Genomic DNA, 144,179 nt, shown 5'->3' with positions numbered 1-144,179 from the left:
TAAACGTTTTGTTTCAATTCCTCAATATGATCAAGATCTCTGCTTACTGTCAGTAAGTGGAACCATTTTTGTGTAAATACAGAGACTTAAACCTGTCCTGACCATGTCCTTATAATGGGGCTAAGCTCAATTCGAGAATTCCTGAAAGGAGTTGTCTAGTCTTTTTTCTTTAATTTGTAACCCCATTGAGGAACCATAAATGTGAAAAATGTGATAAGTATTTCAAAGAACATGAATAACTAAAACAAAATGTGAAATAAATGACAATTAAAGAACACCACTATCAGCCCAGAGCACAGCATCTAGCACTGCCTCTGATGACCATAAATTATATATCCCCTACATGAAAATGACCATAACACAAGGGTGCATATCCTGCAACCCGGTGGCCACATGTGGCCCATAATGTCATTTTGTGGCCCCCGACCATCCCGGCAAAAGAATGCTTGTCTGTAGTTGGCTGTTAAAATGTAGTTTCACCGTCAGAAAGAACAGGGGTCACAGACTGCTCAAGCACAGGATAGTATTGTCACAGGTAATAGGGAGGGGAAAACACCAGGTAAGACACAAAAGGAAACTGACCAAAGTCTAGGCCTCAAAGCTAAAGGAGAGGAATGGTGACCTCCTAGGATTCCCTAGACCTCTCCCTGACTCCTGCCAATATGAGTAGACCCTGAAGGTGGGAATACTCATACACCGGGAACGGAGTGGTGGCAGGGAATGAGACTACTGGTTCTTTCCCAGATGAAGGAACCAGCATCTCCCTGAGGCCTAGAGAACAACAAACACAAGAGAACAACAAAATGCAAAACAAAATGCACTTAGCTTAAAGAAGGATGGAGGAGCAGGAGATCCAAAGGAACAACACACCAGCTCAACCAACTCCAGCAGGAAATATCAACCGCATGGTAAGCAGTGTAAATCAGAACTAAATAGATGTAAAATGTAATGACCACCAGTGATGGCCAGTTCGCCCGCGAACATATGCGAGCTGCCATCTTAAATCACAAGTCCGGTGAGGCACAGGACTTACCTGTGCCTCACCGGACTTGTGATTTAAGATGGCAGCTCGCATGTGTTCGCGGGCGAACACTGCGAACTGGTCATCACTGATGACCACAACCTACACCTGACAAGAGGTGTGGTCATTACCACACATCAACACTGCAAGGAGAAAACAGAGAGACTGTCAGATACCCTCACGTGCCGCTAGTCTCTCAGATCTGCTCACCTCTGTCATGGGAGGGACTGTGACAGTACCCCCACTCTACGGGTGACCTACGGACACCCAGGGCCGATTTTAACAGGATCAGCCCTGTGAAAGGCCTTCACAAGGCGACTGGCATTAACGTCAGTCACAGGCTCCTGCTCCGTACAGTATTGGAACGAAGCTTTATGCGAATTGACTTTGGATGATTCATCCGAAGTCGATTCGCTTATCCCTAATTAAGAACGATCTAGTTCGAAACGTATAGACTGATCCCGTAGTACTGTAGTACTCATGGAATGTGAATTTTTTGTTTTTTTTAACAGACTTTATTATATGATAATGTTTTAACAGAGACACCATGTACTGGACTTCACGTTTTCCATTACATATTTCCTAACTCCAGGTGTCTGTGCACCTGCAGTGTCCTGAGGGGATTCTTTTTGTATGCTTTTTACACATAAAAATAAAGCCCTATGTATTACCAAAAAGGCACAAAATGTATTTGAGTATCCAAACACAAAAAATATTGCTTTAAAACCCCCATGCACAAAAAAAAAAATCGGAAATTTTGTCACTTTTTATGCCCTCTATGTTATACAAATCCAAATTCTGACAGGTAACAGTTATTGTTTTTGCAACCATTTTTTTTTTCTTTTTTTTGGGGGGGGGGGGGTTTAATAGTGATGAGTATAGCTGAGAACTATAAGGATAAGAAATGAATGCAGTTTCAGGGATCTGTTGAGCGGTATACTTATGCAGGCTTTCATTGTGTTTTGTCAGTGAGACCAGATCCACCCATTGCTCTGAACTGGACGGTTCTCAATGTCAGTGCCACCCGTTTACGCATGGACATTGAGTTAACGTGGGATCATCCGGCATCAGCTGATGTTAAAAGCGGATGGATATCATTGGAATATGAAATACAACTAAAAGGGGTCAATGATACGCAGTGGAAGGCGGTAAGAACTGGTTCATGACTCTTGTTTTCAGTAGTATGAATACCTATGAGTAACACCTCATGCACACGACTGTACACTGACTTCAGTGAGTATCCATGCTGCATTCACTACTTTTGTAAAAAGTGTGGGGGAAGGATGTACGTACAAGATTACTTGCACCAGTATTCTAGCGAAAGTAACATCGGAAATCTACACCAGCTGCGAGCTGGAATAGACTTCACAGTCTGGCGCACAGACCTGCCAAAATATGCGCCTCCTAATAATTGTGGCGCATCTCATGCCAAAACTAAGTAGATCAAGACTAGAGATGAGCGAAGTATTGAAAAATTCGATTCGGCTGCTTGACCGAATTTCACCAAAAAATTAGCTTTTTGACCAATTACTTCGTCACAAAGCGCATTTCTTTGTAAGTAGTGGGTGCAATGACAGGTAATTGTACCCTCAGATGCCGCGTTCATACATGATCGCAGCATCTCATATACATAACACGGTGTAAAATTTAAAAAGTGCTTTGTGGTTCTAAATCGATTTAACCTGAAATAGTGTAAAAAAACTAAAAAATCATACTTATCTACCTGGTCCATTTGCTCGCAATGCATCGGCCACTGCCATCTGGCTTGAAGATCTGGCGCAAAATCTTGCGCGGCCTGAGATTACATCATTATGCCGGCCAGGGTGGTGACGTTATACTTCAACGTGCATGGGATTTCAGCCGAGATCTTCAAGCAAGATGGTGACGGCCGGCCCTTCGCAGGCAAATAGATCAGGTAAGTATGATTTTTTTTTTATACACTATTTCAGGTTAAATCGTGGTTAAACCACGAAGCACGAGGAAATTTGGCTTCAAGACTAATTAAATTTATCCTGAAATTCAGATTGGCTCAACACTAATCAAGATTTTCCTATAGGGTAAATTTACTGTATATTCGAAAACAATCTCAAACCTTTCTGCTGCTTCATAGACCTTATAGTACATAAAACCCTTATCTGAGTTGGAGATGGAGCTTTTTCTTCTTCTGGTTATCTCATTTTTTTATCCTTCCGGTTTCTTGGTTGTTGTAATGGCAGCCTGTGCTCACCGCTGTCCCCTTCATCCAGGCAGGCACCATGTGACTCACCACACTTCATTTTCTGTCCCAGCTATCTGGACCCACTTACCCTCCGCTGCCCACCAGCTGTCGGCATTCCACGTGTCTTCTGCAGTCCACAACCTGTGCTTCTCTGTGAAGGCCTCTTCTGGCTCATTAAGGGCCATCACGCACCCTAGTTTTCTTCAGCCAATGAATGGTGACCTTATGGTATTTAAAGCATCTTTCCCTATGAGAGACTGACTGAGCTTTAGATTTCCTAACTTGCTAGTTACCAGTGACGATGTGCTGTTTGTCTGCTCATTTATGGACCTCTGCCTCTTTATCAAATCTGACCCTCCGCTGTGTGTCCTGACTGTAACCTGTTAACCGTATTGTCCCTTTGCTGCCTGCCCAAACCTTGGATTAATTTCACGGATTCACACAAACTCTGCCCGCCCTGACCTTGTCCTGTTTCCTTTTTGCCCTAACCTCTGTATTCAGCACCAGCATTTCTGATCCCTGTGGGTCAGCTCCCAATCACATTGGGACTATTCCAAGATGGACTGGCTTCCTTGCATCAAAGCCCTGTAGGGCCGTCATTGACGGAAGATATGTGTCACCGAGGTTCCTGGCCTCGGTGAGGTAAGAGCCGTTAATTTTACCTGTCAAATTGTTAAATTGATTATTTAGTGTGGCTGTAAAGCTGTCACGGCTGAGGATGGGGGAAATCCTCAGCCGTGTGCAGCCATGTGATGTTATGGCCTACTCGGCCAGGAGAACAGGATAGGGAGCAGGTCACCTCCTAACAGCGTCCCTACCCTGACCCTAACTCCTAACTGCATGGGCCGACCTTAAAGGTAGGAGGACCCATGCGCAGGAACCTCGGATCCCTAACTCACCCTCCTTCCGGTCCCTGCGCTAGGAGTCAGGGTAAGACGACCCACTCCTCCTAGGCATGGAGGAGCAGCAGTCTCAACGGCCAAGCTGTTGGGAAAAAGGGGAAACATAAACAGACTAACGGAAATGGCAGGTGAACTCAGTAGCTCAACCAACCTGCCACAGCCTTGCTGACTGGATCCCTGACACAGAGAATCCAGAACCATTAGCTGCACAAACCAACATAGGAAAATCCCAACAGACCATCACCCAGACATGACACATACAGGTAAGCATAAACTTAATAAGACATAAAACCTGAACTTAAACCTATGACCACAGTGGTGGCTCTCACAGAGGAATGGAAAGCACAGGAGGCTGCCTCAGCTAGCAAGACTGAAGCAACCTACTGAGTCCTGCTAGAGAGAGGGTATATATAGCCAAAGTGGCCACACCCAAAGGTTGGACACACCCAGTGACATCACACACTGGGAAGGAAGTTAACCCTTCCAATGCCACAGAAGGGAAACACACATACATAAAGGGAAAGTGCACACAATAACATACAACACAGTGCACACAACAAACACACCTAGCAAAAAGGTTGCTAGGTGTGACCGCATGCCAAGGCAGCAAGCTGCCTAGCAACGCTCAGGCTGCTCTGCTGCTAAACCCCAACACTGGTTGCCCGCGGCAACCACAAGTGAGGCCACAGACAAGCGGCCCTCACCCGTGGTTGAAGACCCATGCAAAAACCGCCGGCACCTGCATGCGGTAAGAAGTCACGGTCATGGGCCTGGCCGTGACAAAAGCCGATTCGGGCCGGCTCTTACTGGGAGCAGCCAAAGTCCAGGGTGGGTGGCTGTTCCCCACTTTCCAGGCCGGGTTTTGGGTTTGGGATAAAAACCCAGCCAACAGGCTAAGCTGTGTGGTTTATCCTCCATCTGATACTGGAGCTTTGTCAGTCTGGGTGTTGGAGCCTGAGAGTTTGGCCAGGGACTAAGGCCTGCTATATTGTTTGGGAAAAAGCACGTGGACTTCTGCTTCACACAAGGACTTATGTGCTGCAGCCTGGTGTAAACAAACACCAGACTCAAGGTGACTGTTTTTCCTTTAAACTGCCTTTTTGTTGTCACTTTACTTATGTGTGAATAAAACACTGCACTGTTTAAGTTAAAGACGTTGTCATTGCCTCTGTACAGCGTCTGCATACCTGTCTACCAGAGCAAATCCACACAGCCCAGATCCCTGTAGAGGAGTTAAACTTCCACTGATCCGCTACTTGCGGGCTGTGCGGGCATGAGTTCAGTCACTTCGGTGCGCAATCCCGTCCTGCGGCGCATGATGATCCCGCGAGACCAGTGACCTCCCGCGGCGGGTCTCGCGGGATCACGCGCTGCAGGACAGGATTGCGCACCGAAGTGACTGAACTCATGCCCGCCCAGCCAGCAAGTAGCAGATCAGCGGCACAAGTACAAGGGGGGTGGGGGAATGATCTGTGGTGGGTTTCCCAGGTCCAATCAATATTAAAGGGCCCTGGAATAGCCAAATAAAAGAAATGCTACGAGGCCAGCATAACATTCGGGGTACTGGACAAAACATCCACAGGAGAAATGCTAGCAAAGGCTTCCAGTATCCGTAGTTTCAGGTGCTGCACATCTCGTATCATCTGAAGGCAATTGTCTATGCTGTGAAGATACGAGATGTGCAGCACCTGAAACTACGGATACTGGAAGCCTGTGCTAGCATTTCTCCTGCGGTGTTGCCTTCAGTGTGTGAAGAGTGGGAGAAGAGGGTTGCATTGACAATCCAACACAATGGGCAGCACATTGAACACATTTTATAAGTGGTCAGAAACTTGTAAATAACTCATGAAAGAATAAAGTTACGTTAAAACCAAGCACACCATTGTTTTTCTTGTGAAATTCCCAATAAGTTTGATGTGTCAAATGATCCTCTTCCTATTGAAAAAACAAAAGTTGGATTCAAAATGTCCGACTTCAAAATGGCCGCCATGGTCACCACCCATCTTGAAAAGTTTCCCCCCTCACATATACTAATGTGCCACAAACAGGAAGTTAATATCACCAACCATTCCCGTTTTATTAAGGTGTATCCATATAAATAGCCCACCCTGTAGTTTTCTATTGGCTAACACGGTACCAGATTCCCCCCCCCCCCCCCTCCCCAGTAAGGCAAAACTGTGCACATTTCAGAGTGTCCTTTTTATTGTGGGCAGTCTAAGGCACACCTGTGCAATATTCATGCTGTCTAATCAGCACCTTGATATGCCACACCTGTGAGGTTGGAAGGATTATCTCGGCAAAGGACAAGTGCTCACTAACACAGATTTAGACAGATTTGTGAACAATGGGTCTTTTTTGTTTGTAGAAAATGTTTCAGATCTTTGAGTTCAGCGCATGCAAAATAGGAGCAAAACCGGAAGTGTTGCGTTTATATTTTTGTTCAGTGTATAACCCATTGATTTGGTGGCGCTGCAGTGCTACCGCCAGGTTTCTCCAGAGATTAAAGCTGATTGATGGGGTTACTAGCAAGAGGTCACATTTTTTATCTGTTTAGTGTCAAGGGAACCTTTAAACAGCTTTTCCTAGGAGTAGGATCTAGCTATATGTTGCCACAAGTCGATCATGTTTCTTCTTTGTACTCTCCCAACTATCACTTTTGTCAGATGGTGCCCAGGACTAAAATGCTTATTTTAGATGAATCCTTGAATGTTTATAAAGACAAGATTTCCATCTTCTTCGGACACAGATGTTCTGGAATGACTTCCTAACTAGGTGGTTCTACCAGAAGCTTTTTTCAGGATGAGCGAGGGATACAGGGGATAGTTGGTGAAACACATAAATGCTGTTTTCTTGTTGAAAGTTTATTTATCTTTCCATTATTATGATATGTGCAAGTAAGATCAGTTTGATTCTCTGATGTTTATTACTTTCTGTGTTTTAGTATGATGTTGTGACCACCACATATTCACCCATCTACAGCCTGGAAATAGGAAAGGAGTATTTGATCAGGATTCGATGCCGGCAAAAAGGGAATGAAAACTTTGGAGAATTCAGCGATGTTTTATTCATTACGACTATAGCAGCTATAGGTATGGGTGTAGCAATTCTTATCTTGACACTTAAAGAGGTATTCCAGTAATTTTAAGTTATCCCCTATCCAAATGATAGGGCATAACTTTTAGATAGGTGGGGGTCCTACCTCTGGGATTCCCACCAATCATGAGTATGGGTGGATCCTATTAGACTGTCGGAGATAGCCAAGTACAGTGCTCAGCTGTTTACGGCAGGTCCAATAGAGATGAAAGGCGCGGCAGTGCACATGCTTGGTCTAGTGGTCTGTTCATTTCGGGAGGGCCTGTGTGGTATGCTGTCCTCTTTCTCAGGATTGTTAGGGGTCTCAGCATGAGGACCTCCATCAATCTAATAGTAATACCCTATCCTGTGGATAGGGTATAACTTTATATTGCCAGGATATCCCTTTAACAACTTTACTAAGCAGTGGCAAGAAACTTTTAGGCTTCCTATACACGCGGCTGAGCATTGTGCTCAGATATTCTACAGTGCTCTTAGGTCCTGGAAGCAGTAAATATTTTATTAAAAAATATAAAAAGTAATAATAATGCAATTGTGTAATTACATTTTTCAAATGGATTATAAATGTATGCGCTTCTTTTTGCCCTAAGAGCCATCCATAGACCGATTCACTTTTGGTGGTGGTGGTGCGCCAGTGTGCCACCAAAACAGTAACATTTTCAAAAACGTGCATTATTTTACGTTTTACCACTTACTGACATTCTGGTTCATTCATATAGAAGCACTTATATTAGTGTATTATGGTAACAGGGAAGTACACAGAGGTGAGAGGGTCCCTTATTACAACAGTCAGTTTCAAAGCAACTGATATACAGTGTACAACAAATGGACTGGTTGTGTTTCTCTTACAGATCCAGAGTTTCCATGGCCCCTTTTTCTTATCATTGGAATATTTGCCTTCCTGCTGGTTCTGGCTTTTATTTTGTTCTGCAAAAAGAAAAGGTGAGTTTTACATGTAGATTTACTCACTGACACATACAGGGGTGGATTCGGAACTTGAAGTGGCCCTGGAAAAGCCAAAAAATGGTCCCATTGTGGTAAGTGGGTCCAAATTGACAGAAGGCAAGACAAGTAGATGGGGGCCAATACAATTTGGCAGGGTCAGCAAAGCAATACCATAGTCCAGCACAGAATACCATCCCACAGAACCAAATATCACAATGCAGCACAAAAACCTCCCCAGAAGCATGTCTCTCTGTGGTGGCCATTAATAGCTGCCAAGTTCTGTTTTCCTCCTCCAAGATATGGAGCACAGGACTTAGGAGGTGTGATGTGGGCTGCAGCACCAAGCCAGCCCTATCTTTAGCATGCTGTCTGAACTTCCTCTTATATTGATATAGTGCCCCCAGTAGTATGTACCTGTCCGGCAACAGTAATGAGGGCTCAGGTGGCCATGTGGGGCATTGGCCCACCAGGAAAATTGTAGGGTCTATGGCTCGTCCGCCCCTGGACACACAGAATGGTATTAATCAGCAAGAGGAGACCATATAAACCTTATAGACCACATTAAGGAAAACATATATCTTTTATAACAATATTAGTAATGTATTGGACATAATATCAAGTATGCAGTCAAATCTTATTATCACATAGTAGTCACACCCATGGGGACCCAGGGACCCCTCTACAGCATAAGAAGCCACCAGCATTATCTCATGGGTGATGGGGCAGTCAGGCCCAGGAGCTTTACTGTAAATTCAGTGGCAATGAATAGAAAGGAAGCTTTATCATGACCCTACATTAAATTGTGCATTCATTTCATAGATAACAATTACTTTAAAAAGGTAGGTATTTATATCACTAGCCATACCATTAGAATAATAATTTGCAGTTTTAAGGGGACTATTGCCCTGTAGCTTTTTCAGCAGAATACTAAAGGCAGCTGACTGTGGCAGTGGTGAGGTCTCTAGAATACTCTCATAAATATAAAAGCTACCTTATCCTTTAATCCAACATTGTTAATGCCATGATTAATGTAAAAATGAAAATTAAACATCATATAGGACTGATCTGCTAGATTTGCTAGATTAATTTCAAGCTAGCACCTCAAGGGTGTGTCTTTTCTCAGGGGTGGTCCTTTCTCCTTCAGCTCTCTCCCTATCACAGGTCAGGGGTGTGTCCTTTCTACGCCAGCTTTTCCTGTAACTGTCACAGCTTCTAACAGTAGATACGGCTGGTGGTGGGTGAAGGATGGAACTGAGCATGTGCGACCACCTCAGCCTTGTTACAGAGGTGGACTGAGACATAAGGAAAAGAACAAACAGCAGGTGGCGCTATGCAATTAGATTTTATGGAATAACTCAGTGGCTATACTAAATTTTTTATTACATGCAACTACAAGAGTATTCAGGTGCAGGTGCTGATTTGAAAAATCTAGAATATTTTTCAGTGGACAACTCCTTTAATGAGACCTCATGCGTGCTGGATTATCAAATATTTAGGATTATTGGAAAGTCGTAGTAGTATATAAAATCTGTAACATGTTGGTAATACAAAATGTTCTTCATATTTTTTCTGGTCTTGTGAAAGGCAAGATGCTTGTGTAGTTTTGTGCTGGATTGTCAGAATTTCTAGATGATTGGCTGTTAAACTAATGGAATTTCACAGTAGATGTCTATTATACAATATGTTTATGTTGATGTACAAAAGCTCCAGGGTGAATTGACCATACGATATGATTTATAGAGATGATTTCTTGTGTAATAAGTACGTATGTAAACGCTGATTTATTTTTTTTCTTTACGATGAAGGCTGAAAATGCTGATTCTTCCTCCAGTTCCTGTCCCAAAGATTAAAGGGATTGACCCTGTTCTACTACAGGTAAGTCTGACTGGTACTATTCACTTTTTGACAAATATTGGTAAGATTATTAGTTTGTATTTTTTATTACATTTTTAATTATCTATTAGTGAATCTTCATTTCTCAAGAGAAATGAATTGTGAAGTGTCAACTCCTTTATGAGATCATATTTTCACCCTAATATAAATGATGAGAATATTAGACACAATGAAGTTCTGTTACTATATAAAAGCATGAGGTTGCCGGCACGCTAATGTGCTTCTGCACCACTCATCTCTCTATAATCAGAATGTGATATTAATTGCAGACATTTCGAATAAAATTCACATCAGATGCATTTTTCATATAAAAATAAAAAGTATCTGATGGGTGGCAGTCCGACCCCCACTGATCAGCTGTTTGAGAAGGCACCGGCATTCGCAGTAGCACCATGGCCTTTGCTCTGCTTACCAAGCACAGCACCTTACATTGTATAGCGGCTGTGCTTGGTATTGCAGCCCAGCACCATTCACTTCAATGGGGCTGAGCTGCGCCTAGGTCATGTAACCGATGAACGTGACATCACATGGCCTAGGCAAAGCTGGAGAAGGCCGCGGCACTACTGCAAGCGCCAGTGCCTTCTCAAACAGCTGAAAGGCGGGGGTCCCAGGTGTCAGACCGACTTCGATCAGATACTATAGATCATCAGTAAAAAGCTCTTGGAAAACCCCTTTAAGTTCAACTGGATGTTTGTAAAGCTTCATTCACATTTGCATTTGAGCAGTTGCCCTCATATTTAATTATTTAGTGAAGCTTGAGAATAAATGGACTGCATCATTACAACAACCCCTGTCCACGTCATACTAGGGTACATATGGACATCATAAAATAGGAGTTTTTTTGGGGAAAAAAAAACTCCAGCTCTCACTATGTGTATGTGGCCATTTATTTGTGTGGCCTACATACAATTCTACGTCTCCCCCCATTGCGTGGAAAGTGTGTGGCCATCTTTAGCATCCCCTGGTGATACCCAATTTATGGCTTGTAAAATGCTACATGTGCTTTGTAAATTTGGTGTACAAGCTGGACAACACCCCAAACTGAACACTGTAGTCTAATACATGTAGGAAAAAGCAGCCATGTCCTTCAGAAATATGGTACCAGCTATAGCCATAATCAAAGTCACAGCTATTTAAAAAAAAAATCTGATTCTAGAAATGGGCCTCGTATCTTAGTGTCATGGTAATATCCTGATGCCCAAGCTTATATTGTGAAACAAGTTGAAAAAAATATCAGAAGATCTAGGCACCTTTAGAGGGCAGAAAGTGGTTGTGCTTCTTATGCTCTCCACCTAAATATATTTAATACAACAGTAACAGGCAGAGAAAGACATGTACTAAAGAGTTATTTGACATCACACCAAATTATAGCTAGGATGTGCTTAGCTGTAATACATAATGCACTGTAAATTGCACCCTTCAGCCATTATAGTTTTAATTAGCAGTAATTGGAAATAAGTATTAGCTGTAATCTTCAAATTTGTTGACACGTCTCATGAGGATTCATAATTTGCTTCTGCCTTTTGAACAGAAAGGAAAGTTGGATGAAGTCAGCTCAATACTTGCCAGTCATGACAGCTACAAACAACAGCTCTGCTGCGATGATCCTTGGGTTGAATTTATTGAGCTTGACCTTGATGACCAGGAAGAGAAGAACGAGGGCACTGATACTGACCGCCTATTGTCAGAAGAATACCCCAAGACCCATGGTTGCCTGGGTGTTAAGGATGATGACTCTGGCCGGGCCAGCTGTTGTGAGCCAGATATTCCTGAAACAGATCTCTGCAACAGTGATATGAGCGATGAAACCTCGAATGCTGTACAGTCTCAGAATACAAAAGATAACCAAGCAGATCTCCTGTGCCTTAGTGAAAAATCAAATAGTGGAAATGTGCCTACAAATTCCCAAATGCCAAATACAGAAAAGATCAGCACAAAACCAGAAGATGGTAAGGTTTGCCCATTACTTGGTAAGGAGACGAGCAGCACTGCCACAAGCCAACTGAGCAGCGTCAGTTCGAAGCCAAGCATGGATTTTTACGCCCTTGTAAGTGATATCACACCAGCTGGAAGACTTCTTCTTTCACCAGGGCAAAGAATGAAGATGGAAAACGAAGAATGCAATGAACCGACCATTCAACGTCCAACTAATCTCAACATGGACAGTTCTTATGTATGTGATATCGCAGTGACGGCATTCTGTGCTGTGAATTTCCCAATAGAGGCCGCACAAAGTGTTCAGCAAAATCCTAATCTGGATAGCTACTTCACCCCAGAAAGCCTTACAGCTGCCACCATGAGCTCTCGTGCCACAGAAAAAGCTTCAAGTTATGAGACACCTGTGGCTGACTATACCTCTGTTCACATAATAAACTCACCACAAAATCTTGTGCTAAACACTACTGCTCCACCAGGCAAGGAATTCCTACAACCATGTGGCTACATGTCCACAGATCAAGTGAACAATGTGATGCCATAATCCATTTTTATTTTGGAAGTTCAGAGCATGGGCTTGTATGGTTCAACCAAAAAAACATTGGCTACAAGCTTTTAATTGTGTTTATCTTGTAAAGCTTAAGCTAATATATTCAGTGTAAAGATGCCAAAATGTTTATCAAATTATTTCCTTTACGTAATGAATTGTAGCCTAGGGTAGTCTGTTCATAGCTACTGCTCAACGGTCACCTTGGGACAACATCCACATTGTATCCATCAATCCAACCTATACGCTGTTTAGTGTTGAATGTCTGCCTGGTTGTAGTCATAATATCACATGCTACTTTCACATTGAAGGAGTGGTTCAACTTAAGAGCACACCTACTAATCTTTAGAAGGCCCCTTGGTGGATTGATTTCGCCGCCTAGGACCTGGTATAGTCATCCATACTGTGAATATACCTGGAAAAAGGCCAAAAAGTATCCTCTGAAAGGTATTTCTACCAAATATGAAGAAGGCGAGAAGTTGGTGTATAAAACTTCAGTTGTGCATAAAGGAACAAGCCTTAATAGTCACTTCTAACCAAAGTTTAGATGTTTTTAGACAGAGGGTGAATTAATGCTTGTGAATTGTTTCCTCAAGCACAGGAGCCCAGAATGTATTCATCTTTGGTCCTACTCAATAATCATATTGTAGTGTAGATCTGCAACGCAGCTTCCAGCTGAAATATGCTTATTGTGTTATATTGCATACAATGTGAATGGGTTATTAATAAGAATACATGGGGGCAGACCAGGGTTAATTTTGAAACACAGAACATTTGGTTTGAGCTAATACTTTATAATAGCAAGATTTAACGCATGAATTATATAACGCTGCATGCGCTATAAACCTGGCCGTTCTGCCAACATTGCCGCTATTTGTTTGTATAATGTTACTCAGTGAATGCAGATCCCAAATGTTTTTTACATAGTATATTTTTTAATCCAAAAGCCTGAACGTGAAATCACTGCGTGGTGTGTATATATACCAACTCTACAGATTATATACAGTATTTTCCTAGAATATATAAAGATTTAATAAGCAAACACTCAATATGCCTCTAATCTAGCCTATAACGGTTTTATGGCCCATTTTATTTTCTTCTGGGTAGCTTTTTTAGCCTGCTAGATGTTGGTTAACTCTAGCTGTCATGAAGATCATCTAAAAGATGTAGTAGTTCAGGATCAGCCAGAAACCTGAGAACTGTCCATTAATGGCGTTAGATTGAGAACACTGCGGGAGTTGTACATAGACACACAAGGGCAGATTTACTAATCCTACAGATGTCTAGACCTGCACAAGATTTATCACAGGGGCTCAGGCTGGATGATGAATGTGGTGGCAGGGATACACACTTTTGTCTAGCTCCATACCAACTATTGGTTGGCTTACTCTGAGACAGAATTTTACACCAGAATTGTGGGACAATTTTGGCACAAGATTTTGCATCTTAGAACATGCCTCTTTCATATGAAGCCTCGCCCTCTCTGCTAAGCCCCGTCCACTTTACCAGCAAGTTGGAAAAAGTAGTTGTACAAACCCTACTTGCGCCAAATTGTTCCACATTTTAGACTTATTCTAGATGAAGACACATTAGTAAATCTGGACCATAGTGTATAAAAAAAGTCCACCTTTCCAACTATTTAATTATTTCTGCAATTCTTGCAAAGCTCCTCCTGCTGTATAATACGCCACACGCAGTTCAAAGACCATTCAAGGTGGCAGGTTCCCACCTTAGAGAACAAGCAGAGGACAGGCTGGGGCAGACTGGAAGCTTAAAGTGGCCCTTGTTGTAGGCGGTTTCAAATTGACAGAAGACAGGGCAACACAAGTAGGCAAAGACAGCACAAATAGACAGGGAAAATAGAAGTAGGTGGAGCCAGCAATACCCTAGTGCAGCACAAAATGCCACCCCCGCAGAACCAAATATCACAGTATAGCACAAAATACTGCGGCCCCATTGCAGTATTCAAGTGTATCACTGCCCTAAGGACAGCTATACAGTTCAATTCAGGAGGGCACCTGCTGCCTGTAAGTACCTGATGCCTCTAGCATTAATTACTACTGAGAGCATCAGATGGTTAGATATCCAACTGGTGGCCATAAGGAGAACTTGGGCGGCCTGGGAAATTTCCCTGTAGGGTCTATGGCCAGTCTGCCCCTGAGGACAGGTAAAGTAACAATAACAGTTTTCAATAATTACTAGACTAGAATTTATTATTAGGTTCCTTTTCTATAATCTGGGCCAACTATTTTTTTCAGTATCATTGAATTACACTACAGTGAATATGCAGGTTAAAAATACACAGGGATTTTGGGTACATGTTTAATGTTGTTAAGTTGTACACATAGTTTAATGGTAAAGAAGAAGAATCACGAACCTGTTTCTTTTTCCTTTCCTTCCATGTAGAGGAAGGGTTTAGAAATGTGACATATCAGTAGCATAGAATGTTTTTGTACATGTACAATTTTAATCTGGGTTACTAGAAAGCACAAACTAAATCGTATTAAGTACAGGTGTGTTGTAGTGGATAACGTGAAAGGGAAAGCAACAAAAAGACAGCGTATTTAATGTTGTGGATAAGTAAAATTTACCACATGCTATGGTTGGACTACAATTCCCATCAGTATTTAACAGTTCAGTGGCCGGCTCAGTGATTGTCTGGGGAAAAATAAGGCTGTCCATTAGATTTCTAACTGAGGGTCCCAATTATTGTGGCTGCCAGACTTCTGCTGTCCTGGAGAACAAGGATTGGGCAAGTTGGATTTGTATCTCTCCATTCCTATTATTTCCTCTGGACAGGAATGACAACAGAAGCCTCCAATAGTCGCGTATTCCTTTGTGTTGTTTAGCCGAGGCCAAGGTACATGGTTCTGTCTAATCTCTATGTAAATTTTTTGTTGCTCTGTCTTTAAGTCAGCCATGATTTAAAGTGTGCCTTAGATGAATTTGCCATCTCAAAAACATGTCCGACATCCTGGGTTCTGTCTAAGAAGTGCCTCAGAGATATCTCTCAATCCAAAGAAAAAAGAAGGCAAGGTCCAGAGCGCCGTCTTCCAAACTGACATTTATTCAAAAATAAATAAAATTGCCTCCTCCAAAATGTGTTATACATGGCGATTTTATTTCATTTTTAATAAATGTCTGTTTGGAAGACATTGTTTCGGACCTTGCCTTCCTCTTTCTTTGGATTGATCTTCTGGCTTCTGTGTGGAGCAGTGGGTGAGGTGGACGCAGCGGTCTCCTGTGATACACTCATCAAGGCTAATTACTGAGGTATGCCGGTCTTAGCACAACTCTATTTGGTGAGTGTATTTTTATCCAGCATAGCTGCCTATCTGTGGATGGTTTACACTATGGGACGCCTTGTGTTGTTTCTCTGGCTCCTTATAAACTATCATAATCCACCGAACACCGGTAACCGCTTTAAATGGGTTGTTTCACAAACACAGTCCCTTATCATGTCCTTTTTTAGGGCATATTGACATCATAGATGTCCCCAACTCAAGACCACCCCTCTATGAGCAAGAGCAGAAGGAGCTCTGGAGCACATGTCCTGCCAATGTGCTGTAATACATTGATAGCCACTGTGAAGGAAATGCATGGATGGCCACAACCTCTTTAGTCAGTAGCAGTTGATGTCTGAGGGTTTCAGAAGCATAATCCACCGGAATCAGCCGATCACTGAGCCCGGTTAATTAAAAAAAGGGTTGTCTTTATGAGGCAACCACTATATAAGGTATCTGCCATGGTCCCTGCCTATGTTTAATTTGCTTTACATTACATTACGGAGAAACATAGAGGTAAAAAGGTAGTCCAGGACTTAGCATAATAGAAATCAGGCCTAAATCCCATGACAATGGGGTGGTTTGTCTTGGTTCATGGCTTATTACATGTATACTTCCTCTGTATGTGTCCACAAGAGAATGCTATGTACTAGACAGATTACTGTACCCAAAAGTATTAGGGCTATGAAGGACTGCACTGTTCTTTTTACATAGAGCTTAAATGGGTTATTCCATAATTAAAGTGAAAAATGAAAATCAGAAATCATATAGTACATGACAATCTCTTTCTAACAGAAAACTAGAACCAGCCCTGTACCTCACATGGATACAGAGATGTCCCCATTCATTGCTCCAATTGCTCTGTTAGATTTACTTCAAGCTGGAACCTCAGGGGCGTATCCTTTGTTAGGGGGTGTGCTCTTTATGCTGCAGCTCTTTCCCTATCACAGCTTGGCGGGGGGTCCTTTCTGCTGCAACTCTCCTATAACGGTCACAGCTTCTAACAGCAGATCCGGCAGTTGAAGGATGGAACTGAGCATGTGCGTCAGTGTAACTGACGTGGACAGAGAAATAAGGGAAAGAACAAAGAGCTGGTGGTGCTATAAAGATAGATTTGTTTACTATTTTATTTACATGCAATTACAAAAGTATTCAGATCCAGGTGTTGGTTTTTTGTGGGACAACCCCTTTAATGCACTGTATAGTATGAATTCATACCCCATATAATGGGAGCAGAAGCTTTTTATCAGTTACAGTACACTGGGATTAGATGGGAATTGTATGTCGTAAGAATGTCAGGTATTATTTTGCCGACAGAATGATGCTTTGATTGTACTGGATAGACTGGCATTGTGTACCACCTAATCTGGTGCAATACCCTAAACTATGTCTGTAAATGCAGAGGAGGGATAACTCAATACAATTCAGCCAGCATTACAAATTAGTTTTAAAAAAATTATGTAGAGTAAAGTTTTTGCCTTTAAGGTAGTAATGGTAAATAGATACTAACTTGCTGCTAAATTTGTCTTACAAATATATTATTTAGTGTTATGTTGAATATTATTCATGCTGGACTCTAATGGATCTGTTCAATTGAACTGTCTCGGTGGTCGTCTCTTTGACTGTAATGAATTGCACCTTTTTTATGTTAAAAAAAAATGAATTAGCATTATTCTTTAGATTATTAACTACGAAGTCAACATATTCTGCTGCACTGTGCAGGCAGTGGCATAAGAATATAATCATGGACACGTAGTGTGATAAACACTACAGATAGTGATGTGCAGGATCAATCCCAGATAAAGTGTTATCTGATCCATTAAGCACATTGCAGAACACTAATACAGAGGTAGCGGTGGGGGCCCCATGTTCAGGACTGTCATAGAAAGTGTCTAGAAAGAGCATAAAGGACTCAGCAAGTCTATGCATGACATAAACAGCCCGTTGATTTAAATGGGAACCGTGTAATGCTTCATTTCCCCTGTGGCGGCGCTGCAGAGGAATGGAACACTTGGTATCAGGTTTCCCTACAGAATCCAGTTGATCGCTGGGGGTCTAAGTAGCAGGAGACTTTATGATTAGCATATTGTCAGGAACTCTTTCGATTGGATCCCAGCAAATCCTCATGGTACAAATAGGTTGATATTTTAGGCCTCGTTCACATCTCTGTTAGGCTACTTTCACACTGGCGTTTTGGATTCCGTTTGTGAGATCCGTTCAGGGCTCTCACAAGCGGTCCAAAACGGATCAGTTCAGCCCCAATGCATTCTGAATGGATAAGGATCCGCTCAGAATGCATCGGTTTGCCTCCGTTTAGTCTCCATTCCGGTCTGGAGGCGGACACCAAAACGCTGCTTGCAGCGTTTTGGTGTCCGTCTGATGAAACTGAGCCAAACGGATCCATCCTGACACACAATGTAAGTCAATGGGGACGGATCCGTTTTCTCTGACACAATCTGGCACAATAGAAAACGGATCTATCTCCCATTGACTTTCAATGGTGTTCAAGACGGATCCATCTTGGCTATGTTAAAGATAATACAAATGGATCCGTTCTGAACGGATGCAGACGGTTGTATTATCTGAACGGATCCGCACCAAACGCGAGTGTGAAAGTAGCCTTATGAGTTCCGGCAAGCTGTTCTGGCACAGAGCGGCTTGTCGGATCCTCTACTTCGCTGCTGGATCCCCATTGACTGCAATGAGGTCCGGTGGTGATCCAGCCGCTTTCCGGCATAAGTACATGCAATGTTTTTTTGTCCGGCTGACAGGCGGCATTTGCGTTGGCTCACGCAGCTGAATCTTCTTAACGGAGATGTGGATGTAGCCTTTAGGGCTCATGAACACAAACATATTTTTTGTCCGCATTCCACATTTTTTGCGGGTCAGATGCGGACCCATTCACTTTGCGGTATGTCCGTTCGGTGCCGTGTGCAAAACTATAAAACATTTCCTATTCTTGTCCGTATTACGGACAAGGATAGGACTGTTCTATTATGGGCCGGCAGTGCGGAACCCATGTTTTGCCGATCCAACAAGAATAGCACTGCTGACTTAGCAATGAAATCCCAATGGATTGGGAAAAACTCCAGTGTAAACAGGTCCCAGGACTATGCTGCTAGATTACATATCTGACAGCGGGGTGGGGATAAACTGCTGTCTGTTTCCAAGGGCAACCAGAAAGCTGCTCCGTAAAAATGCCTAAAAATTCTTATGTGTTTATTGATTTATTTACAGAACACTGATGGATTATGTGACCTTTCTATAGTTGTGCTCCATGGTATATTTCCAATAAACTGTTAATGTTAAAGGAATTTCCCAAAACTCAAAGATACAGATCTATGTTTGATCGGTGAAGGTCCAACCTTGGCTAAGCTAAAGTATCTGGCACAACCGCATATATGCATGAGCCACTGTGCCTGGATAAATGGTGCCTTCATTCAGTGGTCAAGGAGGTCAGACGCTTACAGATCAAACATTGACGATCTATCCTCAAGATAGGCCATCCTTATGTTACTCCTTGTATACCCCTTTAAAATGTCTTAATACCATTGATAGGATAATTACGTGGTAGAAATAAACGCAGGTAAATCTCAGCAGCTCAGCCAAAAATACATGTATCAGATTATCACTGGAATTTTCCAAGGAAAGTTGTCAACATTAGCATAGAAATGAGCAAAAATCAGCCATCTAAATATTTCTATTGAACAGATCCTCATAGAAAGTATATATTTTATTATGACAAAGTCTATTACGTTATCTAAGTTTTTTTTTTAGCCAAAAATAGTTAAATACCTCAATCAATTTCCGAATGTCAGTTTGGTACTTCTCTGGTTACACAAGCCATTATAAGCCATTGCAATGTGTATTTCAATTTATATTTGATGTTCCTCATTGTTGTATCTGTGTTCTCATTTTTTTTTTTTTCTTTCTGACCTAAATAAATTTATTTTCTTGGAGGTCTTTTATCTCACGTGTTGTTTCTAAGAAAATAATGAATACAAAAATACAGAGGGACATTCGCTAAGCTCTTTATACCACTATTGAGGTTTAAAAAAAGTCTTACAATTATGGTACACGCCATATTGAAGAGTAATTTGCAACTTTTTAGGCTTCTGAAGTGGTGAAAAAAAAAGGGTGGGCTTAGCTGGAGGGGCGAGACTATGCACAGTCCACCGGATTTGTTATAACTAGTGTTGAACTAGTAATGTTCAGGGAAAATTCGATGCGACGCGAAGCCGAATTTCCTCGTGCTTTGTGGTAAGGAATCGATTTTCTCTGAATGGTGGTAAAAAAAATAAAAAAAATCATACTAACCTCATCCGTTTGATCGCAAAGAGCCGGCTGCTGCTATCTTCACTGAAGATCCCCCACAAAATCCCATGCGCGGTGACGTATGACGTCACCACGGGCCACGGGAGATTTCGCCCTGGATCTTCAATAAAGATGGCAACGGCCGGCTCTTTGCGATCAAACGGATGAGGTTAGTATGATTTCATTTATTTTTTATTTTGCACTGTTATTACTGTCAGATGCTGCGATCAGCGATAAACGTGGCATCTGAGGGGTTCCATTGCCGCTCCCTATCATTGCACCCACTACTTACAAAGGAATGCGCTTCGTGACAAAGTAACAAAGCATACTTTTTTTGTAAGATTTGGCGAACCGTATTTTCCAATTCTTCACTCATCTCTAGTTAAAACTTACGCCAGAAACTGACGTCAGTTATAGCTGAAGTTTGCACCAGCCAGTGGTTGGAGTAGACTTCAGTTTCTGGTGCACAGCAGGGCAGAGATCCGCCTAATTTATTAAAAGGCAGCTGCGTAGGACTTTGGTTTTAACTAATGATTGTCTTATTTCCTTATATGATACTTCCATAGGTCATTCCACCTCATTGGAAAATGTAGAAAACGCACACCAGTGGTTCTCGAGCCACAATTATGATGCAAATCAATTTACTATTAACTTGTGCCAAAAAGAACAGATGTTTGCTCCTTGGTAGACACTTTTCAAAAGTGGATGCGACTGTGTTAAGTTGTTAAATACTCCAGATTTGGTATGGGGGGCAAAATACTGGTCTAATTTATACCACCCAAGAGGTTATTCCCATCTCTGCCATGAAAGGGAGAGATTAGAATACAGCCTTTAAATGACTAGCGACAAATGTTTTCAATGCTAGTAGGTGAATGATCCCACATAGCTAATGTACCCACGTAACTGTGATATTGTGGGGACTAACCAGAGTACCCAGGAAATTGCAACAGGAGCACGGCCGACACGTTCATGTCTCAACTGCCAGGAGTGGAAATAACCCTGCAGATCAACCTCTCAGCAGGAGTGCCAATGGAGTAACGGGGGGCTCTCTGTTAGGTTTCATACCTACTGTGGACCACGGCACCTACTTTATTCTGTCACCCCATCAGCTTCCTCCACAAGGCATTTGCATTTGGGCTACAACGGCAACAAAGGCCTCCAGGCTTGCCATCTGCATATGGTTGTTAGGTTTCGTCAAGCTATTTGTCAGTATATCTCTATAATATAAGTATTTAAAAATTAAAAACTCCTAGTGGGACTAATAAAAACTATATATAAAGTTTCATTTAAAAGAAAAGTCTGCCAATGTAAAATAAGAAGAAAAAAAAAGATAATATTTTTTTGCGCATTTCCTCTCCCCCAAAAAAATAAGTTCTCCAAAATTGTGCCATTGAAAAATACACCTTGTCCTGCAAAAAACAAGTTAAAGGGGGTCTCCCATCTTGGAGATTGGGGATATATTGCTAGGATATGCCCCAATGTCGGATAGATGCTGTTGCCACCTCTGGGACTCGCACCTATCCTTAGAATGGATAGCATTCATTTCTATAGGCGTGCCGAAAATAGCCGAGCGGCGTGCTTGGCTATTTCCGGAAGTCCCAATGAAATAAATGGGTAGCGTACCGTGCAAGTGCGGCCACCACTTCATTCACTTCTATGGGGCTTACAAAAATAGCCAAGCCAGCAAGCCATATTCAGTAGTCCCATACTAATGGATGAAGGCGGTCGTGCATGTGCGGTGCACCCTCCTTTACTTTGCGGGCTCCTTTCTAAGCATAGGTGCAGGTCCCACTTCTGGCATTAGGGGGCATACAATGTCCAAGATGGGACAACCCATTTAAGGCTAAGATCTGGATGTTTGACCTAGAGCAGGGGTAGGCAACCTCCGGCTCCCAGCTGTTGTGAAACTACAATTCCCAGCATGCTCCATTCATTTCTATGAGAGTTCTTAGAAGAGCAGAGCAAGTATGCATACTGGGAGTTGTAGTTTCACAACAGCTGGGAGCCGGAGGTTGCCTACCCCTGACCTAGAGGAAGGCAAAACACAAATCCCATGGTCAAGTGTTTCCAAATTTGTCTTACATCAATTTGACAATTTCTTTAGATCAATTAGATATCGCAATCATATTTGAAAGGCCAAACATGGGACTTTAATATAGGGATTTCCATATATGTTATCAGACCTTTTTTTAAATCTCATATTTAACATCCCTGTGCTTTAGGATGGGTTACAGTCTTAACAAATAATATTCCTGTCCTTTTATCTTATACCTTTATAATACAGCCGCATGGAGAGAAAATTCATGGTGTAACTATGTTAAGAGCTCATCAATATGAATTTTGGGTATGCTGTAAAAAAAACTTGAGTGCGTGCTGCGATTTAAAAAAAACAAAAAAAGGCCAAGGGAGCAAAAAATACAAGAAAACTGTCTTTAACCCTTAGAGGACCCGGGAATTAAAAATTTTTGCGTTTTAGTTTTTCACTCCCCGCCTTCCCATAGTCCTAACTTTGTTATTTTTCTGTTCACATAGCCTTATGAGGGCTTATTTTTTGCGAGACAAGTTGTACTTTCTAATGGTACCATTTACGGTTGCATACAATGTAGTGGAAAGAGGAAAAAAAAATCAAAATGGGGTAGAATTGAGAAATAATGCAATTCTGACAAACTGTTATCTTCATTCTCCAGGTCAGTACAGTTACAACGATACCACACATTTTTCTTGCGTTTTAATACTGAAAACCTTTGAGAGAAAAAATAAATAAATTATCACCATATTCTGACCCCTATTACTTTTTTGTAGTTATGTGTACTGAGCTGTGTGAGGGCTTATTTTTGGCGGGGCGATCTGTACTTTTTAGTATAACAATACAGTGTTGCCCCTAGTATTGGTATTGGTATATTCCTCTATCATGAGTACTGTAACAGGTTCCCCGATCTCTTCAGGGGAACGCTTCTACTGGAGTGGCTTCCACTTCCGGACTGCTCTGATGCCGTGGTCACATTTGACCATGGCATCTGAAGGGGAAAATGTATGCGATCAGCCTTATGGCTGATCGCATACATGTGCCGTGGGTCTCTGCTATTTTAGATAGCAGAAACCCGGCGGCACCTAGAGGCTCAGCTCTCTCTGCAACTGTTGCGCCCTCTGCACTTTGACAAGACCAGGCGGTGAAAACTTCATCACGCCAGGCCCTAACTTCTAAAGTCAATCAAAGTGCAAAGGACACGGGAGTTGCAGAGAGAGCTGAGCCTCTAGGTGTAATGGTAACACCCCTGTTGCTCCTAGAGCCTCATTTGAATATATTAAAACATAATTGTTCTCAGCAATGCAGGCACATAAGAACATGGGACCAACACAGATGTCTTCAGCAGCCAAGTGCACATGTAACAGGTCAGCCAGTGTCATAGGTACAAGTCTGCTGACAGATGCCCTTTAAACACCACTACATAAAAAGCAGTGTTTGTACAGTGTTTTATAATTCCCTATTGGTCAGTATGTAACATCTAGGTACAGCATTTTTTGCTTAAAAAAAGTGTCAAAAATGTAAAAAGAAGTAAAGTTTTCTGGGAATAAAATACTAATGATCTATCCTCCTATGCTCAGGATACAGCACCTTAGGCCTGTTTCCCACTTGTGTTGTTAATTCTGGTTTTCCAATCGGAAGAGGATCTCAAAACCGTAATCAAACGGTTCTGTTTTGATTACACATCAGGATGCAGTTGTGTGAAATCAAAACGCAACAAACCGGATTTTTTGGGGATTCTAAAAAAACAGATCCGTCACCATTGACTTACATTGTTTTTAGTGACGGATGTGGTTTGTTCCGTTTCTATGACTGGATACAAAACCACAGCTTGCAGCGGTTTTGTGTCCGGTCACAAAACGGAATGCTGACGGAATGGAAGGCATCCTGATGTATCCTGAACGGATCTCTTTTCATTCAGAATGCATGAGGACCAAACGGAACTGGAAAACAAAACCACAAGTGTGAAACAGGCCTTACATTGTGCTTGGTATTCACTGGAACGGGACTGAGCTGCACAAAGGCCCTGTGACCGATGGACATGACATTACAGGCAATGGGAGAGGCCACGGCACTCAGCCCTTCTGAGCAGATCAGCGGGGTTGTCAGAATTGCACTGATCAGCTATTGACCTATCCCTGGAAAACCCTTTTAAAATACACATCTCTCCAAAGATATAAAGCAGAACATGCATGTTCATAGATGCATGGGGTCCGACTATTCCCCCTATCCAATAAGCCTAGCTACACAAAAACAAACTGCTGATCAGTGTGTTACCTAAGACGATCGGTATTGCTTTGCTCATGGGTAACTCCCTCCACCCTCTGCCATTATCTGCCTGTGTAATTATCAGATCTGAAGACGGGTGCAATATCTCCCTTGTAAATCACAGCACGGTGTTGCTGTAAGTAATGATTTTCTGCTGCTGAACAAAACACATCAAGGTATAGCACAGTGGACTGGCTCTCTGCCATGCCTCAGTTGAAGCAAATTACCAGGATAACTGAAACATACACGGCATTAAATCTAATTTTCCTGTAGCTGGACGCTGTTTATGAGATTTAGGAGGCGGAAAGCATGCCCGGGAGCAGCTTATCTGGATGTTTACCTCAAAGGCCTGGCTATGCCATGAGAAAATGTGTCTGAGCCGTTGACTCGGACATTATCACAAATATCGCTCTCCAGTCAGAATTGTAATGCAACTATACAAGATGGTAATAAGGTTAGACATAATGACTTGTATTACCTATTTAATAAGGATTGCGGGTTTTGTTGTTTTTTTATCTTAATAGGAACATTGGCTCCTCTAGGGTGTAACCTGTTTTGAGGTAAACATGTCCTCTTGGTATGAGGACGGCAAGTGCTTCAATGTCAATAAATGGCCTTTAATGAAGGTTACAAATATCTAGCATAGGATGTCTAGGGGCAAGAAGTGGTTGTTTATTTTCTGAATCAATGGCAAATGGATTTAGGATCATTAATCATTTACTACATGCTACATGATCAGATGGGTGCAGACTAGGGCCAGAGTAAGGTTAGTGGAGGCCCCATATAACAGATTTGGCCGGCACATGAACTTTTACCACAGATTGGAGTGATCAAAGGAACCATAGCTGATTGGAGCGATCGAAGGAACCATAACTGATTGGAGAGATAAAAGGAACCATAACTGAATGGAGTGATCAAAGTAACCATAGCTGATAAGAGTGATTGAAGGAACCGTAACTGATTGGAGCGATCAAAGGAACCATAACTGGAGCGATCAAAGGAATTGTAACTGATTGGAGCGATCAAAGGAACTGTAACTGAACGGGAGTGATCAAAGGAAACATTGCTGATTGGAGAGATCGAGGGAACCATAACTGATTGGAACGATCGAAGGAACCGTAACTGATTGGCGCAATCAAAGGAACCACAGCTGATTGGAGCGATCGAGGGAACCATAAATGATTGGAGCGATCAAAGGAACCATAACTGATTGGATCGACCAGAGATGCCCAAGTGCAGTGCACTAGCTCCACTGCATAAACTATAAGGGCTCTTTCACAGAAGCAAGTTTTACATCCAGATGTGATGCGTGTAGCAAATGCATAGCATCTGGACTGAATCCTGACCCATTGATTTTTTCACGCATCGTCTTTGCATTCAGGAAAAATTGCAGCATGTTCTATATTGTGTGTTTTTCACTCAGCTCAGGCTCCATACAAGTGAACAGGGCTTGCATGAAAAACGGAAGGCATCCAGATGCAATGCGTTTTTCACTGATGGTTGCTAGAAGATGTAGATTGGTTTTCTTCAGTTTTTCTTCACACATGTGAACAATGCATGCAATCTGGATGGAAAAAATGCACACACTGAATGCAATTGCAGACAAAACTGAACATGTGTGCAAAACCATCATTTTTTTTCCTGAAGAGATCCTGACACAATCTGTCACAATCTGTATCATTGGTGTGAAAGAGGCCTAATACTGCACTTCCTCTGAGAAGAGGCAAAACTTCTCTCAGGGCTCCTCCTAGGTTTGGCTCTTGTGTGTAATGGAAACTTCTACCTCATAGCTGTGAAAGCAAATTTGGGCTGTCTTGAGTAAACAATGAGTGGGTATTATGTAATCCCTGCCCATAAGTGGGTGGTCCTGGGTGAGTTTGGGGGGCAGGGCTTAAAAGTCCTGAATTTAGCAACTGCAATGTTGGTAAGAATGCTAACTTGGTGTTTGCAGCCTGGCGTTTATTAGAAACTAGAGCTGCAGAGCAGATGTTAATAGAGTCATAAAAGGCCCCAAGGGTTTTTCTTTGTATCCCCATCACATGGGGGTTTATGAATATGAGTGTTAAAGGCTATATACACCTTAGCAGGCATTTGTTTATTATTGCATTGTACTCATTTTGAGCTAAAATAATTTTTTTAATTGGTCTTTATTAAAAATTACAGCCTTGAGATTCTCTAGTAGCAGGCTCTGAATTTTTACTTTGTTCCATCAGGCAGCTCAGCTGATGGCTCATTATAGCTCACTTCCTATCTTACTGATAAGAATGTGTCTTAACCCCTTGTGGCCCGGGTTCATTTTCACCTTAAGGACCAGGCCATGTTTTGCAAATCTGACCAGTGTCACTTTAAGTGGTGATAACTTTAAAACGCTTTCACTTATCCAGGCCATTCTGAGATTATTTTTTCGGCACATATTGTACTTCATGACACTGGTAAAATGGAGTCAAAAATATTCATTTTTATTTATAAAAAAATACCAAATTTGCCCAAAAATGTGAAAAATTTGCAAATTTCCAAGTTTCAATTTCTCTACTTCTATAATACATAGTAATACCTACAAAAATAGTTATTACTTTACAGTCCCCATATGTCTACTTCATGTTTGGATCATTTTGGGAATTACATTTTATTTTTTGGGGATGTTACAATGCTTAGAAGTTTAGAAGCAAATCTTGAGATTTTTCAGAAATTTTCAAAAACCCACTTAGGATGTGCCACCAACACCACCACCTCCGTCACCAAGCATCTCCACCATGTCACATGGAAGCGTTCAGCTCTCCTTCTCCCAAACCTTGTAGAGAAAGTGTAAATTCCCACTTAGCCACCCTCGATCTCTGGCCCTGAATGCCAGCATTTCTAAACTACTGGCCTTAGAAATGCTGTCATTCAGGCTGGTGGAGACGGACAGCTTCAAACAGCTCATGTCGCTTGCTGTCCCACAGTACGTCGTTCCCAGCCGCCACTACTTCTCCAGGAGAGCCGTGCCTTCACTGCACAACCAAGTATCGTATAAAATCAAGTGTGCACTGCGCAACGCCATCTGTGGCAGGGTCCACCTAACCACAGACACGTGGACCAGTAAGCACGGCCAGGAACGCTATATCTCCCTAACTGCACACTGGGTAAATGTAGTGGCGGCTGGGCCCCAGGCGGAGAGCTGTTTGGTGCACGTCCTTCCGCCGCCAAGGATCGCAGGGCATCATTCTTTGCCTCCTCCTCCTACTCGGCTTCCTCCTCCTCTTCTACCACCTCCTCATCCGGTCAGCGTCAGACCTTCACCACCAACTTCAGCACAGCCAGGGGTAAATGTCAGCAGGCCGTTCTAAAAACTGATGTGTTTGGGGGACAGGCCCCACACCGTGCAGGGGTTGTGGCGGGGTATAGAACAGACCGACGAGTGGTTGCTGCCAGTGAGCCTCAAGACCAGCCTGGTGGTGTGCGATAATGGGGGAAATCTCGTTGCAGCTCTGGGACTAGCCGGTTTGACACAAATCCCTTGCCTGGCGCATGTGCTGAATTTGGTGGTGCAGAAACTCCTTCACAACTACCCCGAGATGTCTGAGCTGCTGCATAAAGAGCGGGTTGTCTGTGCGCGCTTCCGGCATTCTCGTCCTGTCGCCGCTCGCCTGTCTGCGCTACAGCGTAACTTCGGCCTTCCCGCTCACCGCCTCATATGCGATGTGCCCACCAGGTGGAACTCCACCTTGCACATGCTGGAGAGACTGTGCGAGCAGCAGCAGGCCATAGTGGAGTTTCAGCTGCAGCACGCACGGGTGAGTCGCACTGCGGAACAGCACCACTTCACCACCAATGACTGGGCCTCCATGCGAGACCTGTGTGCCCTGTTGCACTGTTTCGAGTACTCCACCAACATGGCCAGTGGCGATGACGCAGTTATCAGCGTTACAATACCACTTCTATGTCTCCTTGAGAAAACACTTAGGGCAATGATGGAAGAGGATGTGGGCCAGGCGGAGGACGAGGAGGAGGAAGAGGGGTCATTTCTAAGACTTTCAGGCCAGTCTTTTAGAAGTGCCTCAGAGGGAGGTTTTTGCAACAGCAGAGGCCAGGTACAAATTTGGCCAGCCAGGGCCCACTACTGGAGGACTAGGAGGATGAGAAGGAGGATGAAGCATGTTCACAGCAGGGTGGCACCCAACGCAGCTCGTGCCTATCACTGGTGCGTGGCTGGGGGATACGGAGGACGCAGACGATACGCCTCCCACAGAGGACAGCTTCTCCTTACCTCTTGGCAGCCTGGCACACATGGCTGCTACATGCAGCAGTGCCTGCGCAACGACTGCAGAGTTGCCCACATTTTAACGTGTGCTGACTACTGGGTGGCCACCCTGCTGGATCCCCGTTACAAAGACAATGTGCCGTCCTTAATTCCCTCACTGGAGCGTGATAGGAAGATGCGCGACTACAGGCGCACGCTGGTAGAGGCGCTCCTGAGAGCATTTCCGACTGACGCCGGGGGACAAGTGGAAGCACAAGGCAAAGGCAGGGGAGGAGGAAAAGGTCGCCAACGCAACTGTGTCAGCGCCAGCACCTCAGAAGGCAGGGTTAGCATGGCCGACATGTGGAAAAGCTTTGTCACCTCTCCGCAACAACCGGCTCCAACCTCTGATATGGAGCGTGTTAGCAGGAGGCAGCATTTGACCAACCTGGTGGAACAGTACCTGTGCACACGACTACACGTACTGACTGATGGTTCTGCCCCATTCAACTTCTGGGTCTCCAAATTGTCCACATGGCCAGAGCTTGCCCTGTATGCCTTGGAGGTGCTGGCCTGCCCTGCAGCCAGTGTACTCTCTGAACGTGTATTTAGCACGGCAGGAGGTGTCATTACAGACAGACGCAGACACCTGTCCACAGCCAACGTGGACAAGCTCACGTTCATTAAAATGAACCAGGCCTGGATCCCACAAGACTTGTCTGTACCTTGTGCAGAATAGACAGTTCTAACAGCCTCAACCATTAATCCTTGTACTCAAGTGCACTTATTCCTTTTTTTTTTTATATGTCTCAATATTTTGGGGGATACCCCTATGTAAAAATGCAAAATAACACACATCTGTGTTGACTACCTATTCCTTCTTCGCCACCGCTTCCACCAAGACCGCCACGTGAGCCTACACCGTCACATCCACCCATTCACCGCCTCCTCAACCTCTTCCTCCAAGATAATTCCTAATTTTTATATTTTTTAAGGTCTTTTATGTTATTTTAATTCATTTCCCTATCCACATTTGTTTGCAGAGCATTTGCAATGCTCTTAACCCCTTAAGGACTCAGCCCAATTTCACCTTAAGGACTTGGCCATTTTTTGCAAATCTGACCAGTGTCACTTTAACCTCCTCCGGACTGCCTAACGCACGGATGCGTCCTGGAGGCGGTCGATTCATTCCTCCTTGACGCATCCGTGCGTCATCTCGCGAGACGCGAGATTTCCTGTGAACGCGCACACACAGGCGTGGAAGGTAAGCGAGTGGACCTGCAGCCTGCCAGCGGCGATCGTTTGCTGGCAGGCTGTAGATGCGATTTTTTTAACCCCTAACAGGTATATTAGACGCTGTTTTGATAACAGCGTCTAATATACCTGCTACCTGGTCCTCTGGTGGTCCCTTTATCTTGGATCGACCACCAGAGGACACAGGCAGCTCTGTAATAAGTAGCACCAAGCACCACACTACACTACCCCCCCCCATCACTTATTAACCCCTTATGAACCCCTGATAACCCCATATAGACTCTCTGATCACCCCCCTGTCATTGATCACCCCCCTGTAAGGCTCCGCAAAACACATACGGACGTCTGAATGGAGCCTTACAGGGGGGTGATCAATGACAGGGGGGTGATGACCCCATAGAGACTCCCTGATAACCCCCCTGTCATTGATCACCCCCCTGTAAGGCTCCATTCAGAGGTCCATATGTTTTTTTACGGATCCACGGATACATGGATCGGATCCACAAAACACATACAGACGTCTGAATGGAGCCTTACAGGGGGTGATCAATGACAGGGGGGTGATCAGGGAGTCTATATGGGGTGATCACCCCCCTGTAAGGCTCCATTCAGACGTCCGTATGTGTTTTACGGATCCACGCATCCATGGATCGGATCCGCAAAACACATACGGACGTCTAAATGGAGCCTTACAGGGGGGTGATCAATGACAGGGAGGTTATCACCCCATATACACTCCATGATCACCCCCCTGTCATTGATCACTCCCCTGTAAGGCTCCATTCAGACGTCCGTATGTGTTTTGCGGTTCCACACATCCATGGATCGGATCTGCAAAACACATACGGACGTCTGAATGGAGCCTTACAGGGGGGTGATCAATGACAGGGGGGTGATCACCCCATATATGATATTTACAGTTGGTCACTAGGACCAATAATTGTATCTGGGTTGACAACGTGTTATTAAATATCTAAAATATAACATTTATTAATCGTCCTTAAAATAAATCACTGTTGCAAACTAACACACGATTAAAACTATCAGCCGTGTCTGCACTATATCTAGTGATCGTTTAGTTGTAACGATCACTAGATATAGTGCAGACACGGCTGATAGTTTTAATCGTGTGTTAGTTTGCAACAGTGATTTATTTTAGGACGATTAATAAATGTTATATTTTAGATATTTAATAACACGTTGTCAACCCAGAGACAATTATTGGTCCTAGTGACCAACTGTAAATATCATAGTGCCCAAAGTCTCAACACGTGTGAGTGGGTCAAATTTAAATATAATAGAGTATCACCCCATATAGACTCCCTGATCACCCCCTGTCATTGATCACCCCCCTGTCATTGATCACCCCCCAGTAAGGCTCCATTCAGACGTCCGTATGTGTTTTGCGGATCCACGCATCCATGGATGGGATCCGCAAAACACATACGGACGTCTGAATGGAGCCTTACAGGGGGGTGATCAATGACAGGGGGGGTGATCACCCCATATAGACTCCCTGATCACCCCCTGTCATTGATCACCCCCCTGTCATTGATCACCCCCCTGTAAGGCTCCATTCAGACGTCCGTATGTGTTTTGCGGACCCACGCATCCATGGATCGGATCCGCAAAACACATACGGACGTCTGAATGGAGCCTTACAGGGGGGTGATCAATGACAGGGGGTGATCAGGGAGTCTATATGGGGTGATCAATGATATATTAGTTTTTTTGAATATTAGTCATTTTTTTCCATCTGAAGTCATGATTCTTCCCTGCTTAAGTTGCTTGTGGGCCAATGACTCATTGGCCCACAAGCAAGAAGCAGGGAGGAATCATGTGTTCAGATGGAACAAATTACGAATATTCGAAAAAATAATATATAGCTCTATATTCAAAATATTCGCGAAGTCTCTAAGTTGCAATATTCACGATAAATATTTGTAATTCGAATATTTGCGCTCAACACTATTGAACGCCTCTTTCTGAAACTACATTCTCTGGAATCCTGTGTAAGCGTACCACATGATCTACAAACAGGGAGGCCAAGGTCTTAGCATTGGGCAGTTTTGATAGAGGAATAAAATGCACCATCTCACTAAATCTATCAACAACCACCCATACCACTGACTTACCCTCAGAAACTGGTAGGTCGGTGATAAAGTCCATGGAGATATGGGACCAAGGTCTACCTGGGATGGGCAACGGTCGCAACTCACCCACCGGACGGGACCTAGGAGTCTTGGACCTGGCACATACCTCACATGATGACACATATGAGTGGACATCTCTTGACAAAGTGGGCCACCAGTAAAACCCGGAGACGAGTTCCTAGGTGACATTAATACCACTAAACACAGAATTCTGGCACTCGCCCAACAGTTGGAGACGTAAATGACCGGGGACAAATAATTTAACAGCAGGGGATTGTACCGGAGCCATGTGTTGTCCCGCAGTTATTTTGGTCATCAGGTCAGAGGAGATCGAAGCCACAATGAATACAAGACAAAGCAACAGTAAAAAACTGTAGTCCGTGTATACCCCAACAGATTATTAATATGATAGCAGCAGTCCAGATGTCAGGAGCCGGTCCTCTCTCCTGTATGTAATAATAGAAGAAAATAGGTTCTGGTCCGCGCTTCTCCCAGAAAAAACATGTGCCACTTGTGCACACAGGTAATTTGTTTCTCACAGGCAGACGCCCTGTTCCTCGCTCCACGCTGCCCAGCAAAATCTCATACACTCCAGCACCTTCAAAAGAACGGCAGCATGGTACTTGTAAATGAAATTCTATTTATTGTACTCACAAACAAGCACTTGAAATAACATTAAAATATTTTGGCAGCAAGAAAATGAAATATAATTTGACAAAAAAAGATAGGGAAGCATTATTGAATCTAGAAAATAATCAAGATATAGTAATAAAACCAGCGGACAAGGGAGAGGGGATAGTTGTTTTAGATAAAGGGGGATATCAGAAGGAGATGAAAAGAATTCTCAGTGATGAGACCACATATAAAAAACTGAAAGGAAATCCGATGAATCAATACAGAAAGGAACTGAATTTGTTGCTAGATAAGGGGAGAAATCAGGGTATTCTAAATAAGAAAGAAGATGAATATCTTAATAATCCACACCTCCGAATTCCTGTGATATATTATCTCCCCAAGATACATAAAGATCAAAAAAAGTCTCTGGTCTGGATTCAATTACTAGCAGAGTCTCTGAATATATACACGTATTTGCAGAGATATGTACCAAAAACCAATTATTGTTTAAAGCACAATTATTTTTGGTTTGAGGAGGATTTTTATGTGCAGATTTCCGGAGTCGCAATGGGTGCGAAATTTGCAGCAAGTTTTGCGAACCTTTTTATGGCCTATTGGGAATATAAATATATTGATAGCTTGCTATTTTCATCTACTGTAGAATAAATGGAAGGCTATGCATATGGAAGAGATTCATAGATGACTGCCTTTGCATATGGCAGGGGGAGGAGTCAGCTTTAAGGGAATTTCTAGTATATATTAATGACAATATGTGGAACATTGTTTTCACAGAAAATATTAGTAAAGAAAAAGTGCAGTTTTTAGATCTGGAAATCTCCCTCCATCAAGGTGAGATACGAACTATCACTTATTTCAAAGCAACTGACAGAAATAGCTATATTGATAGTAGTAGCTGTCACTACAACCCATGGATTAAAAATATCCCAAAAGGCCAATTTCAACGTATGAAACGGAATTGTACAAAATTAGCGGATTATGATGCACAAAGTGAAGTTATCCAGGAAAGGTTTAAGAAAAAGGGATATGCAACAGATTTATTAGAAAAACAGAGAGAGGAAGCCAGGGAAAGTACTGATACTAGAGAAAATAAATTAGCAACTATGAAAACTAACAATCAGAGATCAAAAAAATAATAGGAAAAAATTGGAACATCCTGAAAAATGACCCTGTCATTGGTGACTTAGTCCCCCCCAAAAAAACATTTACTTTTAAAAGGGCACCCGTTTTAAGAAATAAAATCGTCCACAGCTGTATGGAAAAACAAACAAAGACCACTAGAGAGACTGACCGGTTTATGTGGTGTGGCTTCTGTATTGGCTGCAAGAATAGGAATAAGGAAAATAAAAGAATTCTGAATGAAAATAAACTTGTGTCTGTAGTGAATAAAAAAGGAGTTTAAAATTAAGGGCAACATGTCTTGTGAAACCGCAGGTGTGATCTATGTCCTAGAGTGCCCCTGCGGTTTACAATATGTAGGGAGAACCTTGCGAAAATTAAAAATTAAAGTAAGTGAACACATAGGTAAGATCAAGAGAGGATTGGAGACACATAGTGTCTCGGCACATTTTAAAAGCTTTCATCAAAAAAAAACTTTTGGTCTGAAATTCAGGGCTGTGGAACGAGTTGTGAAACATTGGAGGGGGGGTGACCCTGTCAAACAGATAAATAAGAAAGAAGCGCAGTGGATTTATGACATGGGCACCCTCCAACCAAATGGGTTAAATATTGATTGGGACATTAGAGCAGCTATGTAGGATTTTATATAGGTAGTTTATCATTATTACCCCAATAGGTTAAAATATAGCTATAGAACTAGGGAACGGTAATTGCTTGGGAACTGTGAATAATTACGTTTTTTTCTATTTATGAAATTTCTTTTCTATTTGTGAATTTTATAGAGGTTTTTATGAAAAAATTATGTTTTTATAATATTAATTGTTAATGTATGTCAATTGTGTGTGTTTAAACGCTATATGATGGAGTTATAGTAACCAAATTGTCCGAAAAAAAGATTGACCCCGACACAGGAGGTTTTGACACGGAAGTGATTAATGGAGGACATAAATAGATGCCGGTGCTATGCTATGTAGAGCCCCTGACGAAGCCATTGGGCAAAACCCGGGTCGGGCGGACAGCGGACTGACTAAATATTTTAATGCTGATTTCAAGTGCTTGTTTGTGAGTACAATAAATAGAATTTCATTTACAAGTACCGTGGATACTGCACTATGTTGCCGTTCTTTTGAAGGTGCTGGAGTGTATGAGATTTTGCTGGGCAGCGTGGAGCGAGGAACAGGGCGTCTGCCTGTGAGAAACAAATTACCTGTGTGCACAAGTGGCTATGTTTTTTCTGGGAGAAGCGCGGACCAGAACCTATTTTCTTCCTGAAGCCACAATGACACCTGCTGGTAATATAGGTTCTGGTGGAGTATCAGGAGGTTGAAAAGCACAAAAACTCCAGGATAGGGCATCTGCCTTGATATTTTTACTTCCTGGCCTGAAAGTAATACAAAAGTTAAAACGTGTAAAGAATAATGCCCACCTAGCCTGTCTGAGATTCAAACGTTTAGCAGATTCCAAAAACAATAGATTCTTATGATCCGTAAGAACAGTAAAACGATGTTGAGCAAGTAACTCGGTTTCCAATATCATAATTTCTCTCAGTGGAAGAGAACTTACGAGAAAAGAATGCATAGGGTCTTAGATTAGTGAGAGTTGATGACCCCTGAGAGAGTACTGCTCCTACCCCATCCTCGGAGGCATCGACCTCAACTACAAAAGGCCTCTTGGTCTGGTTGCACCTATAGTCAGGTCCATAAATATTGGGACACCGACACAATTCTAACATTTTTGGCTCTATACACCACCACAATGGATTTGAAATGAAACGAACAAGATGTGTTTTAACTGCAGACTGTCAGCTTTAATTTGAGGGTATTTACATCCAAATCAGGTGAACGGTGTAGGAATTACAACAGTTTGCATATGTGCCTCCCACTTGTTAAGGGACCAAAAGTAATGGGACAATAATAATCATAACTCAAACTTTCACTTTTTAATACTTGGTTGCAAATCCTTTGCAGCCAATTACAGCCTGAAGTCTGGAATGCATAGACATCACCAGACGCTGGGTTTCATCCCTGGTGATGCTCTGCCAGGCCTCTACTGCAACTGTCTTCAGTTCCTGCTTGTTCTTGGGGCATTTTCCCTTCAGTTTTGTCTTCAGCAAGTGAAATGCATGCTCAATCGGATTCAGGTCAGGTGATTGACTTGGCCATTGCATAACATTCCACTTCTTTCCCTTAAAAAACTCTTTGGTTGCTTTTGCAGTATGCTTTGGGTCATTGTCCATCTGCACTGCGAAGCGCTGTCCAATGAGTTCTGAAGCATTTGTCTAAATATGAGCAGATAATATTGCCCGAAACACTTCAGAATTCATCCTGCTGCTTTTGTCAGCAGTCACATCATCAATAAATACAAGAGAACTTGTTCAATTGGCAGCCATACATGCCCACGCCATGACACTACCACCACCATGCTTCACTGATGAGGTGGTATGCTTAGGATCATGAGCAGTTCCTTTCCTTCTCCATACTCTTCTCTTCTCATCACTCTGGTAGAAGTTGATCTTGGTCTCATCTGTCCATAGGATGTTGTTCCAGAATTGTGAAGGTTTTTTTAGATATCTTTTGGCAAACTCTAATCTGTCCTTCCTGTTTTTGAGGCTCACCAATGGTTTACATATTGTGGTGAACCCCCTGCATTCACTCTGGTGAAGTCTTCTCTTGATTGTTGACTTTGACACACATACACCTACCTCCTAGAGAGTGTTATTGATCTGGCCTACTGTTGTGAATGGTGTTTTCTTCACCAGGGAAAGAATTCTTCGGTCATCCACCACAGTTGTTTTCAGTGGTATTCCGGGTCTTTTGGTGTTGCTGAGCTCACCGATGCGTCTCTTCTTTTTAAAAAATGTTCCCAATACAGATATGTAGGCTTGAACAGATTGCATTGGGACTCTAGATCCCTGCTTAAATTTGAGTCCATCTGGAACCCCTGGAGATCTTATAGACAATTTACTCTGGATTAAATACGCTAAAATAAAAAAATACACTTAGTATACTTGAATAGCGGCCCTTGCATGATGATGAGCGAATCTGCATGCATATGGAGGAGACTTACAGATAATAAAAACACAGCACCCTATTGTCCTTAACATGCTGATGTTATATGTTTAAAGAGCAAATATCTTATGCACTACTTATCTGCTTCTCCCCTTCCACTCCCCCCCTCCCCTTTTTATGTTTCTTTCCCCTATCTTTCCCTTCCTCCCACATACCTCCCTATGTCTGTTTTTTATGTGGTTATTTACAAGTTTATCTACTTGTGGTGATCAACACCACGTGATTGAACACGTTACCCAAGATTGATTCTGTCCGAAATGTTTGTTTACAGGAATATTGACAATATCATAGAGAAATCCTTGATATACGTCTTTTCATCTTGTATTTGTATCTTATATGATATGAACGGATATATTTATTTATGTATCTACTGTATTAAACAGTCAATATGTTTGTTTTATTTGCTGACAAAATAATAAAAAGAGTTTTAAAACAAAAATGTTCCAAATAGTTGTTTTGGCCACGCCTAATGTTTTTGCTATCTCTGATGGGTTTGTTTTGTTTTTTCAGCCTAATGATGGCTTGCTTCACTGATAGTGACAGCTCTTTGGATCTCATCTTAAGAGTTGACAGAAACAGATTCGAAATGCAAATAACACACTTGAAATGAACTCTGGACCTTTTATCTGCTCATTGTAATTGGGATAAGGAGGGAATAACACACACCTGGCCATGGAACAGCTGAGAAGCCAATTGTCCCATTACTTTTGACCCCTTAACAAGTGGGAGGAACACATGCAAACTGTTGTAATTCCTACACCGTTCACCTGATTTGGATGTAAATACCCTCAAATTTAAGCTGACAGTCTGCAGTTAAAGCACATCTTGTTAGTTTAATTTCAAATCCATTGTGGTGGTGTGTAGAGCCAAAAATGTTAGAATTGTGTCGATGTCCCAATATTTATGGACCTGGCTGTATATTGGGGCATTAACAAAACACCTCTTGAGTTTTTTGAAATCTGTTATGGCCTCCGGTGACCAATTCACTAGATCCGCCCCCTTTCTGGTTAGGTCAGTGAGAGGTTTGGCTATCACAGAAAATGTTTTAATACATTTTCGATAATAATTAGAAAAACCCAAAAAGCGTTGTAATTCTTGAAGGAGGAGGGTCTTACCCATTCCAGAATAGCCCGCACCTTCCCTGGATCCATCTTTAAAGATTGGGGTGTGAGAATATATCCCAAAAACATAATTTCTTGTACCCCAAAGATACACTTTTCACCTTTAGTAAATAGTTGGTTTTCACGAAGAACCTCCAGTACCTGTCTAATATGGTTAATGTGAGAATGCCAGTCAGTTGAATAAATCAAAATATCATCCAAATACACAATCATGAATTTCCCAATTAATTGTCTAAAAATATAATTGACAAAATTTTGGAAAACCGCTGGTGCATTACTTAGACCAAATGGCATCACTAAATATTCATAATGGCCCTCAGGGGTATTAAAGGCCATTTTCCACTTATGCCCCTCCTGAATGAGATTATAGGCCCCCCCTGAGATCGAGTTTGGTAAACCAATGAGCCCCAATAACTTGATTGAACAGGACAGGAATCAACGGCAAAGAATACTGATTTTTAATAGTAATTTTGTTTAACTCTCTGTAATCAATACAAGGTCTCAATCCCCCATCTTTTTTTTCAACAAAGAAAAATCCTCCATAAGAGAAACTGAGGGTCGAATATGATCATTTAGCAAACTTACTTTCAAATAATCCCTCATAGATTGTCGTTCAGGACTGGACAAATTATACCTTCAGGTCATATTTGCAGAAACCAAATACTTACAAGAAGTGCACAAATCATCCCACAACATGGACAGTGACATACCAGAGGGGGATCAATGGCAAAAATTCCCACCAAAAAATATTTATTTTAATCAGGGGCCATTTTTATGCGTCTTAAAGGGAAATTCTCAGAAATGTGCCCTGCTGAAGCCCAGAAAGAATTAATTTTAGGCCACAGGAGTACGGTCCTTAAAAATTAGGCATTCACCTGACATAAAAGAAATTGTGATTATGTGGCTCGAGGTACATTATGCAGTCAATAGATTTAGAATAGAAAATTTTAATGTAGGCCACTGGAGTACAGGCCCCAAACATTAGACATTCACCAGACAGAAAAGAACAAGTAATTATGTTGTGGCTAAAGGTATATAGATAGTCATGGGATATCAATTTTACTGCAGGCCAGTGGACTACAGGACCCAAAAATTATTCATTCACTGTGCAGAAAAGAACAATTGATAATGTGGCTGGAGGTAAATTAGGTGGTCACCGTATAACAATTTTACTGTTGGCCACAGTTAGATTACAGGCCCCAAAAATTATGCATTCACCGTACATAAAAGATCAAGTGATTATGTGGCCGGAGGTATATTAGATGGTCAATGGATATCAATTTTACTGCAGGCCAGTGGACTACAGGCCCCAAAAATTATTCATTTACCGTACAGAAAAACACAATTGATTATGTGGCTGGAGGTAAATTAGGTGGTCACCGTATAACAATTTTACTGTTGGCCAGTTAGATTACAGGCCCCAAAAATTATGCATTCACCGTCCATAAATGATCAAGTGATTATGTGGCTGGAGGTATATTAGATGGCCATTCAATATAAATTTTACTGCAGGCCAGTGTAGTACAGGCCCCAAGGCCCCAAACATTAGGCATTCACCGGACAGAAAAGAACAAGTAATTATGTGGCTGGAGGTATATTAGACGGTCATTGGATATAAATTTTACTGCAGACCAGTACAAATAGATGTCAAGTACATATGTTTAAAAAAACAAAATATAAAGTTGGATTAAAAACATGGCTAAGGAAATCCCCCCTTTTGAAAAAAAACCAAATGATAATAGTTGAAATTCGATAACACGTGGTCGTCACAGGTGTTGAATTCCTCCAAGGTCCCAAACATTAGCCATTCACTGGATAGAAAAGAACAAGTAAGGGCTCTTTCACACTTGCGTTGTTTTGTTCCGGCATAGAGTTCCGTCGTCGGGGCTCTATGCCGGAAGAATCCTGATCAGGATTATCCCCATGCATTCTGAATGGAGAGAAATCCGTTCAGGATGCATCAGGATGCATGAGGATGCCTTCAGTTCCGGACCGGAACGTTTTTTGGCCGGAGAAAATACTGCAGCATGCTGCGCTTTTTGCTCCGGCCAAAAATCCTGAACACTTGCTGCAAGGCCGGATCCGGAAATTAATGCCCATTGAAAGGCATTAATCCGGATCCGGCCTTAAGCTAAACGTCGTTTTGGCGCATTACCGGATTCGACGTTTAGCTTTTTCTGAATGGTTACCATGGCTGCAAGGACGCTAAAGTCCTGTTTGCCATGGTAAAGTGTAGTGGGGAGCCAGGAAAGTCTCTCCCAATTATTAATTCATAATGTAGCCCTGTGGCGACGACCACCTGATGAGTCCACCTGCCGGCCACCGTGGATAGACAGACCAATTCGGTGGGATAGTCCTTTAAGTCCCCATGGATACAGACTACGCCGACCTTTCGGCCAGTATACTCGGCAGGCCGCACCAGGGCAGCTCTTACCAGGGACATCAGGCTCCCTGAATCCAGCAGTGCCACCGCCAGAGTGTCCCCCACTTCCACCTGGCACAGGTGCCTATTGTCCATAGTCTCGGAGGTTCCTGTGGCACACAATTTTCTGGCATATAATGAATGGCGGTAGTCATAGTTGGTGTCCATGGGTTCCCCCCGATGGGGACAGTCGGCCCTTATGTGTCCAGGCTCCTGACAACGCCAGCAGACCACAGGGGTTGGGTCTGCAGGGGGTACACCCCGGGTGGGTCTATCTGGCACCGGCGCGTCTGGGGTGGAGATTTTTGGAGTTTGACTGGTCCCCTCCCAAAAGAACCCCCCTGTAGATTTCTGGTGGCCTCGTAACGCTCGACCAGGTCGACCATCTCCAAGGCATTACTTGGAGACACCTGGCCGATCTAGTGCTGGAGAGGGTACGGCAAAGCCCTCCAGAACACATCCGCCAGCAGAAGGTCCAGCATAGCACTGGGAGTCAAAACGTCAGGCTGCAGCCATTTTTGCAACCGGTGTAACAGTTCATAGTACTGTGGTCTGGCAGGTTCAGCCAGGTTAAATTCCCACTGATGCAACCGCTGGGCCTGGACCAACACATTCACCCCCAGTCTCGCCAGGATCTCACCTTTTACGGCCAGGTAGTTGGCCGCTTGATCATCGGGGAGATAAAAAAACTTGCTGGGTCCAGACGCCAGGAACGGAGGGATGACCTCAGCCCACTGGTCTCGGGGTAACGTTTCCCTCACGGCCACCTTTTCAAATACCGCCAGATAGGTCTTGACGCCATCCGAGGGGGTCATCTAAGGGATCGCCTCGCGGACAGCTTTCCGGGCATTGTGGACGTTGTGGGACGCTCCTGCAGCTTGCAACGCCATCACATGTTGCAACAGTAGCTGGTTAGTTTCCTGCTCCTGTTACAAGCCAAAAGTAACGGTGTTCAGTTTTGGTGCCTGTTCACACCACACAAAGTCCACAGTGCAAAAAACCTTTACCTGGTCAGCCGTTTTCCACCCGCAGTCCACAGCAGGCTTTAGAGGCCTGTTTCCCCAGCATGCGGCTCTCACAACACAGACTCCACAGCTTCTCTGACATGGAGGATAATCCACCACAGCTAAACGTGCTGGCTGGGTTTTTATATCCCAGCCCAAAACCCGGCCTGGAACCGTGGGGAACAGCCACCCACCCTGCTCTTAGGCTGCTCCCAATAAGAACCGGCCTGGATCGGCTTTACAGCCATACTAACAGCTGAAGTGTCAGACTGCAACTGCAAAACTGTCACTTCAGGGAAAAATCCGGTTCTTACCTCACCGAGGCCAGGAACCTCGGCTACACGTATCTTCCGTCAATGACGGCCCCTTGTTCCTTCTTACAATGGCCAGAGATTTTCCTGGCCTGCCGCAAGACGTCCTGGACCCCGGGGTATTTGGCAACGAATCGCTGCACAACTAGGTTCAGGACGTGTGCCATGCACGGCACCTGTGTCATTTTGCCCTGTTTCAGCTCGCTCAGCAGATTGGCACCGTTGTCGCACACCACTTTACCAACTGTCAAATTGAGCGGGGTTAGCCACTGATCATCCTGTGACCGCAGAGCTGAAAGGAGTGCAGGACCGGTGTGGCTCTTGGCTTCCAGGCACAACAGCCGCAGCACAGCATGGCAACGTTTCATCTGGCACATCGAATAGGTTCTGGGGAGCTTGGGGGGTACAGCGAAAGAGGCGGTAGCAGTGGAAATGGAGGAGTCAGCCGAGGAGGAGACGGAGGATGGAGGAGGAGGAGGAGAAGAAGAAGCAGGCCTGCATGCAGTCCGTGGCAGTATCAAATCCACACGGGTGCCACTGGTTACATTCTTGACGGCTGTCAGAAGGTTCACCCAGTGGGCAATAAAAGTTATGTACCTTTCCTGCCCGTGTTTGCTAGACCACGTGTCTGTGGTCAGATGTATCTTGGCACCGACACTGTGTGCCAGAGAAACATTCACTTGCCGCCATATAGCGCTGGGATGCCCATTTGGGAGAAATATTTCCCTCCGGGGACCTTCCATTGCGCTGTGCCAATGGCCACAAATTTTCTAAAAACCTCAGAGTCCACCAATTAATATGGCAGTAGTTGGCAGGCTAGCAGTTCCGACAAGCCAGCAGTCAGCCGTTGGGCAAGAGAATTATCCGGCGTCATCATTTTTTTACGCTCGAACATTTGGGCCACGGAAGCCTGCCTTGTCCCAGATGAAAGCAACGATGACACGGTGGAAGGTGGAGTGGAGGACAAATGGGAGGAGAGAGGAGAAGGAGAAGAGGCAGGACGTGGAGCACCAGGAGTGTGGCTTTGTGGGTTCTGACAGTGTTGCTCCCACTGGGCTCGGTGATGAGAGGCAAGGTGCCTTCTTAAGGCGGTCGTCCCTAGGTGAGTGTTGGGCTTACTGTGACTTATGCGTTGACAGCACAGGATGCAGATGGCAACACTATTATCAGCAGCTGACACACAAAAAAAAAGCCCACACTGCGGAGCCATGTGCTGGCGTCCTGGTAGCGCAAGATGTGACAGTGCATGGTGGATGGCTCGCTCCAGATATATTTGCAGTCTGCTTTTTGCCTTCTGTGCACTGCGAGTTCTGCCTGCTTCTCCTCCTTCTCCTCCCTATCTGCTGCTCCGTCTCTCCCTCTGAACTCCCCTCCTCTTCCTCTCTTGTGGGCACCCACGTGACGTCCATTGACACGTCATCGTCGTCACCTTCACCACCACTGACTTTAGAGATCTCGGAGAAGGCAGCAACAGCGGGGACCACCCTCCTTGGGCTGATCTGGGTACTGTCGTCAGACCGCTTTGTGGCGGCCGTTGCTACCTCCTTTTCCTCATCGGATGCCAAGAATGGCTGCACATTGGTAAGGTCTGGGAATGGATGGGAAAATAATGCCTCTGACTCGAGTGGAGGGGCTATGGTGGTGGTGGTGGTGGTGTCTTTGGGGGTGCACATAGCAGAGAGTGAGGAGGGTGCAGATATAGAGGATGAGGAGGGTGCAGAAGAGGAAGGCTGAGTGAGCCACTCAACCAACTCTGGTGCGTCCTTTGACGTAATCGCACGCACCTTTTCCAATTTCCCACTTAGGCTCCGGCCTGGTGCACCTGCCTGACCCCTACCAACCCTGCGTAACGGCCTGCCTCTTCCTCTGCCTGTCATTTTCAAAATGACCCTATGTCAAAGTCCCTATAGAAGAGCAGTATTTGTGGAAGCAGGTATATAGAACCCCTTAATCAGTTTTTTGGGGGGCAACTGGTATTCCACACCAGTTGCAATTAGTTGTTCCAATGGCGTTTGTCCCTCTATATAGGTGTGGTATCTCAGCAGAACTGCAAATAAATTCTGCACTATACAAATGCACTATATAGAAATTAGATTATAGGTATATCACACCCCTGCCTGAATCATATTTTTTTGGGGGCAACTGGTATATCACACCAGTTGCAATTAGTTGTTTTAATGGCGTTTGTCCATCTGTATAGCTGCAGTATCTCAGCAGAACCGCACACAAATGCACACTATATAGAAATTATATTCTAGGTATATCGAACCCCTGACTCAATCACATTTTTTTTGGGGCAACTGTTATATCACACCAGTTGCCATAAGTTGTTCCAATGGCTTTTATCTTTCTGTATAGCTGCGGTATCTCAGCAGAACCGCACAGAAATGCTGCAATAAAAATGCACTATATAGAAATTATACTCTAGGTATATCACACCCCTGCCTCAATCAGATTTTTTTTGGGGCAACTGGTATATCACACAAGTTGCAATTAGTTGTTCCAATGGCGTTTGTCTGTCTGTATAGCTGCGGTATCTTAGCAGAACCACACACAAATGCACTATATAGAAATTATATTATAGGTATATCATGCCCCTGCCTCAACCAAATTTTTTGGAGGGCAACTAGTATATCACACCAGTTGCAATTAGTTGTTCCAATAGCGTTTGTCCATCTGTATAGCTGCGGTATCTCAGCAGAACCGCACACAAATGCTGCACAATACAAATGCACTATATAGAAATTATATTATAGGTATATCACACCCCTGCGTTAATCAGATTTTTTGGGGGGGGATACTGGTATAGCACACCAGTTGCAATTAGTTGTTCCAATGGCATTTGTCTGTCTGTATAGCTGCGGTATCTCAGCAAAACCGGTCACAAATGCTGCACAATACAAATGCACTATATAGAAATTATATTGAAGGTATATCACACCCCTGCCTCAGATTTTTTGGGGGGGCAACTAGTATATAACACCAGTTGCAATTAGTGGTTCCAATGGAGTTTGTCTGTCTGTATAGCTGCGGTATCTCAATAGAACCGCACACAAATGCTGCACAATACAAATGCGCTATATAGAAATTATATTATAGGTTTATCACACCCCTGACTCAATCAGATTTTTTGGGGGGCAACTGGTATATCACACCAGTTGCAATTAGTTGTTCCAATAGCGTTTGTCCCTCTGTATAGCTGCAGTATTGTAGCAGAACCGCACACAACTGCTGCACAATACAAATGCACTATAATATACTTTCTATGTTAGAAAGTATATTATAAGTATATTACACCCATGTCACGAGGGTGTCAAGACCCACGCCTGACTCCGTTATACCCGGGGTCAGGAAGTCACAGCGGTTGGCTGCGCGCTCTATGTAAGATAGGGCTGTTTCCTTATGGTAGCTTTCTGGGTTTGCTTTGCAACCCTTTTTGGCTCACTCAGGGATCCGTAGCTCCTTCTCCTCAGCTGTTCCTTGTCCAGCAATCCCAACCTCCTTATATTCCCCTCTCACACTTCTCTGGTTGGCAGATATAGAGCTTCCTGCCTGGACTTCTATACTGACCCTCTGGAGCTGTGTTGCTGCGTTCTCTGGTTGTTGGTCCAGAACGTTACCCTCCGGATCCCTGTTGGACCTTTGTGGACTGCTGTGGTCGCCCACCTGGGTGTATGTGTTTGTCTGTATTGTCTGTCCTCTCCCTGGTGTTTCGCTCTTAGTGTCAGTGGTGCGGACTAGCGATCCCACCGGCCCGTTCACTATCTAGGGCTCATTCTAAGGAAAGCCAGGGTTTAGGCACGTGATCGCCACACGGGTGAGGAACCCGTCTAGGGACGTCAGGGCAGTCAGGTGCCAGCCGCAAGGTGAGTCAGGGGTCACCACCTTTCCCTCTCCCTTGGGCAGGGCTTTCCCTTTTCCCTCCCTGTGCGTGACGCCGGTCATTACAACCCTTCAGTATGTCACACTTTTCGATAGCACACCTATACTAGTCCTTAAAAGGACTTTTGTGGCCCTATTAGCTAGCATTTGGTGTCTCTCTACTCTCTAACAGTCTGTCCCTGCTTCACACAGCAACCTCTCCCTAAACTCGCAAAACACTGAATCTAAAATCGCGGCCAGATCGGGTTTATTTATAGGATAGGGGGTGTGTCCATGTGCTGAAACATCTCAATTGGCTCTCCTGTCCTACCTGATGGATGTGTAATGGGTCAAAGTTCTGCACAATGCAAAGAATATGACGCCGGCGGACATCACCATATGTTCGCCTGTTCGGCGAACAACGAACGAGCAAAGTTCGCTGCGAAACGACAGCCGGGCGAACCGCAAGGCCATCTTTACAGTTAATGACTGGGTTATGAATCTGGAGCCAATGAATGCCCAAAACTACCTCCACGGGAAAAATCTTTGGTATAAAAAAAGAACTAATTTCAGTATGAAGGGCCCCCACAGTCAAGGTTACTTCAGGAGTACAAAATTCCACAGTTCCGCCCACCAAAGGAGTAGAGTCAATGGCAATAATATGGACAGGGTTAGGAAGAGACAACATGGGTACCCCAATGGAAAGTGCAAAATTATGGTCAATAAAATTAGAAGCAGACCCCGAGTCAATAAACGCCTTCCCAGAACATTTACGAGAATCCAAAGAAATAATCACCGGTACTAATACTTTCGTATTACCCACTTCTGGGAGTACCTTAACCTTCAAGATGTCCTGCCGTGATGATCTTCGGGAGAGAGGGGTCTTAGGGCATTGTCGTACCCAGTGGTCAGATTCTCTGCAAAATAAGCAGGCACCCCTTAAACGTCTCTGATCCTTTCTGGTCATTCCGAGCTGCATGGGTTCTATAGTATAATTCTCTACCTTGACTCCCATGGGTAAGGAGTCTGGCTTGACCACCACCTGTAGAAAGGTCAGATGTTCTCGTTGTCTTTCCCTAATACGTCGGTCCAGCCTAACAGCCAGAGTCATAGTCTGCTCTAAGGTGTCAGGGCAGGGATAGCTGACCAACATATCCTTAAGATTTTCAGAGAGCCCTAACCTAAACTGGCACTTAAGCGCTGGCTCATTCCAGAGGGAACAAACCACTTCCGGAATTGAGTGTAGTATTCCTCTGCCGGTCCGTCCCCCTGAGTGAGAGCCTTCAACTGAGATTCTGCCACAGTCAACTTGTCAGGTTTATCATAAAGTACCCCCAAGGCCTGAAAAAATTATTCCACGGAAGCTATACAAGGGGAGTCCGTGGGGAGAGAATAGGCCCATTCTTGTAGATCCCCCTGCAATAAAGAGATAATTATTCTTTGCTGTTTGGAACCTGAGGAATGAGGGCGTAAATGAAAATACAACTTTCCTTAAATGTCAGAAAACACCTACGATCCCCGAAAAAATGGTCAGGCAGTTTAACACGGGGTTCGAGATTTTGAGCGGAGGAGGCCGCTACAGGTGGGGCCTGATGCAATTCCTGCTGCTGTAGCCTCTCCGCAAAATCCTGCACCATATGGGCGAGACTGTGTACCTGGTCGCATAGGGTCCATGGTATAGGTAAGGCCTGTGATTCTGTCACGACAGAGGGTAGGGATAAGTGCAGCCCTAAACTCCACCCCACCTCTGTCCCTGCCTACTTGCACGGCCCGTCCTAACAGATGGCGTACAACTTGGTGGCAGTCCCTTGCTTAGACACACGTGCAGGGGCCTAAGAAGATAAAGAAGTACCGTAACAGAGTCAAAAGCCAGGTCAAAGCCAGGAGGTCACGCAGGTACACAGGGAGCAATACAATAACGAGGTCAAAACACAATCCGGAGTCAGAAGCCAAGAGGTCACGTCAATTCCAAGGAGGTCACAAGGTCGAGGTAAAAAACAGAGCCGAGGTCCAAACACACACAGAAAGGAGCAATACAAAATGCTGGTGAGGTTAGCAAGACCAATCACAGGCAACCCGTGGCCAGCAGGCTGCCTGTTGAAATAACCCCTACAGGTGAGTCACATGACGTGGCCATTGCCACGTGACTCTGATTGCTCATAACACAGCTGAGCGCCGATTCATTAACATCGGCGCTCAGATCCCCTGCTGCTCATTGTCTATGGGACGGAGGATGTTAGCCACGTTGAGGAGGTGTGCGCAGCCAGGTCCTCCCCGCCCCCTGGTCCCCATGGAGAATAGGACGCCGACCGCGTCTTCAATCCGCTGTATGCTCGGGATGCCAGCAGCGCTGTTAATGAAGAGCGTGCGGCCGGCTCCCCATGACATTAACTATTTTAATTTCCTTGCCACGGATGCAGTGCAAGTGTACCTCACCAAAAATGGGTATATGTCACCCACCAAACTAACAGATTAACTATATTAATTTCCCTTTCACATATAAAGTGCATGTGTATCTCACTCCAAAAATGGGTATGTGTCAGGGGTGCAAAAAATTGCTATAGGTCACCCACAGAGTTAACAGCCAGATTAAGTATTATATTTTTGTGTCGGGGTGCAAAGCTGGTGTATTGCACCCACAAAAAATCACTATAGGTCACCCACAGAATAAATAGCCAGATGAATTTCCGAACACTCTCCCTCACTTCAGCTGCCTGCTTCCTGTTCCTGCACAATTCAGAGCTGATGGGCGGTGCTACACGTGATCCAGCTTGTATAGCGGCTGGATGACATGATGCACCGGCCAATCCCAGGCATGCCATTACTAGGCATGGCTGTGATGGCTTCTAAGTGCCCACAGCTTAACCCCTTGAGGATCCAGAGATTTTCCATTTTTGCGTTTTTGTTTTTCACTCCCCGCCTTCCCATAGTCCTAACTTATTTTTTGCCGGACAAGTTGTACTTTCTAATGCCACCATTTTCAGTTGCATACCATGTAGTAGGAAGCGGCAAAAAAATTCCAAATGGGGTAGAATTGGGGAAAAACGCAATTCTGCTAAACGTATTTATTTATTTATTTTTACACTGTACACTATGCAGTAAAATTGACCTGTTATATTCATTCTCCAGGTTAGTACCGCTACAACGATACCACACTTGTATAATTTTTCTTGCGTTTTAATACTGAAAAAAACTGTAAAACCTTTGAGAAAAAGGAAAAATGTTTATACCGTATTTTTCGCTCTATAAGACGCACCCCCACCCCCCCAAAAAAGGGGGAGGAAAATGGCAGGTGCGGCCGAGGTGTGTATCAGCGAGGAGGGAGGAGGGGCTGGGGGCCGGCCTTTAGTTTTGTAATGGCAGCAGGGCCCGGTGCAGTGACTGTATTCTATTGCACCGGGCCCCGCTCACTGTACTAATGCTATCTACTTTAACTGCAGGCAGGCAATGGTTAACTATAGATATGTTCGATCCAGCACTGAGCAGCCTGTACTTACGATCATAGCAGGCTGGAGGCAGGGCGGGCACTGTCAGCGTAACCTCCTACGTCACGTGCCTGCTCCGCCCACTTTATGAATGAAGCAGGCGGCGCAGGCACGTGACGTAGGAAGTTACGCTGCCAGTGCCCGCCCACCCGCCCCCGGCCTCCTACCTCCAGCCTCTTATGATCGTAAATACAGGCTGCTCAGTGCTGGATCAAACATATCTATAGTTAACCATTGCCTGCCTGCAGTTGCAGTAGATAGCATTAGTACAGTGAGCGGGGCCCGGTGCAATGGAATACAATGACTGCACTGGGCCCCCGTTGCCATTTAAAAACTACTGTAGATGTCAGCCCCCACCCCCTGTATTGGGGGTCATTCACAGTGGCTGACACTGTTATGGGGGGATCTGTGGATGTCAAATAGCATAAGATGCTATTTATCTGTCATCCACAGATCCCCCCCATAGCAGTGTCATGCCATCCACAGACGCCCCCATAACAGTGTCAGCCACAGACGCCCCCATAAAAGTGTCAGCCACAGACGCCCCCATAACAGTGTCAGCCACAGACGCCCCCATAACAGTGTCAGCCACAGACCCCCAAACAGTGCCATTCACAGGCTACCATTAGTTCAAACCCACCAAAAGCGCACCTTTTGGTTCAAAATATTTTTTTTCTTATTTTCCTCCTCAAAAACCTAGGTGCTTCTTATAGGGCGAAAAATACGGTAACTATTTTCTGACCCCTATAACTTTTTTTGTAGTTATGTGTATGGGGCTATGTGAGGGCTCATTTTTTGCGGAACGATCTGTTCTTTTCAGTGATACCAATTTGAAGTGTGAGCGATTTTTCAAAAAAAAATTATTGGGTAGTTGAAGTGACAAAAATGGCAAATTGGCTGTTTTTATTTTATTTCCCGTTACGCCATTTGCCATTAATATTGTTATATTTTAATTGTATGGGCATTTTCACACGCGGCGATGCCCATGATGTTAATTTTTTTTATTGGTTAAGTATTTTTATTTTAAGAAAAGGTGGTTGATTTGAACTTTTATTTATTTTTTATATTTGTAAAAACTTTTTTTTACCTTTTTTTTCCTTTTTTTAAGTCACCTTGGGTGAGAATAACTGGCAATCATTAGATTGCCCATTGTATTCATTGATGGCTATATAGCCATCATTGAACACTTCATTTGCAATATAACAATACAATGCTGCCACCTAGTGGCCTGTATTGGTATATTCCTGAAATAGTACAAACCGGATTCCAAAAAAGTTGGGGCACTAAACAAATTGTGAATAAAAACTGAATGCAATGATGTAGAGATGGCAAATGTCAATATTTTATTTGTAATAGAACGTAGATGACAGATCAAACGTTTAATCCGAGTAAATGTATCATTTTAAAGGAAAAATACGTTGATTCCAATTTTCACGGTGTCAACAAATCCCAAAAAAGTTGGGACAAGTAGCAATAAAAGGCTGGAAAAAGTAAATTTGAGCATAACGAAGAGCTGGAAGACCAATTAACACTAATTAGGTCAATTGGCAACATGATTGGGTATAAAAAGAGCTTCTCAGAGTGGCAGTGTCTCTCAGAAGCCAAGATGGGTAGAGGATCACCAATTCCCACAATGTTGCGCAGAAAGATAGTGGAGCAATATCAGAAAGGTGTTACCCAGAGAAAAATTGCAAAGACTTTGCATCTATCATCATCAACTGTGCATAACATCATCCGAAGATTCAGAGAATCTGGAACAATCTCTGTGCGTAAGGGTCAAGGCCGTAAAACCATACTGGATGCCCGTGATCTCCGGGCCCTCAAACGACACTGCACCACAAACAGGAATGCTACTGTAAAGGAAATCACAGAATGGGCTCAGGAATACTTCCAGAAACCATTGTCAGTGAACACAATCCACCGTGCCATCCGCCGTTGCCAGCTGAAACTCTACAGTGCAAAGAAGAAGCCATTTCTAAGCAAGATCCACAAGCTCAGGCGTTTTCACTGGGCCAGGGATCATTTAAAATGGAGTGTGGCAAAATGGAAGACTGTTCTGTGGTCAGACGAGTCACGATTCGAAGTTCTTTTTGGAAATCTGGGACACCATGTCATCCGGACCAAAGAGGACAAGGACAACCCAAGTTGTTATCAACGCTCAGTTCAGAAGCCTGCATCTCTGATGGTATGGGGTTGCATGAGTGCGTGTGGCATGGGCAGCTTGCATGTCTGGAAAGGCACCATCAATGCAGAAAAATATATTCAGGTTCTAGAACAACATATGCTCCCATCCAGACGTCATCTCTTTCAGGGAAGACCCTGCATTTTTCAACAAGATAATGCCAGACCACATTCTGCATCAATCACAACATCATGGCTGCGTAGGAGAAGGATCCGGGTACTGAAATGGCCAGTCTGCAGTCCAGATCTTTCACCTATAGAGAACATTTGGCGCATCATAAAGAGGAAGGTGCAACAAAGAAGGCCCAAGACGATTGAACAGTTAGAGGCCTGTATTAGACAAGAATGGGAGAGCATTCCTATTTCTAAACTTGAGAAACTGGTCTCCTCGGTCCCCAGACGTCTGTTGAGTGTTGTAAGAAGAAGGGGAGATGCCACACAGTGGTGAAAATGGCCTTGTCCCAACTTTTTGGGGATTTGTTGACACCATGAAATTCTGATTCAACATATTTTCCCCTTAAAATGGTACATTTTCTCAGTTTAAACTTTTGTTCCGTGATTTATGTTCTATTCTGAATAAAATATTAGAAGTTGGCACCTCCACATCATTGCATTCAGTTTTTATTCACGATTTGTATATAGTGTCCCAACTTTTTTGGAATCCGGTTTGTATTTCAGCGATGTAACAGGTTCCCAGATCTCAGTCGGGGAACACTGTTACCGGAGCGGAAGCGCGCGACTTCCGCTTTCAGACTGATCAGATGCTGTGGTCACATTTGACCACGGCATCTGAAGGGTAAAATGTATGAGATCAGCCTTATTTTAAATAGCAGAGACCCGGCAGCTATGGCACCCGCTGCACATATGAGCTGGCACCATGTTTAGGGCGGAGGTCCTTAAGGGGTTTTAAAAGCTTGTTGATTGGCTGCTCTGCAGCCTTTCAACAAGCTTTATTAAGTTCCCGAACACCGAACTCAAACCCAAACTTTTGCGTCAAAGTTCGGGTCCGAGCAGCAAACTAGATGTAACATAAACAAATATGCGGGGGAAACGGACCTGCGCGGAATTTATGCTGCGGATTTCCTGTGGAAGCATTGCAAGGGTATAAATTCACAGCATAAATTGACAGGCCCAAAATCTGCGCCATGTGGCTGTACCCTTAACCCCTTCCCGACTGCCCACTGACTATATACGTCCTATGTGCACATACTGTGACGGTCACGTACACTACACACAGGGGGGAGGATAGTGACCACTGCGCTCCACCCTCACCCCTGGCCCTGCCTACTTGCCTCGCAAGTCCTAATGACAGGGGACAAGTAGACGTCAGTCCCTAACTTAGCATACGTGCTGGGAAGACAGACAAGACAAATAACGGAATGTGAACGGACCGGGTCAGAACCAAGAGAGCTACGCAGTACAAAGGGTTAAGCAAAGAATGGTCAGGAGAAGCCGGGGTCAAATACCAGAAGAGTAGAGAAGTACCAGAGGAGTCCGCAAAGAGCAGTCAGGTGGGAGCCGAGGTCACAATACCAGGATGGATGCGCAGTACAGGAGGAGCAGGCAAAGGATCGTCAGGGAACAGGATCAGGTGAGTAATCAGTAGTCCAACAAATAGCCAGGAACCTATAATTAACAGGCAACCTGTGGCCAGCAGGCTGCCTGTATTTATAGTGGGGTCTGAGGGTCATGTGACGTGGCCAGCATCACATGACCGACAGAAAGACAAGTCGAGCACCGAGTGATCAGCTCGGCGCTCAAGGAAGACCTAGGAGCAGGGAGCCTCCCAGCTAGCAAAGCCGCCCTGGGAACGAGGCCAAACACAGATCCTCGCTCCCGAAGCTAAGCAGCAGGTCTGTGGCTGATGGGAGACCGAGTGCGCCTTTGGCGCCCCGTGACACATACCCCGTGCAGATGGCATGTATATAAACGGTCAGGCAGCGCTTTAATCCCAGCACTGCAATCTAGCAGGTGAGGTCCTGGCTGCCAGGCACAGCGGGGACCCTGAGGAGAAGACTGGAGCGGGTTTTGTGAGTTTGCGCAGGGTCACTAAACCAGCACGTGCGCAAAATCACAAAAAATTGCCTGGACATTCAGGCCTTTTTAAGGCCCGGTCATGAAAGGGTTAATAATAGAGAACCGACCCCTATGACAGCCTCCAATAAGACATAGCGATAAGGGATATTATAAGATTTTTAGTTTGTAAAAAATGTCATGAAATGAATGCATTGTTTTAGAAGTGTTTTTTTAGTCACACATTATACTTGCATTTTTAAGGCCTGGAAAAAAAAATCACATGCTGTGATTTTTAAAAATGCCAAGGGACAAAATAATGTCAGAAAACGCCACCGCAAAAAAAAAAAAAAAAGTGTTTGTAGGGCATTTTACAATTTCCTATTGGCCAATATATAACATGTCTGTGGTGTTTTTTGCTCCTAAAAAAAGGCTGGGTTTTATTTTAAAATAACCTACATGTGCACCTGGCTTTACATAGGGATCTGTGACCCATTTTCATCCCTCTATAAATGAACCCCACACGCTGGATCCAAGGGGATCTATGGAGCATGGATTGTACCATGAAGTAATGAAGCGTAGGGGTGCACTGCATCTACACATTAACATGTCCTCATGTTTAAATCTACTGGGTTAGCGACCAATCAGATCGCTTGTTTCATGTGTTGACCTGCAGCTGCAGTGTAAAATGAGAGCTGTCCTCTGATTGGTTATCCCTTACTTCATGTGCTAACCTGCAGGGGAAAATGAAAGCTGTTATCTGATTGGTTGCTATGGGCAACACTTCAAATTTTTCCTGTGTGCTGTTTGCATGAGGAAGGCCTAGTGTCTCCTGTCAGCCTGAGGTCTAAGTACAGTTCCCTTCATACCATATTTATACCCCCCCCCCCCCCGCCCCCAGAAGTCAATGGGGAAAGACATAAAAACACTTGAGGGACAGGGCAAAACAGGACATGTTTAACCCCTTCAAGACCATGCCAATTTTGGAGGAAGCCATATGAGGGCTTTTTTTTTTTTTTTTGCAGTATTTATTAGTGGTATCATTTACCGTAATATTCTGTATAATGAGAAACGTTTAAAAAATTATTTGTGGGGTGGAATGAGAAAAATGCAATTCCAACATGGTTTTCTGGATTTTGTTCTTATGGCATTCACTGTGTGGTAAAAATGACGTAACCCAGTTGTGCAGTGTATCAGATAAGGCGGGGGTCCGACTCCTGACACCACCCGATCGGCTGTTAGTGCTCGTGCAAGCGCCGCATCCTCTTCAATGTTTACGTGCGTGCCGTCTAGATTATAGCAGAGTTGCAATCTAATTACAACTGCTCTGCCTGTACAAGTGTAATTACACCGCGACACCGCTACAAGCTACATAGTGAGCACCGTGACCCCTACAAATGTCTGATCAGCGGGGTGCCAGGAGACAGACCCTCACCAATCTGATATTGATGACCTATCCTAAAACAGCACAACCCATTTAAAGGACATCTGTCAGCAGTTTTGTACCTATGAAACTGGCAGAAATGTTGCATGTGCACTTGGCAGCTGAAGGCATCTGTGTTGGTCCCATGTTCTTATGTGCCCGCATTGCTGAGAAAAATGATGTTTTAATATATGCAGATGAGCCTCTAGGAGCAATGGGGACGTTGCCTCCATTGCTGTACATGTACATGGCAATTCATTTACACAATAAAAGATACAGGCAGCATGAAATGGCACACACTGGAGGGAGCACTTTTTTTTCCGTTTGCGGGCCGTTTTTTGCATTCTGTATATGTAACCATTCATTTCAATGGTTCCGCAAAAAAAAACGGAATGTCCTCCGTATGCATTCCGTTTCCCTATTTCCGTTTTTCCGTTCCGTTGAAAGATAGAACATGTCCTATTATTGCCCGCAAATCACCTTCCGTGGCTCCATTCAAGTCAATGGGTCCGCAAAAAATACGGAACACATACAGAATGCACTCCGTTTGTCTTCCGTATCCGTTCCGTTTTTGCGGAACCATCCATTGAAAATGTTATGCCCAGCCCAATTTTTTCTATGTTATTACTGTATACTGTATATGCCATACGGAAAAACAGAACAGAAAAATGAAACGGAAACACAATGGAAACAAAAAACGGAACAACAGATCCGTGAAAAACGGACTGCAAAATACTGAAAAAAGCCATACGGTAGTGTAAAGGGGCCTTACAAACACATCACCTATTTTCAGTAAATAAAGAGATAATTGCAGTGTTGTCTAAGCCCACAGTCCAGGGCTTTTTCTCCTTAGCCCAGGTAAGACGCTTCTGACATAGTCTCTGGGTCATGAGTGGCTTGACTCAAGGAATGTGACAGTTGTAGCCCATGTCCTGCATAAGTCTGTGTGTGGTGGCTCTTGAAGCACTGAAGCACAGTCCACTCCTTGTGAATCTCCCCCAAATACTTGAATGATCTTTTCTTGACAAACCTTTCAAGGCTGTGTTTATCACTGGTACTTGTGTACTCTGTGAACAGCCAGCTTATTTAGAAATGACCTTTTGTGGCGGGTGTCAATGACTGTCTTCTGGACAACTGTCAAGTCAGTAGTCTTCTTCATGATTGTGTAGCCTACTGAACCAAACTGAGGGACCATGTAATCCAATTTTGAAAGTTTTTCTGCTTTTGCGCAATAAAAACATTTTTAAAAGAACAAAATGTTTTTGCATCCCAAGATTTATAACTTTTTTATTTTTCTTTCTAAGGAGCTGTTTGATAAACTTGATTTTTGAGGGACGCCTTGTAGTCTTTATTGGTATCATTTTGGACTACATAACTCTTTTTAAACACTTTTTATTCTGTTCTTTGCTGACGAATAAGCAAAAAGCAGCAATTCTGTCATTTTTTGGTTTTTCTTTTTACGGTGTTGTTCACCACACGGAATAATTTACATGATATTTGTGTAGTGAAAATCATTACAGATGTGGTAATACCAAATATGAGGAGGAGATTTTATTTTTGGAAGCGTATTTTTTTATTAGAATTTTTTTTATTTAATAAATTATTTTTTTTTTTTAACTTTGTTAATCATTTAATAGTCCCACAAGGGGATTATAACAGGTGATCTTATGATCTCTTCTAAAATACATTGCAGTATTCCTATAGTGCAGTGCATTTTAACATCAGAGCCTATCTGACGCAGCCTGCTGGAAAGGCATCAGCACCCCGCGATCTCAATTGTGAGGTGCCGATGAAATATAGAGGGAGTCTGCTCCCTCTGTAACCGCTTACATGCAGCAGGAGCCATTCCCCGCTGCATGTCAGGGTTTAAACTGCCACCATCTATGCTCCAGGCTGTTAGGGCAGGAGCACGGCACTCATGTGACAGTCAAGCCCCCGCTCTGCGTCCAGTGCAGCGCTTAGATTAGGCTGCCATTAAAAGGCTGTGGTCCAGCCTAAGGCCCCTTTTTGACCGCTGTAAAAAGACATATGGGTGGTCACTAAGGGGTTAAAGGCTTAGGAAACCTTTTGCAGGTGTTTTGTGAAGATTTTCTGATTAGACTGTGACACCATGAGTCTATAATATTGAACTTTTTCACAATATTCTAATTTTCGGAGATACTGACTTTTGGGTTTTCATTAGCTGTAAGCCATAATCATCAACATTAAAAGAAATAAACTCTTGAAAGAGATCGCTCTGTGTGTAATAAATCTATAGAAGATATGAGTTTCACTTTTTGAATTGAATTACTGAAATAAATTAACTTTTTGATGATATTCTGATTTATTGAGATGCATCTGTATGTACTGTACAGGGATAAGGGTTACAGAATTAGCAATTACTCCCAGGCGCCAATTCCTAGAAGGGCCCAAAGGTGCCTCTGCCACATTAGAAGTCACCAGTATTATTGTCACGGAACCATGAACCAGACGTACAACAAGAGATAAGTGAAAATAAGAAGGCTTTATTGAAAATAAAGCTGTAAAGCAAAAGTCCAAACGAATGGTGAAACCGAAGCAGAGTCTTAGAGAGGCCAGAGATCAGGAACCAGCAGGGTAGTCAGACGAAGCCAGGATCAGGAACCAGCAGGGTAGTCAGACGAAGCCAGGATCAGGAACCAGCAGGGTAGTCAGACGAAGCCAGGATCAGGAACCAGCAGGGTAGTCAGACGAAGCCAGGATCAGGAACCAGAAGCAGCAGCAGTCTTAGAAGCATGTGAACACAGGAGGACCAAGCAAGGAACTGAAGCCACAGACCTCCTATATATATGAGCTAGGCATCCAGCTCCTCCCAGTGGGAAGGAGGAGCCGCAGGGTGGAAGGCTACAAGAAACCCAGAAACCAAGATGGCCGCCAGCACATGTCAAACGAAGGAGAACAGCAAGAAGGTAAGACCATGACAATTATAAATGGGCAGGCAGAGGGCCCTGTTACTGTACATTGGGGCCCAGGTTCAAATGACCTCCCTGAGAGTGAGCACATGGGGCTACATAAGAAGTAATCTGTGCATGCTCAGATTTATGAGGCTACTTAGTCTAATATGTCTAATTGATTTATTATCCCATATAGAAAGACTTTACTGAATGAAACAATGTATGACAATACAATCCTGAAGAAACCCTGTTGTTTGAATCTTGATAAACTTCTTGAGGATTTTTCACAGATAGAGAAGGTAAATACTGGGTAAACTCAAATGTGTCTAAACTTTTAAGGATGCTGCTTGTTTTTGGTCTCTGGATGCAGTATTCTCTCCATCTAGACAGCCATAACTTCATTTTTTCATAGCTGTATGAAGTCGTATTTTCTGTGGGACAAGTTGTAGTTTTCAAGGGCACCATTTTGGGGTGGTTCAGATAATGTATTAATTAACTTACAGCAGTTATATTATTATTTTGGAGGAATAAATGAAATTACAGCATTTTTATTTTATTATACAGGTCCTTACCAAATGTAAATTTACAAAAAAAGATTTATTTTTTTTCATTTTATTTTGCGCAATAAGGGTTTTTTTCATATAATTTTTTAATTTTTTTATTTCATTTTTGTCCCGTTAGGACAGCATTTGCTTCTATAACACATTGCAGTCTTGACAGGTAACCTTCTAGGCACATATGCATATGGCAAGCCTGAAGACAATAGTTAGTCGCACCATGGCAGCTCATAGACACTTCAGTATCACATAGCAGGCGGACCAATGGGGTGACACTGGAAGTTCCCTCCTCCTGTCAGGTGCCACAGTGGGTATTCAGCGTAATATATCAGGAATGGAGTTATCTCTGGTCCCAAGTGTTAGAAGGGCATGTTGACTGTTAGTTCCACCATTACAAAGATATAAGAGTTTTGGCAGTATGCCATTTTTGAATTTCATATTATTATTATTATTTGCTGCGCACCAGCCTGCAGGGGGAGGCACGGCGATGGAGAAGCTGGAGTGGAGAGTAGTATGATTCTTGGATGAATGTTCTCTTTGAAAAGGAATAAATAGATGTATGAAGGCACACTCACATTTGGTGTTGCGTGGAATAAAAATAGATGTAAACCGATTGTAAAAAAATATATATGTAGGGGCACAGAGATGGACAATGTATTGTAAAAGGATAAACTTTTATTCAACGATAGTACTACTAAAATACCTACTGATCAAAAATATAATAAAATAAAATATACAATTAAAAGTATGCAAATAAGATAAGGAGGGCCCTCCTTTGATTGTATGCAGCATGTGTATATGCACTGGATGCTAAACCTTGGATGCTATGTACAAGCTATATATATAAAGTGCCTGGTGCCAGCTGATTACATGAAAGTGCTGGGTGCAAGCTGAGTACACAAAGGTATATTGCACGCTGAGTACACAGGAGGTAATAATTCAATATTGCTCAAATGCTGGATATGAGCTGAGTACATGAAGTGCCAGGTGCTTGCTGAATACATAAAAGTGCTGAGTGCAAGCTGGATACAAGCTGAATACACAAAAGTTGAGTGCACGCTGAGTACACAAAAATTGATGTTTCAATATTTGATGCACGTTACGGTTTGATGCACGCTGAATACTCCAAAGTAAAATGCACGCAGGATACGCTATAGTTAGTACAAACCGGATTCCAAAAAAGTTGGGACACTATACAAATCGTGAATAAAAACTGAATGCAATGATGTGGAGGTGCCAACTTCTAATATTTTATTCAGAATAGAACATAAATCACGGAACAAAAGTTTAAACTGAGAAAATGTACCATTTTAAGGGAAAAATATGTTGAATCCGAATTTCATGGTGTCAACAAATCCCAAAAAAGTTGGGACAAGGCCATTTTCACCACTGTGTGGCATCTCCCCTTCTTCTTACAACACTCAACAGACGTCTGGGGACAGAGGAGACCAGTTTCTCAAGTTTAGAAATAGGAATGCTCTCCCATTCTTGTCTAATACAGGCCTCTAACTGTTTAATCGTCTTGGGCCTTCTTTGTTGCACCTTCCTCTTTATGATGCGCCAAATGTTCTCTATAGGTGAAAGATCTGGACTGCAGACTGGCCATTTCAGTACCCGGATCCTTCTCCTACACAGCCATGATGTTGTGATTGATGCAGAATGTGGTCTGGCATTATCTTGTTAAAAAATGCAGGGTCTTCCCTGAAAGAGATGACGTCTGGATGGGAGCATATGTTGTTCTAGAACCTGAATATATTTTTCTGCATTTATGGTGCCTTTCCAGACATGCAAGCTGCCCATGCCACACGCACTCATGCAACCCCATACCATCAGAGATGCAGGCTTCTGAACTGAGCGTTGATAACAACTTGGGTTGTCCTTGTCCTCTTTGGTCCGGATGACATGGCGTCCCAGATTTCCAAAAAGAACTTTGAATCGTGACTCGTCTGACCACAGAACAGTCTTCCATTTTGCCACACTCCATTTTAAATGATCCCTGGCCCAGTGAAAATGCCTGAGCTTGTGGATCTTGCCTAGAAATGGCTTCTTCTTTGCACTGTAGAGTTTCAGCTGGCAACGGCGGATGGCACGGTGGATTGTGTTCACTGACAATGGTTTCTGGAAGTATTCCTGAGCCCATTCTGTGATTTCCTTTACAGTAGCATTCCTGTTTGTGGTGCAGTGTCGTTTAAGGGCCCGGAGATCACGGGCATCCAGTATGGTTTTACGGCCTTGACCCTTACGCACAGAGATTGTTCCAGATTCTCTGAATCTTCGGATGATGTTATGCACAGTTGATGATGATAGATGCAAAGTCTTTGCAATTTTTCGCTGGGTAACACCTTTCTGATATTGCTCCACTATCTTTCTGCGCAACATTGTGGGAATTGGTAATCCTCTACCCATCTTGGCTTCTGAGAGACACTGCCACTCTGAGAAGCTCTTTTTATACCCAATCATGTTGCCAATTGACCTAATTAGTGTTAATTGGTCTTCCAGCTCTTCGTTATGCTCAAATTTACTTTTTCCAGCCTCTTATTGCTTCTTGTCCCAACTTTTTGGGGATTTGTTGACACAGTGAAATTTTTAATCAACGTATTTTTCCTTTAAAATGATACATTTACTCGGATTAAACGTTTGATCTGTCATCTACGTTCTATTACAAATAAAATATTGACATTTGTCATCTCCACATCATTGCATTCAGTTTTTATTCACAATTTAGTGTCCCAACTTTTTTGGAATCCGGTTTTGGAATCCGGTTTTAGTGCTTAGTCACTGAGTTAGTAGTTTAGTACTTAGTTACTGTGCATGTCAGGCTATGTTTCTCTCAAATGTTCATGCTGTAGGAGTATGCAGTTGGAGTGTACAGGAATTCTTACGATCATTGATACTTAAAACATTATGTTGTATCACAATTGGGGGTTCAGTACTTTACCACTCCACGCCGCTTTAATCGTCCGGATCGTATTTTGTTTCTTTGCCCTGCAAGGACCTACGCGACGTTCCACATGGTCAGTCGCACCTCTGCGTGGCATCGCACGTGACAGAGGCGGGGCGGTACGTCACTCACTAAAAGAGTTGTGATTCGTTCTCTAATAGTGAGTGACGTACCACCCTGCCTTTGTCACGTGGGACGCCATGCAGAGGTGCGACTGACCATGTGGGACGCCGCGTAGGTCCTTGCAGGGCAAATAACCAACATACGATCCAGGCGATTAAAGCGGCGTGGAGTGGTAAGTACTGAGGCAACCTCCGGCACTCCAGGTGTTGTAAAAACTGCAACTCCCAGCATGCATACTTACTCTGTTCTTCTCCAAACCCCCATAGAAATGAATAGAGCATGCTGGGAATTGTAGTTTCACAGCAGCTGGAGTGCCGAAGGTTGCCGACCCCTGGTTTAGGGCTACAGCAGCACACATTAAACAGGTCTTCTCTTTGGCTTGATAGCTACAAGACTCACTAACCAAGGGGTGGGGCCAGCCCATTATATGGAGGATAACACTAAGAACTGCCAGTTAACTGTTTCTTACCCATATGTACAGCCTTTTGGAATACATAGTGCATAGATAAGCCACTTTAACCATTTGTACCACTGACAGTGTATAGTTGACATTTCAGTAAACAATCTGAAAACTTTAGAAGTGAACCATAGTGTTAACCCTTTAGCAGGGAACCAGCGGGTCACTGCATATGCATAAGCATGTGCACCAATGTCTTCTATAACAGAATGTTTTCTGTTTGGACAGAAATTTGCAGAGATTAATGGAAAGAATAACCTGCTTGAAATCCAGCTGGAGAAATGGAGTCGAATGTGGAAAATTAGTCAGACAAAACAGTTGAGCTTCAGACAAGGTTTGATGATGATCCTTGAGCTGTAGTGTCCTGGAAAATTGGTCTTCCCAGTACTTTAGCAGTATTTATTTGATTAGTCTTCAACATTTAGGAGTACCCATCACATGTGCACACTAGCATGTGATTAGTCTCGGAATAAGGGGCCAGTAAATTACTTCTCAGATTTTCTGACAAATCTGTTGAATGTTTAGTACAATGTGTTGAAGTGCACATGCTCTTTTATAGTGCACTCCCTTCTTAGAATGAGAAAATTGGCCTCTGGTACTCCTTGCCAATCTCTGGGATAAAAAGAACAATGTCTTTTTGTCTTTTATCCTGTAGTGTAGCACTCTGGTCCAACCATTGTGCATGAAACTGCAGCACAGGCCCCGTCAAAACAACTGCCTTTAAGATGAAGCAAAACCGGTCAATCAGGTTCACAAACTTCTAGAGATCAGCTGCTAGAGCTGGTGAAGATGTGGCTAAGTTTACATTTCCACCACTGTAACGCATGCATGGGCTTAAAGGGTTCCTCCGATATGAGTCAAATATCAATGGCAAAGAGAAGCGTGTTAAAAAAAAAATAAATTAAACCCTTACAAACCTTTTTAAAACTCCCTCCATTTCAGTGCCATGGCTCATGTGGTCCACCAGAAAATTGAGATGACAGCTATTGAAGGTATATAGCCACTTTTAGTCTGCCAAAGAGAGAGAGATGCTCTGTAGTGGGGCTTGCAGCTCTGGCTAATAAAGGAGTATTGTAAGCTGGAGGCCTCTTCTTACGACATCCATACTGGATTGGACGTGAGATGGGTGGGAAAGTTTGTCCCTCTGGCAGCCATCATGATATGTTTGAGGGACTAAGGGTTTGGCATACAAGACAGCTTGTCCTGCTCTTGCATCCATGTGTGTTAGTAGGGCATATGGAATACCCTTTAAGACCTTGCTTGCTGAGTCATTTACATTATGTGTGAATAATGTAGGAAAACTGGAAGCTGTGTACTTCAGGTTTAGTGTTTTTTAGGTTTTCTATGTGATTCATACTGAAAAATCTGACTGCATGAAGTTCACGTCATAATTCTGTTTATTAACGTGCAGAGTACACCGCATTACAAGGGGTCATCAAGGGTCTGCAAGAAACTATTGAGTTACAATGTAACATGAGAGGTAATACACTGAACTGTCTAATATTTTTTTTATCATCTAATACAGTGGTTATAGGAAGATTAATGCAATTATTCATATAATAAAATATATTATTTTATTGTGCTTCGCTATAAAACACAACATAAATTCTTTAAAGGCTATGGACACCTTAGGGGGCAATTTTTTTCATTATTGTATTTTACCCATGTTGAGCTAAAAATATTTTTTCAATTGGTTTTTATTAAAAATGTTGAGCCCATTTCTCTGTACAGCCTTGAGATTCTCTAGTAGAAGGCTCTATTGTTTTACTGTGTTTTGTCAGCTCAGCTCTAATCTCTGACCTTATAAACACTCATTAAAGCTTAATTCTAATCTTACTGAAAAGAATGTGACTTAAGTGTTTTTGAGTTATTAGTAATTTAGAGATTAGGGTTATTAGATGACCAACAGAAAGTATGATTCTCACAGCTAGGCAGAAATTAACCCTTTATGACAAAGCTTTTGGATATTTTTAATAAAGACCAATTGAAAAAATGATTTTAAGTCGAAAACAAATAAAATGCAGCCATAGTGAAATTGCCCTTGAAGGTGATTTTATATTGAATTATAGTGGATAATTATTTCTTAACAAATTGCAGTATTAAAGAGGTTGTCCACTCCTTTACTACTGAAGGCCTCTCTTCAGGATAGGTCATCAATATTTGATGGGGGTTCATTCCAACACTCTACACCCCACCAATTAGTTGTTGTGCACTGGGGCTACACAATGCTGTGTAGCATTGTGCTGTGTATAGAGCTGGTTACTGTAGCACTGCTCAGTGCTCCAGCCATCAACTCTACCAAAAACATGCTGCCTTTGGGATAAAAAAAAATGCCAGGGAGGACAGAAAAAGTCAGAAATTGTGGTGTATGAGGAAGGCCAGGGTTTGGAATCAGAAAAAGTATACTTCTCACTTCTATATGCACTCAGAAAACTGCATCAAACATTGCATGTTTTTAGATTCGAAGAAATATATAGCCGGGAGACAAATATCAGGCATATATTTGTTAATACCTGTGGCTTTTGGATTGCTCCCAATAACTACTAAGGAGTCTGAAAGATTCCCTCCCCTAACCCCACCCTTGAATGCAGAAGGCCTATCTCTTCCTCTGGACATTGTAAGATGACGGCATTATTTCAACTGGTACACCATCCTATGCCAAAGGAAGCAGGAGGAGCATGAATGCAGAGTGATTTGGGTCCGCCCTCAGTGCACATAACTGCTCATTTGCGTATGAATTTAAATTACTTTTTCACCAAAACGAATCAATGGATTGCCAAGTGAAAATTATCATTCAGCTGAGCTGGCCCTACGATGCATTGTAACTGGTTTATCAGTGAATTTCTTGATCACAGACTCCCTTTAACATGATGCTTGATGTGTCTACATGGCAAATGTGACTCATTCGTACTTTTATGTTTGCATTTAGATGAAAATGGTAACCTTAAGAAGAAAATAAGTACCTTAGAAGGAAAGCTTCAAGATGTTACAGAGGTAACATAGTAACATAGTACATAAGGCTGAAAAAAGACATCTGTCCATCCAGTTCAGCCTATTATCATGCAAGTTGATCCAGAGGAAGGCAAAAAAAAAACTGTGAGGTACAAGCCAATTTTCCTCACTTAGGGGAAAAATTTCTTACCGACTCCAATCAGGCAATCAGAATAACTCCCTGGATCAACGACTTATCTCTAGTAGCTATAACCTGTAATATTATTACACTCCAGAAATACGTCCAGGCCCCTCTTGAATTCCTTTATTGTACTCACCATCACCACCTCCTCAGGCAGAGAGTTCCATAGTCTCTCTTACCGTAAAGAATCCTCTTCTATGTTTGTGTACAATCCGTCTCGTATCTGCACAAACGGATCCGCACCGTTAATGCAAACGCTTGTATCCGTTGAGAACGGATCCGTTTGCCTTATGCTTTAAAAAAAAAATTCTAAGTCAAAACGGATCTGTCCTGACTTACATTGAAAGTCAATTGGGGACGGATTCGTTTTTAATTGCACCATATTGTGTCAGTGAAAACGGATCCGTCCCCATTGACTTACATTGTAAAAACAGTCAAATTGTGAAAAACCACCATAGCAAACAAACTTAAATACCCCACCAAAACCCTAAAGCCCCGACGTCACATTGTCAAGGTAATCAAGTAAAAACAAGGAAATCACAGCTGAGAGCGTGTGTGGAATGAAGATCAGAAGTCCACAATAGTAGTGTGTTCCAGAAGAAAATTAATCATCTCAGAATAAATTGCGCTGTAGAAACATTATATAAAAAACACATGAATAGAAACATAAATGTAATCTAGAAAATTAATACAATTACAAAAAACTGTCTTAATAACCCCTTGCACTGTCCTCTACATAACTTCAGCGCATCCGCCGCCGGTCTAAATGTAAGCCCGCTTCCTTGCTGGCTTAAATTTAGACTTTAGCCTTTTCTATGGCTAAGGCCTCTTTCACACTACCGTTTTTTTTTTTCGTTTTGCGGTCCGTTTTTTGCGGTCCGTATACGGTCCGTATACGGAACCATTCATTTCAATGGTTCCACAAAAAAAACGGAATGTGTTCCGTATGCATTCCGTTTCCGTATTTCAGTTTTTCCGTTCCGTTGAAAGATAGAACATGTCCTATATTTGGCCGCAAATCACGTTCCGTGGCTCCATTAAAGTCAATGGGTCCGCAAAAAAAACGGAACACATACGGAAATGCATCCGTATGTCTTTCGTTTCCGTTCCGTTTTTTTCTGAACCATCTATTGAAAATGTTATGCCCAGCCCAATTTTCTCTATGTAATTACTGTATACTGTATATGCCATACGGAAAAACAGAACGGAAAAACGGAACCGAAACGGAAACACAACGGAAACAAAAAAACGGAAAAATGGATCCGTGAAAAACGGAACGCAAAACACTGAAATGGACATACTGTAGTGTGAAAGAGGCCTAAAACAGGACTAGAAAATGATGAATGAGACGGGCCTGCTGGCCCATCCCCTTCTCTGTCCATGCCACGCCCACTTTTTAGACCTGGCGTGAGATGGGAAAAGTCACAGATTTCTGCGCTAGAAAACCGGCATATATCTTATAGTAAATGACCCCCTAAATGTTTAAAAATGTGTAAAATGCTGTCATATATCTAGCTATATTTCACACAAGTATTACATGTGGTTAGTAAACTGCTTTTGCAACACAAAACAGCAAAAAAAAAGTTATATAGTCTTGCTCTCTACTTCTATGAACATTTCCAGGAGACCTGCAGAAAAAGTGAAGGCCCGAAAGCATGATACCAGGGGAATTGTTGTTAGAAGGTGTGCGGAAGGTGGATCGTCTTAGTAGTGATGTGGGCTTCATACCGGCTGTACGGTTCTTACATACCTATTGTAGGGCTGCCCAATACATACATATTTAGAAACTTTTTGTAATATTAGTATTTAAAATGGGGTTTAAAGTGGTTCTACCACCTGGGAAATGTATGGCATATCGCTAGGATATGTCAAAAAATGTCAAATAAATCCTGATTCTGAACTGGATTTTTGAAGTGAAAGGAGAGCAGCTGCACATGCATGACCATCTTCTATTCACTGCTATAGGAATTCCAGAAATAGCTGAGCGCATAAAACCCATTCTAAATCAGTGTGTGCTCCCTTGGCTTTTTTCAGATCTCCCACAGCAGTGAATGGAGAGCAAGGCATGCATGCACATTATTCCTTAGACCTCATGCACACGACATGTGTGCCAGCCGTGCCCATGCTACGGACCACAAATTGTGGTCCGCAATGCACAGGCACCGACTATGTGCCCACCATCTTCAGAATCGGACCCATTCACTTGAATGGGGTCTGCGATCCGCATCCAACGGTCTGCACCACATAAAAGTAGCGCATGTGTAACGTGCCGCCCCACAGGGCCCTATCGTGTCCCAGGTTTAGTGGAATGCCGAGTGGTGTGGTGCGGCTCTTAATAGTCTCTTTGTGTCACGGTGTTCCTACCTGGATACAGCGGGACTCCAGGCTTAGGCTCCAAACAAATAAAGGGGAGTAGTTGAGTTAGAGAATGAAGAATGATTTGAGACATTGGTAAACTTTAACAGCAGCTTTACTTGGGTAAACCTGATTCCAGACAATATTCAGGCTTTCTCAGCAGGCTTTGGCATAAACTGGCAGGCAAACTTGGTAACTGTGCTTTCTCTCTTTTTCTGGTGGGCTGACAGGCTTGCTTAATAACTCTTGGGTCTGGTTACTAAACTTTTGGTCGATTCTGGTATCCTTGGATCGGGGTGCCATAGGCTGTTGTCCCCCTCCTGACACTCAGTAAAGTAAATAAGCATGGAGTCCCGGTGCTCTACAAGCTACTTCCCTTTTGTGGCTCCTGCTCCAGCCGAAGAACAATTTCCTCTGGCTGCTACTTCTTTCAGGTCTTCTCAGCTCCAATATGGAGTCTAAACTGGAATAATCTAGAACTGCTTGTGAACCAGGCATATTGCATGTACATAACAGTTACATAACAATAATATCAATACACAATGGAGAACGACCTGGAAATAAATACAAAGATGACATAGGTGTTAGCAATAAAAGACAGTAGCAGAGTGAAAGAATAATAACACCACTCAGAGGTGTTACACATGCACTGTTATTTTGTGGTGCGAAGGCATGGACAAAAAACCCACGGAAGCACTTTGCAGTGTGTCCATGGGCTTCCGATCTGTGCCTGCATTCAACACTGCACCATATCTTCCAGATTGCGGACCCATTCAAGTGAATGGGTCTGCATTCATGATACAGTGCGCACACTGCTGTTTGCGGGCCACAATACGGGCACGGACCTGCTACGGTCGTGTGTATAAAGCCTTACCTTCACTTCAAGGGCTCAGTTCTGGAGATAGAAGCAAGAACTTTTCTCTATTTTCAGACTGCTAGTATTTACTATTAAAAGTAAGCAAACTAAATTTACAAGTGACCACATCTCAGAAAATTAAAATGAGGTTAATATTGTCCTAGCATTTTTTAAAGGGGTCGTAGGGAAAAGAAATAGCACTGTAAATCTGATAATCTGATGGTCAGCGATATATAACTAAGTTAAGCAAGTTTTAGCAAAAAAATATCTATTTACTCATTTCCCTGGTTCTCTTCTGGCCCTTTGTTTATTTGCAATAAAAACAATCTCTGCCCCTCCCCCTACACTGCTAAGGGAGTGAATACAAGTGCTGCCCTGAGTGACATGTCTGCCCGCTGGGAGACTCAGCAGCATGTTGTATGTGTAGAACTACAAGTCCCAGCTGTACAATGACACTGCTAAGGGAGTGAATACAAGTGCTGCCCTGAGTGACATGTCTGCCTGCTGGGAGACTCAGCAGCATGTTGTATGTGTAGAACTACAAGTCCCAGCTGTACAATGACACTGCTAAGGGAGTGAATACAAGTGCTGCCCTGAGTGACATGTCTGCCTGCTGGGAGACTCAGCAGCATGTTGTATGTGTAGAACTACAAGTCCCAGCTGTACAATGACACTTCTAAGGGAGTGAATACAAGTGCTGCCCTGAGTGACATGTCTGCCTGCTGGGAGACTCAGCAGCATGTTGTATGTGTAGAACTACAAGTCCCAGCTGTACAATGACACTTCTAAGGGAGTGAATACAAGTGCTGCCCTGAGTGACATGTCTTCCTGCTGGGAGACTCAGCAGCATGTTGTATGTGTAGAACTACAAGTCCCAGCTGTACAATGACACTGCTAAGGGAGTGAATACAAGTGCTGCCCTGAGTGACATGTCTGCCCGCTGGGAGACTCAGCAGCATGTTGTATGTGTAGAACTACAAGTCCTAGCTGTACAATGACACTGCTAATACACACAGGATCTTCCCCCTACCTGCAATGCTCTGCAGAACTTCTCTGTCAGCTCCTGTGCCCAGCATTTGTCTCCTCACTGCCTGCAGCTACACAGTAAACACTTCAGCCCTGAGTCTGTGCAGGTGAAGGGGTTAAGAATCCTGGGAGAGAGCAATAAGCAGCAGCCTGCAGTGCAGGGGGGCGTGGCCAGCACAGTGGTCTAGTGTACAGATTTTTCAGGCTTATGCATAAACATTATCAGAGCAGGGAGAGAAGCTGACATCACAGATCATGTGACCCTCAGTGAAATCTGAGAAACCAGCCACTGGAGATAAAGTGAGTTAACTGGAAAGCAGTTAAATTTCCCCAATTAGAAACATAGAAAGAACAAAAAAATAACTCGGACAACCCCTTTAATAATAGGCACAAAACAAGCAGCTCCGTGGTTATAAGCAGCTCAGCAGTAAACAGCATTGTTCTATAAAAAGACAATACAGATATTTGTATGCTGAGCGCATTGGTGATGAGTAGATGTGGACAGCTGCATTTAGTTAGAACATTTGGACTGACCAGAATATTACACAATACATTAATCCCCAAGAACAATGTAAATAAGAACAAATTTCATTGCTGAGGGAATGACATTGCCCCTCTGGGAGCAATTAGTGGCAAAAACAAGTCTAATGGATTTGACATTCTAAACTTTTTAAAGGCATATTCGTTTGTGATCTCAAACCACAGAAAATATCTCTCCCGTCCAATTTTTTCTTTTGTGACAATATTGTTTTTTTGTATCCTCCCTTTTTAACTTCCACATGTGCAGAGTTACAACCTGTATTCTACAAGATAGCATGCTCCTGATTACTGCAAATAGAGGGACTGCTACATGGACTATGTGTTGCTCCAGCCAAAACATTAAACTTAAAAATAAAGAAAGTAAGCCAGAGATAAATGTCAAGCCCCACTTACACACGCCAAGGAGAATCCAATTGTTGGGAAGGAAGCATTCCTTCCCGACAGTCGGCTGCTTGTTCAGTGGAGGTGAAGATCTGCATTTACATGCAATCACCTCCACAGTATGAGGACGAGGGATCACTTATTGCGATCGCTCACTCTCATACACCTGCGTTGCTTCTGGGCAGCAAATTGCTGTTTAGACAGCATGATCTGCTGCCCAGGACCAATAATTTAGGTGCCTGTAGAAACAATAGGATCACCTGATGAACGAGCAGATACATGGGCAGAGATTCTTGGTAATGAGCGTTTGCAGGAACATTCGTTCCCTATAATCTGCACAACTAAATCCACCTTTAATCTTTTGCTCATTTGTTAAGTTTACATCTGGGAACTGAGGATCATAGTTGAGGATTTGAGTTTATCCAACAAAGTAAGCAAGTGGCATTTATCATGTAGAGAAAGTTAATACAAGGCACTTACTAATGTATTGTTATTATCCATTTTGCTTCATTTGCTGGCTTGATTAATTTTTCCATGACATTATACACTGCTTGTTTCCATGGTTATGATCACCCTGCAATCCATCAGTGGTGGTCATGCTTGCACACTATAGGAAAAAGTACTGGCCTCTCCGGTGGCCAGGACTGTGGGAGCGCACATAGATTAGTCATTTCTCTATAGTGTGCAAGCACAGCCACTGCTGCTGCTCCTCTCCCCCCTTCTCTGTAGTGCCCACATGTGTGCCAGTATATAAGATAGGACTCCCATACTGCTCCCCCTCCATAGTACCCCCATGTGAGCCAGTATATAAGATAGGGCCCCCATAGTGCTCCTTCCCCCCTTCTCCATAGTGCCCTCATGTGTGCCAGTATATAAGATAGGGACCTCATAGTGCTCCTTCCCCCCCATAGTGCCCGACATGTGTGCCAGTATACAAGATAGGGCCCCCATAGTGCTCATCCCACTCTATAGTGCCCCATGTGTGCCAGTATATAAGATAGGGCCCTCATAAGGCTCCTCCCCCTCCATAGTGCCCCCCATGTGTGCCAGTATATGATAGGGCCCTCATAGTACTTCTCTCCCTCCATAGTGCCCCCATGTGTGCCAGTTTACAAGATAGGGCCCCCATAGTTCTCATCACACTCTATAGTGCCCCCATGTGTGCCAGTATATGGGATAGGGCATTATAGTGCTCCTCCCTTTCCATAGTGCCCCCCATGTGTGCCAGTATATAAAACAGGGCCCCCATAGTGCCCCCCACATGTGCCAGTATATAAGATTGGGCCCCCATAGTGCTCCTCCCCCTCCATAGTGCCCCCCCATGTGTGCCAGTATAAAAAACAGGGCCCCCATAGTGCTTCTCCTCCCCATAGTGCCCCCCATGAGTGCCAGTACATAAGATAGGGCCCTCAGCTTAGCCTAAATGAAAAAAATAAACACACATACTTACCTACATGCCACTTTCAGCAATGTGATGCAAGTCTCTTCCGGCCTGTGTCCCACGCTGTACGGCTCAGGAGGCGAGATGACGGCGATACAGATGAATATAGAGAGATAAGCGCTTCCACAATGGAAGCGCTCATCAACTCCTGCCGCCAGTAAGAATGGGACCCCTCCCACACTGGGCCCCTGTGCAGCCGAACCGGCTGCACAGGCGGTACATTCGCCCCTGGTATGCGTCTGTTCTAAGCTTTCCGCTGCTCATACAGATGCTCAAGCATGTGCAATGTCGAATGCCAGAGCGTGTTGTAGTGGCGAGTCATTCTATAGCTGCAGATCCAGGAGAAAGTTCCTCGCCACATAATGAAGTGCTTGGACAGTCCCCTGGACTTTGCCACACCTTGCGCAAGCCAGTGTACTTATTTAGAAAGAACTGTATCACTAGGTTGATGACATCCGCCATGCAGGGGGCATGTGTTATTTTGCCCAGGTTAAAGGCGGCCACAATGTTGCGCCCATCGTCGCTGACCACCTAAACCAGTTGGAGTTGGCAGGGTAAGAACCAGTGGGATGTTTGCTGCTTGATGTACTTGAGCAACTGCTCGCTGGTGTGGCTACTCTCTCCCAGGCTGATCAGCTCCAAAAAGGCATGGCAATGTGACCTGACACATGTGATAGGTAGTGCAAGTGACCCTGTGCCCAGCTGCTGTTGGGTACCGGAACGTGTCCATGGCGGAGGCGGATAAGTGCCTGGTGTGGGAGCCAGGCCAACACAATCTAAAAGACCTGGCCTCATTACCAGGGGGCTGCCTTGCCACTGCCAGAAAAAAACATTGACCCAGTGGGCTGTGAATAACATATACTTTCCCTGCCCGTAAATCTGTTCCAGGTGTCCACCGTGATGTGATGTGAACCTTGCCACACAGCGAGAAACATCGTCTGCCACTGTGAAAGTACAAAACAGGGATGGCTTTTTGGGATAAATAATGCCAGCTAGGAATATTCTGGTGAGGCTGAACGCATGTCATTAGCTCACTAAAGGTAGCAAACTCAACTTAAATGCTACGACAGTAAATGCACCGCCAGCAACTTGGCCAGGTGGGAGTTAAGCTTGTGCACCGGCAGATTGCTGGGTGCATAGAGTTGTTTACTGGCCACGCATTCCATTATCGATGGCTGACGATGGAGCAGAGGAGGAAGAATCTGAGCGGGACAAGTGGAAACGGATGAGAATGATGTGAAAGACACCATACTGCTCGTGGATGCGGTTTGGCTGCCGCAAGCTGGGCCGGGAGAAGAAGGGAACTTCTGCCTCAGTGGCTGGCTACCACCTCTGTCTGCCCAGGGGATGGCAGACATGGCCCACTTCACGTAGTTTAATAGAGTTGTGGTGCCTATGTTTGTGTTTGCCTGCCCACATTTATGTTGCTCTTGCACAGTTTGCACAAGACAATGTTTTTGTCTTCCGGCAGCGAAGAGAAAAACTGCCAGACGGGAGATACTCACGCAGGGGTAGAGGCAGCTGAGCTGGACTTGGCTCTGGCACATTTTAGGGCTAACCCACCCATAACATCAGCGTCATCACCAGATCCCAAAGCAGACGTGGCCCTGGCTGATCTTTGTGAGGTACAAGGCCTCTGTTCTTTATTGCTGTTGCCATCCTCCTCATCCTCTGATGTTACCTTCTTCTCAGCACCCTGATCCGGCTCCCAGGTTCTGTCCAGCACACATTCGTCATTGAAGTCCTCGCCCTCCCTTTCACTTCTACCAGACTGCGGGATATCATGCTGGGTTCTTTGGCCCCCCTGCTCTTCCCCGACTGCTACTGTTACTGTAAGGGTCATAACTACTACCACTACCAACATGACTATGCCTGGGGTCTGCAGCCTCCTCTTCCACTTTCTCCTCAGGCAGTGGCATAACTAGAAATGACTGGGCCCCACAGCTAATTTATGAATGGGCCCCGCCCCAAAAAACTTCTTCATAACCCCCTCCTCCCATGCAAACCCCATTCCTGTGGTTAGTCTAGATCGCTCTCTCAGACAAGGCCTGGCAGCTGCTTTGTCTGTTTACTACAGTGTCACTGTATAATATGTTATATCATAATACTGTTGAGGGGGCCCTGAGAATAAAATCTTTTAGTCCTCACCCTGCATGGGCCCCTTCTAAGTTCAGGCATTAAAGCAGCCGCTTCCCCTGCTTCCCCCGTCCTCAGAGCAGTACAAACGCTGACTGCTCTCACGCAAGTCGTCAAAAGGGAGACTGTATTGACTATCTGCTGTAGAGCGTAGTGGGGTTTTCTTGCCACTTCTTAAGAAAAATGAAGGTGCCACTATAGGAAGGGACAGTGAAGACTGGGAGGACTTCACTGGAAGCCTTCTGTGGGGCTGCAAGGAGGAGGAGCAGGAAGAACGCTGTGTCCCCTGGCTCCACAGCACTGTGTCAGAGTCTGAAGTCACCTTTATGTCATCCCGCTGCAAATGACAGGAGGAGTGAGCCATCCAATCCACTATCTTCTCCTCCTTCTCCTCAACTATAATGTTATACCTTTATGAAGCCAGCAGGAACAACTGTGGCCTACTACTACCACTACTCCTGGCGGGATAGATGGTGGTGCGACTACCTACATCCTGGCACAGATTTACGGGCTCTGGGTCTTTCATTTGGAACCGTTCTGTGGCCTTGACATTTTTGGGCCTCTCAGATAATGTTGTATTAATCACGTATACAGTATATGCTGCTAGTTTGAATATAATCAACAACCCCCCAATTTTTTTTAATTAAAACATGGGAAATATATTTGGGCCTAAATTCGTTATCACCCCCAGATACTTTTGTGTTCCACTCTGTCTATTGGTGTAGTAATCAAGTATATATGCTGCTAGTTTGAACATAATCAACAACCCCCCCCCCCCCCAAAAAAAAAAAAAATTGATTAAAAACATGTGAAATAGGGAACTAGATTTGGGCCATAATTCTTTATTAGGGATTAGGGAACCCAGACTTTACAGGTTTGGGTTCGGTGTTCGGGTGGTGTAGGAATTCGGTTGTGGATTCTGTTATAATGGAATATAATGAAATTCGTAGACAGAATGCAAAACGGAAGCCTTTAAGAGGTACAGTATTCCATTTTAATCCGTCATAATAGAAGTCTATGGCCAAGCATACCGGATCCGTCTGGTTTTTGTTATGCAGGACTGAAAACAAAGTTTGATTTGAGAAATTTCTATATTTGGATAATTTTTGTGCTATTGAGCACTAAAAAACTATTAAAGTGTATAGATAATCAGGAAAACAAAAAAATTTTAATCAATCAACCAGAAGTGTCCCTCTTTGACCAAAAAGTTGGGAAGTATGCTGAAGTGTGAACTAGGTCTTACAGATAAAAAAAATACACCAGAGCTAAATTCATGTGTGTAAGGGCTCTAAAAGTGTTAGGCCACATCTCTCCCAGTATACCATGCCCACTTATCTAAAAAGCAAGAAGTTTGCACAATTTGCACCTTTTAAAATCCTCCAAACTACTGCAAAGATGTTTATAACTTCCAGTCTGTAGGTTTTATTTGATTTCTATTCCATAAGCTCTTATAAGGTTCTTGTAATTTGCAGTTTTAATTTAATGCACTCTTTTTAGGAGTATAAGAAAAATATAGACTCGCTAATGGATAACATGAGAACTAAGGAAGGAAATTACAAGACTCAGATACAGAAGATCCAGCGTGAAATGGAGGAGAATTGTAGGTTTCACAATACTTTGCTTATACAACATAGTACAATATTAAATGTATAATTTGAACGGCAGAAGAGACTCTATCACCAGACAGGACATCTATTACATATCTTAATGGGGGTTTCCAGGCTCCTGAGGATAGGTCATTAATATCTGATTGGAAAGGGTCTGAAACCCGGCACCCCCACCAATCAGCTGTTCCCTGCGCTAAAGCTAGCACTTTGAATGGAGCAGAAAGCACAGCTCCATTCTAAGGGTAGTGGTCGTACTGGGTTACTGCAAAGCCACTACACTTTCAACAGCGTTGTGCTTCCTGTTCCATTCAAAGTGCGAGTTCCAGTACCATAGCCTGAAGGAAACAGATGAACAGTTAAATCCATTTAACAACAGCTTGCTACAGCATCCACTGAACAGCTCCCAGAAAGTGATGGCTGCCATCTGATTGGCTGATTTGTATAAAGCCACTTCGGTGGGTTCTCCTGGACAATCAACTGGGAGGGATGCACTGCGTAACATCACAGCAAGTACAATACTCTAGATCAAGGGGTGATTGCAAATATTTTTTTTTATTTATGTTATGTAATTTTATGCGTTGTATCTCCAGTATGGTAATGTATGGGAATGACGGAGTTAACGTTTTTTTTTTTTTCTTTCACTACTGGCCAAAGTACAGAGGGGAGAGCATTAAAGGGGGCACTGCCAGAGGACATACAATTACCAGGGGCACTACAATGGGACATACAAATACCAAGGGCACTGCTGGAGGACATACAGTATGTACAAATACAAGGGGCACTACTGGGGGCAATACAGAGAGGAGAGCATTATAAATGAAGGCTGAGATTATAATAAAACAGGATGCACTACTGGGGAACAGTACAGAGAGGGGGCATTATAAATACAGGGGGCACTGCTTGGGGACATTAATCATACTGGGAGCATTACAGGGGGCAATTATAAATACTGGGAGCATTATAGTAATACAGGGGGCACTGATGGGACATTATAATAATACAGGGGGCACTGCTGGGGGACATTAGAGTAATATATGGGACGCTGCTGGGGAACATAATAGAGGGGGCACTGCTGGGGGACATAATACAAGAGGCACTACTGGGGCAGTCCATATGGGAGAGCATTATAAATAAAGGGGGCATTTCTGGGGGACATTATAATACAGGGGGCACTGCCGTGGGACATTATAATAATACAGGGGGCACTAATGGGGCATTATAGTAATACGGGAGGACTACTGGGCATTATAGTAATATAGGGGGCACTGCTGAGAGGTATAATACAGGGGTCATTACTAAGGCAGTAGATAGGGGAGAGCATTATAAATAAAGGGGGCACTTCTACAGGACATTATAATAATACAGAGGGCACTACTGGGGGATGTACAAAGAGGGGGAATTATAGATACAGGGTGCACTGCTTGGGGACATTAAACATACTGGGGGCACTACAGTAGAGCAATTATAAATACGGGGGTATTAAATACTGGTGGTACTACTGGGCTATTACATATACTGGGGGCACTACAGGGAAGCATAATAACTGCGCTATTATTACTGGGGGTACTGTGGTGGCATTGTTATTGAGCACAATATGGAGGCCATTGCACTCTTGGAGAGCATTATCACTATTAGAGCACTATAGGGGGCACTATTAATAATGGGGACACTCTGGGAGAGAATTATTACTATTGGTGGGACTTTTTGGAGCACTTTGGAGACTATGTATATGGCCCTGTTATTTAGCGTACCATATTCTACTTCTGTGCTCCAAACTGCCACGGGCAGATAGCAGCAATTACTTTGTTTCTCTATGTCCCATGAGGAAACTGGGCAACACAGCCCAGACGTTATGCGCAGGGACGACTTTGCTTTACTTTCTGTCAACTCTGTACAGCCGGACCGGTACCACCTGGGTCAGGGTTGAGTGGAGGGTCTCCAGACCAGAGAGGGACTGTCCAGAGGGGTTGCCCCTTTCAGGGCAGGTGCTCCACTTGGCTGGACGTACATTTCAGACTAAGCCAAGTAGGGCAATTTAGGAACAGATACCGCATCCTGCTGCCTACTTAAGGGGACCCGAATTGTGACGACCCGCTGCATCGCTTTGCATACTGGAGTATCCAATACCACTGTGTGTCGACAGGAATGGTAAGACCTCTCCGATTACTATAGAGCATGGTTGAGTCACAGCACTCATTTTATTTGCTGCATTTTGTTATTGCTTCAGCAATACTTTCCCTTTTTTATAATTTTTTAAGGACATTAAAGGGGTTCTGCAGTTTTTTTAAACTGATGATCTATCCTCTGGATAGATCATCAGCACCTGATCGGCGGGGGTCCGACACCCTCTAGGCTCTGTTCATTTGAATGGAGCTTAGCCCCGCCCAGGCCATTAATACTAGTCGTGACGTCACTGGGCTTGCGGTAAACAGCGAGAAGGCCGGGCGCTACTGCCAGCGCCGCTGCCTTCTCACACAGCTGATCGGCGGGGTCCCGGGTGTCGCACCTCCGCCAATCAGGTGCTGATGATCTATCCAGAGGATAGATCATCAGTTTAAAAAAACTGCAGAACCCCTTTAAAAGTTTTAATATGATTACCCTGCTGGCCCCTATTTTTATTTTTCAGCAGAAAAGCGAGAATCTTCCCAGGCCACAGATTTCAACTGTATCTGCGTTCTGATGACGCACATACATTTGTGGACAGACAGGGAGCCACTGTCCGGAATAGCGATTCCTAGCTAGCTGTCCTGATTACGGCCCCCAGAAATGCCAAGTCCACCCCTGATTATGTTTAGTAAGAGAGGTTTAGATAACCCATTTTCATTTATGAATCCCAGCATCCAAAGTCTGGAGCAGAGACTGGCTGCAAAAAGTGACTCTATTGAGGACATGTGTGTATGCAGTGACTTGGAGGAAAGCCGATGATGGGAGGTAGTGGTTATGTATGTGGTAGTAGTACTCACAGTTCACGGTGGCTGTCCTCACTCCAACGTTCTCGAGGGCCGTGCAGTGAAGGAAAGGTGCATCCTTTCTTCCACTGGGGCACACCCTTGTACTGGGGCTCCTGCCTGGTAGTAGCTGGGGTGCCCTTGATGGTGGATAGTTGGCAGGGAGCAAGGCAGGATGTTAGATGCAGGGGACAGCAGACGGATGGTCAATGACCAGGTCCAGTTTATTGATATCAAAGAACATCTTGGATGATGGAATATGAAGTACAAGCATACTGTATATCAAGCACAATTCGGAGGTATAGGCTGATGATGTATAGGCTGTGTATAGGCAGCGACAATGATGTTAGTAGTAGTCTCTGAGTCTCACTCTAAACACACTTTGCAATCTTCCTAAATTGACCACAGGCATGCAAAACTCTCACAATCAGTACTGACGTTCCCACTGTGGGGTGCAGATTTTCAAATGGATGGCCAATCCATTATAGAAGTGTGTTGGCCGGGAGATGAAGAAGTATACCCTCTCCACAAGAAGCAAAGTCCCTAGCCATAAACAAGCTTTGCCTTTACTAATATGCACAGTCCTAGTGATCCTTGACAGTCTATAGATTTGTTGCTTCCGTCTGTCATACATGTCCTCAGTATGTAGGGATGGAGAACCTATTGTAGTAAGTCTCACACTGCACAGGCATACTGTATGCAGCTCCTCACAACAGCTGCTAAGGCCAGACTCACAGGCTGATGCAATCAGACTACACTAGTTCCTCCCTCAGTGAGGGAAGGTCCAGCCTTCCCCATAGTGAGTAGGGCATAATAACGAAGCTGTGCCACCTATATACAGCTCTTGGGATCACACTCAAAGCATGGAAAGAACCCTTTTAATAGTAAATTAACTCTAAGGCTACTTTCACACTATTGTTTTGGCTTTCCGTGTGTGAGATCCGTTCAGGGCTCTCACAAGCGATCCAAATGGATCAGTTTTGCCCTAATGCATTCTGAATGGAAAAGGATCCGCTGAGAATGTATCAGTTTGCCTCTGTTCAGTCACCATTCCGCTCTGCCTGCAGCGTTTTTCTGTCAGCCTGACAAAGCGGAGACAAACGGATCCGTCCTGGCACACAATCTAAGTCAATGGGGACAGATCCATTTTCTATGACACAATCTGGCACAATAGAAAACGGATCCATCCCCCATTGACTTTCAGTGGTGTTCAAGACGGATCCGTCATGTCTATGGAAGACATAATACAACCGGATCCGTTCATGACTGATGCATACGGTTGTATTATTGTAACGGAAGCATTTTGCAGATCCATGACAGATCCACAAAAAACGCTAGTGTGAAAGTAGCCTTAGCAGTGATCTACTGGGTAACTGCATGTATTACCTGGACACCCAATTAATTTTACCACATATAATTTTCCCTGTAATGTAGGTTAAGGCTCCATTCACACGTCCGCAACGTGTTTTGCGGATCCACGGATCCGCAAAACACAGACAGCGGCAATGTCTTTCCGCATTTTGCGGACCGCACATTGCCGGCACTAATAGAATAGGCCTGTTCTTGTCCACTATTTTTTTGTGGAACGGAAGTGCGGACCCAGAAGTGCGGATCCGCAATTCCGTGTCCGGGCAGCACATCGTGCTGCCCCATAGGAATGAATAGGTCCGCAATTCCGTTCCGCAAAATGCGGAACGAAATTGCGGACGTGTGAATGGACCCTAAAGGTGAGTTAAACACTTGCCACTAGGTACAACCACCTGTATATACTTTGATTAAAATAAAATATTTAGCTGCAGGGAAGAAAATGGTGTTTATATACAGTCGTGGCCAAAAGTTTTGAGAATGACACAAATATTATTAAATCACCTGCGGTCTTACATATTAACGGTACACTCCCGCAAATACAAAATAACACAATAAAGAAAAAGAGTGCGTGACACACCGGTATGAGAAAATACAAATCAATTTTATTACAATATCCATAAAAGACATACATGATACATATTATATGACAATAAATGAGCAGGGACAACCACAATCCTGCTTCACACTGCTACCTGCCCCACCAAATAAATGGACGTGATAGAATCTCCATATGTATAATATCTAAATGGCCAATTATCCCCATGGATATAGTGCCAGATACATGGAGACTCTATAGCAAGGGTGTGCTTGCCTCGAAGAACCGGAGTGCATAAATACCAAAGTTACAGACACAAAGTCCAAAAAATACTAGGTAATGCAAGTGAAGAGGGCTACATACCAACAGAGCTGGGACAGGTACCAGGGCAATGGCGCTCCTCAACGCGCGTTTCGCGTATAGTTTGCTTCCTCCTCCTGAGCGCTCATCTTTTCTTCTCCGGACAAGCCTTTTTCCAGATGCCCCAAACAATCGGAAAGAGGCTTCATCGGAGAATATGACTTTGCCCCAGTCCTCAGCAGTCCATTCACCATACTTTCTGCAGAAGATCCATCTGTCCCTGATGTTTTTTTGGAGAGAAGTGGCTTGTTTGCTGCCCTTCTTGACACCAGGCCATCTTCCAAAAGTCTTCGCCTCACTGTGCGTGCAGATGCGCTCACACCTGCCTGCTGCCATTCCTGAGCAAGCTCTGCACTGGTGGCACTCCGATCCCGCAGCTGAATCCTCTTTAGGAGACGATCCTGGCGCTTGCTGGACTTTCTTGGACACCCTGAAGCCTTCTTAACAAGAATTGAACCTCTTTCCTTGAAGTTCTTGATGATCCTATAAATTGTTGATTGAGGTGCAATCTTAGTAGCCACAATATCCTTGCCTGTGAAGCCATTTTTATGCAACGCAATGATGGCTGCACGTGTTTCTTTGCAGGTCACCATGGTTAACAATGGAAGAACAATGATTTCAAGCATCACCCTCCTTTTAACATGTCAAGTCTGCCATTTTAACCCAATCAGCCTGACATAATGATCTCCAGCCTTGTGCTCGTCAATATTCTCACCTGAGTTAACAAGACGATTACTGAAATGATCTCAGCAGGTCCTTTAATGACAGCAATGAAATGCAGTGGAAAGTTTTTTTTGGGATTAAGTTAATTTTCATGGCAAAGAAGGACTATGCAATTCATCTGATCACTCTTCATAACATTCTGGAGTATATGCAAATTGCTATTATAAAAACTTAATCAGCAACTTTTCCAATTTCCAATATTTATGTAATTCTCAAAACTTTTGGCCACGAATGTAGATGTCTTTACAGCAGATTTACCTATAGTGATCCACCATACATACTGTAGAGGAAGTATGGAAATGCCATGTCCATCCATCACCATAGTCTGCAAGATTTGAGGTCTCGGACCCAGTAGTTAATTAAAATGCAAACAACTACTTCAATATAAACCTAATTGATGACACCCAAGCCCCCTATAAATAAGCTGGTCAATTAACACCACCGCACGTCTTGTCCTTCTGCTGCATATATTTATGGTTTCTAGTAACTAATAAAGAAGTGTGTAAGCCAGGTCGTATATATAAGCACTGAGTATTATACTAGAGCGACCTCAATGTTTTCCTGTTATATAACTATATTGCAGTATTTGAGCTTGGAAATAAATAGCCACTTGGAAGATGTCCCACTGTGCTGTGAGCCTAGAGGCAAATCTGATCCATGGCTACCCTAGTGAAAGGCATAATCAGTTATCACACTAATAAGAAGTTATATTTATAGTATTGATAAAAGAAGAAGAGAAACACAGTCTGCTGTCTACAAAGGAGAAGGAAATATCGGATCTCTGGATACAGCTGCGAAATCAGGAGAAAGAGAAGCAAAGTGAGATGATCAGACAGCAAATAGAGGTATTTACGAGTATTTTGTTATGATCTCAAGCATTAATAAGAATATAGGTGTTTTCCATTTTATTTGGGATAGAAATGGTCCAGGTAGTTCAACAGCTGTCACTCCTGACCCCCATCCCACCTTCCCCAAGCGTGAATGTAAACGGGGAGAAAGCCACTTCCAGGCCGTGTCAAGATTGTGTCAAGTTTTCAAGTTATCCCCTATCCACATGATCTAAGTTATCTACTATCCTCACTGATCCCAAGAATGGGGATCCTGTTACCCCGCTGGAGCAGCAGACCGCACATGCGCCTTATTGCTCCCTTCATTCTCTAGGGGACTACCGCACATAGCTGAGCGCCGGTAGGTCATCAATATCTGATCGGTGGGGGTCCGACACCCAGGACCCCCGCCAATCACCTGTTTGTGAAGGCACTGGCACTCTGTAGTGTCGCTGCCTTCTCCCTGCTCACCAAGCACAGTACTGTACATTGTATAGCGGCTGTGCTTGCCTTGGCAGCTCAGCCCCATTTACTTCTATGGGACTGAACTGCACCTAGGCCATGTGACCAATGAACATGACATCACTTGGTCTAGGGAAAGCTAAGAGAAGGCCACAGTGTTACTGAAGCTTCGCTATCTTCTCAAACGGCTGATTGGCAGGGGTGTCGGATCCCCATTGATCAGATACTGATGACCTATTCAGAGGATAGGTCATCAGTATATAATTCTTGGAAAACCCCTTTAAGTAACTTCCTGTCTGTTCACCAACAATTCAGGTATTAATATATACAATCTCTTATATAACTGTAAAATATAACATATACTGTATAACACTGTCTGTCTCAACTATGCAACTTCTGACACATTGCATATTTTGGGGTATGCTTTGCTACTTATACTGTGCCATCCTCAGTATTTATTGAACCCAAAAAGGAGAACAGCCACTCTAACAGGTAAACGGGTCACACAAAAACCAACACCAATGTAGCATTAAATGCAGTTACATATTAGCTGGTCATAGTAAGTGTTCAAGCTCTGATGAGAGCAGGAGATGCCAATCCCAGTTTATCCATTCATAAATCCCACTGTGTTTTCAGTGTCCCTCTTTTCAAATACCCTCCTCTCTCCAGTAGAATCATAGGTCTTTAGACATGGTTTGCCGGACCGACTAAAGCAAATACTTGGCTATCCATTTTTGAGTTAAATAGAGTATTTTAGCTATATCTAACTACATCATCCAATTTTGTGGGTAAGGCCTCATGCACACGGCCAGGTTCCGTGGCTGAGAGCGGTCCGTGGTAACCCGGTAGGGATTCCACGGCGTCATTGGTTGCTATGACGCTGTGCGCTTCATGCCGCCGCTGCTGTACAGTGATACACTCGTATGATCTATAAGAGTGTATCACTGTACAGCAGCGGCGGCATGAAGTGCACGGCGTCATAGCAACCAATGACGCCGTGCGCTCCTGCTGTCAGCAGGAATCCCCACCGGGTTACCATGGACCACTCTCGGCCGCGGAACACGGTCGTGTGCATTCGGCCTAAGGCTACTTTTACACTTGCATTTTGTGCAGATCCGTCATGGACGGATCCGTTCAGATAATACATCCGTCTACATCCGTTCAGAACGGATCAGTTTGTATTATCTTTAACATAGCCAAGACGGATCCGTCTTGAACACCATTGAAAGTCAATGGGGGACGGATCAATTTTCTATTGTGCCAGATTGTGTCAGTGAAAACAGATCCATCCTGGCACACAATGTAAGTCAATGGGGACGGATCCGTTTTCACTGACACAATCTGGCACAATAGAAAATGGCTCAGTTTCATCAGACGGATACCAAAACGCTGCAAGCAGCGTTTTGGTGTCCGTCTCCAAAGCGGAATGGAGACTGAACTAATGCAAACTGATGCATTGTGAGCGGATCCTTTTCCATTCAGAATGCATTCGAATGCAAACTGATCCATTTTGGACCGATTGTGAGAGCCCTGAACGGATATCACAAACGGAAAGCCAAAACGCGAGTGTGAAAGTAGACTTAGTCTTTCACGTACCCCAGAAAATTGATTAGTAGAAACTTAGGGATCCGAATGTTATATATCCCTTTCTAGTTGAAATAACTCAGTCCATAACGTAGTTAAGGCCCCACAGGACTAGGGATGACCGAACCCGTGGAAGTTCGGGTTCTGACCCCGAACCCGGACCCCATTAAAGTCAACTTCACTTTATTATTTTCCGTTATAACATAGTTATAACGGAAAATAATAGCATTCTTAAGACAGAATGCTAAATAAAATGGCCAGTGAGGGGTTAAAAATAATTTTAAAAAAACTCACCTCATCCACTTGATCGCGCAGCCGGTATCCTCTTCTTTCTGCAGGACCTGCAATGACGTCACTGCGCTCACCACTTCGCTCAACCCTACACAGGACAATAACATATCTTTGAAATCTGCCTCTTGTTCTGGGCATCGAGGGCATTTAGCATTAGTTCTAAGTCCCATTTTAAATAGCAGCTGTGGGGTCCCATATATACTGTCCAGTAAAAAAGAGTTGTAAGCGACATTGCACAATGCACAAGGATAAGATAGGTGCATATGCCAATATGTTCTCCCACTTTTCAGTGGAAAGAGGACCTACATCCACATCCACCTCCCACTTTTCATTTAGAAACGCTACTGGGGTCTTTAAATATTTACCTAATAGGGAGCCATATGCAAAGGAGATCAGAGTATGGGAAGAAGACGCATTCACTATGTGGTCAAACAACTCAATACAGAAGATAGGAAAGCCAGCCAGTTTTTTAGCATGTCTAGCACTGGGGCCCTGCCTCGTGGCTGCAGGTCTACTTTCTCCTGTGCTACTCCAGCAGGAAAAGGTTTGTCTGGCTCAGGCATCAGCTCCTGAACCTCAGATTTATGACCCCAGTACCAGCAAGAGTCTCTGGACTTATTAGGACAACATGACTCCTCACAGACTATCTCTATCCTCATATAGCAGGAAAGAAGATGGTGGCATCTCCTATACTGTTTGTGGTGGAAAATTATGTAAATCTCAAAAGAAATGGACACCACAGCACCAAAAAATATACAAAGTTCACAGGCAATCATTACTTAGCTGGTGCCCGAGGTAACGGACTGCAATCTCGAAGTCTATATTACCAATTGTAGAAAAGCTGCAGATTATGGAAGCTATGTCACATCTCGTACACTGCATATTTTGAGGGATAAGAATAAGTACACACTGAACCTGTAGATAAAAAAACAATAGCATATTTAGTCTAGGCTATTTGCAAAGTTGCTTCAATTTTTATTTTAGATGCATTAAGACATTCTTAAAAAAGTGGCTTCAAAAGTGCACATAACCTGACGTATCTGTGAAGCTGTGCACTGGGTCACACTTGTGTAACTGACAATAAGTGTCTTCGACGATGATTGCAGGGAATGGTCTGATTGCTGGTACTGTGCGTATTTTATTCAGAGTAGGCCTATCCTTACCCCTCTGAACCACAATGTGTAAGACACATAGATAAAGCATCAATTTTTATTCAGTTATTATTTGTTATATAATTTACAGTTTAATGTCTTTTATCTTTCCAGTTTAATGCCAAATTAGCAAGCATCCAGAGCAGAAATTGCAAATCATACCCAGATACCAACAGTTTACATCAGAATATCTACAGAACGGTATTACTATGCTCATTTTCTTACAATGCACAGATGAACAGGAGTCAGTGAGGAAGGGTAGCCCCACTTCTAGTCCCTCACGTTCAGTAGGCATGATAATGCCAACAATTCAGACTTGGGCTACATGGTCTACAAAACACGGATGCCGCAAAACGGACAAGAATAGGACAGGTTCTATTTAATTTTTATTTTTTGCAGGGCCACGGAATGGAGCAACAGATGTGGCTCGGATGTGGACCCAAACAATGCTCTTGTGCATGAGGCATGTAAATTTTGACGTAAATTTGTTTTCCCCTACAAGTGGGGATTTGCCCCTGTGAAGCTGGTCAGGACAGGTGGAATTTTATTAAACAAAAAATTTCTGCCAAGTATCTCATTAATTAATTAATTAATTGATGCCCACCCCTATATAACCCGCCCCTTGTCTGGACGGGGTCGCTTTCTTTAACAAGTAATCCACACAACCCCAGAGGGTGGGAAATTTGTGTGCTGCTGTTAGGACTAAGGGAAAACAAATTTACGTCAAAATTGACGCTTCCCTTTCGTCCTAACCAGCAGCACAAGTGGGGAAGTAGCAAGGACCTTACACAAATTGGGAGGGCAAAAGATCTTTGTGTAAGCATAAATATACATATAATCTCCCTCTCATCCTAAGGGAGAGCAGCACTTAGAACAGAGTGTCCAAAGGCAGCTCCCTCTGCTCGCCTTGAGTCTATGCGGTAATGTGTGATGAAAGTGTTCTGGGAACTCCAAGAGGCGGCAGCGCAAATCTGGTCTAAAGGAATTAATTTCCTTTCGGCATAAGACGTTTATACTGCCCTGGTCGAATGGGCAGACACAAATGACGGCGGTGACAGGTTTTGGGACAGAAAGGCCAGACGGATAGCGTCTTTGATCCACCTACTCAAAGTGGGCTTGGAGGCTTTAAGCCCTCTGTTTTTCCCCGAGTAGGATAGAAGGAGATTTTCTGATCTTCTGAAATCTACTGTTCTGTCCAAATACACCTTTAGAACCCTTAGGATGTCCAGGGTGAGTAACTTTTCCTCCTCTGGAGACGTTGGAGCAGGGGAAAACTTTGGTAGTGTTATAGTCTGATTAATATTTGCAAATGAAGGAACCTTTGGCAGAAAGGTTGGCAGGAATCTCAACAGGACCCTGTCCTGGAGGAAAGTTAAGTATGGCTCTGCTGCTCCTAGAGCTTGAAGTACTCCCAATTCTTTTAGCCGAGGTAATAGCTAATAGAAAGATGACTTTGAGAGATAGGGATCTCAAGTCTACCTCCTCCAAAGGCTCAAAGGGAAGGGGGGGGGACACAACCCCTTTAGCACTATTGCTAGATCCCACTCAGGGGTCGGTCTCAGGATGCTAGGTTTAAGTCTCTGAGCTCCTTCAAGGAACCTCCTGATTAGGTGGTCTTGAGAAATTGGCCTACCAATACATGCCGACAAGGCAGAGACGTGAGCTCTGAATGTAGATGGGCTTAGACCCTTGTCTAGACCATCCTGAAGGAACTGTAGAATCGCAGAGAGAGGAGGATCTGAGGGAACTACCTCTCTATCAGTACACCATAGAATGAAAATCTTGTATATCCTAGAGTATTTCCTGTTTGTGGACTCCGCCCGGGAGTGCGAGATTGTTCTCAAGACCTCCGCAGATAACCTTCTAGCATCTTGGAAGGGACCTGCCAATCTCCAGGCTGTCAGACTGAGCCTCCTCAGATCTAGACAGGGACCTGTGTCCTGATACACTAGGTCCTGTGTGGGAAGTCTCCAATATGTGCTGGGTGAACCAAGACCTTTTTGGCCAGAATGGTATGATGGCTATCGCTGAGGTCTGGTCTTGCTTGATCTTCATAAATACCCTTGGTATCATGGAAATTGGAGGGAACACATAAGCCAGCCCTCCAAGTTATGGACAGGGCGTCTATCGCTACAGGATTGTCCTCCTTGTAAAGGGAGCTGAACCTGTTCACCATGGCGTTCAATCAAGTTGCCATCAGATCGATCTCTGGAGTACCCAAACGCTGGACAATCCTGGAAAAGATGTTCTCGTTCAATGACCATTCCCCTGGAATGGGAAGGCCCCGACTTAGGCGATCTGCCACTATATTGAGGTTTCCTCTGATATGAACCGCCAGTAAGTGGGATAGGTTGGTCTCTGCCAGAATTAGTCCTACCTCCCTTAGGAGAGTCTGGGATTTCATTCCTCCCTGTTTGTTTAGGTAAGCCACTACTGTTGTGTTGTCGGTCCGGGAGCAAAATGATTGAGGGCTAGTCTGACCGCTCTCAACTCCCTCAAATTGGAAGAGAGGAGTCTCTCCTGAGGACTCCAGGTACCTTGTACTGGATAGTCCTCCAGATGGGCTCCCCAACCTAGAAGGGAGGCGTCTGTGGTCAACGTAATCCAACGAGGTTGGATGAAGGACCTCCCATCTGTTAGGTTCCTCCACCACCTGAGTGAAGAACGGACTTTTACAGACAGGGAGTGCATCCGATCCAAGTCCTTTGGCTTGCGATTCCAAACCGTTAAAACTTCTTCCTGAAGTGGGCGTAGATGCCATAAGGCCCTCGGAACTGCCTCCGCAGATGCTGACATGTGGCCTAACATCCTCAGGAGAACCCTGATAGACACCCGTCTGGGTGGAAGTAGAAACTCTGCAGCTTTTATTACTCTGTCTTTCCTCTGTGGCGACAGGAACAGGGTCATCCGCTGTGAGTCGATCAAAAACCCTAGGAATGTTCTCGTGGTAGATGGGATCAACTGTGACTTGTCCCAGTTTATAAGCCAACCTAGAGTCTGCAGAGTGTGGAGAGCTTGCTTAAGGTGAGTCTGCAGGACGACTGCGGAGGTGGCTTTTAGCAGCCAGTCGTCTAAATAGGGGACGACTTCTAACCCTAGAAGCCTTAAATGCGCGACAACAGGAGCCGCCACCTTTGTAAAGGTGTGCGGAGCAGAAGAGATGCCAAAGGGCAACACAGCAAATGGGTAGTGCTTCTCTACTCCATCTATGGTCACAGCAACTCTGAGATACTTTCTGTGTGCTGGATAGATGGGAACATGAAGGTAAGCATCCTTCAGATCTATCGTCACCATCATATCTCCTGTTTAGCACTGATCAAATGGTTTCCATCCGGAAACGCTTCTTCCTGATAAAATAGCGTAGGTCGATGATCATACGCCAATCCCCTGATGGCTTTGGGACCAGAAATAAGGAAGAATAAACTTCCCGACCTTGCTCGCGCGGAGGAAGTTCCTCCAGTGCCCCCTTCTGTATGTACTGCCGTACCGAGTCCTCCAGGACTAACTGTCTGATGGGAGTTAAAACCCTCGTCAGGATGAACCTCTCCTGAGGTAGGGAAATAAAATCAATTTTGTACCCTGATGTTATGACCTCTAACACCCATAGGTCTAGAATTTTTTGATTCCAAAAAACTTTGAATAAACTTAAACGACCTCCGACTGGAGGATTGAAATAAGCGTTTTGGGCTGGAACAGTGGGTGGGGACGGGAAACCATCGGGCTGCCGAGAGTCATGGTTCAGCCCTGCGGTTTCCATGACCGCAACCTCTACCTCTTTTTATTGACTTCAGGGCGCCTCTGGGTCCTGTCTCTCCCCTGGAACCTTGCTGCTTTACCTCTTCCTCGACCCCGAAAGGATTGTTGAGGAAGGGACTTCCCCTTTTTATCAGCGAGGTCCTCCATTAGGCGATCAAGTTCAGATCCGAATAGCCTGGCCAGCTCATAGGGAAGGGAGCAGAGGTTGAATTTTGATGTGTTGTCTGCTGCCCATGGCTTCAACAAAAGAGGACGTCTGCTGGCCGAAGAAAGTGCCATAGATTTGGCAGCTAATTTTAGTTGCCGCTGGGATGCATCAGACAAAAAATCTATCCCTAGCAAAAGGGTCTTGAACTGGTCCAGAATATCGTCTCTGGCAACTCCAGAATCCAGATCAGACTGGATTCTGAGTGTGCGGGCGCGGACAAAATTTGAGACCTCACTGCAGGCTATAGCCACAGAGGCAGAGGCGGCTGCAGCAGAGTAATTGTGTCTGAGCGAGCATTCTGCTCGTCTGTCTAGGGGGTCTTTTAACCTCCTCAGGACCGCCGTACGCAGGATTGCGTCTTTGCGGCGGTCCTGTTGTTCTGGGTGGACGCGCCGGTGCGTCCTCTCGCGAGACGCGAGATTTCCTGTGAACGCGCGCACACAGGCGCGCGCGTTCACAGGATCGGAAGGTAAGCGAGTGGATCTCCAGCCTGCCAGCGGCGATCGTTCGCTGGCAGGCTGGAGATGTGATTTTTTTAACCCCTAACAGGTATATTAGACGCTGTTTTGATAACAGCGTCTAATATACCTGCTACCTGGTCCTCTGGTGGTCCCCTTTGTTTGGATCGACCACCAGAGGACACAGGCAGCTCAGTAATATGTTGCACCAAGCACCACTACACTACACCCCCCCCCGTCACTTATTAACCCCTTATTAGCCCTTGATCATCCCTGATATACTCCCTGATCACCCCCCTGTCATTGATTACCCCCCTGTCATTGATCACCCCCCTGTAAAGCTCCATTCAGATGTCCGCATGATTTTTACGGATCCACTGATAGACTGATCGGATCCGTAAAAATCATACGGACGTCTGAATGCAGCCTTACAGGGGAGTGATCAATGACGGAGGTGATCACCCCATATAGACTCCCTGATCACCCCCCTGTCATTGATCACCCCCCTGTAAAGCTCCATTCAGATGTCCGCATGATTTTTACGGATCCACTGATAGACTGATCGGATCCGTAAAAATCATACGGACGTCTGAATGCAGCCTTACAGGGGAGTGATCAATGACTGTGGTGATCACCCCATATAGACTCCCTGATCACCCCCCTGTCATTGATTACCCCTCTGTCATTGATCACCCCCCTGTAAAGCTCCATTCAGATGTCCGCATGATTTTTACGGATCCACTGATAGACTGATCGGATCCGTAAAAATCATACGGACGTCTGAATGGAGCCTTACAGGGGAGTGATCAATGACTGTGGTGATCACCCCATATAGACTCCCTGATCACCCCCCTGTCATTGATTACCCCCCTGTCATTGATCACCCCCCTGTAAAGCTCCATTCAGATGTCCGCATGATTTTTACGGATCCACTGATAGACTGATCGGATCCGTAAAAATCATACGGACGTCTGAATGCAGCCTTACAGGGGCGTGATCAATGACTGTGGTGATCACCCCATATAGACTCCCTGATCACCCCCCTGTCATTGATTACCCCTCTGTCATTGATCACCCCCCTGTAAAGCTCCATTCAGATGTCCGCATGATTTTTACGGATCCACTGATAGACTGATCGGATCCGTAAAAATCATACGGACGTCTGAATGCAGCCTTACAGGGGAGTGATCAATGACTGTGGTGATCACCCCATATAGACTCCCTGATCACCCCCCTGTCATTGATTACCCCTCTGTCATTGATCACCCCCCTGTAAAGCTCCATTCAGATGTCCGCATGATTTTTACGGATCCACTGATAGACTGATCGGATCCGTAAAAATCATACGGACGTCTGAATGCAGCCTTACAGGGGAGTGATCAATGACGGAGGTGATCACCCCATATAGACTCCCTGATCACCCCCCTGTCATTGATTACCCCTCTGTCATTGATCACCCCCCTGTAAAGCTCCATTCAGATGTCCGCATGATTTTTACGGATCCACTGATAGACTGATCGGATCCGTAAAAATCATACGGACGTCTGAATGCAGCCTTACAGGGGGGTGATCAATGACAGTTGGGTGATCACCCCATATAGACTCCCTGATCACCCCCCCTGTCATTGATCACCCCCCTGTCATTGATCCCCCCCCCCCTGTAAGGCTGCATTCAGTCTTTTTTTTGGCCCAAGTTAGCGGAATTTTATTTTTTTCTTACAAAGTCACATATTCCACTAACTTGTGACAAAAAATAAAATCTCACATGAACTCGCCATACCCCTCACGGAATCCAAATGCGTAAAATTTTTTAGACATTTATATTCCAGACTTCTTCTCACGCTTTAGGGCCCCTAGAATGCCAGGGCAGTATAAATACCCCACATGTGACCCCATTTCGGAAAGAAGACACCCCCAGGTATTCCGTGAGGGGCATATTGAGTCCATGAAAGATTGAAATTTTTGTCCCAAGTTAGCGGAACGGGAGACTTTGTGAGAAAAAAATAAAAAATATCATTTCCGCTAACTTGTGCCAAAAAAAAAAAATTTCTATGAACTCGCCATGCCCCTCATTGAATACCTTGGGGTGTCTTCTTTCCAAAATGGGGTCACATGTGGGGTATTTATACTGCCCTGGCATTCTAGGGGCCCCAAAGCGTGAGAAGAAGTCTGGTATCCAAATGTCTAAAAATGCCCTCCTAAAAGGAATTTGGGCCCCTTTGCGCATCTAGGCTGCAAAAAAGTGTCACACATCTGGTATCGCCGTACTCAGGAGAAGTTGGGCAATGTGTTTTGGGGTGTCCATTTTACATATACCCATGCTGGGTGAGATAAATATCTTGGTCAAATGCCAACTTTGTATAAAAAAATGGAAAAAGTTGTCTTTTGCCAAGATATTTCTCTCACCCAGCATGGGTATATGTAAAAAGACACCCCAAAACACATTCCCCAACGTCTCCTGAATACGGCGATACCAGATGTGTGACACTTTTTTGCAGCCTAGGTGGGCAAAGGGGCCCACATTCCAAAGAGCACCTTTCGGATTTCACTGGTCATTTACCTACTTACCACACATTAGGGCCCCTGGAAAATGCCAGGGCAGTATAACTACCCCACAAGTGACCCCATTTTGGAAAGAAGACACCCCAAGGTATCCGTGAGGGGCATGGTGAGTTCCTAGAATTTTTTATTTTTTGTCACAAGTTAGTGGAAAATGATGATTTTTTTTTTATTTTTATTTTTTCATACAAAGTCTCATATTCCACTAACTTGTGACAAAAAATAAAAACTTCCATGAACTCACTATGCCCATCAGCGAATACCTTGGGGTCTCTTCTTTCCAAAATGGGGTCACTTGTGGGGTAGTTATACTGCCCTGGCATTCTAGGGGCCCAAATGTGTGGTAAGGAGTTTGAAATCAAATTCTGTAAAAAATGACGAGTGAAATCCGAAAGGTGCTCTTTGGAATATGGGCCCCTTTGCCCACCTAGGCTGCAAAAAAGTGTCACACATCTGGTATCTCCGTACTCAGGAGAAGGTGGGGAATGTGTTTTGGGGTGTCATTTTACATATACCCATGCTGGGTGAGAGAAATATCTGGCAAAAGACAACTTTTCCCATTTTTTTATACAAAGTTGGCATTTGACCAAGATATTTATCTCACCCAGCATGGGTATATGTAAAAAGACACCCCAAAACACATTCCCCAACTTCTACTGAATACGGAGATACCAGATGTGTGACACTTTTTTGCAGCCTAGGTGGGCAAAGGGGCCCACATTCCAAAGAGCACCTTTCGGATTTCACTCGTCATTTTTTACAGAATTTGATTTCAAACTCCTTACCACACATTTGGGCCCTAGAATGCCAGGGCAGTATAACTACCCCACAAGTGACCCCATTTTGGAAAGAAGAGACCCCAAGGTATTCGCTGATGGGCATAGTGAGTTCATGGAAGTTTTTATTTTTTGTCATAAGTTAGTGGAATATGAGACTTTGTATGAAAAAATAAAAAAAATAAAAAATCAGCATTTTCCACTAACTTGCGACAAAAAATAAAAAATTCTAGGAACTCGCCATGCCCCTCACGGAATACCTTGGGGTGTCTTCTTTCCAAAATGGGGTCACTTGTGGGGTAGTTATACTGCCCTGGCATTCTAGGGGCCCAAATGTGTGGTAAGGAGTTTGAAATCAAATTCTGTAAAAAATGACCTGTGAAATCCGAAAGGTGCTGATTGGAATATGGGCCCCTTTGCCCACCTAGGCTGCAAAAAAGTGTCACACATCTGGTATCTCTGTATTCAGGAGAAGTTGAGGAATGTGTTTTGGGGTGTCTTTTTACATATACCCATGCTGGGTGAGATAAATATCTTGGTCAAATGCCAACTTTGTATAAAAAAATGGGAAAAGTTGTATTTTGCCAAGATATTTCTCTCACCCAGCATGGGTATATGTAAAATGACACCCCAAAACACATTCCCCACCTTCTCCTGAGTACAGAGATACCAGATGTATGACACTTTTTTGCAGCCTAGGTGGGCAAAGGGGCCCATATTCCAAAGAGCACCTTTCGGATTTCACAGGTCATTTTTTACAGAATTTGATTTCAAACTCCTTACCACACATTTGGGCCCCTAGAATGCCAGGGCAGTATAACTACCCCACAAGTGACCCATTTTGGAAAGAAGAGACCCCAAGTATTTCGTGATGGGCATAGTGAGTTCATGGAAGTTTTTATTTTTTGTCACAAGTTAGTGGAATATGAGACTTTGTAAGAAAAAAAAAAAAAAAGAAAAAAATCATCATTTTCCGCTAACTTGTGACAAAAAATAAAAAGTTCTATGAACTCACTATGCCCATCAGCGAATACCTTAGGGTGTTTACTTTCCGAAATGGGGTCATTTGTGGGGTGTTTGTACTGTCTGGCCATTGTAGAACCTCAGGAAACATGACAGGTGCTCAGAAAGTCAGAGCTGCTTCAAAAAGCGGAAATTCACATTTTTGTACATAGTTTGTAAACGCTATAACTTTTACCCAAACCATTTTTTTTTTACCCAAACATTTTTTTTTATCAAAGACATGTAGAACAATAAATTTAGAGCAAAATTTATATATGGATGTCGTTTTTTTTGCAAAATTTTACAACTGAAAGTGAAAAATGTCATTTTTTTGCAAAAAAAAATCGTAAAATTTTCGATTAATAACAAAAAAAGTAAAAATGTCAGCAGCAATGAAATACCACCAAATGAAAGCTCTATTAGTGAGAAGAAAAGGAGGTAAAATTCATTTGGGTGGTAAGTTGCATGACCGAGCAATAAACGGTGAAAGTAGTGTAGGTCAGAAGTGTAAAAAGTGGCCTGGTCTTTCAGGGTGTTTAAGCACTGGGGGCTGAGGTGGTTAAAGGGCTTCTGTCACCCCACTAAACTCTTTTTTTTTATTTTGGGTACTTATAATCCCTATACTGCGATTTATCCATACATAATGTAATTAATCATTTTGGTTCAGTAGATACTGCAAAAAACTTACTTTTATAATATGCAAATTACCTGTCTACCAGCAAGTAGGGCGGCTACTTGCTGGTAGTAGCCGCTTACTCCTCTGATAAAGACGCCCCCTCCTCATGTTGATTGACAGGGCCAGCGGACGCGCTCGTTCTCTGCTGGCCCTGTCTGCATTCAAAATCTGGCGCCGGCAACGTACCTGTCTTGAGTCGGCGCAGGCGCACTGAGGGGAGGACGCTCGCTCGGCCGCTCCATCCTCAATGCGCCTGTGCTGGTGACGTCACATCTACACCCGACGCAGGCGCACTGAGGAAGGAGCGGCCGAGCGAGCGTCCTCCCCTCAGTGCGCCTGCGCCGACTCAAGACAGGTACGGCGCCGGCGCCAGATTTTGAGTGCAGACAGGGCCAGCAGAGAACGAGCGCGTCCGCTGGCCCTGTCAATCAACATGAGGAGGGGGCGTCTTTATGAGAGGAGGATGCGGCTGCTACCAGCAAGTAGGGCGGCTACTTGCTGGTAGACAGGTAATTTGCATATTCTAAAAGTACATTTTTTGCCGTATCTACTGAACCAAAATGATTAATTACATTATGTATGGATAAATCGCAGTATAGGGATTATAAGTACCCCCAAAAAAAAAAAGAGTTTAGTGGGGTGACAGAAGCCCTTTAAGTTACTGCCATCGTCAGAGGGAACTAAGCTTCTCCTAGAGAGTTTGGATATTGCCATATCTATTTTAGGAGGCGGAAACCAACCCTGCGAATCTTCTTCCTGCAGGGGAAACATTAATTTTAATCTTTTTGTCAGAACCGGACCTTTCTCCGGGTGTTTCCATTCTATGGCCATTCGTTTTTTCAGAGACTCGTCCACTTTAAAGGCCCTTGGCCCCCTAGAGGTGGATTGCGGAGCTTCCCCATGCTCAACATCCTGGTCCCTTGACCTGATGGAGCGTAATAACCTTTGAGTCTTTTCGGCCGGAAAGAGAAAGGTCGAGTCCTCCTCTTCAGAGGAAGAATTATCTTCAATGGACACACCGTCCTTGGTCATCGGGACAGGCCCCGGAGAGGCCTGTCTAGGTCTCTTGTTAGAGACTGCGCCTTTTATCTCTGCGATGGAGGTATCCATAAATTCCTTCATCCAGGAGAACATCTCCACCACAGTACGCTCTGGATTCGCCGGTCGAGGTCGACAGCCTGGGCAACAGTGGAATTCATATCCATCAGGTAAGGGGGTGCTACAGTTGGAACAAGCAAGATGTCTTTGCTTGTGAGTAGACTCGCTTAGGAATAAATAAGTAAAACAATTTTTTTTTGTTTGATCTACATAAATTTCAAGGCCCCCCAACGCAACACCCTCTCGCCACCTAGCTGAGGGCAACGAGAAACCAAGAGGACGCTGCCTCCTTAACTTTTATTTCAACTGCGCACGGAACGGAGCTTTATTTTTATTTTTTTCCGGAGACCGGGAAGTGATGCGGGTGACGCACTTCCGGTCTCGCGAGATGGCGGAGGAAGCGCACAGCAGGACCGGACGCTGCCCAGCTATAACCACGTGGAGGGGGAAGGGGGGGGCAACTTGATGCGGACAGTCATCCTATGTCCTGCCCGGGATTCTCCGCCTGCAGCAGCAGGCACTGGCACCTGAAAAAAATAAGACAGAAATTGTCACCTACAAGACATAAATATACGATTAACCCTACAAGGGGAACTCCTAGAAGGAGTTCAGCCTGTCCATTTCCAGTCCACAGGACAGAAAAAAAGCGACCCCGTCCAGACAAGGGGCGGGTTATATAGGGGTGGGCATCAATTAATTAATTAATGAGATACTTGGCAGAAATTTTTTGTTCAATAAAATTCTGCCTGTCCTGACCAGCTTCACAGGGGCAAATCCACACTTGTGCTGCTGGTTAGGACGAAAGGGAACTTAAAGGGGTTGTCTCACTTCAGCAAGTGGCATTAATGTAGAGAAAGTTAATACAAGACACTTACTAATGTACTGCGATTGTCCATATTGCCTCCTTTGCTGGCTGGATTCATTTTTCCGTCACATTATACACTGCTTGTTTCCAGGGGTTACGACCACCCTGTAATCTAGCAGCGGTGGTCGTGCTTCCAAACTATAGGAAAAAGCATCGGACTCTCTGGTGGATGGAACTGTGGGGCTATAACCCTGTGAATTGAGCAGAATATAATGAAATAGACAAATGAATGAAACCAGCAAAGGAAGCTGTATGGACAATTACGATACATTAGTAAGTGCCTTGTATTAACTTATTAACTTTCTGTACATGACAAATGCCATTTGCTGAAGTGAGACAACCCCTTTAAAAAGGTTTGGCACAGATGTCTAGGTTTATTAGAGCCTGTCCTACAATATGTTTGTATACTTTACGCTCTAATTTGACATATTAATACGGCTAGATGCTAGTAATCTTTCCCTTATGTTGTGTGGATCTGGACTTATTCAGAGACGATGAAAAAGTCTGTGGTCTGGTTTGGATCCTTTGTTCTATCCTTGCAGAGCTTGTGCTAGCTACAAAATAAAGCCTAATTATAACCTGCTGCACCAACAACCATCTTTATTTTGCTGCGGCGACAACTCTTTGTTCTTTAAATGCTGCATGATTTATTATAGCAACTCTCCATAATAAATCCATTACAGATCACCAATGTTAACGTTTCATTAAAATATAAACTCGGTATTAACTTCATTAAAATATTCTTTGGAAAATGATATGTTGCAATCCTTTCAAAGGATCTGGGCGAGTCATAAATGACAAGCAATAAATTATTCTGATTAACGGGAAACTGAAGTAGAAGTTATGTTTTTTATAATTTGATATGTGTTGTTTTTGATATTGTGACCACTGGGTGGCAGCGTTTTACTAACATGAGATGTGTCATCAGACGTCAGTCTACATCAGGATTGGTGTGAATAAGGAATGAGGGCATATGAACATGGCAATGTAGTTTATGCTAACTTTCTACACATATTTTCATGAGGTTTTTGCTGGGTTTCCACACCAAGTCCGCCCCAAAATTCAAGTGTTACTTGTGGATTTTATCAAAGATTTTGACACGGAATTGCTCTACATCTTCCCCTTTGCATTGCAAAGTGGCACAAATAATTCAAATGCTGTGGATTTCAAAATCTGCATCACAGGTTCATTTTGCCTAGTGGAAAATGTCATACCTTTTGCATGAGATTTTGTAAATCGCATTTACTTAGCTAGTACTGAGTTAGGGTACATTCACATGGCCATGGTGCGGACCACAAACCTCGGGTCTTCAAAACACGGGCAGTAGCCATGTAAACTCCACATCGCTTTGCGGACCCATTGACGCAAGATACAGCAAAAGATATCACATATCGTATTCTATGTGCTGCAGAGGCTTGGACCCGGAAGCCAACAAAAGGGCTTCTGTGTGCTTCTGTTGACATCGGGGTCCGAGCCTCAGCGCCACAAAAGATAGAACATGTTTCATGAGGATCGCAGACCCATTAAAGTCAACAGTTCTGTACTGCAATGCGGAGCTCACATGGCCGGTGCCCGTGGTCGGGAACATGGGCACAGCATCACCACGGCCATGTGAATGTACCCTTAGGCTACATGTACACGACAGTTGTTTTTTGCGTCCGCCATGCGGCATCCGTTTTTTTTGGAGGATTCGTTTTTTTCCCACAGATCCCTTGTAATAAATGCCTATCCTTGTCCGCAAATGTGAAAAAAGTAGGACATGCACAATTTTTTTGCTGAAGGGAAACACGGACAACGGACGCGGAACACAAACGGATGAACTATCAGCATTTTTTTGCTGATCCATTGAATCGAATGGGTCCCCATCCTATCCGCAAAAAAAAACGGAACGGAGGCCGAGAAAAACAACTGTCGTGTGCATGAGGCCTTATGCTGTGGAATTTCCTGCACAAAAATCTGTTCTCTGTGTAATAGGCACCATGTACGTATAACCTAAAGATGCTTTCACACAGACAGTGTTTGGTCAGAGTTTTTTATCAGTGATTGGCTACATGCAATCCGTTTTTATTTTGCGGATCCATTGTAACAATGCCTTAAACGGACAAGAATAGGACATGTTCTATTTTTTTTTTTGCGGGGCTATGGATCGGACATACTGATGCGGACAGCACACGGAAAGGACACGGAAATAAACAACGTTCGTGTGCATGTAGCCATTGTGAGCCAAACAAACAGGATTGGAGGCTGCACAGAAATAAGGTACAACTTAAAGATTGCACCTGTTCTGCACCTGGTTTTGGCTCACAATCACTGATGGAAATCACTGACCAAACACTGGCTGTGTGATAGCAGCCTAAGATACAGTAGGTGCTTGGATTGGCAGTAAAAACCTTACATTTTGCTTACATTTTAATAATTGCACTAAAACTTTTTTTCTTTATGCTTTATGGTTTTCACTGGGAAGTGACCATCTGTTTAAAATAAGGGAAACCAGGGCCACTAACTGGCAGGAGTGGGACCAGCCCACCACCTAGCAACTATCACTCGTTAACTAATTCCCACCCATATACAGCCTTTTGAAATACAGATTGAATAGTAAAGTCACATTAGCTATTGTTATCAAGGGAAGTGCATACACAATGTACATTAGCCATTTAGCAATAAACCATAGTACATTAGAACATTAACTCTTTAGAAGTGAACCACCGCCAAGTGATGGCTGATTTTTCATTTTTGCCCAGAGTGTTTAGGAACCTTTAGGAAAGGTTTTATCATTGAGATAAATGAGTGCTTTTAGGTATGTGTAACTAATTATTGATAGGCTATTTGATATGCTGTTAGCTGCCTACTTGCATGTAGTGCAGTGTGGCACTTATGCAAGGAGTGGCGGACAGGGGGCCCAACCTTGCTCAGGAGCCCATCAGGGATTCACCAGTCCGAGCCTGACTAGATTTACATATAGAGAATAAAGAGACAACTTTTGTATTACCTCTCCCTGTGAGTCTATTGTACTGTACTCACATCATCATGTATAGTACGGTACAATAGATCCCTGACCACATATGAACTGACTGTATCATGAAACACTATAACGCAGTCAGTTCAGGTCAAGGGAGTCATGTGAATCAGCCCCTACATGTAACACTCCCCAGCACTGCCTGCGTCAGCACCCGGACTCTTCCTGGCTTAGGAGTCCCTGCTCTGACTCCATATATGGATATGTCCATATATGGAATCAGTGCTATGACCAGGAAGAGGGTATCCCCAAGCATTGTCAGTATGCTTGGGGACAACCTGTGTATTAAGTCTTATTACCCTTTCTTCTAAAATGTTCCTGCTGGGATTTGAACTCACAATCTTCTACATTAAAGGCAAAAACCTTAACCACTGAGCTATTGAACTCAATGCTAAGCTTTAACAGAAAAACCTCATAGTAGTTTCTCATGTATTAGGTATTCCTATATAGCAGAAGTATATTTTTTTTTTTGTAATTGTAAAAAAATGTATGGCACAAACTAAATGTGTACTTACTAAAAAAAATATATAAAATCATACCTCTGATATATATGAATGCATAATATGTGGGAAACCTCTACTGAGGTTTTTAGCCATAATATAGTTACAGCAGGTTGCTATTAAGCTCTATAGCCCAGTGGTTAAGGTTCTTGACTTTAATGTAGAAGGCTGTGAGTTCAAATCCCAGCATAATCATTTAAAAAATAGAGGCTAAATAAAACTTAAATAGACACTCCAACCTTTTTAATTTGTGTAACTATTATTTTTTGTTGGGAAAGGTGGCAAACCTAACAGAACCCCTGCTCCCGGTGACCCCCAGAACTTTTTTTATAGTTATGTCTACGGAGATGTGTGGGGGCTCATTTGAGGGAAATCTGTCTTTTTGACAATACCATTTTGGGGTGTGTATGACTTGATCACTTTTGATTCAATTTTCTTGGGAGATAAAGTAATAAAAAAAACGTCAATTCAGCCTTTTTTTTTTTTTCTGTTACATCCTTCACCATATGGGCTTTTTTAAAATATTTTAATAGTATGGGTGTTTTCGCATGTGACGATGCCCATAATTTTATTATTTTTTTGTTTATTTTTATTTTATATTTTCAAAACTTCCTTTTTTTACTTAATTACTTTTCATCAGATTGCAACTTATACAGAATAATGAAAATTGCTCCATTATTCTGTATAGAAATCACTATATCACAGTTTAGTGGCCTGAACTGGGATATACTAATAATGAGCCTGGAAGCTTAGTACAGGCTGCTGCTCATTTTTAGAACAGGGTGCTTTCCCTGATCTCTGCTGGGGGAAGGCACGTCTGAGCAGGAATCCCGCGCTTCTGTTTTTTTAACACTCTCAGATGCCGCGGTGACATTTGACAAATGCCACAAGGGGGCCCACTGAGATTTATCACCCAAGGGCCCACGTGAACCTGGAGCCGGCCCTGCTCCCCAGCTAAAACAGACAGAGCCACACTATCCCTCAACATATCCTCCAAACTACGTTTTACCCCAAGTTATACCGCAATACTCTCCTTCTGCCTCCAACTAGTTACAGCAGTGCTCATTCTCATACCGGAGAGCCAGCCGTCTCCCTCTTCTAGAGGCACAGCAATGTGCTCTGCTTCTTCCCTCAGTAGTCACAGAAGGCTCCCTATCAAAGAGAATGTGCCATCAGAAAATAGCCTATTGTTTAAATCAGTCTGACTTTGTATGCCAAACCCATTTTATTTTTGTGTGTTATTTTTAATTTTCCATCTTGCAGTTTTCACACTAGGGCACAAACACAGTGGACAGGAGGAGACCCCATTTACTTATATGGGACAGCTTTCTAGGCATGTTCTGTGACCTGTGCAGATTTCAGGAGGAAGTAGATAAGCTGTGAGATCACCTATAGTGAATGGTGGTTATCTATATACTTGTCATTGTAATTCTGCCTGTGGTGATGATAATTGCTACAGAAAATGTTACCTGTACTGAACAGGCAATCTTGACCTCTAATTAGCCCTAGAGGCCAGTGTGAAAATTACAGAATAGCAAATTACATTTTTTTAAAATATACTGATATGGAAAAATATATATATATATATTAATATAATAATAGGTCATTTTCTGATCACACATTCCCTTTAAGGTTATACTTATGCACCTGTAGTACATTGCAGAAAAAATCTCTTGCTGTATACACCAGATGTATCCACAGCCTATAATGGGATGCACTAATGCAAAAAAAAAAGTGTCCTTTAGTCCTTGTGTATCAGCATACTTTTTCCAATTGTATCAAAAAGGACAACTACTCATTCCAATACAACGGCATCCCGAAAAAAAAGTGCAGTATGCAGACATCTGTAACACATCCAGTTTGCAGCTGTAAAGTATACAGATCTTCCCACTCTATATGCCAGGTGTACACACCAAAGGACTTTGGACTGCTGTGGAAGAAACAGATGTAACCAAGGAAAATCCACATGTGATAGAAGAGGACTATATATTTACTGATTTTTCAAGAAATGTTCCTTTGAGACCACAATTTCACACTCTAACCTTTTGTAAAATATCTGTCAGATGTCAGGGTGTCCTCAAATCAGTGTTTGGTTTTTCACGATTTTAATGACTTTCAAGATAAAGTCAACATGTTTTCTTATAGCACTGGACTGGTTAATTATTGCTAGAAACTCATGGACACGTCTGCTGTTTTGCTGCCAGCTTTGTGTCAGCATCAGGGCGCCCTCAACGCGTGCGGAATTTTTTTTACAAAGTGTTGCTCTGGTTAGGGTTCATGCTGCGGATTTTCCTTGCAGATTTTTCTGCGGTGGTACAGGTCGGATAGGTTCTTTGTGAATTATGTTGTGGATTTCTGTGCGGATTGCATCTTCATTAAAATAAATGGAGACATTCAACATCATGAAAATCGCAGCGAAACATTATTTGTGTTGTGTTCCGCTAGGGAACTAATATTCTGAAGCGGAACAGAACGCAGGTATTGACACTTTTCATCTCCATAGGCTAAAATAGGGGACGTATTTATGTGGCCGATTTCATTGCAGAAAAGTCCACAGCCTGTGAGGGCACCCAAAATGTTCTTGAGCATTCACCATCTTCACAGTAGACATGGGCATTTGCTGCAAGTTCCATATACTGTATGTTTGGTGTATACCTGCAATGATATTTAATTTGGGCGTAGGACATAAATACAAGCCGGGTTTTACCTATAGCCACTCAAAGCTTGTGCCAATAGGAGTGTCTGGGGGAGGATACCAACTAAAGGGGGAAACTTGCCAATGAATAGGCTACATTCACATCTCCATTAGAGATGATCCGACATAAATGGCGGCTGTCAGCAGAACAACAAAACGCTCCAGAGATGGCTCACAGATTCCATGCCGGACATTCCTGCTGTGATTTCTGAATTGAAAGTACTTTTAGGATATGAAAGGATTGAAGCATCTAGGCACAAAGAAAGTTCAGCTTCCAAATTCTTTAATAAGTGGCGCACTTTTGTTTTGGCACACTACAGTATGGTAGAAGTTAGAGAATTGGTTAAAAACCCTTTCAGTACACTACATGGTATCTTAAAGCATTCTCTAAGTAATACTCTGGGACCCCTGGCAGTATAGGCCTGCCTCCCTCCCCCCCCCCCTATATCTCTCTCCCTTACCCCCTCTTCCCTTTCTTTTCTTTTATTATTTCTGTCTCCTAACACTTTTGAATTAAAAATAAAAAATGCAGTCAGATTCATGTATATTAAACTCATGATCCTTAAAGTTACTATATGTGACTCCCTGACTTCCTTCAGAAGCAAGGGGGAGAAAGCGTGCTTAATGTATGTTATGTGGGATCATGACCTTTGCCTTGTATTTTGTGAATCTGCTTCAAATAAACAGAATTGAAAAAAAAAAAGAACAACAAAACGCTATATGTAGCGGTATTTGTCCGGACAAAACCTGCCATTTATGGCGGAAAGCAACAGTGTAGCGGGATAGGGATCCAGCGGTGATCTGTTGAATCTGGCAATGCCGGATCCAATGACAGCCAGCGGAACTAGCCTTTAAATGTACTAATACCGGTAATCACATGTAAAGTTTGTGCTTTCATCTGGTAATTAAGCAATGTGAGAATGAGCTTAAAGGGGTCGTGTCACTTCAGGAGATAGCATTTATCATGTAGAGAAAGTTTATACAAGGCACTTACTAATGTATTGCGATTGTCCATATTGTCTCCTTTGCTGGCTTGATTAATTTTTCCATCACTATATCCACTGCTCATTTCCACCCTACAATCCAGCAGCAGTGGTCGTGCTTGTACACTGTAGGAAAAAGCACCGGCATCTCTGGTGGCCATGACCACATATCTGTCCTTCAGCTGTGGTCGTAACCCCTGGAAACGAGCAGTATATAATGTGATGGAAAAATGAATCCAGCCGGAAAAGGAGGCAATATGGACAGTCACAATACATTAGTAAGTGCCTTGTATTAACTTCTTCTACATGATAAATGCCATTTACTGAAGTGAGACAACCCCTTAGGTGCTAAAGTATGTGGGACAGAAAGAGGGACACCCAGGGATTGACAAGGGTAAGGCTACAGAGGGTGCTTGGTCTGGAGAGAGGCTCAAGCAAATGTTTAGCTATATGTGTCTTTGGATATTGCCTACCAGATTGAAGGAGTCCAGGGAAAAAGACAGTATTGGGGTCATTTATTAAGACCGGCGTTTTAGACAGCGGTCTTAATAACCCAGCGCTTGATGCGCCTTAGTTATGTAGAGGTGCTGGCCTAAAACAGGAGTTAAAAAAAGATAAATGAGATTGGCGAGCCGGCCCGCTCCAATCCCTGCCTACGTCGCGCCCCCTTTTTTTTAGAACTGGTGTACGTAGTGTGGATGAGGAAGCAGTTGCATACTCTGCTGGAAATCCCATTTTGTGACCAAAACTGCTACAGATATACACTAAAAATTGGTGTATAATTATTAATAAATTTCCCCCTATGTGCCTATAGGCATTAGAGCATTACAATAATGAGCAGAAATAAAATGCAAGGCTGTTAAATGTGCAGGCAGGTATGACAGATGTGCAATTTTAATCAATGATTATCTAAACCTGGACTTACACGTAACCCAGTCCCCAGACAGAATAGACACCATCACACCCTCTCAACACTTGGTGCAGCAGTAATCTCCAATCTGCTCTTCACCCCTACTTGTACAGCTGTACTCTTTTTCTGGCTCCTACTAGCAACAGCAGTGCTCACCTTCATAGTGGAGAGCCAAGGACTGAAAAGGCGAAGGCTGCAGAGTGCTTCTTCTTGAGAAGAGCACAAACGAGTGTTCAGCCATATGAACACTGGGTATTGCCTGCTAGATGGGTGGAGCCCATGGCATTAGACAATTTGTGCCTATCGGTGTTACAACATTAAAATAATGAGAAGAAATAATATACAGGGCTGTGAAATGTTCAGACAGGTATGACTCACGTGTGTGAAATATCATTAATGATTATGTTGCATCTGTTTCTGTCTTAAAGAAATTACAGCATTTGCAAGAAGAAAAGAACAAGGAAATTGAAAGTCTCCGCAACACTATTAAAGACTTAGAAAGAAGGCTCAGCTGCGGATCAGACTCCCGGCTGAAGAGGAAACGTTTCTGAAGAACCTTAAGTAGTTGGATATTGTTGCCTCTTCTAAAGATGCATTTATAAAATGTTCACTTAGTTCCAGTGGTTTGAATAAGATTTCCATACAAAAGTTAACAACAGCTGTTTACAGCATTAGTAAGCCCACGGAAATTGGAATAAATTTTTTTATGATTTAATGCTCAGAACTAACAATCCCTTCATGATCAGGTTATCTAGAAGAACTTTGAGCATAAAGAGCACCTGAGACCTGTCACTTCCTCCAGCAATGTCAGCTGCCATTATGTGGCTGCAGCTGCTGCTCCACAGATTCTTCAGAAGTTTTTCTTTTCTAGGCCCACTCCTGTTCCCGAGCAATCAATGGAGGTAGTTACAGCACTCGATATGCTATTGAGTTCATGCATTCAGTGTGGACAACAGCTCTGGTTCACTCCCTGTTGAGAATCAAGCCCCCTTGACAGTGCATGGTTTCACAAGCATATTGGGAGTCTTAACTGCTGCCATCGTTTGCTCAGAGACGAGACTGGACCTAGTGATAACAAACAGCGCTGGCTAGAGCCAGTAAAAGAAGACCACCATTGTTGGAGGATGGGACATGTCCTCTTAAGGGGGTTCTACAAAACAAAGGGACCATCTAAATAAATCTCTATCTTAGAGGTTGTCCAGTTTCAGGAGGAAACCAGATAACCTTCGGGATCTGCCTGCAATAAAGATCTGGTAAGTACTTGACAGAGTCCATGCTGCCACTTGGGTTTTCCCAGCAGGGCTCTGCCTAACCAGCTGCATTGGTTTTGTCACATCAACAACCCATGGTTGACGCAGCCAATCACTGGCCCTTTTGGGTTCACCTTTGAGGCCAGCGATTGGCTGCAGTGGTCACATGTTGTTTACGTGACAACACAGCTACAGCTGGGTAAATAGTGCACCTGACAGAAGCATGGGATCTGCCAGATAAGTACTCACCGATTTTTATTGCAGGTTTATCTTGAGGCTTTTACGGTTTCCTCCCGAAATCAGACAACCCTTTTAAAGCCTCCAGCCAAAATATTTTACTAGAGTACTAGACAGATTTAAAGCAGTTTTAAATGATGACCAGTCAAAAATCTAAACTACAGTAGGCAAAATATGAGTCTCCTCAACAGGCCTGTACTCTACTATAAGTCTAACATATTTAAAGGCATTGAAGCCATTGCTATATTCTGTAAATAGGCTCCGAGGTGGTGATTATTTTTAGCCTCTGTATGCTGCCGTACAGGTGTATGGAAATATACAGTATTTTCCCCTAATAAACCAATACTTTTAAGAAAGAGTCTGATGGAGCATGCCATCATATAAGTTCTGGGTCATACGGAAGCACAGTTAATGCATCTCTATGGCTCCGTCCAGAGTAGAAGTGTAATGCATTCCTTCACAGAAGTCATTTTGGAATCTGCATTCTCAGTTGAAAGAAATGGGCTTGTTGGAAACAAAGGATCTGAGTCCCAATTTTGTTAGCTTTGGCAGGGTTTCTTGTGGTCAAACCTCTGCACTTCCTGTACATACAAACTAAGAACAAGGACACCGATGTGCATTAATCTTTTATTGCATTTGTTTTAAGACATCAGACATCTTCGTGAAAAACATACAACATTCCTGCTTCATAGTATTGCTATAAAGGTTTGGTCAAGTTCACAAGGTGATCATTTACCTGTAAACCATCATTAATTTACAACATCTGCTATCAAAGCCGGTTACTCAACAAATACTTCTAATATCTCAAAACGTCAGCCTTAATCTATACATTCTACTCTTGCACAAGTTAGAAAATTGAAAATGAGAAGTGTAGCTTAATGGTTGATGTTTGTTTGGTTGGATAGAAAGATCAAAAAGTAAAACTCTCTAGAGTTACGAGTCTCAAGCTTACTACAGACAAAAAAAATATACATATAAAAAATAGGACTCAAAAAGTTTGGTTTCTTCCCTAGCTCTTCGTCCAGTCATGGTTGCGGGCATCAGACAAAAGCCCCTATTTTGTAGTTTATGCTTCAGCCTTCATGGATGCAACCAAAAACTAAGGAGTTGAACAAGAGAGGCTAAATACTTGAGCTGCATTCAAAAGTTCCTACAGCACAGATGTCCTCAAGGTTAACCTGCTTAATGCTTAAGGGTCAAGCAACAAACTGCACTGCAGCCCATTGTCTAACTCTGGAGCAGAAATCAAGTTAACCATTGTGATCTTAGGAAACAGGAATCGTATAATAGCCTATGCATCCCCCTAAATCAGGCCTGGGCAACCTTGGGATCACCAAAGCACTCTGAGATCTAACAAACCTTGCTAAATCTGATGTTCTCAAAGATCTGAAGATTGCCCAACTCTGCTCTAGAATCCTACATTTCTTTTGGCATTAAAATGGTCACTCTTCTGTGGAGGTCACATTACAGTGTCAGTGTTTTATAGATGACAAATGATATCTGGCCTTATGAGTGGAGATGCACGGCAGAGGCATTGAGGTGTCTACTTAGCAGCTTACTCGTGAACCTTGCACTGTTGCTGTCACTGTCAGTTTCCTGTTTCCTTCGATCATTCTCAGGCAACGCGGTATTCCTGTCACTGTCAGTTTTCTGTCTCTTTTGATCATTCTCATGCAATGCGGTGCTTAGTTACTGAGGGGAGCTTGGAATCAGGCTGGCCTGCACTTGCTTTTCGTCATGCAGCTGGAGGCTGACGTCACTGTCAGGATTCTGTCATGTTTTCTGACAACAGCTCATGTCACTGACATGAAGCTGGTAGAACCTCCTTACACTGTCAGGTGACTCCATTTTGTGCTGTCTCAAAGGACAGACGTCTGCAATGTCAGCATCAGCTGTTTGAAACCTTCCCTGACTTCTGTTGCCAATCTCAAAGGTACCGCTTTCGTCAGCTCTTAAGCTTCTTTCAGAGCTTATTTTCTAAAGCTTGGCCCTCTGTATCACTGTTCGGGGCAACTGCCCTATCAGGTGCACCTTCCACCCTACCCTCTGGCTCATTACGTTCTGCTACCCTATCAAGAGGGGTTTGGCAATCCTCTACCTTGTGGTGGCGGTGGTGGTGCTTTTTGTGAACATGGACATTTGGCCTGTTAGAATCTTCTGCTGCAGTCTCTTTCTCCTTGTGATGGTTATGCCCACGATGATGGTGGAGATGCTTGGGTGCCTCTTCTTGGTCTTCATCAGTTTTTGCCTGTGTTGGTATCTCTTCTTCTTTCTTGCACACATCATTGGGAGTCTAGAATAATGCAGGTTATGATTAATTCTAGTAACACAATGTGCAAAGAAATGCAATTATTAGATCTTGCTCTTTTATAAGTCTTACTAAAATGGACATGGGTCAATATGATTCCATCTTAAAAGCTGTCATTAAAACTCCTGTACCAATACCCTGTGCTCTACACCTCCATTGTAAATAACTGACCATGCTATCTATACTGTACATGTGATATATGTGGTGACCAGTAGTTGGCATTTTGGGTATTTCCTACACCAACTCCTGGGCTGCTTAAAACAATGCTGCCAGGTTAAACGCTGCCAGAGTAAAACACTTTAGCTTTTTGCATGGAATTCAAGCTTACCAACTTAGAGTCCTGTTACACATGGTGATGCTGGCTCAATAACAAGCTCCGACCGATGATATACAAGGGCATGTCACAAGGAGGGGGTGGAGAACAATCTTTATTAGAATTATTCGTCTTCCATTAATTTTGCCTACTGTCAGCAGTAGGTGTAGATTTGTTTCAAAATGTGTGTCATAGTCTGGCTTTCATTATTAATAAATCTGTCTAAAAGTTTTCATCCACACCTCTCCTGGTGGAGCAAGGAGCAAAATTTGAAAAAAAAAATTCTTGCACAATTTGCAATTTTTAGGGCAAATTATGTCTTTTTGGGGTCTGGTGTGGATAAAGATTTACATTCATAGGCCCAATTAATGTCCATATCCTAATTAGCATAAGCAGCAGCATTTAGTATGTGTTTTCATATATAACTATCTCATTCATGTACACAATTTCTCTACACATTGTGCATGCAGCAAAAAGAGTAAACTTTATAATGCACTTTCACAAAAATGTCCAAATTACCTCATATTTGCATTCTCCACAAGTGCTGCCACAGTACACCTGCTTTATTGCATTTTCAACATAGTTGAATTCCAAGAATGAAAAAGGAAGCAAAATGTGTTTCACCAGTCGTCCACACCTGAAAGGGAAAGCGATAAACATTTTCTTCTATTAAAGGGGCTCTCTGCTTTGAACTACGTGTTAGAACCATAAAGTTATCACACAGTGTCCCCCCCTTGCAGGGAACTCCAGTGACCAGCTGTGATCTACCATGAAACTTAGCAGTGAGTGTTCAATTTCCCTACAGCGCCACCACAGGGGAATATCAATCACTACACAGTTCCCATTCAAATCAATAGACCATCTAAGTAATGTAGGCCAGGACAGGTCCTCCAGAGAAAGAGGCGCTCCTTGTAAATGCTCTCCATTGTGGCCAAGTGATGAGGAAAACTGGTTATCTCCTTTAATATGAGATAGGAAATATACTTTAGATGATGGTCAAATACACAGTAAATTATTTACCTCAACATCAAAAGGACCTGATATGCCTAATAACAATTACCACGCAATATGAAATAATTCCAGCACTGAATGTGTTCTCACTTCCTATACTTTTTAATCAATGAAGCAATTGGTTATCTCTTCCAAGTCTTCTGTTCTTCTAAGTCACAGAATCGGCAGGCAATAGTGGTCTGCATATCTCTCCATACAATATAATGATCTGTTCAAAGTTAGTAAGGTTACTTAATTCTACAGTATACACTTTTCTGAATCGGGGAAGCTGCCAGCGGTAATAATAGCTCTGGATGGTCCTTTCTGAGATTTCAATTACATATTTTATTAAAATAAATATTCCATAGTTTAAGATGACGGAGCAGCGTTCAGCTAATATATTCTCCCGGTCAGATCCGTGGACTTTCATCTCATGTTACATTGTTCACATAATTGGTAGTAAAAGAGGATAGCAAGTCTATGAAAGGCACAGTGTTCTTCAGAATTACCCACAATCCCTCCATAACCATCTGCCGGGCAGAATTGCTTTGTATTATATGAATGTATTACGGACTTCGCTATCTGTTACCTGCTGTGATCAAGGCAGAATTCTTGAATTGTGATAAATGGTAAACGTGAAAAGCATGAAAGCGACAGGCGTCAAATAAAAAAATAACAGCACAACTGATCCGGATGAAAATTGTTCTCTGGTAATGATTATATATTATATACAAGTAAAGGCCCTTTTAAGTAGGCTGATAATTGAGCATTGATAAGAACGCTCGTTTCCAATCATTAGCCCATGTAAACACAGCAGCAATTAGCCAACAGCTAATTTATTGTGTGATCGCATTTTTTATGGAGGCTTAAAAATCATTGTTGTTGGCAGAGCTGTCGTTGTGCAGCTATGGGAGCGGGGAGCCCACTGTCAGTAACAGCAGGGCTCCCCATAGAGAAGGCTATTTTCTCTATGCACAGTACTCAACAAGCACTGTGTATAGAGATCAGGAAGCAGTGATGCTGCTTCCTACTCCTGTCACAGCAATCATGTTACTGCCAGGGGGATGGGACTCTGCATGAGCTGCTGGGTCTTAGCAGACCCAGGTCAGCTCTGCAGTGAAGTTGAACAGTCCTGTACAACCTCCTTAGGGCTCGTTCACACGAACGTGTGCTGCCCATTGCTGTACTGCGGAAAGCATTTGTGGATCCGCAATACACGGGCACCGTTCCGTGGGCATTCCGCATCACGGATGTGGACCCATTTACTTCAATGGGTCAGCAAATCTGGAGTTTCGGAACGGAACACTACGGAAGCACTACGGAGTGCTTCCTGGGGTTCCGTTCCTCCGGACCGCAAAAAGATAAAACATGCTCTATCTTTTTGCGGAACGGAGGAATTGCGGACCCATTCGGTCGGTGCCCGTGCATTGCGGACCGCAATTTGCGGTCCACAGCACGGGCTTCACACGTGTGAACGAGCCCTTAGGGGCTGTATTCCCCCTGTAACTGGGGCTACCGTGTCAGTCCCAGTTACAGGAGAAATCAGCAATAAATTGCAAAAAGAAAAGTTATGTTAAATGTCCCCAAAAGGTCTTGTATAGGGGCAACAAAATAAAAAATTATTATAAAAAAATGCAGCCACATGCCACACCGCAGCTTCTGGCCCTGCCCCTGGTGACCATAATGCATATATCACATACCTCAAAATGGCCATCATGGAAAGGAGACAAAAATAAATAAAAATCAGGTGCACTTTTCGCTTTTAACAATAAAATTAAAAAATATTTTTAAATATAGACTTTTATTTACATTTTCTTGGTTATAAAAAAAATTAAAAACAAAAAAAAATAAAATAAAGATTACATAAAAATTGTATCCTATGTATCACCTGAAAAAAAAGGTATAAAAATGATTTGTATAACTGAACGGAAAAAAAGTGGCTTTCCAAGATGCATGTACTCAAAAAACAGACAATGTGGCTGGTTAGGAAGGGGGTAAATTGCCTGGTCTTAAACTGGTTAAACAAGCGCTGATCAATCTGTTAGTTGTTGAATTACATTGGAGACCACTTGGATTTTGCCTAGGTGTCCGTTGTTTTAATGGAAACTATGACGGCACTTGAACACAGCTCAAGTATACGTTTGCAGGGGGCAAATTTTCTCAGGCAAATCCTACATGGATGTTTCAGAGATCTGAGGCTGAATTTCATTTCTGCAGCAATTTGGCCAGCATATTTCCATGCCTGAGGGGGCTCAAAGACCCTTGTGCCGTATAAGAAGACACCAGTATTATAGAAAGTGCATGCTGGTCAAGTTACACCTCTGGCATGGAAGGAGGCCTGGGGGAGAGAGTGTATGGATAGGCTTTAATACCTGTCATAAATTAAAAAATCATTTCTGTCTCCTTTCAGCAGGCTCCAGATGTCCGCCTGGCCCTCTTCTTGTTGATACACTGGAATATTCTCAGAGACCCGGATTTTCAGATCATTGTATTTTGCTCGGGCATCTTCCCCTTGGTGATTGACCACAATGAAGGACACGTTCATGTAGCTTTCATTCTCCAGTTTCAGCCGCAGTTCTTCCAAACTAAAACAGTGGTAAAAAAAAAAATCTCAGAAAAAACTTAATACCAGGTGTCTACCAGATACTTTATACAAGAAAGATCTGCTTGTCTAAAGGGGTTGTCCAAGATACTGCACTGTGCAATGTAAAAGGTTATAAAAATGTGAAGTGACAATAAATAAGAACTGATCATAAACAATGTGATGAAGAATCTGGTATCTTACTGGAAAGGATAGGAAGAAGAGCCTTAGATGCCCTTGGAGGCTGTAAGCCCTTGCGGACATGGTCTTCTCTCTCTCTGTACCAGTGTATCAGTCATTTCATGTTTATTGTGCTTATTTTGGCATAATATTATGTATGCTGTAAACCCTTTGCATATGTACAGTACTGCTTTAAAATAAATAATAATGTGCATATGTAAGTGACTTAAAGGGGTTGTCTGAATTCCAGTTTTGGGGGAAAACTGCAGGAAGGCAGTTTAAGTAACTTACCTTCTCAGGCTCCCTCCCATCCAGCACCGCCGCTGCATCATGGCTGTAGAATGGCAGCGGGTATGGAGTGTTGTGGCGGCACTGGATTAGAGAGAGCTCCAGAAGGTGAGTTTAAGTTTTTTATTTTCATTGTTTTTATTGTCCCTACAGTCTGTTCTCCCCCCCCCCCCCTCCCAAAAAAAAAAAGTGGAACTGGGACAACCCCACGAAGGAGATCAAGCTTGATCTTACCTGGTAGCCTGCAGAAGGCACAAGAATCAGCTTGGTGACAGGAGTGCCACAACTGTGACTGATCCTTCTGAATCCAACATGGGATTCTGGGTTCCAATCTTCCAGTCTGGAGGCTTTTTGCACAGTGTATGGTGCCCCTGGCTCTCTGCCCCTCCCCAAGGGAGTAGACAGAGAGCCAGGGCAAGAGCAAAGCCTCTCCACATGGTTGGGCTTCACCTGCAAGATAACAAATACAGTATTAGATTTGCTCAACGGAAAAGACACAAATGACGATTCTCATAGTAGTTCATACATTTCCAGGAGGAATAACAGATTGACAGGGCAACACGGAGCTCTAAGCAAAGATACTAGAGAACTGTTGCATTGCATGAGTAATATAAGTCTTATGTAATTTGTCATTATATCAGGAGAGCAAGAGGCCTTCTTTAAACAGTGAGACCTCTCCTGGTTCTGCATCACTGCTTTACTAGGCAAACAGCTAACAAAATCCTACAGAATTATGTGAACAACCCAACGACACAAGCAGATGGCTCGCCAGTCACTTTTGGCTGATAATTCACACCAGCTAATCCTGGATTATAGGTTTTACTTCTGATAGAATTCAGGTTTTACCCCGACATAAAACTCACTGATCAGTGGATTGCAGAGCATGCAGCACTCCAGAACCAGGCACAGCTCAGCACCCTATGCAGCGGCAGCGCCTGGTTACTGCAGCTCAGTTCTAGTGAATAGGGAAAAGAGCTGCAGTAACAAAGTATAGTGCCTGGTTCTGGTCAGCTTTGTGCTCTCCAATCAGTTAATCGGCAAAGAAGTCAGAGGTCAGACCCCCACCGACCTGATATTGATGACCTTTCCTAAGCAGGGGAGTAATAAGTAACCATCAGGCCCCATAGCAAAACTTTTAACGGGGCCCCATTCCACCATGACCGCTTCAAGCAACATGTCAGAAACACTTATGATTGGTCTCCCAAATGCACAGGGCTAAGGCACATAGTGATGTCACAGTACAGGGGTAATGTACAGCATGATGTCACAGTACAAGAATAATGCACATGGTGATGTCACAGCACAGGGGTAATGTACACAGTGATGTCACACTACAGGGATAATGTACACAATGTTATCACAGTACAGGGGTAATGTACAGCATGATGTCACAGTACAAGAATAATGCACATGGTGATGTCACAGTACAGGGATAATGTACACAGTGATGTCACAGTACAGGGGTAATGTACAGCATGATGTCACAGTACAAGAATAATGCACATGGTGATGTCACAGTACAGGGGTAATGTACACAGTGATGTCACACTACAGGGATAATGCTTATAGTGATGCCACAATATTGGCATAATACACAAAGTGATGTCACAGTACAGAGATAATAAAGACATTGATGTCACAGTACAGTGACTGGCATTATATGAACAGCAATGTCACGTTCAAGTATGAGGCACATATGATGTCACAGCACAAAAAATGCAAACAAATTATGTAGCACAAAGGCATAATACAAACAGAAGAAGAAACCAAGAGACTCCATAGTAAAACCTAGAATGGGGTGGTATTACATTCTTCATGGCACCTTCTGTCTGAGTGGAAATAGGCCCCCTTAGTTGTTGGGCCCATGGCAGCTGCTATGCCTGCTACCCTGGTAGTTTCACCCAAGATCCTAAGAATAGGTCAATGTCATTGATATAAAAGTCCTGGAAAACCCCTTTAAATAGTAAAATATAACCACGTGAGATCTATCTAATCTTCATTAATATTCTAAAACCTGGGTGACAACCACTAATGGCCACTACTACAGTGACAACAGAGGTGGTCATCCAGATTCCCGTAGACCCTGAAATAGATATGAATCTGAATTGTAAGGGAGTGTAACAATAGAACAGTGCAGACCTCTATGACATCAGGTGGCTATAGAAAAAATAGGAGACAACCCCATTAGTGACTGTAATGTTTGACTAAGGCTACGTTCACATCATGTTTGCCCATTATGTTCAGTGGGACTGAAACTTTCTGCAACTGGATGCCCACGCCGTTATATGCATCTGCCATATGATTAATTAGGGGGATATCTTTATTCAGCTGTTTATATGTTACTCAACTAAAAATTCTACCTGCAATTCTACCAGTGCAGGCTAGGTCCGTTTCCTTACCATTCACACCGCCATATAGTGTCCACATAATATAGCCATACAGTGCATAAAGTATAGTGTTATACATTGAGGCACCGAGACAGTGTCACTTTTTGCCCATACTATAATTTGACGTGAAAATTTGTATTCTAGTCACATCTAATCTCAATAATCTTCTAATCCTTTTTTTAATTTATTTTTTATAAATTTACACTTAATTTTAATGCCAATAGTTTGTCCAGATGCCAAAATTGTAGACAGTCCATCAATTTGCAGAACATCCCCCCCCCCGCTACAGGTAAAGCGACTGGCTGCCTACCTTTACAGACCAAGCAGAACTGCGTTTGCCAGATGTAGCAAAGCTGAGTTTACCATAGGCAACACATTGTAGCAGTTTGCCATATGTAGCAGAGCTGTGTTTTTGCAAGATGCAACAAAGCTAGAATTGAAAGTTGTAGCAGGGAAGAGTTTGGCATTTGGAACAACTCCTGGGATGAGTCATCACAATGCACAAACAATGCTTCACCAAAGAGTTTGTCTCCGATTTTAAGAAAACATGTTATAGTGAGAAGAGAAGCGGCATAGCAGAGATGAGTGAGGGGCGGCAGGAGCTTTGGGCACAGATTACAAAAAATAATAAATTATTGAAATGCAATATCTTACTCTGCCCTTGATCGTCTGCACACTGCTCTGCCCTGCAGTCTACAGCCAAGCCCTATATATACACAGCTTGTTTACCAGCGTGAACAAAGGCTCAAAAGTCCAGGGCGGCTTAAAGGGAGGTTCCAGGAAAAAGAAATGACTTCATAAGTACAGGGGGAGATAAAGCAGAACCAAGGCACATACACTCTAGTAATACCTTCTACTAAATAATAGAATGGTAACTAAAACATATCCCTACTCACTAGAAACTCAGAATATTTTATAGTTACAACTCCCTTCCCCCCTAAACAGAATGGTTTGCTCCATCCTGGGTAGGGAACGCTGTGACCTTACATTCCTCTTGTGTCCAAGATTTTGAGGAAGAAGAGATTGAGAACTGCAGAGTTAGCACTTAACTTGCTAAACATACCTTCAGCTGCTTTTTTTTTTTGTTATATCCGATTTTGGGAAAGCTGTGGCCTTGCAACAGGCAGGGTTGTATTTGCCAGTAGGCACTGACGGGCAAGTGCCTAGGGCAGCAGAGTTTAGGTGGCAGCACTATAATGATTGCATTGGTTCTTTTCTTTCGGAAAAAAAAGTTGTAGAATGTGTTAATATATATAGTATTTCTGCACAAATGTATGCATAGATGTATTCTGAGTGCACACATGTATGACTGTATGTAGTGAGTGTGTGTATGTGTATGCCTCCAAGCAGTCAATGTACATATGAGTACATGTACAGTGGATATAAAAAGTCTACACACCCCTGTTAAAATGTCAGGTTTCTGTGAAGTAAAAAAATGAGACAAAGATAAATCATTTCAGAACTTTTTCCACCTTTAATGTGACCTATAAACTGTACAACTCAATTGAAAAACAAACTGAAATCTTTTAGGTACAGGGAAGAAAAAATATAAAAATAAAATAATGTGGTTGCATAAGTGTGCACACCCTTAAACTAATACTTTGTTGAAGCACCTTTTGATTTTATTACAGCACTTTGGGTATGGGTCTATCAGCATGGCACATTTTGACTTGGCAAGATTTGCCCACTCTTCTTTGCAAAAACACTCTGAATCTGTCAGATTGCGAGGGCATCTCCTGTGCACAGCCCTCTTCAGATCACCCCACAGATTTCCAATCGGATTCAGGTCTGGGCTCTGGCTGGGCCATTCCAAAACTTTAGGCTGGGTTCAGACCTGAGCGTCTTTGATATGCGCGTTTAACGCGCGTTTTTTATGCGCGTTTTTTGCAATAGTAAACGCGCGTTTGACGCGCGTTTGTGTGATTGACTGCAATGTCCTATGGCCACAAACGCGCTGTAAAACGCCCCAAAGAAGCTCAAGTACTTGTTTGAGCGTAGGGCGTTTTACAGTGCGTTTTTCAGCGCTGTAAAACGCTCAAGTGAGAACCAGGGCCATAGGGAAGCATTGGTTTTCATGTGTTGAGCGTTTTACAGCGCGTTTGAACGCGCTGTAAAACGCTCAAGTGTGAACCCAGCCTTAATCTACTTCTGGTGAAGCCATTCCTTGTTGATTTGGATGTATGCTTTGGGTCGTTTGTCATGCTGAAAGACGAAGTTCCTCTTCATGTTCAGCTTTCTAGCAGAAGCCTGAAGGTTTTGTGCCAATATTGACTGGTATTTGGAACTGTTCATAATTCCCTCTAGCTTAACTAAGGCCTCAGTTCCAGCTGAAGAAAAACAGCCCCAAAGCAAAAAGCTGCCACCACCATGCTTCACTGTGGGTATGGTGTTCTTTTGGTGATGTGCAGTGTGGTTTTTGCGCCAAACATATCTTTTGGAATTATGGCCAAAAGGTTCAACCTTGGTTTCATCAGACCATAACACCTTTTCCCACATGCTTTTGGGAGACTTCAGATGTGTTTTTGCAAAATGGCTTGGATGTTTTTCTTCGTAAGAAAAGGCTTTCGTCTTGCCACTCTACCCCATAGCCCAGACATATGAAGAATACGGGAGATTGTTGTCACATGTACCACACAGCCAGTACTTGCCAGATATTCCTGCAGCTCCTTTAATGTTGCTGTAGGCCTCTTGGTAGCCTCCTAGACCAGTTTTCTTCCCGTCTTTTCATCAATTTTGGAGGGACGTCCAGTTCTTGGTAATGTCACTGTTGTGCCATATTTTCTCCACTTGATGATGACTGTCTTCACTGTTTTCCATGGTATATCTAATGCCTTGGAAATTCTTTTTTACCCTTCTCCTGACTGATACCTTTTAACAATGAGATCCCTCTGATGCTTTGGAAGCTCTCTGTGGACCATGGCTTTTGCTGTGGGATGCGACTAAGAAAATTTCAGGAAAGACCAACTAGAGCAGCAGAACTTTATTTGGAGTTAATCAGAGGCACTTTAAATGATGGCAGGTGTATGCTGACTCCTATTTAACATGATTTTGCATGTGATTGCTTAATTCTGAACACAGCTACATCCCCAGTTATAAGAGGGTGTGCGCACTTATGCAACCACATTATTTTAGTTTTTCTTCCCTCTACCTAAAAGATTTCAGTTTGTTTTTCAATTGAGTTGTACAGTTTATAGGTCACATTAAAGGTGGAAAAAGTTCTGAAATGATTTAGCTTTGTCTCATTTTTTTACATCACAGAAACCTGACATTTTAACAGGGGTGTGTAGACTTTTTATATCCACTGTATGTTTCGCAGTGAGTGTGCATAAGTAGGCATACCTGTATAAAGTGATTGGGGCATATTTACTAAGGGTACTTTCACACTTGCAGCAGAGTGATCCGGCAAGCAGTTCCGTCGCCGGAACTGCCTGCCGGATCCGTCAAAACGTATGCCAACTGATGGCATTTGTAAGACGGATCAGGATCCTGATCTGTCTTACAAATGCATTGAAATGCCGGATCTGTCTTTCCGGTGTCATCCAGAAAAACGGATCCGGCATTTATTTTTTTTCACCTTTTTTTTTCGGCATGCGCAGACTGGAAGGATGGATCCGGCATTACGGTATTTTGAATGCTGGATCCGGCACTAATACATTCCTATGGAAAAAAATGCCGGATCCGGCTTTCAGGCAAGTGTTCAGTTTTTTTATGCCATGCTGCGGTATTATCTCCTTCCTGATCAGTCAAAAAGACTGAACTGAAGACATCCTGATGCCTCCTGAGCGGAATGCTCTCCATTCAGAATGCTTTAGGATAAAACTAATCAGTTCTTTTCCGGTATAGAGCCCCTAGGAAGGAACTCAGTGCCGGAAAAGAAAAACGCTAGTGTAAAAGTACCCTAATTCTATAGATAGCGTAATCTTAGACCGGCGCCAGATTTATCACAGGGCTCAGTCTGGATGATGAATTTGATGCAAAAAAATTGACAATTCTGTCTACTTTTATACCACCTGGATGACTTAGTTTGAGATCAAATTTTAAATCAGAATTGTGGATCAATTGTGGAGAAAAAAGTCACACATTAGATGACCTCACTTTCTCTATCTCTAAGCACAGATAAGTCCTCTAAACCTAGAAGTATCCAAATTGCACCGCATTTAGGCAAAATTTAAAGGGGTTTTCCCCTCTCAGACAATGGGGGCATATCGCTAGGATATGCCCCCATTGTCTGATAGGGTCCCACCTCTGGGACCCACACCTACACTGGGTATGGAACGCGGAAAGTTATGGAGGGCGCACTGGAAAATGCAAAGCTGCCCTCCATTCATTTTGATGGGGCCGCCGAGAATAGCCAAGCCAAGGCCCCATAGAAATTAAAGGGAGCAGTGGCTACGCAAGGGCGGTGCGCTCCCATTCACTACTACGGGGTGAGGGCTTGGTGGTGGCTGTACCCCGGTCTTCCCACCACCACCTTCCCCACTATGTTCTCGGTGTAGGTGTGGGTCCCAGAGGTAGGACCCGCATCTATCAGACAATGGGGGCATATCCTAACAATATGTCCCCATTGTCTCAGATAGGAACACCCCTTTTAAGTTCACACATATTAGTAAATGTGGCCCTAATTTGTTAAGAAAAGTGGCAGCTGATTAAATGGGTGCATTCAATCTTAGTGCCTAGGGTAACATGAGATGTGGCCCTGACAATATGGCCACCTTTACAGTTCCTGCAATAGTTGTCACCCATTGCAGGAGCTGTAATGACAAAGCCAAGTGATACAGAAATGGGGATCCTGACACATACATACTCTATATCTCATACAGGGTTGGACTTGCCCAGCAGAGAACAAGTAGATCTTGCGGTGGGCCCAGGCTCTGATAGCATAATAGGCCTCAAAGGTTCAGAGTAAAAAAAACTCCTTTGGCTACATTTTGGAGCCAGTCAATTGCCACTAGGGTCTATTTCTTTTATTCGAGAATAATTTCCTCTGGCGGGCGCATGGGAACTCCAGTCTGACACTGATGTCATAGGTATATCGTAGAATAGAAAATAAGAATTGCACCTTATGTTACTGTTAATGTAACAAGCCCAATGCAGAAATAAGTATCATACTATTAAGAAGGCAGTATAAGAATGAAAAAGAAATTCCCTGCACATTTGGGTTAGAAACCTGTACTTGGAACTATACAGTTAAAAGCAGAGATAGTACATGTCTAAACACATGCCAACCTGCCACATCAGGGCTTATCTACATAGCTTGGACCTTGTTTACCTCGTCAGAGCAGATAAACTGATTGTGTTACAGTGTATGAGTAGCCATGCCAAGTAGCTGTACCTCTGGCACCATAAGACATAGCTAGGCTCTTTTTCAGTTGGGGCAATGTTTCAGTGTGGTGCCCTAGCCGTGTATCTAAATGATGAGCTTGCTGGTGCCCCCAATACCTGGCAGTAGGGGCACATGTCCGGTCAGCCCCTCATTAGTAACCCCCACGGCTGGCATTATAACTATTATAAGGTACTGTGTCTAACTTTCTTGAATGCATTAAAGAAATGATTTCATGAGTTTTGACCCCACCCTAAACTTGTAATACAGCTATATAGGTGCCAGGGAAGCAAGTTCAAACATACCCATGTTTGTTATTATAAACCAAGCACCTCTGAGAAAATCAACTTTTATTCACTCACAGGCCACACAGAAAGGAATCACCAAGTGTCCTTTGGGTATTTCTTCATGTGTGACGTGCCCTGAGCTATTGGCAACAACCCTGCTAAAATCTCTCCCCCTACACTCTTGACTGACATCTGCAGCGTCCCACTCTAGAGCAGCGGTACACTGCAAAGTACAAAAGCAAGGATTAAAAATGTTACATAGTTAATATGCTTGAAAAAAGACATCCATCCATCAAGTTCCAACCAAGGAGTAGGTGAGGAAGTGAATTTTAGAAAAAGGAGAGTGAGATCCAGATTTCTACATATTTTCATAAACATTAATGTCATTTACTTTTAAGAATTCATCTATGCTCTTTTTAAAACTACCTACTGTTCCTGTCGTAATCATGTCCGGAGGTAGTCTATTCCACAGATTCACAATTCTTAATGCTTTAACATGTATATGCCTGTATGTGCACAAGGTACTAATTGTCCCGCTGTAAGAGTCTCCACATGCCAAGCTGGATTCTGTGGACGTTAACTGTGAGTACAGCAACCTGTAAAAAAAAAAAAAAAGGAGCAGAGAGTTTTCCTGCTGTTTGGGGGAACCGCCCTGTGGTTGCATCTCATTGCCTAAAGTGTACATCCCATTTCTGGATGCTTATGTCAGAGTCAGCTAGTGGGGCGCAGAGGAAGGAAAACTACTTTAAAGAGACACTTACTAACTATTAACGACCTGTGCAGCTGTGAAACCTGTAACATACGTGAACAGTGCATTTGTGAACATCTGCCAGTACATCGCATGCTAGGAACAGAGTTGCCAACCAGAACTTTTCTTTTTTTCTTGACAACTTATCCCAAATTCACTGACAGCCAACATTTTTTACGAACGAATTGGAAAACCATAATGAATTATAAAAACTATTAGTAAGACATTTCTATAGGTCAATATACTGATATGACCTCATCATCAACATTTACTGTGAGCTGTAAAATGAGGCCACCAAAATAATCTAATCAAATACCACCAGCCTCAAAAAAATCACGGACACGTCTATTTTTTTTCATGGACAAGGAAAATATTCATCTATTTTTACGGAGTCTCCAACAGCTGTATAATGCCTATAGGGCGGAGGGATAAATGGAAATGTCCTTGGCAGACTAGAGCAGTGACGATGTAAATGGTCGCTTTGAAGAAGTGCATGCTCCAGAATTAGGTTGCTCCTGGAGGTCAATTCCTTTGAGGTCCCCTAGGTGTTTACTAAGAATTCCTGAATAGTGTAAGAAAACTATAGTGACCTGGAGAAGGCAGATAGGGGAGCATTTTACTACGTTTTCCATGGATGCCAAACATGCTTGCCCTAACCCTACGATTGTGGTGCAGACAATGCAGAGGCAAAATCTCCAGAACAAAGGGGGTCATTTACAAAGCTGAATATATATATTAGACGTATTTCAGGCGCAAACGTTGCGCTGCAATCTGCGACTTTTCCCCACTCACTCCAGGTATAAAAAAGTGGGCCTGGGTGGGGTTTACCATTTTCTATGCCTGTTTTAGGCGTAGAAAAAGGTCTAAATGTAAGACAGCAGGGAAGCTGTCTTACATTTAGAACTGGTGGAGGATCTGCCAAAATCTGGCACCTCTTCATAACTCCGGTGGATCTAAAACCAGGTATAGATGTTGATAAAGACCAGTGTCTAAAACGCTGGTCTTAATAAATGACCCCCAAAATGTCTGTTTTTTTGGAAACAGGAATGTTTAACAGTGACTGGTTAATTCCCTCTTCATGCTGAGCAGATGAAAGGTCTGTCCTTCACAACTTTCTTCACATCCCATTAACGTGTCATTACAGCTTCAATGTAAGTAAGTGTTTATGAAAGTGTTCACAAGTGATTATAGTAATAGTTGGCGGCTCAGGGTGTGAAATATTAAAGCAATCAGTGAATTATAGTCTGCGGTTATCGGTGTTTACTTAGGAGAGTTCAGAGACAGAAATACATTCAGTTTAATCTCAGCATGCGATCATGTGAGTTATTATGCATTATACTTCTGTATAATATAATGCTTTTTACTTTGCGGCCCCGAGGGTACAGCCACACAGGGAACATTTTCATAGTAAAATCTTTGGAGCACTGTGGCACATTCAGCATGTGCTACATAAGGATTTGTCATGGAGTTTGGTGTGGATTTGCTGCTGATTTCACCCTGTGTATTGGAAAGAGGTAAAACCGCAGTGAAAATTTTTTAAAATCTTAAAGGGAATCTGTAATAAAACCAACCGTACATTGTACATCAGCTGTACTTCTATGGGGATGAGCTGTGCCTAGCTATGTGACCAATGAACATGACGTCACATGTCCTAGAGTAAACTGTGAGAAGGCCGCGGCGCTACTGTGAGCACCAGTACCTTCTCAAACAGCTAATCAGCGGGGGTCCCAGTTATCAGCCCCCCACCAATCAGACACTGATGACCTACCCAGAAAAGCTTTTAGAAACGTTTTTTATAATATGTAAATTAGTCCATGGGTGCACCACCTCGTTGCACCCAGAAGTTCTGCCTACTTTCCTACAGGCCGCACCCCCACCACTTTGACTGTGAGGGAAAGGCAGTGAAGATATATTCATGTCTGGCCCTGAAGTTGGTGGGGGTGCTTCTGTACTGTAGCGGTCAAGCATCTCCAGAATTGATGGAGATAGCCAAGCTCTTCATTCAACTGCATGGGGCCCCCAGTGATCAGACAATTTTTAAGCCCTTTAGGCCAAATAATATTGTGCACTTTGGGTTAACTGACCCTAACAAACAATACAGTACATGGTTATAAGTCCGGGGTATTAATGATGGGAGTGCTATCTTTGTTCCCTCTCACCAATGACCTGTGGCTGCCTTGTTTCTACATGCACTTTTGCTTTAGAAACTGATTCTTTGATACTTCTTTATTAAAAAGGTTTTCCACTCTTTAAATATTAATGACCTATCCCTAATTCGGTGGGGGACCGACACTCGTCACTCTGTACAGTCAGCTATTTTTGGCAGCCACTGGCGCTAGAAACAATGGATGGAGCCAGAAGCAGAAACCTCTCTCCACCATGTTGTGGACCTGCCGGTGTACTGCAGATCACTTTCTCTTAAATGGGAGCTGAAATGTGTACACTGTCAGTGGAGCCTTCTGATTCCAGCTCTGTCCACTGTTTTGTTTCCAGATTCCTGGCTGCTGCCGAATACAGCTGATCTCAACAGGGTGCTGGGTGTTGGAACCCCAGCGATCTGATGTTGATGACCTCTCCTGAATATAGGTCATCAGTATCTAAAGGACGGAAAACCCCTTTAAATAACTTTGACTTCTGATGATGGTCACAGTCCATCTGACATACAAAACCTTTATGTCATCAGTTAAAGAAAGAAGTGGGAAGAACAGTGGTTTCTTCTTATCGAAACAAGTATAGACATAACATATCTAGGTCACAAAGATTAGAAATCCAGATAAACATTTACTCACCGATTGTGTGACATCCTAACCCTGGATGAAATGAGAATAGCAAGTATACTGAAGGTGACGGACAACATTTTCAGGGTTAGAGTTGTAAGAGCTTTGAAATTAAGTGCATCCCTTCTTACAAACCGCATCCGTTGTTAACCTTTTGCTACAGGTTGCTGCTGGAGACCACTGCACGTAAATTGAACTGTTGAATGGTTATGTGACTAGAGAATGGCAGACTAATACGCTAGTAATGCAAAAGTTATATTTTTGCCAGCTGTTATATATCCCTGTGCCATGTGAACAGCACAATGATATGCCATGTTATGCCCACTTAAGCTGCTGTGAGATGTCAGCGAGAAAAAGGTCAAATCAATTTAGCTCAAAAGGATTTCGAACAACATTTTCCAAAAATTGGGGTTAAAAAAATAGAATTTACATTTTTGTCAATTTTATTTGGGTGAATTTTTCGAAATGGATCCAGAAGAGATGAAGAAGGAGAATCACATAACCCAAGGCAAGAGGGGGACCAGTCTTAGTTGGGATTATCTCCTATTCTACTGGAGGTGAAAACATAATCAGGACTTAACCCTCTAAAAGGCACAACTTTTAGCGAGTAAGGCAGTGTAAAAATGGCCCACGGGTCATTGAAAAGGGTTTAGGCGGAAACCTTTCTGTCCTGTGTGGGGGGCCTGGTTTGATCCTTCCTATGGGGCCCTTACTTCTCTATGTACGCCACTGCCTGGGAGGCATATGTGTATACACACCGACAGACATTTGCAGACAAAAAAGAAAACATTTTTGGACTATAAAAAAAAAAAAAGCAAAAAATTTCAACAGTGCAGTGCTGTTTGTTACCACCAGCATCGTGTTTCCCCAGAGCCATATACACTCAACATTAAAATTGCAACACTAAGCAGGACAACTTGTGGAATTATGGAAATCTCAGGATCGATACACATGAGAATGATATGCAAAATAGAAGAAAATGGAAACAAAATATTCAAAACATCTTGATTTATTCAGCATCGGGTATGAGCGCCACTGGCAGAAATACCCACACTTACATGCCTTGGGAAGTCAAAGAACCTAGTCTAGGTATGGTTGCCACCTGAACCTAGCTAATGTGCCCTCCTCCGACTTAATGATGCTCAATACCAACGAGGACCAGGACAGCAGCGCATATGGCACTAACCTTCCTTGGCATCCCACATGGAGTTTTAAGTTTGCGGAACGCCAGGCACTCCCCCTCATTGGTTCAAAGGGGTTTTCCTAAAGTTCAATATTATTGGCCTGTGCTCAGGATAGATCTTCAGTAGCTGAAGTGTGAGGGATCTGACTTATGACACCCCTGTCCCTGATCAGTTGCTTGAAAAGACCACAGCACTCCCGCGTGCACTGACGCCTCCTCACAGACTAGCAAGCACAACTGTGTACTTTGCATAGTGGCTATGCTATATTTTGCTGCCCAAACCCATTCACTGGAATAGGACTGAGCTGTACGTAGTCCATGTGACCAATGATTGTGACCATACTGACTTTCGAAGAGGCAGCGGCCCTCACTGGCCTCCTCAAACAGCTGAACTGCGGGGGTGCCAGGAGTCAGACCCCCACCAATCAGATATTGATGACCTATTTTGAGTAGGGATCAGCGAATCATTCGCATAAAACTTTGTTTGAATACTGTACCGAGCGAGCGTTCCGTACAGTATTAGAATGTATTGGCTCAGATGAGCCGAAGTTATTACTTTGCGAAGTCTCGCCAGACTTCAGGTAATAACTTCAAAAATTAATTTCTACTGTTAAAAACCTTGGAACCGAACCAGAGTTTGGGAAAAGGTTTTTAACAGTAGAAATTAATTTATGAAGTTCTTACCTGAAGTCTCGTGAGACTTCGCAAAGTAATAGCTTTGGCTAATCTGAGCCAATACATTCTAATACTGTACGGAGCGCTTGCTCCATACAGTTTTTAAACAAAGTTTTATGCGAATCGACTTCGGATGTTTCATCTGAAGTCGATTGCTCATCCCTAATTTTGAGTATAGTTCTTCGATACTGAATTCCCGGAAAACCCCTTTAAATATCTTGCTGAGAGGCTCATTCTCTCCAGTTGGTAAGTGTGATATAACATATTTCTTAGAGCTAAATTTGGAACAGAAAGATAGATATTGATAGCAGGATATTGTGATCTCGTTGTGTGGATGTAAGGAGCATTGTGGTGTTTTCCTGTTTAGATCTACTGCAAACATGATGTATCTGAAGAACAAACTTCAAAGAACTGCGGTAAACTCATATATAAGGCTCCAGACGTTTTGGCTCCAGGCTCCAGACGGATTGAGCAGCAACATGTTTTTATACGATAATTTCATAAAATAATATTTTAAAAAAAGCAACTTTCTATCATAATTCACATTTATAGATGGATGATCTATGGAAAGCTGAGCAGCATTCCCCATCGTTCTCACCCATTGTGTTAGCCATCTGCAGTCCTAACGTAACTCAGAAAAGTCCCACAGTAGAATTTTTGGTAAAGCTAGATTTGTGGTGGGCCTGGCCACTGAAACTTCCATTTCCATGCACTGATGTTCTCCAGATCAGATGGACCTAGAAGTTGAACTGGTCGGATGTATACTGCCAGTGGTTTGAACTAATTTGAGCAAACATGAAGGGGGTGATGATAACTGTCTATGTTGCGTATAACAACCAATCATAGCGCAGCTTTCATTTCTCAAGTGCACTAAAAAAATTTAAAGCTGCAATGTGATTGGTTGTTATCTGCCACAAAGACAGGTTTTAATCTTCCCAATTTCAATAGTTGACAAATGCCATTTATAGACTATTGGGGGTCATTTATTAAGACGCCGGTCTTAATACCCGTGCGCTGGCGCGCAAAACACCTAAATTATGTAGAGGCACTGGTCTTTGCATAACTTAGGCGCAACCATCACTGGTGCCTAACAGCCTTAAAGTTATGCCAGCTCCCTGATGAGTCTGCCTGCCCGCCCTCTTCCCTGCCCACGCCACGCTCCTTTTTTTTTTTGAACTGATGTACGTGGCGTGGAAGGGGAAGAAGTCACAGGTACAGTCACCAATCCCCTTGGCGACTGAATATGTGACAGATATGGGCAACACAGTGGCTCAGTGGTTAGTCCTAGGTTCGAATCCGATCAAGAACATCTGCATGGAGTTTGTATGTTCTCCCCGTGTTTGCGTGGGTTTCCTCTGGGTAATCCGGTTTCCTCCGACACTCCAAAGACATACTGATAGGGAACTTAGATTGTGAGCCCAATTGGGGACAGAGTATATATATATATATATATATATATATATATATATATACAGTACAGACCAAAAGTTTGGACACACCTTCTCATTCAAAGAGTTTTCTTTATTTTCATGACTATGAAAATTGTAGATTCACACTGAAGGCATCAAAACTATGAATTAACACATGTGGAATTATATACATAACAAACAAGTGTGAAACAACTGAAAATATGTCATATTCTAGGTTCTTCAAAGTAGCCACCTTTTGCTTTGATTACTGCTTTGCACACTCTTGGCATTCTCTTGATGAGCTTCAAGAGGTAGTCCCCTGAAATGTTTTTCACTTCACAGGTGTGCCCTGTCAGGTTTAATAAGTGGGATTTCTTGCCTTATAAATGGGGTTGGGACCATCAGTTGCGTTGAGGAGAAGTCAGGTGGATACACAGCTGATAGTCCTACTGAATAGACTGTTAGAATTTGTATTATGGCAAGAAAAAAGCAGCTAAGTAAAGAAAAACGAGTGGCCATCATTACTTTAAGAAATGAAGGTCAGTCAGTCAGCCGAAAAATTGGGAAAAATTTGCAAGTAAGGGCTATTTGACCATGAAGGAGAGTGATGAGGTGCTGCGCCAGATGACCTGGCCTCCACAGTCACCGGACCTGAACCCAATCGAGATGGTTTGGGGTGAGCTGGACCGCAGAGTGAAGGCAAAAGGGCCAACAAGTGCTAAGCATCTCTGGGAACTCCTTCAAGACTGTTGGAAGACCATTTCAGGGGACTACCTCTTGAAGCTCATCAAGAGAATGCCAAGAGTGTGCAAAACAGTAATCAAAGCAAAAGGTGGCTACTTTGAAGAACCTAGAATATGACATATTTTCAGTTGTTTCACACTTGTTTGTTATGTATATAATTCCACATGTGTTAATTGATAGTTTTGATGCCTTCATAGTCATGAAAATAAAGAAAACTCTTCGAATGAGAAGGTGTGTCCAAACTTTTGGTCTGTACTGTGTATATATATATATATATATATATCTATATATAAAAAAAAAAAAAAAAAAGAAAAAAAGGGATGGCAGCACCGTCACAATGAAATATAGAAAAAAGGGTGCACAGGCCCAATATGGATAAAAGCCAATCCAACGAATTGTATAAGATGAAAAAGGGCAGCACTCCACTGGATAAAAATAAAACAAACTTTATTTACCCATAAGGCTGTAGCGACGTTTCGGCTCTTACACAGGAGCCTTCCTCAAGCAGAGGAAGGCTCCTGTGTAAGAGCCGAAACGTCGCTACAGCCTTATGGGTAAATAAAGTTTGTTTTATTTTTATCCAGTGGAGTGCTGCCCTTTTTCATCTTATATATCTATATATATATATGCATAAAATAAATAAATATACGCCAAAAAGTGGTTTATAGCTAATCATAAATCACATGCCCATTTCCTTAACCCTGTTACAGAGCAAAATGTTACATCCAGGGGTGGGATTAAAATTTTTAACAACGGGTTCCCTACTCAACGGCGGACATACGGTGTCACGACACATGTTTACATATACATACACCATATATACACTACACACATACCATCAAACTTTTAAAAAGCCTAAGGAGCTAAACTATGGAAAGGAAGCGCTCATCTCCAGCTGCCGCCACAAGAGCACCAGATCGGGATTCAGCCGGTAACACGGTTCTCCGATCCAGCTGTAATTTTCACAACCAGATCTGGAGAACCTGAGAGAACTGGCTGAATGCCTGGTTATGTCTGAGATAACTTGATTTAAGCACGGGGGAGATTTATCAAAGCTTTGATGCCGCTTTTGATGCAAACAGTCACAAATTATGGAGCACATCATATTTGCGTCATAATTTAAGACTAACTGTGCTCCTCGTGACTTTTCTAAAGTGGCAGAAAAAGGGGCAGGGCTCAAGAGGAGGGGGCCCACCAGATTTGCTATAATTTATGGGAGAAGCTGGGCATCTGTTATAGCTCAAGCCTACATCCAGTGTCAGACGGAGGTGCCTGGGGCCCACCAATAAAATTCATTCATGGGGCCCACATTAAAGCTAATGCAAATTTAGATGCTACAAGATGATTATTGGGGCCCCTGCAGAGATATTTAGAGGGAAGGTCCCAGGGGAAAGAGGATATTGGCTGGTATGGCTCTGTGTCTAGAAGTCTTCTCAGCCACCTAATACATCTATATTCATAAACTAGGAACTTTATGAAATGATGTACAAACCGGATTCCAAAAAAGTTGGGACACTATACAAATCGTGAATAAAAACTGAATGCAATGATGTGGAGGTGCCAACTTCTCATATTTTATTCAGAATAGAACATAAATCACGGAACAAAAGTTTAAACTGAGAAAATGTACCATTTTAAGGGAAAAATATGTTGAATCAGAATTTCATGGTGTCAACAAAAAGGACATTTTCACCACTGTGTGGCATCTCCCCTTCTTCTCACAACACTCAACAGACGTCTGGGGACCGAGGAGACCAGTTTCTCAAGTTTAGAAATAGGAATTCTCTCCCATTCTTGTCTAATACAGGCCTCTAACTGTTCAATCGTCGTGGGCCTTCTTTGTTGCACCTTCCTCTTTATTATGCGCCAAATGTTCTCTATAGGTGAAAGATCTGGACTGCAGACTGGCCATTTCAGTACCCGGATCCTTCTCCTACGCAGCCATGATGTTGTGATTGATGCAGAATGTGGTCTGGCATTATCTTGTTGAAAAATGCAGGGTCTTCCCTGAAAGAGATGACGTCTGGATGGGAGCATATGTTGTTCTAGAACCTGAATATATTTTTCTGCATTGATGGTGCCTTTCCAGACATGCAAGCTGCCCATGCCACACGCACTCATGCAACCCCATACCATCAGAGATGCAGGCTTCTGAACTGAGCGTTGATAACAACTTGGGTTGTCCTTGTCCTCTTTGGTCCGGATGACATGGCGTCCCAGATTTCCAAAAAGAACTTCGAATAGTGACTCGTCTGACCACAGAACAGTCTTCCATTTTGCCACACTCCATTTTAAATGATCCCTGGCCCAGTGGAAACGCCTGAGCTTGTGGATCTTGCTTAGAAATGGCTTTTTCTTTGCACTGTAGAGTTTCAGCTGGCAACGGCGGATGGCACGGTGGATTGTGCTCACTGACAATGGTTTCTGGAAGTATTCCTGAGCCCATTCTGTGATTTCCTTTACAGTAGCATTCCTGTTTGTGGTGCAGTGTCGTTTAAGGGCCCGGAGATCACGGGCATCCAGTATGGTTTTACGGCCTTGACCCTTACGCACAGAGATTGTTCCAGATTCTCTGAATCTTCGGATGATGTTATGCACAGTTGATGATGATAGATGCAAAGTCTTTGCAATTTTTCGCTGGCTAACACCTTTCTGATATTGCTCCACTATCTTTCTGCGCAACATTGTGGGAATTGGTGATCCTCTACCCATCTTGGCTTCTGAGAGACACTGCCACTCTGAGAAGCTCTTTTTATACCCAATCATGTTGCCAATTGACCTAATTAGTGTTAATTGGTCTTCCAGCTCTTCGTTATGCTCAAATTTACTTTTTCCAGCCTCTTATTGCTACTTGTCCCAACTTTTTTGGGATTTGTTGACACCGTGAAAATTGGAATCAACGTATTTTTCCTTTAAAATGATACATTTACTCGGATTAAACGTTTGATCTGTCATCTACATTCTATTACAAATAAAATATTGACATTTGCCATCTCCACATCATTGCATTCAGTTTTTATTCACAATTTGTTTAGTGTCCCAACTTTTTTGGAATCCGGTTTGTACTTGAATTTTAATATGAACACAGGCTGGGTGAGATGCTGTACACTGCTTATCTATATGTAGTGCAGTCAAAGCCATGTGCTATTTGCGTAGAAGGTGGGGAACTAGGGGTCCACCTTGCTCAAGGACCCACCAGGTGATTAACCTGTTCCCCTGTGGGCCAGTCTGAGCCTTCTTACACCAGCCCCTAGTCAGCCGAGTTTCTGGCGCATGGAGGGTCAGATATGTGCCTAATTTATTAGGAGGTATGCTTAACGCCAGCCTTGATAAATCTCCCCTATAAGCCTCATTCGTCAAGACCATCTCAAAACAACTGGTCTTATTGCCCACAGTTATAGTGCAGCTTCCATTTCTCAAACTAGAAAATAAAAACTGCAATGTGACTGATTGCTATGGGCAACAAGGCCAATTTTGCAGAGTCCTTTTAAATCCACTATGGGAGATTTATGAAGGAAAACAGGAGTAGTTGTTCATGGCAACCAATGACAATTCTGCTTTCAATATACAAAGGTCCGCTAAAAAATGAAAAGTGGAATCTGATTGCTTTGCTATGGGCAACTACTCCACTTTTCCACCAGTTTTCTTGACCTTTCCCATTGCTTATTCGAATGTTAAATTTTCAGAATTTGGGGCACATGTCCTGGGGTGATTCATGAGTTTGGGAAGGAAAGCTATACAGTTTACAAAAATCATGTTTTTGGGTCCCGTTTGTATGTCATTTTAGAAAATCTCTCTTTTACAAACAAACAGACAAACAATATAACATTTCGGAAAGGAAATAACAATGTCGGACAAAAAATAAATAAAAAATACATTTCCGCAAAGAAGAAAGAGATGCGTATCTGGCAGTACTGTTATAACTATTATTAGGGTTGTCCCGATACCACTTTTTTAGGACCGAGTACAAGTACCGATACTTTTTTTCAAGTAGTCACCGATACCGAATACCGATACTTTTTTTAAATGTCATGTGACCGTTTTGGGGGATCTGTGGATCTGTGGATGACGCACTGTCATGTGGGGGATCTGTGGATGGCACTGTTATGGGGATCTGTGGATGGCACTGTTATGGGGGATCTGTGGATGGCACTGTTATGGGGGATCTGTGGATGGCACTGTTATGGGGGATCTGTGGATGGCACTGTTATGGGGGATCTGTGGATGGCACTGTTATGGGGGATCTGTGGATGGCACTGTTATGGGGGATCTGTGGATGGCGCTGTTATGGGGGATCTGTGGATGGTGCTGTTATGGGGGATCTGTGGATGGCACTGTTATGGGGATCTGTGGATGGCACTGTTATGGGGATCTGTGGATGGCACTGTTATGGGGGATCTGTGGATGGCACTGTTATGGGGGATCTGTGGATGGCACTGTTATGGGGGATCTGTGGATGGCACTGTTATGGGGGATCTGTGGATGGTACTGCTATGGGGTGGGATATCTGTGGATGGCATTGTTATGGGGTGGGGGGATCTGAGGATGGCATTGTTATTTGGTGGGGGATCTGTGGATGGTGCTGTTATAGGGGATCTGTGGATGGAACTGTTATGGGGAGGATCTGTGGCTGACACTGCTATATGTCATCCACAGATCCCCCTCATAACAGTGTCCCCCAATACACCGGGCCCCGCCGCTCACCGAAGTATTTATAAACGTGAATCCTTATCCTGTTGTTAAGTTGAACTAACGCTGCCCTCTTCCATGTTCCCCTGTATCCCCCTGTATCCCCATAGCACTTACTTAAGCTTCCATAGCAGGCAGAGCGGACGGCACCAGTAACGTCACTCACTGACGTCGCGCGCCTGCTCCGCCTGCTTCACTCATAAAGTGGGCGGAGCAGGCGCTCTACGTCAGTGAGTGACGTTACTGCTGCCGTCTGCTCTGCCTGCTATGGAAGCTTAAGTAAGTGCTGTGGGGATACAGGGGGGACATGGGAACATGGGAGAGGGCAGCTTAATAACAGGATAAGGATTCACGTTTATAAATACTTCGGTGAGCGGCGGGGCCCCGCCCATAGTTACGCCCATAGTATTCTATTTATGTATCGGGGCGGGGTATCGGCGGCTGAGTACCGCCGAGAAAACTCGGAATCGGTCCCGATACCGATACTAGTATCGGTATCGGGACAACCCTAACTATTATACATCAGTCCTTGAGAATTTGTATACATCTCTGATGCCAGCTTCCATCCTGGCTGCAGCCTAAGTTGGGCTTCTTTATAAAATCTAAGAGTACACTAAAGATGGGCGAGGTAGAAATTCATAGTGATTACAGTAAAATATTGAAAATCTTTTTAGTTTAGTTCGAATACAGCATAATGCTTTCTAGTTATCGAGAAAGCAAGAAATATGGAATGGCCCCATGTACTGTAAGGGGGGTCAGACTTTACAGAAAAGGATGTTTTTTGGGCCCTGCATGGTCAGTGTGGCTCCCCACCTTCGGATGGTAGGAGGAACAAGGCAGACACAGTTGTAATACAGGCGGTGTTTATTAGACTCACGTGGGGCAACATGCTTACGGTTACAGTTAGTCTTTGATAGGCAACAGACTTAGTGATTACCGTCTCTCATTAAAGGCACGGGGCTTAGTGATTACCGCCTCTCAATAAAGGAACGGGGCTTAGTGATTAACATCTCTCGTTAAAGGCGCGTGCTTAGTGATTAGCGTCTCTCATTAAAGGCACGGGCTTAGTTAGAGGCAAAAGAATAATCTGGTTCACTGCCTCTTTATGTGGCAACAGACAAATATGACACCATCCCTATACGAGGTAACAACTGACCCTCTGGCTTTTGTTACACCTGCAAAGAGCCTTTGAGGGGCCAAAGCAGAGCATGGGAGTGGTAGTGGCCCCTAGACTAGTCTCCCCAAGCCGTCGCTCCCTAGGGCCGATGCAGTGAAAAGGAGGGGGCTCCTTTTTTTCCCCTCAGGGCACTCCCTGTAGTTGGGGCTCCTGTCTAATGATTTGGTGCTTGTTTGCCTAGAATTTCTATGGTCCTAGGGTTCATTCCCATCTCCTTTATTTGCCATTTTAGGGATTTTATTTTTGCAATTTTTTGTTTCATTGAAAATAATTTTTCAATGGAAAAGACACATATTTTTTTATTGGAATTTTTTTACATTTAAAAAAGTTTTTTAATCATTTTTTTTAACCATTTAATAGTTCCACAAGAGGATTATAATTGGCAATATTTTGATCGCTTCTAAAAGACAATAAACTATTTCTGTAGTGCATCAAGTGAAAATTTAAGAATTGTAGCCAGCCTGGTTTGGATCCCCTCTCTCCAGGTCCCCATCGCAGCTGCATGGTCTTCTTCCAAGGAACGCACAGTCCCTTCAACTCAAACACTGTAAGATGGTGTGTAGGTGAAATATTATATGAGGCAGATTGTAATTTGAGGGTTCAGTGAACTTGCGGCATGCACCCACTGTAAGGATATTTTGGTTATTGTCACATAAAATCTCTAAAAACAGTATCACATAGGAGGGAACGTGAACACATTGCCTTACAACCTGCAGGGGCCTGTTTACAAGGTTCATCTGACGAGAAACTGCTGGTTATCAGGATATGGCCTAATCTGGCTCGAACAGATAATTGCAGGCTCTCGAGTCCATGTCACGTCTGCAGGGTGCAGTTATCACAATTACAGAAAATAACGCTGACCTGATCTCTGCCATTAATAGATTTTTTCATGTTTTTCTAACATAAAAAGGACATGCAGTTTTTTTAGTTATTTTTTTTGAATGAAGACCGGACAACAGTGGGAAATGCGGTAAAATGCGGTAACAAAAGCAGCGTTACTCACTAGATCCAGTGCTACCGCCCCGATTCTTCCCGCCAGTATTGATTTCGCATCCACATCACATGTCCACTTCAGCGGTACACCTCTGTGGTAAACAATGTCAGGAGAACTGGGGTGGTGGAGCTGCATCTAGAGCTTTGACGGACGTTCCCACAACAGGTGGCAGGAAATCGGTGAGACTGGCAATACGTGGTTTGATCTGACATGTTTTCCGTTTGGATCAAATTATGTCTGTGTTGATTCTGGTGCTTCCTACACCTTCTTTCCCCAAGTGTGGCTATTGTGGTCATTTAACCTTCTCTATTTATTGTTTCTCCCACTATGCTGTGCGGTTTATAGCTTCTGTTGGAGTTGTGGATAGCTGGTGTGTGGATCTCAGCTGAGTTCCTGGTGCTGCCATAGCCACTTAAAGTTAAGTGTTTGCTTTCCCTTATGTTTGGGTTATTTTGTGTGTTGCATTTCACTGTCATTTGTATTAACCCCTTCAGGACCCTGCCAATTGTCACCTTAAGGACCAGGCCATTTTTTCAAATCTGACATGTCACTTTATGTGGTGATAACTTTAAAACGCTTTTACTTATCCAGGCCATTCTGAGAATGTTTTCTTGTCACATATTGTACTTCATGGCAGTGGTAAAATTGAGTAAAAAAAATATATTTTTATTTATAATAAAAATGCAAAATTTACCAAAAATTTGGAAAAATTCGCAAATTTCCAAATTTCAATTTCTCTACTTTTATAATAACTAGTAATACCTCCAAAAATAGGTATTACTTTACATTCCCAATATGTCTACTTCATGTTTGGATCATTTTGTGAATGCCATATTTTTTTTTCGGGACGTTAGAAGGCTTAGAAGTTTAGAATTAAAACCCACTTTTTAAGTACCAGTTCAGGTCTGAAGTCACTTTGTGAGGCTTACATAATAGAAACCACCCAAAAATGACCCCATTTAAGAAACTACACCCCTCAAGGTATTCAAAACGGATTTTACAAACTTTGTTAACCCTTTAGGTGTTCCACAAGAATTAATGGAAAATAGAAATAAAATTTCAAAATTTAACTTTTTTGGCAGATTTTCCATTTTAATCCATTTTTTCCAGTTACAAAGCAAGGGTTAACAGCCAAACAAAACTCAATATTTATGGCCCTGATTCTGTAGTTTGCAGAAACACCCCATATGTGGTCGTAAACTTCTGTACGGGCACACAGCATTGCGCAGAAGGAAAGGAATGCCATATGGTTTTTGGGAGGCAGATTTTACTGGACTGGTTTTTTGACCCCATGTCCCATTTGAAGGCCCCCTGAAGCACCCCTAGAGTAGAAACTCCAAAAAAGTGACCCCATTTTGAAAACTACGGGATAAGGTGGCAGTTTTGTTGGTACTATTTTAGGGTACATATGATTTTTTGGTTGCTCTATATTATACTTTTTGGGAGGCAAGGTAACAAAAAATAGCTGTTTTGGCACTGTTTTCATTTTTTGTTATTTACAACGTTCATATTTACAGGTTAGATCATGTGGTATTTTTATAGAGCAAGTTGTTACGGATGCAACAATACCAAATATGACTACTTTTTTGTTGTTGTTTGTTTCAGTTTTACATAATAAAGCATTTTGGGAAAAAAAAGATTTTTTAGTGTCTCCACATTCTGAAAGCCGTAGTTTTTTTTATTTTTTGGGCAACTGTCTTGTGTAGGGGCTAATTTTTTGGGGGATGAGATGCCGGTTTGATTGGTACTATTTTAGGGTGTATATGACTTTTTGATCGCTTGCTATTACACTTTTTGTGATGTAAGGTGATAAAAAATGTTGACACCGTTTTTATTTTTTAGGGTTTTCACCTGAGGGGATAGGTCATGTGATATTTTTATAGAGCAGGTTCTTACGGAAGCGGAGATGCACAATATGTCAACTTTTTTTATTTATGTAAGTTTTACACAATAATATCATTTAAAAAAAATAAAATCAAGTATTCTGAGAGCCATAGTTTTTTCAGTTTTTGGGCGATTGTCTTAGGTAGGGTATCATTTTTGCGGGATAAGATGACGGTTTGATTGGCACTATTTTGTAGTGCATAGGACTTTTTGATCGCTTGCTATTACACTTTTTGTGATGTAAGGTGACAAAAAATGTTTTTTTTAGCACAGTTTTTATTTTTTTGACGGTGTTCATTTGAAGGGTTAAGGTCATGTGATAGTTTCATTGAGCCGGTCGATACGGACGCGGCGATACCTAATTTGTCAACAATTTTTATTTACTTTATTTTGGGAAAAGGACGCTTTTTTTTTCACTTGAAACTTTCAATTTTTTTGTAAAACTTAATTTTTTAAACTTTTTTTTACACTTTATTTTTTGTCCCACTCTAGGACTTCAACTTTTGGGGGTCTGATCCCCTTTACAATGCATCACAATACTTCTGTATTGTGATGCATTGGCTGTAAGTGTATTACACACTGTAATACACTTACAGCCTTCCTGCCTGTGAGATCCAGGGGGCTGGCTGGATCTCACAGGCTCTCCCGGAAGGCAGCCACGACGCCTAAGGCCTCTTTCACACTTGCGTTGTTGGGATCCGGCATGCACTTCCGTTGCCGGAGGTGCCTGCCGGATCCGTAACAACGCAAGTGTACTGAAAGCATTTGAAGACGGAACCGTCTTCCAAATGCTTTCAGTGTTACTATGGCACCCAGGACGCTATTAAAGTCCTGGTTGCCATAGTAGGAGCGGGGAGCAGGGGAGCGGTATACTTACAGTCCGTGCGGCTCCCCGGGCGCTCCAGAATGACGTCAGAGCGCCCCATGCGCATGGATGACGTGATCCATGTGATCACGTGATCCATGCGCTTGGGGCGCCCTGACGTCACTCTGGAGCGCCCGGGGAGCCGCACGGACGGTAAGTATGCTGCTCCCCTGCTCCCCGCTACACTTACCATGGCTGTCAGGACTTTAGCGTCCCGGCAGCCATGGTAACTATTCAGAAAAAGCTAAACGTCGGGTCCGGCAATGCGCCGAAACGACGTTTAGCTTAAGGCCGGATCCGGATCAATGCCTTTCAATGGGCATTGATCCCGGATCCGGCCTTGCGGCAAGTCTTCAGGATTTTTGGCCGGAGCAAAAAGCGCAGCATGCTGCGGTATTTTCTCCGGCCAAAAAACGTTCCGTACCGGAACTGAAGACATCCTGATGCATCCTGAACGGATTACTCTCCATTCAGAATGCATTAGGATAATCCTGATCAGTATTCTTCCGGCATAGAGTCCCGACGACGGAACTCTATGCCGGAAGACAATAACGCAAGTGTGAAAGAGCCCTAAGGAAGGCCTGCCATCGGGTCCCTATCACAGCAGCACGGGGGCTCGATTAAAGCTCCGATACCAGCAAGGACATCGCAGGTGCCACGGTAAGCGCTGACCACGGCACATCAAGGGTTAATGCGCCGGCATCTGTGATTTCACCGATGCCGGCGCATGCAGCAGGGGCCCGGCTATCAGTGACTGCCGGACTCTTGCACCTGCCCGATCACAGCGTCACAGCGTCCTTAAGTCACGGACATCTGCGCAGTACATGTACGCCGCGGGTCATCTACGGGTTAAGGCCTGAGGGAGACTCCTGTTCGTCCTTCCTTTTGGAGGAACAGGTTTTCTCAGTCCTGACATTAGTACCAAGGTCCTATAGGGTGAGTTAGGACACTAGGTATTCCGGTGTATGAACTCGCCTACCTCTGGGGTCTGTTCATACTGGTAGTCAGGACTTTGATTAGGGTTTTACTAGGAGGTGTCCATCTCCTTTCCCTAGTTTCCAGGCCTTATTCCCTCACCCCTTTCCCTCCTATGTTCGGTGTGGTGTTTCCCTCCCACACCCGAAAGTGACAAGAGGCTCATTCACACATCAGTGATTCACAGGTCTGTCCTTTACGTGTTCTCCATGGACAGCACACATACCCGTTACATTCACACAACAATAGTGTTTTGCGGATCTGCAAAACACGGAAACCGGCCCTTGTGCGTGCCGCAATTTGGTAAACATGGCTGCCGCTATCACAGAAAATGGCTATTCTTGTCCGCATAGGACATGCTCTATATTTTTTAGGGGGCCGCGGAATGGAAGTACGGATTTGGATAGCACATGGTGTGCTGTCCGCATCTTTTGAGGCCCCATTGAAATGAGCCCTATATTCACACAACCTTGTTTTAGCATGGAAGTATGCTCTATTTTGTCCATCAGCCCCATTATAGTCTATGGATCCATGAAAAACATGGACACAAAACGGATGCGATCCGCCATGTCCTCGTCATCCTCACACTGAGTCTCTGAAAACAAGTACACAGCAGCAGGAACAATGCGCAAGTGCAGGAGTGATGAGGACACGGCGCATGCACGATATTTCATATTGGAATCCAAAAAAAAAACCATGGCCATCAATCAAACGCTAAGGGGCGGGAAGGGGATGTGGCGAACTTGACTTTAAAGCGAACCTTTCACCTCATTTTCCCTTTATAAACTAGCAACAGTACCTTATAGATTATCTTGAGTGTGTTGTTATCCATGTTAGTGCCGCTTCCCTGGGCTCTTTATATTTCAAAAAATCGTCTTATAAACTTCACATTCGGTGCTCCAACAGTCATGCAACCAGTCAAGGGGGTAGCCCTTCCATCTCCTCTGGCCGTACCGCCCCTGCCCTAACCCCTCCTCTATGCTCCTTAACTGACAGCCGGCTCAACTGGCGCACGGGAGGGAGAGCAGACAGGCCGGCATCGCGTAAGGCGCATGCGCGATTCTCTTACATGATTGCGCTTTTGTCAGCAAGAAAGACGGGATCGCGCGGCGAATCAGGAGGACGGCGCATGCGCAGGTTTCGGAAGCGCCGTCCCGGCGACTGAGCCGGCTGTCAGTTAAGGAGCATAGAGGAGGGGTTAGGGCAGGGGCGGTACGGCCAGAGGAGATGGAAGGGCTACCCCCTTGACTGGTTGCATGACTGTTGGAGCACCGAATGTGAAGTTTATAAGACGATTTTTTGAAGTATAAAGAGCCCAGGAAAGCGGCACTAACATGGATAACAACACACTCAAGATAATCTATAAGGTACTGTTGCTAGTTTATAAAGTGAAAATGAGGTGAAAGGTTCGCTTTAAGACCCTCATTAACATACCACCTGTGGCGGAATATTTTTTTGGTGATTAGGCTCATCAGACAGCAAAGCGAAAACCAACTTTAGAAACAAGATGCAGTAATCTGTAAGGTAATGCTGGCTGTTTAATGTGCGTTATAGGTAGCAGGTTCCCGTTAAAGACATCCTCTCCCAACATGTCTGTTTTAGTAGATACTTGCATTCTCTGACATAACTACAGTATGCTAAAGTATCTTAGTATTCTGCACTGTATTATTCCTCTGTTACATAGTAACATAGGGGCACGTTTATTAAGAACGGTGTTTTAGACGCCGGTCTTAATAAAGCTCCATAGCTGGCGGAGGATCTTCTGAAGTTATGAAGAGACACTGGCGCATCCAGCGCCAGTTATAAATGTAAGACCGCTTCCTTGCTGTCTTAAATTTAGACCATTTTCTACACCTAAAACAGGCGAAAATGATGAATGAGAAAGGCCTGCCAGCCCTTCCCTGCTCACAATTTTGGACCTGGCATGAGCGGGGAAAAGTCGCGATAGCAGCCCAACTATACGTTGCACCACCATCTGCACCTGAAATACGCCTAATATAGGCGTATTTGAGTATGATAAATGACCCCCATCGTTTGTAAGGCTGAAAAAAGACATCTGTCCTTCGAGTTCGGCCTGTTTTCCTGAAAGTTGATCCAGAGGAAGGCAAAAAAAACTCTGTGAGGTAGAAGCCAATTTTCCCCACTTTAGGGGGGGAAAAAATATTCCTTCCCGACTCCAATCAGGCAATCAGAATAACTCCCTGGATCAACAACCCCTCTCTAGTAGCTATAGCTTGTAATATTATTACACTACAGAAATACATCCAAGCCCATTTGAAGTCTTTTAGTGAACTCACCATCACCACCTCCTCAAGCAGAGAGTTGCATAGTCTCACTGCTCTTACCGTAAAGAATCCTCTTCTATGTTTGTGTACAAACCTTCTTTCCTCCAGACGCAGAGGATGTCCCCTCGTCACAGTCACAGTCCTGGGGATAAATAGATGATGGGATAGATCTCTATACTGACCCCTGATATATTTCTACATAGTTATTAGATCTCTCCTCAGTCGTCTTTTTTCTAAAGTGAATAACCCTAATTTTGATAATCTTTCAGGGTACTGTAGTTCCCTCATTCCAGTTATTACTTTAGTTGCCCTCCTCTGAACCCTCTCCAGTCTGCCTTGCTCACAGGAGCCCAGAACTGTACACAGTACTCCATGTGTGGTCTGACTAGTGATTTGTAAAGTGGTAGGACTATGCTCTCATCACGGGCATGGCATGGCACAGACATTTTCCCCCAGTCCAAGCATTCTCATTTTATATACTAACCTTTTATGTGGTACAGTGTCAAATGCTTTGGAGAAGTCCAGATATACAACATCCATTGATTCACTGTGGTCAAGTCTAGAACTTACCTTCTCATAGAAACTGATTAAATTAGTTTGACATGACCGATCCCTCAGGAAGCCATGCTGATATGGAGTTATTCGCTTATTTTCATTGAGGTACTCCAAGATAGCATCTCTTTGAAAACACTCAAACAGTTTACCCACCATAGAGGTTAGACTTACCGGCCTATAGTTTCCGGGTTCTGTTTTTGAATCCTGTTCAAATATTGGCCCCACGTTTGCTATGCGCCAATCCTGTGGGACATTCCCTGTCAGTATAGAGTCCGCAAATATCAGAAATAAGGGTCTAGCTATGACATGACTTAATTCTCTTAGGATAGGTTATTCCTCTGTTAAAAGGTATGAAAAAGTAGACACCTGCAGATTACTATTCCCCTTGTCGATGATCAATGGCTGTCCTTATGCAGCAACCCACAGGGGAAGTGCTGGGTGGAGGACTGCAGTAATGGTGGAAATGATGGAGGTACTAGTTACAATGGTTGTTCTCACTCTGGTGCACCAGGATACCCTTGGTGATGTGCGTCGGTCTCCTGTCTAATATTGGCTGGGTTGTCCTTGGTGTTGGTAGGTCTCTTGGGATGCAAGGTAGGGTCCCAGGCAGATGATAGTGGTGCAGTGCTGCAGTGCAGGAGCGGGTGCATGCAAAGATAAGGCAAGCTTAACAGCAGAAAAACTCCTTACGAACATATAATGTCCAAATAAAGCAGTCACAGTTCTTAGCATGCATGGACTGGCAGTTTTCTCACAGTTTGCAATTTCCCCAATTTCTTACAGTTCTCACGGATGCCGAGTAGTTAACAGGCCAACATTCCTTCTGTGGAGCAATCTTCTTCACATTGCACCTTGTTTTCCAGCTTTAGTATTCCAACAGTAGTCGTGTAATATTTATTTTAATGCTCTCTGCATTAACACGCCCCCCATGTGTCATCCATAGTCCACGGCTGCTGCTCAGACGATATTTTTTCGAGGGAGTGGTGGTGGCCGGGACATTGGCCCTGACAGAGTTATCAACATTTACTCCTGGAAACAGGTGCAAATGTTGGCAAAAATAAAACGAATCCAGTGAGGGAGTGGAGCAGTTTTAAATTCTGGTGCACGGACTGCCGGAGGTGAGCCTAATTTATGACGAGGTGCACACCTTGTCATAAATCAGGAGCATCCTCTGACAGCACAAAGAGGAAACAAAGACAGGCTTAAAACGGCTGGTCTTTGCAAATGACCCCCATTATGTTGGTTTTTATTTGAGCGCTGTATGGTAGTACTTCCTTATGTGTACTTTTCCTTATGTGTACTTTTCCAGTGCATAGCGCTAGTGACATGGAATAGCAGTGTTATTTAGGAAACTGTATGGAAGTGTTATTAGGCCAATCATGGCACACAGTTACAGACAGTTTTCCCCCTAAAATTATAAGTCATTATTTTTTTCCCCAAAATGAGGAAAATTGGCTATTAATTAATGGGGTTTCTGCCTTCCTGTGGATGAACTTGCAAGATAACAGGCTGAACTGAATGGACGGATGTCTTTTTATTGCCTTACAAACTATGTTAGGCTGTGTTCACATCACTGTTAGCTTTACATTCTTCTGATCCGTCAGAAGAAGAGAGAGAGAAAAAAAAACGGATCCTGTAAAAAAACCAGATCCTGGTGCATCAGTTGTCACCTGTTTGAGCCATTTCCGTCCGAGATCAGTTTTTTTAAGACAGAAGCAAAAGTACTGCACTTCCCGTGTAAAAAAAAGTATGTCAGACGGAAATGGCTCAAACGGATGACAACTGATGCAACAGGATTATATATTTTTTTTATTGGATCCTGTTTTTTTTCTCTCTCTCTCTCTTCTGACGGATCAGAAGAACGGAAAGCTAAACAGTGATGCGAACTCAGCCTCAGGGCTCATGCACACGACCGTTGTTGTTTTGCGGTCCATTTTTAACTGATCCGTTGTTCCATATCAGTTTTTTTTTTCTCTGATTTAAGTCCTCTTCCGTTCCGTTATTGCACAAAACATATCCGTATGGTTCCCGTATTTGATCCGTTTTTTGCGGATCGTATACACAAACAGTAACCTATCAATCACCAAACACATGGGCAATATGGGCTGGGCATAGCATTTCTACAGTATGGATCTGCGAAATATGGATG

The 144,179-nt window shown here is 43.4% G+C and overlaps 3 protein-coding genes across 12 annotated transcripts in view; 2 read left to right on the top strand and 1 right to left on the bottom strand.

Moving 5' to 3' along the window:
* Positions 1-13,885, top strand: part of GHR (growth hormone receptor) — a 392,450-nt gene extending 378,565 nt beyond the window's left edge. For all 10 annotated transcript variants that reach the window (XM_040421303.1, XM_040421302.1, XM_040421296.1 and 7 more), the window contains 5 exons: positions 1,991-2,169; positions 7,083-7,230; positions 8,086-8,176; positions 9,985-10,054; positions 11,604-13,885. In XM_040421303.1, coding sequence (XP_040277237.1) covers positions 1,991-2,169; positions 7,083-7,230; positions 8,086-8,176; positions 9,985-10,054; positions 11,604-12,551 — 1,436 coding nt within the window. In that variant the 3' untranslated portion in view covers positions 12,552-13,885. The remainder of the gene's footprint in view (positions 1-1,990; positions 2,170-7,082; positions 7,231-8,085; positions 8,177-9,984; positions 10,055-11,603) is intronic.
* A 43,958-nt stretch (positions 13,886-57,843) lies between these two features.
* Positions 57,844-105,480, top strand: CCDC152 (coiled-coil domain containing 152). Its single transcript, XM_040419622.1, has 12 exons — positions 57,844-57,924; positions 61,932-62,037; positions 63,115-63,183; positions 64,633-64,697; positions 70,230-70,290; positions 70,372-70,424; positions 71,704-71,849; positions 72,874-73,060; positions 75,069-75,171; positions 81,830-81,957; positions 85,542-85,628; positions 105,358-105,480. Exons 1-12 carry the CDS (start codon positions 57,844-57,846, stop codon positions 105,478-105,480), a joined length of 1,209 nt encoding a protein of 402 aa, XP_040275556.1.
* Positions 105,481-107,029: 1,549 nt separating this feature from the next.
* On the bottom strand, positions 107,030-116,254 carry LOC120992364 (selenoprotein P). Its single transcript, XM_040421295.1, has 5 exons — positions 116,118-116,254; positions 113,311-113,526; positions 112,400-112,612; positions 109,557-109,674; positions 107,030-108,709 (listed from the first exon to the last, which is right to left on the bottom strand). Exons 2-5 carry the CDS (start codon positions 113,511-113,513, stop codon positions 108,380-108,382), a joined length of 864 nt encoding a protein of 287 aa, XP_040277229.1. The 5' UTR covers positions 113,514-113,526; positions 116,118-116,254; the 3' UTR covers positions 107,030-108,379.
* Between the last annotated feature and the right edge of the window lie 27,925 nt (positions 116,255-144,179).

Source organism: Bufo bufo, chromosome 2 (genome assembly GCF_905171765.1).
Source record: "Bufo bufo chromosome 2, aBufBuf1.1, whole genome shotgun sequence".
In the NCBI taxonomy this organism is placed as follows: Eukaryota; Metazoa; Chordata; class Amphibia; order Anura; family Bufonidae; genus Bufo; species Bufo bufo.
The sequence above is the reverse complement of the archived record's forward strand: the minus strand, read 5'-3'. Positions and strand labels throughout refer to the sequence as shown.

Coding starts and splice junctions, on each gene's coding strand:
- CCDC152 (XM_040419622.1), top strand. CDS start 57,844: ATGTATGACAATACAATCCTGAAGAAACCCTGTTGTTTGAATCTTGAT. Junction 62,038..63,114: donor ACAGTTGAGCTTCAGACAAG/GTTTGATGATGA, acceptor ATTAACGTGCAG/AGTACACCGCATTACAAGGG. Junction 70,291..70,371: donor TACATGGGCAGAGATTCTTG/GTAATGAGCGTT, acceptor TCATTTGTTAAG/TTTACATCTGGGAACTGAGG.